The sequence below is a fragment of the Marmota monax genome, unplaced genomic scaffold, assembly GCF_021218885.2.
Source record: "Marmota monax isolate L192 unplaced genomic scaffold, Marmota_monax_Labrador192_F-V1.1 WCK01_AAM20220418_F8-fsc00079, whole genome shotgun sequence".
NCBI lineage: Eukaryota > Metazoa > Chordata > Mammalia > Rodentia > Sciuridae > Marmota > Marmota monax.
Window position 1 is genome coordinate 890,995 of NW_026694099.1, and position 122,238 is coordinate 1,013,232.

Here is a 122,238-nt window from a genome sequence, read left to right on the forward strand (position 1 = left end):
GGATTTAGGGATGTGTGTAGGACTAGAACCCAGATTAATGTGTTAGTGTGTCTTCTCAATGATCAATTTTACTTCCCCTCCTCCTGGGGTTTTTCCAAGTCAGACAACTATGGGCAGTGAAATGAGGAAAGAGCTTCTCTTTGATCTTCAAATAAAACCAAAATGCCTTAGCTTCACCTTCAGTGACCTTTGGTGATTCTGAGGTCATTTGATTTTCTAAGGGAAAATCCCCAGTTGATTTCAAGTTGCCTATCTTGCTGGCCCAAGCCTCACCATCCAGCAGCAGCTTCTGCCCCTTGCCCCTCACCTATCTCCTCCAGTCATACTGGCCTCCTTTCTGGTCCTGAATATTCCAGGCATTTGTTCACTTATCATCCCCCTTGCTGCCTAAAGACAGGACAAGGTATCTCTGCATCTATATTTATCTGCCATTGCCTATACATTTCTATCCTCTCAAAACATATTATAAAGTTTTGTGGAGGTTTTTTTGGGGGGAGGGGTTACCAGGGATTGAACTCAGGGGCACTCAACCACTGAGCCACATCCACAGCCCAATTTGTATTTAATTTAGAGACAGGGTTTCACTGAGTTGCTAAGCACCTCAGCATTTCTGAGGCTGGCTTTGAACTCGGGATCCTACTGTCTCAGCCTCCTGAGCCACTAGGATTATAGGCATGCACCACTGCACCCAGCTATAACAAAGTTTTAACAAATGAGGGGATTCATTTTTGTTTTGTTCCCCAGAGACCTATAATTGTACTTCTGCTTTAATCATCTAAACAACTTGCAGATAAATCATGGGTTCAGTCCCTGCTAGCTCCTCAGGCTCAAAGGCCTCTTTCTGCCTGGAGGACCATCCTCAGGGAGCTGGAGGCAGGAGAGGAGGGAGTACAGAGTGGCCCTCTCCTAATTCTACTGCCCATGCTGTCTGACTTGGAAAAACCCCAGGAAGAGGGAAAAGAGAATTGGCCTTTGAGAAGACACTAACCTGGATCTTCTCCCTAAATACATCCCTGAATCCTGACTCCACTAATGATATCCACGGAAATTTCCCTCTGGTGAAATGTTCCTGCCTCCAGACAGCCATGCAGATGCGACCATGGCTCAAAAATGCTCCACAATCCTTGAAAATAGGCACTATAATCTGTGGATTTTACCAACTACATGTAAGCACAACCTTGCCAGCTTAGTTAACATTTGTCCCACGTTTTCACATTTCATGTTATAGATATAATCCCAACCTGTGGAACTGAATACAATTTATAAACAAGAGTATAAAATATTGTAAAATATTTTCCAGCTGTCTATTTGTCCTTATCCTCCTTATTTCTCCTCTCTTTTAGGTCCTTTACCCCTTTGAAGGGGAAGGGAAATAGAAGTCAAGGCTGGAGGAAGACATTGTTAGGTATTGGGGGTGTAATTTCTAAGTGAACCTCTGCAGACAATATTGATCAGCACTAAAGTGTTGATACAAAGTCAGCTTATTTAGCATTTCCTACTGTTAGAGGACAGATAGATGGTGGGAACATGAAGTTTAGAAAATAATTCTATAAAATAGGCCCACAGTGCTAACCCCCACATACTTTCTTTTTCCAATAAGCAATTTACCTGGAGCCCTGCCCAGCCTAAGTGGACAGGATACATCACATTTCTCAGCAATCTACCTGTTCACGCAGGAGAAATGCAGACCCAAAATAATCTTGATAAGAGGAACTCAAGTTATCCTGAAGGAGAAAACTTTTATGACTAGATCCTGAAACTCAGGGAGATAAGGATAGTTCCTCCTAACCATAAAAATTTTTAAGAATATATGATTAAGAATCCAATTAGAACTGGTCAGCACGGGCCAAGATGATCTAGAATTGCCATGACAGTGGGGACTTGAAGGTCATTGTCAATCAGAAGTCAAGAGGTGAACCTGGGAGGGACTCTGGAACCTTTTCTGGGATCCCCAATAAAACTGGATGGCAGGAGAGAAACATTGTCCCTCTCCTCTCTGAGAGGACACTCTCTCCCTTAAGAGTGTCTCCTTTCCCTTTTCTCTATCCTTTCAATAAACTAATTTCTGTTACTGAGTGACATGTCTGAAATCTTTCTGACCTGATCACGAGAATCGTGGTTTGAAGAGGGTATCTTTGCAATAGAAGGCCACAGCTTCATAGAAGGCCACAGCTCCATAACATTACTATGGCCCAACAATCACTCAGCCAACAATTATTTATTGAGTACCCTATCCCATGCCTAACATTCATTCACTCAATAGTTCAACAAAACTTTATGTTGCCATGACTTGTTTGATACTGAGACACAAAAAATGATGAGGATACTCATCATAGTTCATATCTGCAAAAAGATCATCAACACATGCAACTGAACGACAACCTGAGTTAAATCATAGGGAGCTAGCAATGAATGTTCATAATAAAATTCAGAACAGGCTGAAGTTATTTTTAAAAAAATAATAATAAAAGCAAAAAACAAACCCAAAAAAGTACATAAAAGAGAAAGTGCCTGCACCAAGTCTTGAAATAGAGTAAGTAATAGATAAGCAAAAGAAAAGGGTTGGAGGAAGGCACCCCAGGCTCTGGGAACAACTTCAGTGAAGGCCAGAGGCTGAATTAAACAGAAATGCTTTGGGAGTAGTAAGAAAGTGAAAAGGACAAAGTAGGCTCTTCATTAGAGCCACAAACCAATCTAAAGCTTTTCTAAAGGAATGGTGGAATTTTGTTCAGAGATTGTGTGAGTTATAAGTCTTTAAACAGTGGTAGCTTATAATTAAACCATTGTCTCTAGTCATTGTTAGATAGCTACTGAGAAAAACCAGTTACCCTGTGCTAATGTGTAACTTCTTTGTTTTATGCAAAATAGCCAGCTTCCGTCTGAAAAAGAGCTTGATACCTCTATTCAAGTGGAAATGAATACCTCTGTCTGGTTGGATAAGAGAAACTCTAGGGCTTTAATAACCACTGGGCCTTTCCTAGACACACAAGGTCAGAGCAAAAGCTCTGCATGCAGAGAAGCCAAAGAATGGGCCCAGGCCTTACCATTCCTGTGCAAGCAGCTGATGCAGACAGATGCCCCTACCAAGCCCAAAGGCAGAAGGAGACGCCTGAGAAAGACACTGCTGGGATAGAGAGGAAGAAGAAAGGCATCCCACAAAAGTCAAACTGAAAGGAAAGACAAACAATGAGAAATGCTTTTCTCTTCAAACTAAAATTCAGAACAAATGGAGAAAAACTTAAGGATGAGTAAGAGAAACCAAAAAAGGTATTCTACTCCATTATTATTATTTTTAAAAAATATTTATTTTTTAGGTGTAGATGGACACAACACAATGCCTTTTTTTTTTTATGTGGTGCTGAGGATCCAACCGGGTCACGCCCACGCTCGGCAAGTGCTCTACTGCTGAGCCACAATCCCAGCCCATCTACTCCATTATTTTTTAAATTTAAACATGAGTCAAAGATAAAAACTACTGGGATTGAGAATGTAGCTCAGTGGAAGAGAATTTGCCTAGTGTGCACGAGGCCCTGGGTTTCATCTCTATACACTGAAAATAAAAAAAGAAAGATAACATCATTGGTGCTAATGATTGATTAATCACCAAAGTTTTAATTTTAGTCATCTTAATTAAGATGATAAAGAGAAATCAGAGAAGTGATAAGTAATGGTCAGAGATAAAAATTTGGGGATTTAGAATTCTCCACTTTTTCCTAACAGTGGAGTTGGGTAAACTAGTAAGTGTGTGTGCATGAAAACCCCTGAGAACTGATATTTGCTGAAGAAGCTGTGTCTGTATTAAATATCCTACAGTCTGTTTGACCTTGGAGAGATGGAATGTTGCAGATCAAGAGCCAAAATTATCTTTGTTATGCTCGAATTCGGGACCCCCAAAAGACCACCAGAGACCAAGATCGATGTAAACAGCAAAGAGGTGTTTATTGCAAGCTAGCTTGGTCCTCCGCACATGCACACAGCAACTGGTGACGCTGAGAGGCCCCTTGAGCCCAGGGTTTGCAGCAGTTTTATACATTCTTTGGAGAAAGCAGGAACCCCCACATACATCACAGCATCTCTTAGCAAATCATCACACGCCGCAGGAAAATCAAATAACAACTCAAAAACATGATTAGCACATTCACTGGCGGGAACAAGTTGGGTAGGGGTGATTGGTTACTACAAGAGGGGGATTCGTTTGAACTGATTGGTTTAAGCCAAAAGGGGTGTTCATGCTGAACTACATGGTTTCCCAACACGTTATCAACCACCATAAACTACTGGGAGGGTCATCTGGCACCCCAGGTATTTCCCTGTCTCATGCTGATTGATGGCTGCTAGGGGGCTGCTATGGATCCCCACCCAGCCTGAGTCAGGGACACCTGGCACAGCAGATCTCTCCTGTTATTTGTAGATAAACAACTTAGCAGGATGGAAATGTGCCTAGGAGTGCTCTATGGGTCTTTCCAAGGACAAAGGTCATGTCCCTTCCTTGGACAGGCTTTGCTCTGAGGTAGAGGCTGGTTTTTCACTTGAACTATTTTAGGTCCTTTAATAGCTATTTACCTTAACTTTTGTATCTAACTCACCTTTCTTCTAAGGAATAGATAAACTTTTCAGAATGAATGGATAAGCTTAGCAGACCTCTAGCCTCAACCAGCCCTAGAGCCAAGAGCAGTGTGAGATAACATCTGAAAGCTGAAGAATAGAATTCCCTGCCTTGCTGTAGCCTGCCTATTTGATGCTCCCACCAATGTTATTAGTAAAGGTATTGATTTGTTCCATGACTATAAAAATTCATAGTAACCTCTGGGCACTATGGCACACACCTGTAATCTCAGCAACTCAGGAGGCTGATGCAAGAGGATCACAAGTTCAAAGCCAGCCTGAGCAACTTAGTGACATCCTGTCTCAAAATTTAAAAAGTAAAAAGGTTTGGAGATGTAGCTCAGTGGATAGGTCCCCTGGATTTAATCCCCAGTACAAAAAAAAAAGGGGGGGGGGGTTTAATGTCATGTAACCTCTTACATGTAGAACATGTCATTTAGGGTAACTCAAATTCCCAGGCCATGGTCACTCACAGTTGGCTCACATTAAACTTTTTCCCCCTTATTTCCCTTAAAACAAAGTTATTAATTTACCTCTACTATCCTATAAAGAATCTCAGTATGACTCATACATTGCTAGTGAGAATGTAAATTGAATGTAATTGGAAACTACAATTGGAAAACAATTTGACTGTCTCTTATAAAGATAATATATACTTATCACACAACCATTTTTAGATATTTATCCAAAACATATGTCTACTCCAAGACTTGAATGCAGCTTTATTAATAATATCCAAAAACTGGAAGCAACCCAAATATCCATCAGCTGGTGAATGGATAAACATATTGTAGAATACCCATACACAGAATGCTACTCAGCAACAAAAAGGAACAAACTAGTTATATAGATAACCTGATATCCATTTTATTTGGGAGGAAACATTAGCCTCTAATGACAGTGTGTCCCTGGGAGAGGAATAACTAAAGATATATGTGTTACAAAGCTAGGGTCTTCCAGGAAACTGAGGCAGCACAAAGGCCTCTTCAAATCTCAATTCTTACAATCAAGTCAGAAAGATTTCAGACATGTCACTCAGAATAACAGGAATGAGTTTATTAGAAGGGATAGGAAAAGGAAAGAGTGTCGTGTCTCAGAGAGGAAAGTGACAACGTGGCTCTCCTGCCATCCAGTTTTATTGGGGTCCCAGGTAAGTTTTCAGAGAGTCCCTCCCAGGACCACCTCATGACTTATAACTCACAGCAAGATGACTCAGACTTTCAAGTCCCCACTGCCATGATGATTATAGGTTGCTTTGGCCCATGGTGACTGGTTCCAACTGGAACCTGTTATTACAGATTTTATGGTTAGAGGAAATTATCCTTATCTCCCTGATTTCCCAGATCTGGTCTATGTAAGGATCACAAAATCTCTCCCTTTGGGGTAATTTGTTCCTCCCATTGGCATTAATTGGGGCCTGCATTCCTCCTGCAGATAACAGGTTGTTACTGAGGAATATATCATATCTGTCTACTTAAGCCAGGCATGGCTGCAGGTAAATTGCTTGTTAGAAAAGAAAGCACATGGGGGATCAACATAGTAGGCCCATTTTATAAAATTATTATCTTAAACTCACATTCCCACCACTCACATCTGCCTGTCCCCTATCATATGAACTGGAGAGTTGGTCTAGATATTTAGGCACTGACACCCACTCTCCTGGGTCATCCATAGCCTCCTTCTGCTTCAGTTTCTTATTTTAAAGATGAAAACATATCTCACCACATAACATTGACAAAAAATAATAATAATGCCTTCTGTCATAGAGGATTCAGAAAAATAGACACTCCTCGAGGACAAGTGTGATTATCAGAAGCACAGTCCAGAAATGTGAAAAAAGGGGATGAAGAGGGATTAAAATTTGCAAACCTACTGATAATGAGTCATTCCACCCCTAGGCAGTTATTCTAAGGATATAATTGACAGTGTGTGCAAATATATTCATCTCAACATTATTTACAAAAGTAAAAAATGGAAGTAATAAGTGATTGGTTAAATAAATTTTGATATAGAGAGAAAATGGGATATTCTATAGCCATTAAAAATCATGAATAAAATATTTAATGATATGAAAAGATGTTCATAGTGCCCCAAATTTTAAAAGTAAGTTTTAATATATAATATGACCCCATTTTTTATTTAAAAATAAATAAATAAATATGTACAGAAAAACTCTGACAGGCCAACATCAAGATGCTAGCAATGATAACTTTAAGAGTGATTTTTCTGGGGCTGGGGATGTGGCTCAAGCGGTAGCGCGCTCGCCTGGCATGCGTGCGGCCCGGGTTCGATCCTCAGCACCACATACAAAGAAAGATGTTGTGTCCGCCAAAAACTAAAATAAATAAATAAATATTTTAAAAAAAAAAAAAAAAAAGAGTGATTTTTCTTCTTTTCCTTTGTGTATCTATAATTTCTAACTATTATTTGCCTATAAAAGCAATGTGCTTTTATGAAACTCATTTTTATTATCAATAGTTACATATTTTTTCTCACAAAGTTGCTCTGAGGATAAAAAAGGATGATATATCTGTTATGGTTTATATGAGGTATCTCCTGAAAGCTCTGTGTTAATACAAGAATATTCATGAAATGATTAGATTATGAGATTCATAACTTCATTGGTCCCTTCTAATTTGAATGGAATAGAGGCAAGTGGAACATGACTACAGGATGTGGGTCACTGGGGTATACCCTGGAATGGTACATCTTCCCTGTGGTCCTTGTCCCCCCTTCCCTCTCTCTGCTTCCTGGATGCCATCAATGGATCACTCCTCCATCACACCCGCCCACCATGATGTTCTACCACGAGCCAAGAGCAATTGATTAGGCCAAACATGGATTAAACCTCTGAATTGTGAGTCAAAAGAAACTGTTCCTCCTCTAAGTTGTTCTTACCAGGTACTTTGATCACAGCAACGAAAAGCTGACTAACACAACACCTGAAAACACTTTAAGCATCGTAGAGTACCATATAAATATTAACAGTTACTCTAAACCTAGGGTATCCGGCCCCCTCATTCATGTAAATAACCCACCCACTTCCTATTAGTGTTCTCCTTTATCCTACCCTCTATGTCCTTAACCCCATCCCATTTATAGATCTGCCTAAACTTGTAACTGCTTTTTCTTTCATTCATTCCTTCATGTATTCATCAAAAAAATATATTGATTGGTTGTTTGATATGCAACAATTACTGAATAGAAGCCAAAACATAAAGATTAAAAAATGTGTGCTGGGGTTGTGGCTCAGCAGTAGAGCACTCGTCTAGCACGTGTGAGGCCCTGGTTTCGATCCTCAGCACCACATAAAAATAAATAAACAGAATAAAGGTATGGGTCCAACTCTCCAACTACTTCTAAAAAAATAAATATTTTTAAGAAATGTGAAAGACACAGGAAGGAAGACAAATTAGATGACATATAAGAAGAAATAGATAAGTAATGACTCAGTGGTAAAAAAACAGCATGGAACAGCAAAGACTGAATTTTATTAGACTGAGTACTGAGTAAAAAGAGCTGCTTCCACCCAGTCAAGCACCTGCCAGAAACTACTTCTGACTCCCCTGCGGAAGCTCACATCTAAGAAGCCCACACATCCACCCACAGGCACAGCCAGAGGAGAGGGGGACATGTCTCCACCCCTTCCCTGCCTTCCAAATCTACCCAAATACCCTTTGTTAGAAAACTGCAGCAAAAACCCTGAAAACAAAGACATCGGGGGAATACTCTCCCAGATACAAAGAGATCCAAAGGAGAGTACAAAATGAATGGGAATGGGTGCTGACTGCGCAGGGCACCCCAGCCCTGCCCATTACTGCAATGCCTCTTTCCTTCAGCCTACTTCTAGGAGGCTGGATTCTGCATTTGTTCATTCAGCCTCATATCGCAGCTGTTTTGTTTCTCTGCTAGGTTGTGAGTTCTTTGAAAGTCCATTTTCTTTGAATCCTCTCAATGTCTGGCAAGCACATTGCTTTACACCTAAAAGGCACAAAATAGTATCTAGAGGTAGATATAATGTTGAAACGAGAATTCTGGCCTTCTAACTCCCAGTTCAGAGCTACACTCAACATTACTCAGCCTTTCTTCTTTAACAGGAGGGTTTTTTAAATGGGAATTAAATATGAGTTTGAAATTGCTTGGCAAGGTAACCTCTCCAAAGTAAAAGGAATTGGACAGGATACAATGAATGAAAAGAGAAGTTCTCCACAGACAACGTTGCATCAGTGGAACACAGTTATCTATGAAGAGCAATTTAAACTTTCTAGTGTGGAAATGATACATGCATAAATGGAAGTAAAGAGAATTTCAGCTGGACCTGAACAGCTATTTTTCAGTGTGGACCAGCTCAATCTCATCTATTTCAAATTAATAGAGTAGAGTACAGGAGTGCTTTTTGTACAATTTTGATCAGTAAATAGGAATAAGCAAATGATGGCTCTAGAAGAGCCAAGACAAGACAGCTGAATAGATTTTTTATGGTAGTTTTTGCTAAGAATGAATTTGCAGCTTAAAGTGATAATAATATATAATGCTCTAACTAAAAAATCATAATAACCACAACCATAAGTTGACATGCATTAGATATTTGTCATATGCCAAGCACTACTGAAGATTTTGTGTTTAAGAGAGTGAAACTACTCTGTATGAAACTATAATGGTGGGCCCATATCACTATACACCTCTCCAAAGCTATACACTGAACAATACCAAGAGTGAACCCTGATATAAACTACAGATTTGGGGTGATAATGATGTGGCCATGTAGGCTTATTAGTTGTAACAAACGCACTGCTTTTGGCCAAGATACTGGTAATAGGGGAGGACGTGCATGTATGTAGGCAGAGGGTAAATGAGAAATCTCTAACTTCCACTCAGTTTTGCTAACTAAAAATTGCACTAAAAAATAAAGTTTCTTTGGAAAAACTGTCCCATGAACAGAAAGAGATAGGCCTTTGAAATAGAAGTTAGAAAATTTTTACTTCTTGATTTTATATTGTTGGAACTCTAATCACTTAGGATGAAAATCTTGGTCTTGGTGACATTTACATAATTCCTCATTTGGTCATCTGTATATATTAGTTTCAGAAAATAATGCCAATATTATTAATAATAATATAAATTCTGAATACAAAAATGAAATTTTTGTGTTATCTCACTTAAACCTTATAATAGGCCCATGTGGAACTTTCACAGATTTTACAGATGACAATTTTGAAGCACAGAAAAAATAACTAACATTTCTAAAGATACCCATCTAGTAAGCAGTGTCATCAGAATCCAAACCTAGGCCATCAGAGACCATCCTCATTTCTTAGCCACTGTTCTACACAAGCAGATGTACAGGACATGGGCAACTACAACCCACTGTTAGAAAGTCAAGTAACTATGTTGCACAAATTCTTAATAATTATCATTATCATTAATATTATTCCAGTTGAATTTCATAATTGCTCTTACCTGTTTATATTTATGAGCCAGAGTCTATAATGTTGAATAAATGTCACTTAATGAGTTCAATTCTAGAACATCAAATTCTTTCTATTTTATTAGATAAGTTGTGGAGGACACTTGGTCTGTTAAGGAGTCCCAAAGTTTACTAACAAATGAACAGGACAATGGAAGTCATCATACTGGAGTTGAAGAAGAATCACATGGTGTTCTTCTGCCCTCCAGAGGCCATTTTGACTTCTAGCCCAGGGTCAAGGACCCAGTTATAGTGAAACGTGCCTGAGAAGTCTATCCTAACTACAGGGCTCTCGGAAGGCCAGCTGATACCAAAGCCATTGTAAAATGTTCATCCTACTCCAGGACAGAACTGAAAAGCCACCTCCTATCCCCACTCCAACCAAACCAACCCTTCTATGGAAGCTCTCATGCTTTGGGGCATAAGCACTGATGAGAACAGAAGCAATGTCCCTATAAAAGGAAGACTGGAATTGAGTTCAGTCCATCTCCAACTAGGATGGTGATTGTTTATCCTTCCCATTATTTTCTCCCCTGGGTCTGTTCTTGCTGATCCTCCTTCCCTATTTTCACTAAACAATAATTAACCTGCAAGTATTAGTCACCTTAAACTATAAAATAACCCAGCACATTGTATATCTGCAAGTACCAAACTCTCAGTGTGCATATACCTGAAGAGTATGTGGGATTCTAAGGAACCAGATGAATAACAGAATGGATTTCCCTCTTCCCTGCCCTTCTTTGTTCCTTGTTCATCCCATGAGGAGGCAGCATAACCAAAGAAGAGGCAGCCACAGGGAGACAGAATCAAGGCAGATGCTGGCCAAGGAGATGACATCAGAGTTGGAACTAAGAAGTTAGCAGGGTCAAGAAGAAGGCTGGCCAAGGAGGCAGTCTATGTGATTAGGAGACTGGTTACATATCAGGGATTGGGCAAATAAATAAATCTATTGAAGATGAGAGCCAGGTTTATTGATTACTGAGAAATTCTAAAAAAAAAAAAAATGTGGATTTCTAGATTGGAATTGAAGGTACTGATGTGAATTCATATTTGATAGATGAGAATGGATAGATATAATTAATGTATACATGTGATAGTCTATTCTAGTGAGCATACTAAGCACCTAGATCTTGGTTTATAAATATCATCCTCCACTAAAACTCTTTAGAGAAATTACTGATTCCAGAGCTGGGGTATAAGATAAACCCATTGAAGCATAAAATTAGGCAGTGCTCAAAGAATGTTAGGTATATATGTTCAATGGATACAGGACTCAGTCTGAAAGGATTATTGCTGATCAAAACTGGGACAATCTAAGCATTATAATAAATAATAATAGGAACATATCCTACTCCATTGATTAGTACAGGAGTTCAATGAGTTAATACTGCTACAAATAAATTAATAAAACGACTGAATATGGAAAGTTCTTCCTTACAAAAGAATGTTAACTGAAAAGAGAAGGAATAATGGATTTTAAAAGTCACCATGTGGCTAACTCCACAATGGTGGCTGACTTAGGCAGGAGTCATTAATAAACACTAAGGCAAGTGGGTAAATGTTTGCAGAGGAACAGGATATTGGCAGTTTGGTATTATTTCTCAACACAATACTGTTCCATTATAAATGGGAAAATGGTGACTAGTGAAATTTGGCAGATGTTAACTTTGTTAGCACCACCAGCAATAGGACAGGTCATCATGACACTAAAAAGAACCCAGCGTCATTTCTCAGGGCACTCCTGCCAAAAATGCATGTCCTGAGGCTGGACAAGAAAAAGCAACAGGGCTGGGGATGTGGCTCAAGCGGTAGCGTGCTGGTCTGGTATGCGTGCAGCCCGGGGTTCGATCCTCAGCACCACATACAACAAAGATGTTATGTCCGCCAAGAACTAAAAAATAAATATTAATAAATTCTCTCTCTCTGAAAAAAAAATTAAACAAAAATAGTGTTGGACTCCTAATAGAATCTCAAAAAAAAAATTAAAAAAAAAAAAAAGAAAAAGCAACAGCCAAATCATAATTGAATGTACTCACAGAAGGGCTAGGGTTGTGGCTCAGTGGTGGAGTCTTGCCTAGCATTTGTGAGGCACTGGGTTTGAGTCTCAGCACCACATATAAATAAATTGACAACTAATCTAAAAAAAATGTTTTAAAAAAAAGAATGTACTCACAGATTGCAAGTGTATGCTTTTTACAACTGAATGGTCATGAAAGAAAAACCTTAAAGAGCTATTCTAAACTAAGGAAGATTAAAGAGACATGACAACTAAATGTGATGTAATATTTTATTGGATTGCAGATCAGAAGGAGAGAGAATGAGATAGGTGACAAGCATCTGAAAAGTTTGTGAGTTATATTTTAGTGTTATATCAATATTGATTTCTTGATTTTTTTGATGGTTAGATCATGATTTATTTAGGAAAGAACCCTTGTTCAGGAGAAATATACTGTAGATTTAAGGGCTGGGCATCAACTTCACAGCTTATTCTTCAGTGGTTCAAGAAAAGAATTGTATACATCAGAGAAAAAGACAAAAACATGGTAAAAAAATTAACAATTTAGAGAATCTGAGCAGAGAATATGGAAGTTTTGTGTACTGTTCTTGCAAATTTTATTTGAAATTATTTCAAAATAAAATATTTCAAATGAGATGCCAGAACGATTCAACTTAAAAGAAACAGATAGCCTAAGCACCAGAAAGAAAAGATGAGACTGACAATGACTAATATTATCAAATTCTCATATACGGTTAGTGGAGGTACACTTCAGATAACTACTTTGGAAAATGGCAAGGCAAGTATTTACTACAGCTGACCATAAATATACCCTACAGACTGGTAATTTTACATACACACACAAACACACACACATACATGCACACACACGAAATGCCCATATATGTGCATACACATATAGAAAGGTTCAGGCAGCACTGTCTGAAATAGTAAAAACTACAGAAAAAAATATGCATTAGAAGTCGGGCGCAGTGGCACACACCTGTAATCCCAGTGGATCTGGAGGCTGAGACTGGAGGATCACAAGTTCAAAGCCAGCCTCAGCAAAAGCAAGGTGCTAAGCAACTCAGGAGACCCTGTTTCTAAAAAAAATACAAAATAGGGTTGAGGATGTGGCTCCATGGTCAAGTGTACCCCACCCCCACCAAAAAAAAATGCATTAGACATCTATTGCTGCAAAATAAATTACCGCAAAAGTTAACAGCTGACAACACAAACACTTGTTATTTTACAATTTCTGTAAGTCAAGAATCCAGTGATGGGTTAGGAAGTTTAATGCTTGCCTAGCAGGTTCAAGGCCCTGGATTCAATTCCCAGAACTACAAAAAAAAAAAAAAAAAAAAATGTGGCTTAGCTCATGACTGACCAAGGTCAGCTCTAAGGTTGCAATCAAGTTACCAGCCACGGCTATAGTCATCTCAAGACTGGGAATGGAGAATCTGCTCCCCAGCTCAGTTATGTGATTGTTGGTGGCCTCTCGTTTTGCCACATGAGCTTTCCCAAAGATGCCTCATGACATACTACCGATTCCCCCCAAGTAAGCAGTCCAAAGGAGAACAGATTCCCAAATGGAAGTCACAGTCTTTATGTAGCCTAAACTCAGAATTGATATCCTGTCATTTTTGCAATATTCTATCTATTAGAAGTTAGTCATAAGATCTAACCTACACTCAAGGGAAGAGGACTATACAAGGTCCCAAATAGTAGGAGGCAAGTATTATTGGAGGGTCATTTTAGAGGCTACCTACCACACAGCCAAAATGTCCCCACAAACATAGAATGGATGAAAAACTGTGGTCTGCTTAAATATGGTGGAACATTAAAGATCAAGCAAAATGAATGAGTTATGCTACTTAAAATAAAAAACCAATTTCACAAATCTATATTGAAAAAAATAATACACATATAAAAGAATCATAAGGAACAATTTTATTTATAAAATGCTTAAAAAGAAAAAGAAACACTTAAAAAGAAGCAAAAATGAACTGTGACAATGGAAGGCAGATGGTAGTTGACCTTTGTCTAAGAAGGATGGGGTAATGATTATAAAGGGTGCTTCTAGAATTTTGGTACTGTTTTTTACATCCTGGATCATACTTACTTTCGAGGCTCATTTCATAGAATTGTATCAAATTATACATTTTCAGCGTGTGCACTCCTCTGTATGAATATTATACTTTCTAAAAAGATTTTATTTTGAAACCACCCTCTCAAAAAAATGTCAAGATTGGGCTTATTTGCTAAGTTTTATTCTTACATAATTTCAAACTTACAGGAAAGTTGTAAGACTCATACAAAGCACTCCTGCATATTCTTTCCCCAGATTTACCAAATACTTACATTAGTCCCATTCACTTTATTCTTCTCTGTTGCATATGTGATACATTTTTTCCTGAATCGTTTGAGATTTAGTTGCAAACATCATGCCTATCTGCTCCTAAATACTTCACTTTGCATTTTCTGTGAACAAGCATATTCTCTTAATTAAGAGGAAGGAAGTCAGGGGAAAAGGGAGAGAAGGGTAAAAAGAGTGATGGAGAGTGGGTATGATAGAAGTAATGTTATTTGCATGTTAGAAAATGCCACAATAAAGCCCATTGTTTTGTATAGTTAATATGCACTAATTTAAAAAGTAAAAACAAATCCCCAAAGGGTGAATCTTTTACATTAATGGAGGCTGGTACTATTCAGCATAATTTTAAATATTTCCTTAAAAGTCAGTTTAATATTTTATGTTTTCTGAATGATCTAAAACCCAATAAATGTTAGTTTATGAGACTGTTTACTGAGGAGAAAATAATTTGCAAACTTAAATGATATGTCATTCTTTGTTAAATTTCATAATCCTACTTTTTCCTCTAAAAGTTTCAAATTGCAGGTTATTACATAACCATAATACAATGATCAAAATGGTTTATTTTATTCAGATTTTTTGCTTCAGTGACTAAAAGACCTGACAAGAACAATTTTAGGGGAGGAAAAATTTACTGGGGGCTTACAATTTCAGAGGTCTCAAGCCATAGACAGCAGGCTCCATTCCTCTGGGCTAAGGTGAGGCACAACATCATGGTGAAAGAGTGGCTCACATGACGAACAGAAAGCAGAGAGAAAGAGACATCATGTACCAGATATAAAATAAATACCAAAGGCATACTCCCAGGGACCCACCTCCTCCAGCCATACCCTAGCCACATCCAGTTACCAATTAATCCCATCTGGAGGGATTAATCTACTGATTGGGTTAAGACCCTCATAACCCAATTATTTCTCCTCTAAACCTTTTTGTGTTGTCTCACACATGACCTTTTGGTGGACACCTCACCTCCACACCATAATAGAAAATTTTATATTGGTACAATGCCATTTTCTAATCTACAGTCCATAGTCAAACTTCATCAATTGTTCCAACAATGTCCTTTTGTTCTTGTAGTTCAGACTTAAATTCCAGGACTACATATTACATTTAGTTATAATATCTCCTTATCATCCTTTAATCTGGAGTAGTTCATCAGTCTTTCATGACCTTGACTTTTCTGGAGACTATAGGCCATTCGTTTGTAGACTATCCCTCAATTTGGGCTTGTCTAACCATTTCTCATGAGTAGATTTACATATTTGGGAGGTACTAGGGATCGAATCCAGGGGCGCTTAACCACTGAGCCACATCCCCAACCCTTTTTATTTTTTGAGACAAAGTCTTGCTAAGTTATTGAGGCTGGTTTTGAATTTGCAATCCTCCTGCCTCAGCCTCCCAAGTCACCAGGATTATGCTAATGGGCCACTGAGTCCAGCTAGCATATGCATTTTTGATAGAAATGCCAAAAAAAATGATGTTGTATCTGTGTCCATAACAATATATTATAAGCACATGACATCATTTTGTCCCATTTTCTAATGTAATTTGATTACTCAGTTAAAGCAGGGTCTACCAGATTGTACCACTATAAAGTTACTATTTTCTCTTATCACTAGATAATCTTAGGGGAGACAATTAGAAACTATGTAAATATCATGTTCTTCATCAAACTCCCCCACTAATTTTAGTTTTCAATGAAGAAGATATTATCATTAAGATAGTAGTTGCCAAATGGTGATTTTTCTAATTTCATCGTTCTTTCTACATTTAGCAAATTTATTTGTTGGCTTTTGGCTATAAGGAAAAGCTTTTTCCTTCCCTGCCTTTTATATTTTTATTTTTTAATTCATTTACAATGATATGGACTCATGGGTCCTCATTTTAGTCAGTGGGTAAATATATATAAACTGTTAGTAATTTTTTTTTTTTTTTTTTTTTTTAGTACCAGGGTTTGAACCCAGAATATCACCCATGCTAGGCAAGTGCTCAACCACTAATCTATACCCCAGTCCTCATTGGTTTGTGGGGGTGGTTGTTTGTTTGTTTGTTTGTTTGGTATCAGGGATTGAACTCATGGGCACTCAACCACTGAGCCACAACCCCAGCCCTATTTTGTGCTTTATTTAGAGACAGGGTCTCACTGAGTTGCAAAGCAACTCACCTTTGCCGAGGCTGCCTTGGAACCAGTGATCCTCCTGCCTCAGCCTCCCGAGCTGCTGGGATTACAGGCATGCACCACCACACCTAGCCTCATTGTTAATTTTGAGGCTCATATTGTCCCAGAATCGGCTAGTGGAAGATTCAAGATGTCTTCTTGCCCTGGCTTATTACTATCCAAGACCTTGTACTCTGAAATTTCCTCAAACAATAGTAAAAAATATATTAGCCATTTCTTTTTCAGCTCTAGAGACTGAACTCAGGACCTTGTACATGAAAGGCAAGTACTCTACCACTAAGCCACACCCCAGCCCTTGGTTATTCAATTGAAATAGACTATATCCAACTACAACGCATGCATAAGGAAAAGGGTAATACAACATAAGAGAATAAAGAGGGGAAAGCAGGGAAATGCTCCATACTGCAAGAAGAGAAATCTCCCTAGTTTTTGTCTTTATAAGTTTCAGCAGCATAGGTAACTCAAGATAAATGACAGCACAGGGTTGGATTTTAAGGCTCTATGAATATCTGCTGTTTGAAATCAGAAATGAATAATAGTTAAACTATACAGAAAAACAACTTAAGTCTTCTTTTTGTTGCTATTATTTATTGTAATAGAAGCCTCTTTTTCATCAACTCACAAAGTTGGGGCAGCAGGTTGTTTTGTTTTTGCAGTGCTTGGGGATTGAACCCAGGGCCTTATGTATGCTGGGTAAGTGCTTTACCACTGAGCTACATCTTCAACCTAGTTTTCTTTCTATTTGGCCTAAAACTCTTTGATAAGTTTCAATTAATAATAAGAACTAGAAGTTCATGTATCACTTTGCATACTACAAGAAAACTGTTTATAAGATTATCCTTTTGCACGAGTATGATTGCATGAATGGTGTGACTGCATCATGTTCAACCAGAGAAATGAAAAGTTGTACTCCATTTGTGTAAAAAAAAATTTAATTAATTAATTTTTTTAAAAGATTCTTTTCTTACTCTTACCCAGTCTCACAGGATAATGACATTTTTTAAGTAAGCACTTATTATTTATACAAAGAGTTCTTCTCATATAATAATAAACTTTGTTTTCTGCATTGTTGTCCAGGTTGACCTCAAATTTCAGGGCTCATATGATTCTCCCACCTCAGCCTTCCAAGGAACTAGGACTAACAGACAAATGTCACCACATCCAGCTTATTTTCTGCATTTTGAATATCAAACATGAAATCTCCAAGATCCAATCTACTTTATAAATCTAGATCTGTTACAAACTCCTGCATTCAAGAAGAGAGTCAAAGGGAGAAGTGCTCTTGTGTTGAGCACTGTGGGTCACTCAGGGGTGACACAAAGTACCTCCAAAGCTCTGAAAGTTTGACACATAAAATCAACACATGCCATTAGGAAATACAAAGTTAAAAGTGAGAAGAAAGATCTTGACCATGGCCCAAACAATGGAATTAATACATCTAAGAGATAAAAAGTGGAAAGAAATTTAAAGAAGTGAAGGGGACTGAAAAGTCAAGATTCATCAGGAGAGATATACAAGAAATGTGTGTCTGATAAGACTGGTTACTTTAACCAGTCTCCGGCAAAATTAAATATTTGGACCTCTCAAGTTCAGGACACATCCTTGGTTAATTTGAATATCATTGGACAAAATCATACAAAGCCTCTCTGAAAACAAACAGCTTAAGGTAACACCACTATTTCTTCATACTCTATCACACTGCATAGATATGTTGGAAATTAAGTTCAATATATGTCATCATCCAGACTGTTTTGAAAAGGTTAAAAGGATGGAAAGAAAATCATATGTTGTACTATGAAAACCAAAAGAGGAGAGTTTAAGAAAGGAAGGAAATCAACAGTGTCAAATACCATAGAGAAATTTAAGAGAATGAAGACTGAGAAAAATCCACTGTGCCTTGTGATTAGGAGGCCAGGACTGCCATCAGTGATCAGTTTGAGTGACAGGGCTGAGGCAACAGAAGTCAAGAGAGCAGAACCAAAAGTTACTCCACTCTGAGAAAATAGAGCTCTGTCCTTCAACATGTAATAATAAAAGGATGAGAAAATAGAATAAAAGTCACAACAAGGTCAAAGGAAGAGTCCAGAGTTGTTTTATGTTTTTGTTTTTGTTTGTTTTCCAGAAAGAGGGAAGAAAGGTTTTTTGTCTTCAGGCAGAAGAGAGAAGAGGAAATTACAGAGGATCAAGCTAGACAAAAAGGAGGCAATAAGGGAGAACATCTTTGATCCTATGTTATAGTACCCACATAGGGGAAAAGGAAGAAAACAGGATGGAGAGCACAGGATAGTTTAAACTGGGAAAGGAAACCATCATCTGAAATGGGGGAAGAGAGGGAAACCGTACAGTTATTTTGAAATGGAATGAAAGTCTCATCTCACATGGTCTTTATTTTGTCAAGAAAGGAGATCAGAGCCCCTGTCAAAGGAGAAGGAGGTGCAATCAAGGAGGCACCGGGGGGCAACCAGAGAGGACCATAGGAGAGAAAAGGCAAAGAACAACATGGTCAGGAAGCCCCCATGGGAGCTGGGGATGTGGCTCAGGCGGTAGAGCGCTCGCCTGGCATGCATGTGGCCCGGGTTCGATCCTCAGCACCACATATAAACAAAGATGTTGGGTCTGCCAAAAATTTAAAAATAAATATTAAAAAAAATTATCTCTCTAAAAAAAAAAAAAAAAGAAGAAGCCCGGCACATGATACAGTAGCACTTGATGGGCATTTGAATAAATTGATGAGAAATGAAAAAATAAACAGGAAGAACCCAGTTTATCAGACAATGAAAATATCTCATACTTTTTGTAACTTTCTGCAGCACCACTATAGTGTTGACAGTATATTAGCAGAAGGAGATATAAATTCCTGCCTTCAACATGACCCAAGGGCTTTCTCCAATGGACATAGAGAAAGGGGAAGAGCTCTAGGATTTTCTAGCCTTTTATTTGCAAAGATAGCCAATAGCCTATAAAACACCAGATTTTTTAAAATAGTCTTTGAAATATGAACTGGACAAGAATTTAGGTATAGCCAGAAAAAAAAAAACTTTAATCTTTAAATGAACCTCATTATCAATGCTTTATCATAAATTCATCATGTATCTTAACATTTGTGATTTTTTAAAAAATCACAAATGTTAAAATCCTTGGAAGACCATGCTTAAACATCTGCTCTGGACTCCCCAAACTCCTCACCCAGAGAATTCAAGCAGTCTTAGAGATTCCATCATCATATCAGTGCTGTCAAAGACAAAATATTTTCAGATCCCACTTTTCAACCCAACTCCCAGTGACACATTCACATCCATGTACAAGATCTCCCTACTTGGATAGCCTCCTGTTATTCAAGTTCAATTCTTTTAGTCAGCTTTTCCGCTGCTGCAACTAAGAAACCCAACCAGAACAATTGTAGAGGAGGAAAAACTTATTTGATGGCTCAGAGTTTCAGAGGTCTTAGTCATAGAAGGCCAGCTCCATTCCTTGGGTCTCTAGGTGAGGCAGAACATCATGGCAGGAGAGTGTGGCAGAGGGAAGTGGCTCAACTTATGAGAAGGAAGCAAAGAGCGCATCTCCACTTGCCAGATACAAATATACACCCCAAAGATATGCCCCCAATCACCGGCCTCCTCCAGCCACACCCCACCTGTCTCCAGTTACCACTCGTTTAACCCCATGAGGGATTAATTCACTGATTTGGTTAAGGCTCTCACAACCCAATCATTTCCCCTCTGAGCCCTCTCTTACTGTCTCACTTTGGGGGGCAACTCACATTCAAATCATTACATCAATATATCCAAAACCAAACCTGACACCTTTCTAGATAGAAGCCACTTCCCCTTCTCTAACAGTCCAGGTCCAGTCAGGAGATAGAACCATACCAGTTATTGGGACAGACATAATTGATTATAAAAGACTGTTGCTGAGCACAGTGGTAAACACCTGTAATCCCAACAACTCAAGAAGCTGAGGCAGGAGGATCCCAAATTCAAGGCCAGCCTTGGCAACTTAGCAAGACCCTGTCTCAAAATAAAAACTAAAAGGGCTGGTGAGATGTCAGGAGACATCCATGGGCCATGTGTGGACCACACCAGCACTGTAACCATTGAATAGGAAAATCTGGGATTTTCCTATTTGTGTGGGGCGGGATGTGGGGGGTGGATTCCACTGGCAATCCCACTTGGTAAGATTGCCCAGACACATGTGAGATCTATTCAGCTTGGCCAGGTCCCACAGAGCACCAGAGATGGTGTGACCTACTATAGCCACACAGCCTCTCAGAGATGAGTGTAACCTGCCAAGATGCCAATCAACCTGTTGACTGCAAGACATCATGAAGCAAGACTCCACCCCAGAAACTGTATCCCTGCCTTTGATGTACCCACTTAAATAAACCACAGGAGCCATTTTCTAATTGTCCATCTCCAGCTTCTGTGTAGACTAGATCCATCAGGTAGATCTCCAAACTTCTTAAAACTACTTTTCTGACTATGTGTCTTATTTCTTCATTAATTATTTCAGATTTTAATTTTCTTCAGTGGCTTATACCCTCCTGGGCAGGAAAAAGGACCCCTGAAAAGACACTGGCAGCCTCGGGATAGGGGATGTTGCTCAGTGACAGGGCACTCACCTAGTATGTGTGAGGCTCTATGTTCAATCCCTAGTACCAGTACCACCAAAATAAATAAATAGTTAAGAAGGAAGCTGTAACCAAGTAATTAGGGGATTTAAAAAGAACACTAAAATACAACAGAGACAGCAATTGCAGAAAGCAGTTGTCAACCCTGAGGCTGAGGAAACAGAGGAAAGAATCTAGGGTATTAGAATTTTGAAGCTCAAGGGCAGGCCTACAGAACTGAAATTTAGATATCAGAAGAGGGAGCACCAGTTTGACCTGTAGTGACATCTCTGAGAGGATGTGCCAAGATTGGTTCTTCAAGTGTTGAAAAAATTACAAACTGGATGCAAGCAGTGCTAAGAGAATTACTGCTAGGGTGAAGAAGCACTGCTTGGATGCTGCTTACAGAAAATACAATTAAATAGGAAGTCCACATGGAATAAACAAGAGAGAGAGCAATTCACTTCTCCAGGCTTCCAGTCTCTCTCTAATAGCCCTTATTAGCAGAGTTGAGCAGGGAGTCAACTGTTGAAGCAGGCAAGCAGTTTGTGGAATACCAGCGTCAGCATCACAAAGCAGTAAGGTTTGAAGCTAAAAGACAATAACTTAATAACTGACACTGTTATTCTTAACTGTATTACCTAGGGTTCACTCAAGAATCAGAAACACTCTCAGAATTTCCTTGGAGTTTTCCTGCAATTAATTGGTACATGGTAATAGGAAAGCTGAAAAGCCAAACAGGTTATAGTGTTTGGAAATTGGCAATGACAGGCAGCTGCTACCACCCCTAGGCTACAGAGACAACAGTAATCAGTAGTGCTAATGCACAGGATCTGAGGGATCCAAAGGAGACTAGTCTTATGGAAAGGATTGCATGGAGGGAGCTAAGATCAAGAAGAGCCTGTCTGGCAAAAGAGAAGGAGTTGAAGCTACTAGGAATAATACAGTTAGCAGAGAAAGCCTGGGGTAATTAGTAATTATTCCAGATTCTCTCTCCTTCCTCACTACAATCTTCTGCCAGTAACTTCCATTGCCAGAACCTATTCAGAAGACAGAGGGCAAGAAAATCTGGGAAATGTAGTTCCACGGAACACAAGATACAGAAGGTAAGAGCAGGATCTGAACCCAACCAGATAAATAACCAGTTCACTAATTTATCCATTTAGGATCGTGACACTTTGCTGCTTATAATTCCTGCTCATAATGTCTTTAGTTCTCAACTTTAAGTCTTGCATCCAATATGTTACCTGGTCTGCAGTGTTTTCTTCTAAAATATCTCCAATACCTCTCCTTTCCTTTCACATTGACCCAGATTTATTCAAGCCCTCCTCCTAGCAAGTATGAATTATTGCCATATTCTCTTCTAACTGGTCTTGAACCTCCAGTTTCTGGCTGCTACTGTTCCTTTTGTATAGTTTATTCCAAGGGTGAGCAAACTATGACTAATGGGTCAAATCTAACTCACCACTTATTCTTATACCTGAAGTTTTATTAGAATACCATCACACTCACTCATTTACACAACATATGTCACTTTTCATATTATGACAGAGTTCAGTAGTGGAAATGAAGACAATATGGCCCAAAATATTTATACTTTCTGACCCTTTATAGATAATGTTTACTGTCCCCAGGAATGGTACAGACTCTACTCCATTCTGCTACTAGACTATTCTTCCTAAAATATCTTACCTTGTGTCATTTTCCTGACTTCAAATCATTTCTCATGTCTACAAAAAAAATCCAAAATCCAAAGTTTGTCATAATTTACATTTTCCCAACCTTGTGTCATATTAAAGTAACGTTTAAATCGTTATGTAAGGGGCTAGGGATGTGGCTCAAGCAGTAGCACGCTTGCTTGACATGCTCAGGGTGCTGGTTCGATCCTCAACACCACATAAAAATAAAATAAAGATATTGCGTCCACCTAAAACTAAAAAAATAAATAAATAAATATTTTTAAAAAGTGGTGATTTAAAAAAAATCATTATGTAAGATAATGAACATAAAACATCACAATGGCTAGCATATAGTAAATAATGAATAATTAAGAAATTAAGAAATAATAATAACCAAGGATTCATTAATTAGGAAATGTTATTTCACCTACTCTTCTACTGCTACCCACCATGTATTTTCATATATATATATATATATATATATATATATATATATATATATATATATATAATTAATTAATTTTTTGTAGTTGTACACAATAACTTTATTTTATTTATTTATTTATTTTTATGCGGTGCTGAGGATCAAACCCAGGGCCTTGCACGTGCGAGGCGAGCACTCTATCGCTGAGCCATAACCCCAGCCCCTCCACCATGTATTTTCTATGCTATTGCTCTTTTTTTTTTTTTTTTAATTTTGTTGTTGTTGTTGTCAATCGATGTTTATTTTATTTATTTATATGTGGTGCTGAGAATTGAACCCAGGGCCTCACACATGCTAGGCAAGTGCTCTACTACTGAGCCACAACCCCAGCCCCCAGACTTGCTCCATTTTTTTGTTTCAGTATTACCAATAATGTTCTAGTCACTTTTTAAAAAATAGGCTGAATTGTGGCTCTCCAAAAATTCATATGGTGAAGCCCTAACTTCCAACACCATAGAATGTAACTGTATTTAGAGATAAGGTCTTTAAAGAGGCGATTAAGTTAACATGAGACTTGTTTCTTTTTTTCAGAATGGGCACTAATCCAATATGACTGGTGTTTTTATAAGAAGAGGAAATTTGGACACACAGGGAAACACAAGAAACGCACAGATGAAGAGACAACCATGTGAAGACAGAAACAGTGTTCCTGTTTTAGTCAGCTTTTCTGCTACTATGACAAAAATACCTGACAAGAACAATTTTAGGGCCTGGGGATGTGGCTCAAGAGGTAGCGCGCTCGCCTGGCATGCGTGCGGCCCAGGTTCGATCCTCAGCACCACATACAAACAAAGATGTTGTGTCTGCCGAGAACTAAAAAATAAATATTTAAAAAAAAATAAAAAAGAACAATTTTAGAGGAAGAAAAGTTTATTTGGCATTCACAGTTTCAGAAGTCTCAGTCTATATACCACCAACTCCATTGCTCTGGACCCAAGGTGAGGCAGGACACCATGGCAGAAGGGTGTGGCAGAGAAAAGGAGCTCAAGATATGACAATCAGAAAGCAGAGAAAGGAAGCTAGGCACACAGGGACAAAACATATACCCTAAAGTCATGCCCCCAGGAACCCACCTCCTCCAGCCCCACCCTACCTGCCTATAGTTACCACCCAGTTAATCCCTATCAGTGGATTAATGTACTGATTAGGTTAAGACTCTTACAACCCATTTCACCCATAAACTTTCTTGCATTATCTCACACCTGAGCTTTTGGAGAACATCTCATATGTAAGTCATAACAGTTGCCATCTGCAATCCAAAAAGAAAAATCTCAGAAGAAACAAAGCCCACTGATATCTTGATTATGGACTTCCAGCCTCCAGAACTGTGAGAAAGTTAATTTCTCTTATTTAAATCACCAGTGTGTGATATTTTGTTATGGCAGGCCTAGCAAACTAATACAAATAGTACCTAGCAGGGCTGGGGCTATAGCTCAGATGTTAGAGTGCTTGCCTTGCATGCACAAGGCCCTAGGTTGGATCCCCAGCACCAAAACAAACAAACAAACAAACAAAACACAAATAGTGCCTAGTAGTATAAACAATAATATAATCATTATGAAAAATATTAAAATTATAGAAAAATATAAAGATGGACATAAAATCACCTGTAATTTCATTAATTAGAGATACCCATTGTAAAATGTTAGCTGTATTTTTTCTGGGCTTTTTTCTAAAATACATTTTTTTTCATTTTCACAAAATTAACATTATAATGTATTTATAATTTTGTAGTCTGCTTCTTCTACTAATTATGAACATTTGTACTAAATCATGATCATTTTGCCACCTTGTTATCATCAAAAATATTGATGATTATATATATTATTCAATTGAAGGAATACAGCCTAAGTTGATATTATTCCTTTGTTATTTAAAATATAGATTGTTTCTATATCCTCACAATTTAGTCTGTATCTTGTTACCTCAGACCTCATTAAATACTCTCTTTTAAATACTTTAATCAAACCAGGCATGGTGATGCACACTTATAATCCCAGCTAACTCAGGAGGCTGAGACAGGAGGATCACAAGTTCAAGTCCACCCTGGGCAACTTAACAAGACCCTGTCTCAAAATAAAAATTAAAAGTGCTGGGAATGGTCACTCAGTGATAGAGGACTGGCCTAGTATGTACAAGACTCTTGATTCATTCCTGAGTATCACACATACAAAAATTTTTTTTGATTTATAATTTATGTAAAATGTGCCCATTTAAGTGAATAGTTTGCCAAGTTTTGATATTCACATTGTAACCATCACCATTATCATATTTTAAATTATTCCTTTTTTTATATATTTAGTTTAGTTGTAGATGAACACAATGCCTTTATTTTATTTATTTATTTTTTATGTGGTGCTGAGGATCGAGCCCAGTGCCTCACACATGCTAGGCAAGCACTTTAACACTAAGCCACAATGCTAGCCCATAAATTACTTTTATCATCCACAAAATGTTCCCTCTTGTCCCTGTACAGTCAATTCTACCCTCTCCCATCCATCTGAAAGTCCAGGCACTCATTAACCTGCTTTCTGTTGCTATAATTTCTTAGTTCTAGAACTTCATGTGAATGAAATTAGACTATGTATTCTTTTGTGTCTGGTTTCTTTCAGTCAGCATAGTATTTCTGAGAATCAACCATTTTGTTGTATGTATCAGTAGTCTATTCCTTTCTTTTTCTAAGTAGTATTCTATTGCATGAATATACCAGAATTTATCCATCTACATACTGATGAACATTTGAATTGTTTCCATTTTGGTAATGAAGGGAAAGTGAGAAACAAGACAGGTAAGCGAGAAATTAAAGACAGAGACCAGGTAGAGATACATACGAGAGTTTATTTGTCAGAGCTGACAAATAAAGGCCATCTCTATATAGGAGAGAGAGGCAAAACAGGCTTGAGCTCTGGGACTTTTATGGGAGAGGTTCAGGAATCAGACCTGGGCCGATCCTAATGCGGGCGATTAAGGATTAAGTTGGTATGAGGGACTGGTGAGCCTTTCTCAGAAAGGCACTTAGGCGGGGAAAGCGAAACTTTTTCCTTAAAATGGTGGCTGTCACTTAAGATGGCTATCCAGATGCTAAGCAAGGAACTCACAGGTATTATTACAAATAAAGCTGCTATAAACATTGATGTGCAAGTCTTTTAGTGAATAAATGTTCACATTTCTGTTGAATAATCATCCAGCGTTAACAGTGGTCCACTTTATACTTTGAATATAGACCTTGCTGCTCTGCCACTGTGACTTATTTTTGAAAAATGGACATGTTTCTTTCTCTTCCTCTCTCCCTGCTCCTAATCTCTCCCCCTCCTTAATCTCAGGGAGAAAAGAATTACCTTTCTTCCCTATCCTATGCAGACTTATCTGTACTTGAGCACATACCCACCAAAAGAACAAAGTGGTTCAGACTTTGGGGATGGCACCAGAAGATCTCAGAGCTGACTATCTCCCAAATTAGCAAGTGAATTACAATTCTGCAGAGAACACTGGAATGTAGCCTTTGAACCATCTCTTTCAAAGCCCTTTGCTTCCTATGATGGGCAGAATCACAGCTTCTGGGACAGGAATCCCCTGTGTTTCTCCTTTGCTAGCAAAGCAATAACGCTTCTTTTTCCTTTTCCTCAAACCATGTCATCATTATCAGATTGGCATGGGGGGGGGGGGGGGAGTGAAGGACTAAGCTTTCAGTAACACTAGGAACAGAATTGCTTGGTTATTTGGTAAGTATATATTTAACTTTATAAGAAATTGTCAAGAGATTATATCATTTTGAATTCCCACCAACAATTTATGCAAGTTCTAGTTGGTTCACATACTTGCCAATACTTAGTATTGTCAGTCAATTATTTTCAGCAATTCTAGTAGATGTGTAGTTATATATCACTGCGGTTTTATTTTGCAACTGTTGCCAAAAGCTCAGTCCTTGTCCTGGATGCCAACCCAATAATAAGGACACAGTTTGGGGAAAAAGAAAAAAAAATGGTTTATTGCTTTGTGAGCAAAGGAGAAGCACAGGGGACTCCTGTCCCAAAGGCTGTGATTCTGCCCATCAGCAGGAACAGGGAGATTTTAAAGAGGTGACTCAGGGAAAATAAGATTAGGGAGGAGAGATTGGGCAGGAGAATATCAGGGAGGAGAAGGTTAGGGAAAAGAATATCAGGGAGATCAAGAAGGAGAGGGTCAGGGAGAAGAAGTTTGGGAAAAAGAAAAAAATATGTAAGTTTCAAAGCTACAGGGATATAGTCAAAAGCATCAATTGAACCCCTGTTACACAATTTGCTGATGAGTAATGATTTTGAGTGTCTCTTCATGTAATTTTTGGTGATTTCTTCTGATCTCTTCCTTTGAGGAGTTACTGTTTGCAACACTTCCCATTTTCATTGGGTTGTTTTGTTCCCAATAATGGAGTTGTAAGAAGAGTTTTTAATATATTCTAGATACAACTATTTTATCAAATATGTGTTGTGATTATTTTTCATATAGAGTGTAAAAGTTCAGTTCACCTTTCAATTTTCCTAATGGTGTCTTTCAAAGAGCAGAATGTTTTTAGCTCTCAGGAAATACTATTGTCAAATCTTACTTTTATAAGTGTTTTTTGTATCATGTCTAGGAAATCTTTGTTTACTACCAATGGTTTTGTTTTGTTTTTAAAAATTCATACCTTTATTTTTAAGTTTAGGACTATGATCCATTTCAAGTTAATTTCCATATATAGCCAAACTAAAGGTTAGGGCTCACATTTCTTCCATAGACATAGCTATAGATATTACTTTAGCATTTTTTTTTTTTTGGTTTTGTACCAGGGATTGAACCTAGGGGCACTTAACCACTGAGCAACATCCCCAGCCCTTCTTATGTTTTATTTAGAGACAGGGTCTCACTAAGTTGCTTAGGGCCTTGCTCAGGCTGGCTTTGAACTCACGATCTTCCTGCCTCAACCTCCCAAACTCCTGGGATTACAGATGTGTGCCACCATGCCCAGGTCTAGCATTATTTTTTTTGAAAAGGCTTTCCTTGTCTTTTAGCACTCTTAAATAAATTGATCATATATGTATGGATTTATTTCTTGTTACTCTATTTTGCTCCTTTGGTCTAAATGTCTATTCCATGTCAATATCACACTGTCTTTATCACTGTTGCTTGAAAGTAAGTCTTAAAATCAGGAACTATAAATCCTCCAATTTTGCTCATTTCTTTCAAAAAGCATGTTGACTATTCTTGCTCTTTTACATTTTCAAGTTGCTTGTCAATTGCTGTTAATGATTAATTATTTGTCTATTTCTACAAAAGTGCTAGAATTGGATTGAGATTGCTCTCTATCAGTTTGGAAAGAACTAACATCTAAACATAATTAAGTCTTATAATCCATGAACAAAGTATCTCTCTCCATTTAATTAAGCCTTTTAAATTTTCTCTCAGTAATATATTGTTTCAGTGTACACATCTCACACATATTTTATTAAATTTACTCCTGTTTCTTGGGTTTGATGCTGTTGTAAAAAGGTGTTTTTGTTTAATTTTCCAATTGTTCATAGCTATCGTATAAAATTCAGTTGATTTTTTTGTATTGAACTCATATCCTACAACCTGGCTAAATATGCACATTACTTCTAATAGAATTTTTGTATATTCCTGAGAACTTTAGACATACACAAATATTTTGTCTGTGAATAATAAAAGTTTTATTTCTTTCCTGTAAAGTTTATGTGCCATTTGATTCTTTTTTGCTTATTGCTGTAGCTCAGACCTTCAGAACAATTTGAATTAAAGTGGAAGGCTGCTCATCCTTCCCTTTCTCTTGGTCTTAAGGGTAAACAGTTCAATTTTCTACAACAAAGCTCAATGCTTGCTGTGGATCTTTTGTATATGCCTCTTTTCAGAATAAAAATTACCCTTCTATTCCTAGTTTGTTGAATGCTTGAGGTTTTTTTTTTTTTTTTTTGAATGCTTGAGTTTTGAAATTATTCTATTACTAGATGGATTACATTGACTGATTTTCAAATGTAAACTAGACTTGCATTCCTGGAATATGATGCACTATCATTTTACATATTACTGTATTCAATTTATTAGTATTTTATTAAAGATTTTTATTTCTGTGCTCATGATAAATATGAGTCTGTAGTTTTCTTTGCTTCTACTGTTTTATTTGGTCTTAGTATTGGGACTATTGCTGGCCAAGTAAAATGAATTGAGAAGTAGTCTCCTCTCCTCATTTTGACAAAGAATTTGTACAGATTGGCATTATTTCTTCATTAAATGTTTGGCAAAAATCACCAATAAAGCCAGCTGCGTTCAAGGGGTTTTAGCTTTGTTTTAGGCAAAAAGATATTTAGTTATAAATTAAACTTATTTGGGGCTGGGATTGTGGTTCAGTGGTAGAGCGCTCGCCTCGCACACGTAAGGCCCTGGGTTCGATCCTCAGCACCACATTCAAATAATAAATAAATAAAGTATAAAAAATAAAATAAAATGAACTTATTTAATGGTGTGAATATTTAGATTTTCTATTTTTAATGTAATTTTGATAATTTGTACATTTCATGTAGTTCATTGGTTTATTGGTATAAAGTTGTTCATAATATTCCATTATTACTCTGTGGTACATAATGAGGTTCAATTTTTAATTCCTGACATTAGTATTGTGTTATACACACACACACTTCCCTGATCAATCTATCAATAAACTACAGGTTTATTTAGGGTTATGGGTTATTTTTGCTTGGTTGATTAGTTGGTTGGTTTGGTTTGGTTTGATGTTTGGGTACTAGGGATTGAACAAAGGGGTGCTTTACCACTGAGCCACATCCCTGGTCCTTTTTATTTTTTACTCTGAGACAACGTCTTGCTGAATTGCTTAGGGGTTCACTAAGTTGCTGAGAGGCTGGCCTTGAATTTGTGATCCTTCTACCTCAGTCCCCAAAAGCACTGGGCTTACAGGTGCACTCTGTGATTACAGGTGCACTCAGGATTACACTGGCTATCTACAGTTTTTTGATCTTCACAAAGAACCAGCTCTTTGGTTTTTGTTTCATTGACATTCATATTCTCTCCCTTTCCCTCTCTCTCTGCTTGGGATCAAACCCAGAGCCTCAAGCATGCTAGGCAAGTGCTCTACCACTGAACTACATCCCCAGCTCCAATCCCCTCTGTTCTTCTTTTTCATACTCCATTTTTTTTCCCTTAACTTTCCATTTATTGTCTTATACTTACTTGGGTTTAATTTGATCTTTTTCTCTTTTTAAGATGGAAGCTTATGTGGTATCAACAAATGACAGATTAGGAAGCACCAAGCTCTCATTTCCCACCTACCCCCACATTCTTAAAAAAAACACTGGCTAAACTAACCTATAGAAACCCCAGAAAGCAAAGGTTTACAGCAACTAAAACACTCCCTTCAAAAAGTAAGAAAGAAAGAAAGAGTCTTCGTGTTTTTACTTGTCCTGTTTCACCTACTCCCTGGTATGGCAGTGTTCTTAGTCTGGAAGAGACAGCCAACTAATTCCAAGTTCTTTCCCTGAAACTACAAGAAGAAAAATAAACTATATTTGAAAATAATTATATACATCTGAGGTCTCAGATCTCAATCATGAAAAGTAGCAGACCCTACTCATGAAAGCTGCAATGAGACTAGACTCAAACAAGTGGAGCAAGAGATTATGGGTAAAGTCAGGCACAGTGGCACTCAAATTCCAGTAACTCAGGAGGCTGAGATAGAAAGATCAAAAGTTCAAGTCTAGCCCCAGCAACTTAGCAAAGTCCTAAACAACTTACAAAGGCCCTGTCTCAAAACAAAAAATAAAAAGGGCTTAGGATGTAGTTCAGTAGTAAAGTGCCCCTCCTGGGTTAGATCCCCAATACTAAAAACAAAGAGATATGAGAGAGAGAGAGAGAGACTGAGATTGAGACTGACTACTGGTGAGACATGCACGCCCACATCCCCACTGCAGTGGAAGTGAAGGTTCCTTTTTGGTGGAATAGGCTGGCTGCGAAATAAAGCTAAGAAGGAGAAAACAGTGAAGAAAACACAGGACTCAGGAAGTAACTTTAGAAGGGGGGGTGGGTGAGGCGGCTCTTGGATCTTATCTGTGGAGCTTCCACACTGGAAAGAGCATGAGAGCCTGCATTGCTTTACTTACATGGGAGAAACATCAAAGGTTTTTCATAGAACGTTCCTTGCCAGTTAAAGTAGGAGCAGTTTCCAATGGGTTAGGTCCCACTGCAGAGATACAAGAGGGTTCACCTAGCAGAAGGAATACAGAGGTCACGTTCATAGGGCAATCCATTGAGTGGGAGGAGCCACAAAGTAGTTTGCAATAATGCCAAACCTAAATTTTCCTGGCTCAAGGCCAAGTGAAGACGCTTAAATAAGCTCACGTAATTCATGGTGGCATCCCACAACATACAGTAGACTACTTAAGCCCCAAGGAGAAGCCAGAGGGAAAGTCTTCGGAAAATTAAGATTTAAGCAGTCATGTATAGAGGAAAATTGAGAGCCACACACAGGCCAAGGTAAGACATTTACTCCATAAAATCCCAAGGAGGCAAAACCAGAAGCTTTCACCTCAGGCTGGTCCCTAGGCTCAAAGCAATCTTTGCTCTGTGTTGAAAGACTGTTTTAGTTCAGAATCATCCTAAAAAATACAAGGGGAAATATCTATTTTTTTTTCAAATGCCCAGTTTCCAACAACAACAAAACAAACAAACAAAAAACAAGACACACAAAGAAAGATAAAGAGCAAAATTAATTGACTGATACCATTCCTGAGGAGTCCAGATATCAAAGATTTTTAAATAGCTGTCTTAAATATGTTCAAAGAACTAAAGAAAAATATGGACAAAGAATTAAAGGAGGGACTAGGGATTCTGGCTACTTGGTGGTAGAGTACTTGCCTATCGTCCAAGACCTGGATTGGATCCCCAGTATTTAAAAAAAAAAAGAAAGAAAGAAAGAAAAGAACTAAAGAAAATCAGGAAAATGGTATATTTGATATAATAATAAAATGTGAATATGAACAAAGATAAAATTATAAAAAGAACTCAAATTCTGGAGTTATAAGATGCAATAATTGAAATAAAGATTTACTACAGGAGTTCAAAAACAGATTTATTCAGAAGAAAGAATCAAAGAATTTGAAGGTAGGACTACTTTCATTTGTCAAATCTGAAAAGCAGTGAGAAAAAAGAATGAAGTGGACAGACCCTAAGAGATATATGGGACACCGTCAAGTGGATTAACATATACATCGCGGGACTCTCAAATAAGAGATCTAGAAAGGGGAAGAGATACTACTTAAAGAAGTTCAATGAACTCCAAGTAGAATAAATCCAAAGAAACTCACACTGAAAGAAATTTTTTAAATGAACAAGACAGAAGCAACTTATCACGTACAAAGGAGCTTCAATAAGAATATGAATTTATGGTATCATAAGAGTAATATTATAACAAAATGGAGTTGGGAAAGCTATATAGGAATATCAGTTTTAATAAACCTCTCCATGCCCTAATCCTACCTACAAATACAACACACACACACACACACACATTCATACTCAGATTCCCTGCAAACACAGTAGTCATACCAAGTGGGGAGGTGGTGGTAACCAGAGATTGAACCCAGGGGCCCTTAACCCCTGAACCACATCACTAACATTTTTATGTTTTATTTTGAGACAGGGTCTTGCTAAATGTTTAGAACCTCACTAAATTATTGAAGCTGAGCTGGGCATGGTAGCGCATGCCTATAATCCCAGAAGTTTGGGAGGCTGAGGCAGGAGGATTGGGAGTTCAAAGCTGGTCGCAGCAACTTAGTGAGGCATTTAGCAACTCAGTGAGACCCTGTCTCTAAATAAATACAAAATAGGGCTGGGGATGTAGCCCAGTGGTTAAGTACCCCTAGATTCAATCCCCAGTACCAAACCAAAAAAACAAAAACAGTTACTGAGGCTGGCTTTTAATTTTCAATTCTTCTGCCTTGGCCTCCTGAGTCACTAGGATTACAAGCATGTGCCACCACACCCAGCCCAATTGATGTTTTTAAGCTAGAGTGACCCACCAAAGTCATGGCTTTCTTAATTGGTAATTCTCTGCCCTTTGCCAATGAAAGTCAGTCAATCACTTTTAAAAACTTATGTTTCTAATGTGAATAAAAAAGATTTGCAAAAAATAGGAGACATGTTCCCTACCTCTAAAATCTAAAAAAGGAAACAGGACCCATTCCATGAAAAATCAATAAAAACACAGAAATAAGTGCAAAGTAATGTAAGATATACTTCAATTAGCTCATGCTCTTTTACAAAAATAAATACCCATTCACTTACTATTAGAACACATTTCCATTACCTATTCTTGCAAAGTAAAGTAATTTGAAATTTAGTGACTTAAAAACCACAATTGTTTTACTTGTTTGTAATTTTAAAATGGGTAGAACTGGATGGAGGCAGCCTTTCCTTATTTTACATAGTAACTTACAGTGGCTCCAAAGGGCTGGAGAATCCAATTTCAAATTAACCATCTTCACATATCTGGCATTGGCACTATAGGCTGGGTGTTCAATTTAGGCTTTTAGTCCAGACCTCCATGCTCTTCCATGTGATTAGATTGGGCTTTTCAGAACATGTTAGAGTGGGAAATAAAACTTCTAACATAAGTGCTGGTTTCCCCATGAAAGCAAAAGCAGAAACTACCAGATCTTCTTAAGGCAGATGCCCTGAACTGGCATAGCAACATTTCCAATGCACCCTAGTCACATCAACAAGATTCAAGATGAGGGAACTACTAACAGAGAAAATACTGGGAGAAGGGTTAGTTTGGGGTCACCAAAGTAAGTAAAACATGATAGTTTTCCCCAATGCAAAACTGAACAGTCGTCATCACTTCAAACCACACTGAGTTTTAAATTAATATTTGAAAACCTTGTTTAATCCCATTCAACATGTTATACCTAATTATTACTAATCATATTCTACTTCTTTGCCTCCTATTTTTACCATTTCTATCAGATGCATTCATAACCATCCCGAACTAATAGTGACTGAAATCAATCAACTCACACCTTTCTGTGCAGTAATTTTTTTCCTCCAAGGAGGATAACTTCACTTTACATATCTTTAGGAATGTTTTCAGCTTCAAGAAATAGATTACCAGCTGGACAAGGTGACAGAGTCTGTAATCCCAGTGACTCGAGAGGCTGAGGCAGAGGATCACAAATTCAAGGCCAGCCTGAGCAATTTAGTATGACCCTGTCTCAAAATTTAAAAAAAAAAAAGTGTGGGTGGTGACAGAATGTGGTAGAGTGACCCTGGACTAAATCCCCCCAGTAAAACACACACACACACACACACACACACAATAGAATACCTACACAACAGACTAAGAGTCTAGACAATAAAGATCTTTATCTTACAGAACAAAGTCTAGAAATACGGAAATAAGTGGTTACAAGTGTGGTTTAAGAGCTCAAGAACACCAAGTATGCAGGTGTTTTTTTTCTATTCAACTATGTGCAGTATGTCAGCTTTTCACCTTTCGTTTTGTACCATCATAGTCGCAATCTTCACATAATCCCACTTGAGGGAAAAAGAAACGGTGGAGCTTTGTCTTTTTTTTTTTTTTTTTTAATGTCTTTTTAGTTGTCAATTGATCTTTTACTTACTTACATGTGGTGTTGAGGATTGAACCCAGGGACTCCGACGTGCCAGGTAAGCACCCTACCATTGAGCCACACTCCAGTCCAGAGCTTTTGCTTTTTTTAAGTGGGAGTAAAATATTTCCTAGAAGCTGCCTTCCCTCCATTTCTGTCAAACTCCAGACTACCCTCAAATGTCATTGGATCTGCGATTACAATATTATCTAGTATATAAAAATTGAACATCATTAGGTGGGAAAAACCTATGCCAAGCACAGCCAAGATATCCAAAAGCTACTTGTTTATTTATTTATTTGATACTGGAGATCGAACCCAGGGGTGCTGTACCACTGAGCTACATCCCCAGCCGTTTTTAGTTTTTATTTTGAAACCTTAAAATAAAAGTTACTCGGCAAAAGTTACTCAGGATCTCGTAAGTTGCTGAGGCTGGCCTTGAACTTGAGATACTCTAGCCTCAGTCTCAATTACTGGACTTCAGGGCGTGCACCATCACGCCCAGACCAAAGGCTATTTTTAACCCAACAAATCAGAAGTCAATCACGGCTTTAAAAACTCCCCAGGTTTAAACGGTCATTAACAATGGCCACAAACGACGGCTCTTCAACCCCCTTCAAGCCTCTGGAGGACACCTTCCGCGCGACCTTACTAAACGTGACCCTTTGCAGCTTTTGCCCACATTAAATATGGCCACCAAGCTCCACTCTTTTTTACTACCTGATCCGTGGTGACAACTCTGGTCCCACGCCCATTTCCAAAAGGGCCTCCTCCTGCGGGCTTGCGTTCTGAGTGCGCACGCGCGAAAGCAAGTCCTCTTCCGGGCAAAATGGCGATGGGCTTGATGTGCGGACGCCGGGAGCTTGTGCGCCTGCTACGGCCCCAGCGTCAGGTAAAGTTGTACCCAAACTGAGAGCCAGGATGCTGCCCTGCCCCCGCACCCTACGCCGGGGACAGGAGCAGCCGCTGACCTGGTTACCAGGATCTGAGTGTCATGACCTCGGGTTACGTCTCGGTCTCGGAGGGCTCGGTGGCCCCGTTATGTTGTCGGTTTCCAGGGACTACCTTACCCCGGGTCAAGTTCTCCGCAGCCTCGGGCCTGAACCCCGGAGTGGGTCTGCTGTAACTGAGGTCAGGAAACTCCGGCTTGAGCTCCACCCCATATGCCCCAGTTGCATGCCTTCAGGCCGGCAGTCTGCAAGAGCAGAGCAGCAATGTGCTCGCCTGGATGGCAAGCTGTCTGCTTCCTGAGGGGTGATCCTAGTGAATACCCTGTGGCCTCACGCTGGGCCTTCTGCTTCCAGCATAGATATTCCATTATTCTTTCATCTGATTAGTTCCACAGTATCGTAGGGTCCTCGCAGTGGCCGCGGAAACCGCTGAGAGAGGGGCTCCAGGTCCCAAGCCACCCGGGCTGCAGGCAGCCGCATTATGTCCTCCTCACAACCTCCAGCCACCGCTGCCTCAGTACCTCTGGCATTTCATTGGCAGAAGCCCAGGTAACGAGCCTTTGGTTCCTACTTCTTGGATAGTTTTGTTTTGTTTTGTTTGAGGGGCAAGAGGAATATGTAGCAGGGTTCTTTCCCACGTTTCACCCAGCTTCCCAAAATATTAGCATCTGCTTGGAATGGATTTTCAACTCAATGGGGAAATGATTGAAATACATCAGTGAGAGATTTATGTTATATTCAAGGTACTCTTTGCCAGAGTCATGCTAAGCTAATGATGGTATTATGAAACATGACTCCAGGTTTGTGTATTAGGAAAACTATAATTTGCTAATAAATACATGATTTCATGGATGCTGTTTCTTTTTTCTTTCTTTCTTATTATTTTTTTTTTTTAGAGAGAGAGAGAGAGAGAATAATGTTTATTTTTTTAGTTTTCGGCGGACACAATATCTTTATTTGTATGTGGTGCTGAGGATTGAACCCAGGCCGCATGCATGCCAGGCAAGCGCACTACCGCTTGAGCCACATCCTCAGCCCCGATGCTGTTTCTAAGAGGCGACCAAGTGGGGTTTTTGGTCATAAAAAGTGAATTGAAGGCAGGGGGTGTAGCTTAGTGGTAGATCACTTTCCTGCATGCAGGAGACCCTGGGTTCAGTCCCCAGCCCTGAAAAGAAAAACAGTTCAGTTAAAAAAAAAAAAAACTGATTTGATTTTAAAGATAAATTGTGTGATAGTTTATTTCAACATATGGGGGAAATTGTAATAGTGATAGATGATTGAAGTTCAGGAAACAGTGATTTTGAGAAGTGACTTCCCAGGATGAAAAGAAGTCATGAATTCTTACTTTAAATAATTTATCTTCCTGCCTAGTAGTAAAAAATATGTCCTTTTAAAGCATGAATTCTGTGGACATTGTAAGCCAACCTGGGAGAACAAGAAAAGGAGTCGAGAAAACAGAATCCAGTATTGATTATCATAGAGGACCTCACTTTCTGTGAGTCCTATTTAATGAATACACACATGGCTTCCTTTCACATAGGTCCAAGTACCTCCTGTTGTTCCTGCAACTCCTTCACCCACAGCAGTACCTGAGGTGGCTTCTGGAGGAACTACAGATACAATCCAAGCTGTTGCAGAACAGAGCTTCGCTGAACTGGGACTAGGGTCATACACCCCAGTGGGATTGATCCAGAACCTCCTGGAATTTATGCATGTTAACCTGGGCCTTCCTTGGTGGGGGGCCATTGCAGCATGTAAGAGAAATATATCCTGGACACGGGTAGAATGGGGACCTAGGGATAGAACCTTAAAGATGGCATTTCTGTGAGAGGATTAAGGAAATAGGTGCAGGAATATGAGAGTCAAACAGATAATTCAAGTGAATGGTACAGGTTCATGAAGCTTAGATGCACTCTATTTTTATTTCCTGAAGAGCATTATAAAGTGGCTTGATAATCTAAGATTAAAGAAGTATAGATATTTGAACATGAGCAGGGAGTTGAAGTAAGAGGGCCTTATTAACAGTGATGAAGCTACCCTGGTTTAAGAGAATAGTCTGATCATGTACTGAAACCCCCAAATTAGGAAGGTAACCACATTCCTCTTGTTAAGGTTTAAATTATGCTTTGAATTCTGTTTCTTTCTAACCTTGCTCCTTAAATTATCTCCTCTCTCCTGTGTCTTCAACTTACTTCTGAGTTCTGGACCCCTTGGGCATGAGTCACAGTATAGAAAAGGCTGAAATAAGAGAGACTTTTATCATTGAGGACTTAAAAAATCTTTAACCTAACTATAGAAATGCTTTAACTTCGTTTTAATTCTAGTTTGTGTTTTCCAGGTACAGTCCTTGCCCGCTGCCTCGTTTTTCCTCTCATCGTGAAGGGCCAGCGAGAGGCAGCCAAAATTCACAACCACTTGCCAGAGATCCAGAAGTTTTCCACTAGAATCAGAGAGGCCAAGTTGGCAGGAGACAATGCTGAGTGTGAGTCAGTTACAGTATAAATGTGAGAGGACCACATTTGCAGACATTCTCCTAGGGGAAAGAGACAACCTAAACCAGGAATTGCAACAACTGGGCAAATTCTAAAGATTTAGCTGTTTCTCAGGCCTAACACTTTCAGGGACTGTCCAAGGTTAATTAGAAATTTCATGGGCCAGGTATTCACCCTCACTGACATAACTGTTAGCCCAACCATTAATTGTGCCTCACCTCCCAGTTTACAGGGCCTCCTCGGAGATGACACTTTACCAGAAAAAGCACGATATTAAATTCTTTAAACCCCTCATTCTGCCTCTGACTCAGGTGAGCAAAAACATTTCCCTCCTTATTTCATCAAATGGCCTTCTCTGTATTTTCCATGCCCCAGACCTCCACAAAAGCAGTTGGTGGTGATATACATGGCTTTCAGTGATGGGGTACTGAAAATGTCCCCTCTTTTAAAGTTTGCTGACACTGCTTATCCTGTGTAATAGGCACCAGTCTTCATCTCCTTCTTCATTGCCTTGAGAGAGATGGCCAACCTTCCTGTGCCCAGTATGCAGACAGGTGGCCTCTGGTGGTTCCAGGATCTCACTGTATCTGATCCCATCTACATGTTACCGATAGTAGTCACTGCTACAATGTGGGGTGTCCTGGAGGTAAGCCCAAGTTAGCCAAGTACCAGGCCTGCAACATAAATTGGGAGTAGGGAGTAAAGTGGCTGGAAATTTCCCTGGAGAAATAGAGTCAGTGGGTAAGACCAGATTACTAAAACTGACATATGTTCAATACTCCTTTTCTCTGCTCTCTTGTTTTGTTTTTGGCAGCTAGGTGCTGACACAGGTGTGCAAAGTTCTGACCTTCAGTGGATGAGAAATGTTATCAGAGTGATGCCCCTGGCAGTCTTGCCCATAACCATCCACTTCCCCTCGGTAGGTAATGGCTTAGGAAATGACTCCAAGTCCTCCCATCTAGTCCAGCCACCAGGAATGCAGTCTCTGAGGACCTTCCCTTTATTCTCACCTAGGCAGTATTCATGTACTGGCTCTCCTCCAATATGTTTTCCCTGGGCCAAGTAGCCTGCCTCCGGATTCCAGCTGTACGCACTGTACTTAAAATACCCCAGCGTATTGTGCATGACCCTGACAAATTACCTCCCCGGGAAGGCTTCATAAAGAGCTTCAAACAAGGTAAGGACATGAAGAGGGGAAAGTGGTCTAAAAAAATGAGTATGGGACTAACAGTTGAGGTCCTCCTTACCCAGGCTGGAAGAATGCTGAAATTGCACATCAGCTCCGTGAGCGTGAACGACGCATGCAGAACCACTTGGAGCTAGCAGCCAGGGGTAAATAATCCTTTCAGGCTAAATTCTGCCTTTCATTTCTTATTTTTCTCTGCTCATTGAGATTTATTTCTCTTCCTCCAGGTCCCTTACGGCAGACCTTTACCCACAACCCTCTACTACAGCATGAAAAGAATCACCCTCCCAAAACCCCCAGCAGCAGCAGCAGCAGCAGCAGCAGCAGCAGCAAACCAAAGTCAAAGCAGCCCTGGCGTGACACACTTGGCTGACTTGTGTTCCCTGCTCATTCTGTCAGGAACTCTGTCTCCTCAAAGAACCATCCTAAAGACAGACTTGATGCTTTGTCCTTGTATCAGGCCTAGGAACTGTAGGATGTGGATATGTTCATTTTAAAAACTGATTCCACTACAAACTCTTATTCCTGCATATAAAAGTACAGGGGAGCCAAGCAATCTTCCTTTCCACAGGATTAGGAAACCTCTGTACTACATGCTGCTTCCTGATATTTTATTAAACAGAGAAATGGATTGTGTACTTCAGAGAAATGAATAGGTTGGGTCAAGATTGCTTTTGATAGCCCACGCTCTTGGGAAGTATCTGACCGTTTTTACCTGGCAGTAAGACCTTACACTTCTACCCTGTGTGTGTGTTCCAGCCACATTTGCATTGTGGTCATAGAGAAATGACCGATAAGATTGTATCTGAGAATTATAACCACATTCCTTGATAACCTATACAATTGCCATTTCCATCAAGAAATAGATTACTAGATTTTTAGTGAAAATTAAGAATGAAAGGTGATGTTTTTATGCAAAAACTTAACATCTTGCTACAACAGTTCTCTTGTTTGTGTAGAGGTTGTTTTTATCAGCTTCCAATAGCTGGCTTGAAAGGAAAGAAATTGTTTTGGGTCTGTCTATACTCTAGACAGAGTAACTTAGGCTAATGGGAGCTGTCTCAAAGACATTGTATAAAATGAAGCCATTCAAACTTTTAGGAACATAACCCTTTTATTATTGTTCAGCACCTGTGACCGTTTCATATCTCTCTAAAGGGAGACAAGGTTGGAGCATTGTTGGCCCTTTTAAAGGAAAAGAGAAGTAGGTAGTCACACCCAGAGGTGCTACTGGAACAACAGTGCCACACTACAGTCTGCTTTACCATCCATTTACAAAGTCTGGAACAATACGTAGCAAAACAAATAAATTATTTTGTCATCTCTAAAATGCAAGTTCAAAGGTTGAAGCTGCCTAGACCAGACTCCTGAATGTCGCCTCCAAAGAAGTGAGCTGTACTTCTCAGCTCCCTTGGCTTCAGCCCCTGCTTTTCACATCTCAGGATTCCAGGTAGTATTTAGTTAGATTTAGGATCTTGTTGCTTGGGTATTTCTGCATCTTCCAAATCCATTTCTGCAGCAACTGACATACACAGGACCTGGAGGTACCATGTGGCAGATGCTACAAAGAAACAAATTTGAGTTAAAAGTGGGAAGAGGTCAATTGGGTGAAGTTCAAGTAGCACTGAATGGGACTAGGCCCAAAGAGGGTAATTCAGTTAAGGCATATGGCTAATAACAGGGGGCTATGGCAAAGATGACTTGGGAGTCTAGATTTGCAAAAGAGGCCGAAACCTGGCTATCAGGAGCTGAGTGACCTAAGGACCCAAGGCTTACCCAAAGTTCTTCGGAGGCAAAGAGGTCGTTTGTCTTCTGGCACTCTGATAATAAGAAAGTAAAAGGGCAAGCCTGAGAGGGCAATGCCAATGCCGATGAGGGAGTTGATTGTATCACTGTAAAGTGGAACAGCCACCAGGAAGACGGTACAGAGGCAGAAGACAATGGGGAAGAAAATGCTGAGCTAGGGGCACAGAAGAAACTAGGAGTTAGCTCAAGATTCTTGACAACCAGTATAACCCCACTTCCCAAAAGACCAAAGCACTGAAGGGTTAGGGATAAAGCTCAGTAGTGGAACACTTGCCCAGCATGCCCAAGGCCCTGAGTTCAAGTCTCCAGCACTACACAGAGCAGTAAGCCTTCTTTCCATCATGTCAACACAAACTACCATCAAGTCCCAGGCAGAGGTTTCTAAGTGAACTGTCCTGTAAGAATTCTCTTTGCTGGGTGTGGTGGCACATTCCTATAATTCCAGCCACTTGAGAGGCTGCAGCAGGAGATAACGAGTTTGAGGCCAGCCTCAGCAACTTAGCAAGACCGTAAATCAAAAAAAAAAAAAAAAAAAAATTAAACAGACTGGGGATGTGGCTCAGTGGATAAGCATCCAGTTTAATCCCCAGTTTAAAAAAAAAAAAAAATCTGGGCATGGTGGTGCACACAACTTGGAAGCCTGCAGCAGGTGGATCACAAGTTGGGGAGGCCAGCCTGGGAGATTTAGCAAGATCGTGTCTCAAAATACAAAAAGGACCAGAGATGATAAAGTGCCTCTGGGTTCAATCCCCAAAGAAGGAAAGAAAAATGCTTCAGATAGAGCAGAGGTGGGTTGGAGATAAGTTACCTTGAGGGGACGAGGTCGATCAGGCTCCTTCCAGCGTAGATAGAGCTGACCCACAATAGAAAGTCCCACAAAGAACCAGTAGCTGAAGCTGTAGTAGTTAATGAGCTGGAAGATGTCCTCTACACACAAGTAGATCAGTGCCATGATACCCTATAAGTACAAGCCCAAATTAGCTCCAAAGTGCTTTTTCACCCCTGTTGGCTCTCTTCTTACCCCTTTAAGACTCAAGTTTTGTCCTTCACTCCTTTTCCATCAGAAGTTAATAGCCTCAACTGGATTTTCAGTTGTTTCTTCAAACTTCTGCCAAGTTAACCCTCTTTAAACGGGCTGGGGTGGTGGCTCAGTGGCAGAGTGCTCACCTAGCGTGTGTGAGGCACTAGGTTCGATTCTCAGCACCGTGTATAAATTAAATAAAGGTCCACTGACATCTAAAAAAATTTTTTTAAATAAATACATAAATAAAACACAAAACAATCCCTCAATCATTTCATAAGGCCCTCTCCATAATGACCAGCCTTCATTTCCAGCTCTTCTACTACTCAACTCCATACTGATTTACTGCAGGACTTTCTGATGCTATTTCTCTTACAAAACCTATCTCTACTATTTGCAATGCTAACCTTCAAAATCTATTTTAAAAACACTTCCTCCAAGTAGTCTTTTCAGTCACCCTCTATCCAGGGACCATTTCTTAAACACTACCTGTCATGGCAGTTAATCATTAAAATGTATTCCTTGTACTTTATGCCTTATCTAAGACTGGAGGTGGTTACCATTGCTAAGAGGAGTAAGATTCTCAGGAATCACTGCAGCAGTTGGTACAGCCTCGCCCATGATGGTAGTCCATCATTCCATCAATACTTTTTCTATCAGAGTCCCCTTTAAGACTTTCAGGAAGCTACAACACTCATATCTACTACTACTAAAACTTCCTGCACAATCTGGCTTTCAGTCTTCTTGGATCACTTACGTTGAAAAGCAGAGAAGGCACTGGCGTGAACCGCTCAACATGAATCATGCAGATGGCATCAGGGAGATGGCCTTCTCTGGAGCCCACAAAGAAAAGCCTATTTAGGTAAGTTAGAAGAGTGTGAAAAAACTGTGGGGCATGGGGAAACAACCTGGTTCACCTGCCACTGCCCTTCCTCTCTGCTATCCCTTTAAAAGGCTCAAATAATACAGAATAGAGTTCATTGTTGAGATTAATAAGAAGTTAAGGCTGCTGATGGGAAGAAGAAAGGTTGAGGAATGCAGGAGGTTAAAGTCCAAGTCCTGTAAGTTGTACAGTCTCCTGACCTAGCTCTTCATAATACGAACCCTCGTAGCAAAAGATGCCACTCTTACCGAGAAGCGGCCACAATGGAGGCATTGAGGCCACCAAAACAGGATAAGGCAACTGCCAGTGGGATTGTCCAGTTAAATATTCCAAAAATCTGGTCTGCAAAAGTCTAAGGGAAAGACATGGAAAATAGTCATTAGTAGGACGTAAAAGGAATGAAAGGCATCAATAGGCATGCTCCCAGGGATCCAACCCTTCTTCCACATTAAGGGTAACAGTTTCTTCTTACAAGCCCAGAATCCCAATGTACTCCTTTCAAAGCTCTCTCCTTTCCAGGACTGTGAAGAGCTGGGATATACCCCAAAACCCACAACAAACCCTCAACCTTCTGCTAGTAAAAATCTTTACCACGGCAACAGCATCACTGGCCAAGATGTCTCTCATATCTAGCACCGTGTAATAGGCCACATTGGTCAAGATGTAGATGATGGTGACAAGAGGCATGGAAATGCCAATGGAGAGGGGCAGATTCCTATAGTTAAACAAAAATAAAGTATACATCAGTCCCACAGGTTCATCCTTATCTCTTAATCCTAGACTTTACTGCCATACTCATCTTTCCAAAGATGGAGACTTCTGCTACATTTCCCCAGTGCCTCAGCATTTGAGGTTGCCTACAGTACTGGTTAAAGCTGTAAACTTGTAAGAACAAATAAGCTGTGTGTAGTAGTACACACCTGTAATTCTGTCTACTCAGGAGACTGAGGCAGGAGGACCACAAGTTTGAGGTCAGCCTGGACAACTTCTTATCTCAAAAGAAGAAAATGTTTAAAAAGAGGCGAGGAGGTAGCTCCATGATAGAGCACTTGCCTCACATATATGAGGCTCGGGTTCAATCTACAGTACTGGAAGGGAGGGAGGGAGAGAGGGAGGGAGTAAGGAAGGAAGGGGGTTAGGGGAAAGGAACATCATACCAGGAGAAACAGCTGTGCAAAAAAAAAAAAAAAAAAATCAGGGAAAGGAATTGACAAAGAACTAAGTCACAGCATGACAGCAGCACAGGAAGAGGGTAGTGATTTTATTTTTGCTTCCAAAGATGTTGGTGTCAGTATCCCTTCTCTAAGATTATCACCACAGGAAAGTTTAAATTAAGAAAAATATAAGAAGAAATGGAGGCAAATTGTGAAATCTAACATCTCCAAAGATTAAGATAGGCCTTCAGTAGGAAAAACAGAATGTATATCTGAGCAAGCAACCTGGGAAATAAATGATTTTTGATCTAAAAATATCCCCCAAGGACTCATGTGTTAGTGTTCAGAGGTGAAAAGACTGGATTAGGAGAGCTATAACCTCATCAGTGGATTAATCCATTTGATGCATTAATTATGTGAATGGACTACTAGGTGGTAATTATAGATCAGTAAGGCATGGCTGGAGAAAGTAGGTCTCTGGGGGTGTACCTCTGGGGACTATATCTTGTCCTTGACTCCTCTTACACACACACACACACACACACACACACACACTGCTTCCCAATTGAGCAGCTTTCTTCTACCATGAAATTCTGGTTCACCTCAGGCCCACAGCAAAGGAGTTGGCCAACCATGGACTGAACCTCTGAAACTGAGCCCAAAATACATTTTTCCTCCTCTAAACTGCTTCTATTAGGTATTTTGATCACAGCAACAAAAAGCTGACACACACCTTCATCAGTTTGAGAATGTCAGGTGCCATCCTCCCCAAGAGAAGCACAAAGACCTGTCAAGATTCCTCTAGCCAAAGAAGCCACGATCTTTATAAACATCCTTGACAGCTAGACTACCAAAAAGAGACAAGGGCAAAAACTCTTAAAGTCACTCAACTTCTGTCCAGTAGGTGGAAGCACCAACTAGGCCTCAATCCTGCTTCTAATAACTCTATTCCCAAAGTTGCAACTCCAGATGTATACCAAGATGGCTCTGTTTCTCAAAGCCAAAAGGAGTTTATTGGTATGAGAACTTTTATTCTTTTGAAAATTTACAGAAATCCACTCCCTGTCAAATCTTACTTCTCAGAATCATAATGTTTTAGAGCCAAGAAAGATCCTATAAGATCCCATAGATCCTATAATTTAACCCTCTTAATTACAGATAAAGAAGCATTCAAAGAAAAGGCACAGTCATTGGTTAGATGACTCTCTCAGGGTCATCTAACCAATCAGTGATAAGACAAACTCCAGACCCACTGACTCCCTGTCCAGTGCTCTTTCCACTTTGCTCAACTACAAAGCTATTTAGAGTAATGTTGGCAAGTGATATAGTTAAAAGACTGAAACAATACCTCACTGTTAGCATGAATTAGGGAAACAAGGAATGACCCAGAAAGGAAGCAAAGGAAGATTTCTGGACATCTATGGCCTAAAGTTATCTATGTAGGGATAAAAATGGATAAAAGATTTATCAAGGGAAAAAATTTATCCTTTTTGAGATGGTCTTGCTATGCTTCCCAGGCTGGTCACAAACTCCTAGGCTCAAGCAAACCTTCAGCCTCAGTCTCTTGAGTAGCTAAGACTATAGGCATGCACCACTCCATACCTGGTAAGAAAAATCTATTTTAAAAGCGTACACAAGCCAGGTGTGGTGGTGCATATCTATAATCCCATCATATCGGTAGACTGAGGCAGGGGGATTGCAAGTTCAAAGACAGCCTCAGCAAAAGTGAGGCACTAAGCAACTCAGTGAAACCCTGTCTCTAAATAAAATACAAAATAGGGCTGGGAATGTGGCCCAGTGGTTAATTGCCCCTGAATTTAATCCCCGTCCCCACCCCCACACCCCAAAAAATGTACATAAGTAATCCCAGTGGTTTGGGTAGGTGAGGCAAGAGAATCGCAGGTTCAAACTCAGACTCAGCAACTTAGTGAGGCCCTAAGCAACTTAGGGAGACCCTGTCTCAATTTTTTAAAAAGGCATAGGGCAGTGCTGGCTCAGTGGTTAAGTGCCCTTGAGTTCAATCGCTGGCACTAAAAATTAATAATAAAATAAAAGCATATACAAGCACATAGTATGATCTGCTTTAATTAATAGAGGAATAAATGAAAAATGTAAAAAAGCCCTTTAAAAAAGAATTTAGAGTTCTTCCGGGGACAGCATTTGGAGGCACTCAAAATGGTCCAGAGTTTGACATTCTATCGTAGGCTTTCCTACAATACAGCTTCTTATAAAACTAGGCTATCCTGAACCCCTGGCAATAGAATAATTTACACAGAGATGGTTGGGAAAGCACCAAAATCTGCATGTGCTATGTTCCCAGGCATACTTCAAGGGGTTTCTGCTGTGAGACCTAAAGTTCTTTTTTTTTTTTTTTTTCTTTTTGGTACCAGGGATTGAACTCAGGGGCGCTTAACCACTGAGCTACATCTGCAGCCCATTTTTTGTATTTTATTTAGAGATAGGATCTCACTGAGTTGCTTTGGGCCTTGCTAAATTCCTGAGGCTAGCTTTGAACTAGCAATCCTTCTGCATCAGTCTCCTGAGCCTCTAGGATAACAGGTGTCGTGCCACCGCACCCAGCAAGACCTAAAGTTCTTATGAGATGTCTAAAACAAAACAAAAAAAATAACGTGTCAAACCGAGCATGGTGGCATATACCTGTAATCCCAGCAGCTTGGGAGGCTGAGACAGGAGGATTGTGAATCCAAAGACAGCCCCAAGCAATGGCCAGGCACTAAGCAACTCAGTGAGATCCTGTCTCTAAATAAAATAGAAAACAGGGCTAGGGATGTGACCAAGTGGTTGAGTGCCTCTGAGTACAATCCCCAGTGCTCCCCCCACAAAAAAAAAAAAAAAGGACAGAGAAAAAAATCATGTCACCAGGGCCTATGGTGGTTCCATATGTGCTAAATGTGTCTGTGACAGGATCAAGTGTGCTTTCCTTATTAAGGAACAGAAAATCATGAAAGTGTTGAAGGCACAAGCACAGAGTCAGAAAGCTAAATTTAAAAAACGAAGCTTCTTTGAATAATAAAAAAAGAATTTAAAAGCATACTTGAGTTCATATCTTAGCTCTGTTAGTGGGATCATGGACAAGTTATATTCTGGGGCCTCTGACCTCCCATCTATTAAATTAGGGTTGATGGAATTCACTCAGAGGCAGTTATGACATACAGTCTTGCATAGTAAGAGCTCAATGAATAATGGGTATCACTGTTGTGGAAAGTTGGTGGTGAGGTACCTACCTCTCAGGATTCTTGAGCTCTTCAGTGACATAGTTGAGGGTATCCCAGCCTGAGTAGGAGAACAGAGCTGAGTACAGTGCCAGGGCAATGTCACCCATTACAAATGATGAACCCTCAAAGGAATTCTCCAAGTTAGTCGTGGCTCCTAGAATCCAAGAACAATGGAAAACAGAAGTATTAGTGGCCCACTCCCCTAATGTCAAGATGATCCAATAAAGTAGTGGAAAAATATGGCAGTAAGAGCAGGTAAGTGACTCAGAACATCTTTGGCAGCAACGGCATCAGTGAAGGACAAGGAACAGAAGACAGACATCTATAAAGATGATGGAATGCAGAGAATGACATGGATGGGGATCTTGACAAAAGAGCTCGGCTTTCTAGGATAAGAAACCAGAATGTAGAAGAAGGGGTAGAGAACAGGAATGGTGTCCTGTTTCTCTCTGCTCTATAGTCTGCCTGATTCTTATCCCCTTTCTGACACCAGACACAGCTGACATGAGATAGAAGGACAGGGCTCCATCTGCCCAAGTTAACAGACTAGTTGTAGGGTGGGTTTCTACCTGGAAACTAGAGAAGTGGATATAAGAAGTTCATTGTTGACTTTGCCCACTTTCAAGGGCAGAATCATCAAATCAACAGCACTAGGTTCAAAAACCACAAAAGCCAACTCCCAGAGTATGGCTGTCAGTCCTTTTGCCAAGATCAGCCTCATCTAGGCGTGGTGGCATATGCCTATAAAATAAACATGTCAGCAGGTCCTATGGTGGTTCCATATGTGCTAGAACTAGCATGCATAGAACTTAAAGAACAGGCTTTGGAGTTCGCTGCCTGGGTACATATTTTAGCTCTCCTACTTACCACTACGAACTTGGGCAAATTCTTATAGCATATTTCTTCATCTATAAAAAGGGAATAATAACAGTGCCTACCAAACAAGGTTATTGGAGATTTAAGTGAGATAATATACAAAGTGTATATTAAGAAGAGTATGTCTCATAGAAAATACTTAACAAATATTAACTGCTATTATTTCTTACCCTGGCCAAGTTTAACAATGCCTGCAATGATGACCGCAATCAGTGCTGATACTTTAGCATAGGTGAAAATATCTTGTACCAGGGTTCCCCACTTGACATAGGCACAGTTAACGAAGGTTAAGAGACCTGAAAGAAAAATAATACTGATTGGTGACTAACCCTTCACACCCAGACTCCTAAGCAATTTTTCTAGTAATAGTTACTAAGAAGGCCCGTTTCACAAAGAAAGTATATGTGTTTAGGCTTTTACTTGCTTTGCATAAGAAACTTCGGTCCCAGAATGTCCTTACTATTATCATTCAAAGACATCTGCTGAGCACCTGTGTACACAGCACCACCATGATCCCTACCCCAGCACCTTATACAGGAGACAGAAACAAAGTAATCTCAGATTTGCTTCATACAAAAGTATACCCAGGGGCCGGGGTTGTGGCTCAACTTGCCTAGCATGAGTGAGGCACTGGGTTCGATCCCCAGCACCACATAAAAATAACAACAAATAAAATAAGGTTAAAAAAAAAAAAAGTACACCCAAACTGGATGCAGTGGGAGACAACTGGTAGCTATACAGGATTAGTGTGTTCTGGCTGTTGGCTCTGAGAAGTCACTGTCTCTCCCTCCTACCCACCCTGCCACACACACACACATAGGCTTTAGGACCCAGCACTTTGTCTCATTAGTATTACTGTTAACCTTGCTCAGTCCTGTTATGACTTCATTGTCTGGGCCAGCAGGTCAGAATGTGTGGCCAAGGATTGGGAGGGAGGCCAGACTTCCTGCCCACTGCCTGCCAGATCAGCTGCTTGTTTTTGTGCCTGAAAATATTCTTGCAGCAAAGAGCGATTCCTATAGAATGGGGATAGAGCATTTTTCCTAATGGACAATGCAAAAGTAAGAGCTATAACATTCCTCATAATCCGTCTATCCTGAGGTAGAGGTAATTACTTTACCCAGATAAGCTTGGGTAAAGTTTACGCATTATTCTTAAAGAGCCAAGTTTCTGAACTGGTCTCCAAAGACCTAAGATTATTTTGCAAAGTGTCATGTTTGTATGAGTATATACATTTTTATAGGAAAAGAGCCCATAGCTTTTATCAGAATCTCAGAGAAGATACAGCGGTTGTGTCTCAGTGGCAGCACGTGTGCTTAGCATGCACAAGGCTGTGGGTTCAATCCACAGCACCAATAATAATAATAACAATAATCTTAGAGAAATCTATTAACCTCCCCACTCCCCACCCCCACCCCCCAAAAAAAAAAGTTAAGAAGGGAAGCCCACATATGCTATGAAGTTGGCCACTAACCTCAGGATGTAGTGGGGAAGAAAGTTAGAACAACTCTAAGGCTTATCACAATGTCCCTTAGATCCCTTGCCAGCCTCTTAGGAAAGCAGACATACCTTCCCCTTGGTGACACCATGAATCCCTTCACAACTCAGCGACTGGAACACCATAGGAGTATTTAATCTTAAAGCCCTCTCCCAAAGGCTCCAGGGGTAAGGCCAGCCTTGCCCTGCCAGTGCAGAGAGGGAGGCCCAGTGATGGAACTCATCTACTTCAGGCCACCACAGTCAGAAACCACTTCCTGTCTGAGTTCTCCTGGCAGTTCATGGTCCTCAGTGTCCCCAGTTCTGTTCTGTTATATCCTGGCCTCATACATTCTGGCCCAGAAGCTCCTTCATTCTGAGAAGCAGGAAAGACTGACCTCTCAGAAAAGCTATCCATCTTTCTCTCACCCTCTCTTTCATCTTCATTTTACTTACTGCCCTGTTTTCTACTCTTCTTGAGAGGGGCATTCCTATATAATTCAAACACTTGCCTTTCTGCCTCATAAACAAGATAATAAAGAACCAAATCTTATCACAGGGCTGGACAAAAATGCACCCATCACTCCAGGCCACCCCAGTGCTGAGTTAATAATTAAAGACACAAATGAACAGTCTCCACAGGCATCCCACAAAAATGACCAAAGTGCCTGTATCTTGCCCTGCACAAAACTGCCTAATCTGTTGATCCTCCTCAGTCAGTCATCCACCCCTTACTACCCTCCAGACTTCCACTGCCATCCATTCAGCAGCCCTTGTGCTCTTTTTCTCATCCTGTAATCTCTCTACCCATTTCCTTCAGGCTCTGTTTATAAACACAACACAAACAAGGTTCCCATTAGAAACACCAAGCACAAGTAATGCTACCATAAGCTCAGGGGAATAGGATACTCTAACACAAATTCCTGGTTAGCCTGCAGAGTAACCCAGGGTCATAACTCCCAACTGGAATAATAATAATAATAAGAGACTAGTTTATAGACCACAGTCTGAGTCTGCAGCTGTGTACCATAAAGGTTCCCTTCTCAGCTCTGTCCAGGGATACAAGCAGGAAAAAGTAGGGACATCCAAAAATTCACCAGCCTTTACTACAAAAACTTCTGCAATGAAAATATATGAATTGCTTATATTTTGGTCCCTATTGCTTCTTCTTCTTTTTTTTTTTTAATGGTAGTCGAACACAACATTTTTATTTTATTTATTTATTCTTATGTGGTGCTGAGGATTGAACCCAGGGCCTCAAACATGCTAGGGAAGCACTTTACCACTGAGCCACAACCCCAGCCTCTACTGCTTCTTTATTTCTATACTTATCCATTTATCCTCTTAACTCCAGTAGTGCCCCTCCCCCACTCCTGAGTTTCATTTCTCAGCCAGGCACCCACCATCTTGTCCTGATCTGCTCTATGCATTGAGCACAAGGGATCCATTTGACTGGGGGAAAGAGTTCTATGGAAATAAACCCATGGGTGCTGAGGATATAGGCTCAGAGCACTTGCCTAGCATGCTCAAGGCCCTGGGTTGGATCCCCAGCACCACAGAAACAAATAAAAAAGAAGCCAGGAACAGAGGGAACTGCCTGAAGAGAGCTATCCTCACCTCCCCAGAGCCCTGCTTCCTCCTGGCCCTGGGAGCAGGAAATGCATATGGCAGACAGTAGTGCTGACTAGGCTCTTTGTCCCCTGCCTCAGGATACAGCTGACCAGAGGCCCCAGAGCCCAGCTAAGTATACTGGTCTTAAAGTGGAACCCAACCTCCTGCTTCTATCAGAGACGGGAGGGGACCATGGGTTTAGATTAATGCAGAGGCAACTGCACTCTAACCTCTAGAATGCAGATGCCCTACTCTTCTACCTCTAGGCATAATTCAGTCCTTACCCAACACTTGGCCAAGTCCACAGAAGAATGGCCTAAAATGACCTTAAACCCTTAACCCAGGTACAGCTCCATTCCTGCTTTAACCCCAGGGGAAATAAAAAGACGCAAAGATGTCACTCCTATAACATCTAGAGGTGCTTCTAAATGGATCATCAAACCCAGCCTACACAGAATCTAGTTCTTCCACTAGGGCCCAGTGTGAGCTCTAGACTTAAATCCAGAAATCATCAGACAGGTTGATCTAGAAAGGAACAATGCTTGAAGACCCACCCTGGATCCATGCCTAGATTTAGTTTAGATACTCAAACTAAATAGTCCCTGGAAAAAGACATTAAACCCACAATACTCCCAGCACCATTAACTTTAAATACATATCAATGAAACACACAACTTAGGCTGCTATTTTATCCCATTTTCTGCCTTAAATTCCCAGGAACTATAAAATGTCAATACTTTATTAGATATTCATTCCATTTTTAAGGAAATCTATAGCTCTTCATCCCACTAAGCCAAATTCTCTGGGGCTACACAGGATCAAGCTAAACCCTCTTGTACACGATGGCCCTTCTTAGCATTGAAGATTAATATCCTGTGCACCTTGCCCTTCTTTAGGCTAAAAACCCAGTATCTTCAACACCTTGTGGGGCAAATATGGCTTCAAGACCACTAACCATCCCAGGACTCTCCTCTGCATTTACTTCACTGTCAGGGTCTTCCTGGAAACTCAAGACCCCATACAGAGAACTCCAGACATTGTTGCATACTGCAGTGTCACGTCAGAATTCATTAACTACTTGTTTTTCCCCACCTCACATTAATGAGTTATTTTCCGACTTCCTTTCTGAAATTGTAAAACATTTTTTAAAATACTTTATTAGTTGTTGATGGACTTTTATTTACTTATGTGTGGTGCTGAGAATCGAACCCAGTGTCTCACACATGCTAGGCACGCACTCTACCACTGAGCCACAACTCCAGCCCCAAAAGCAATTTTTTAAATCCCAGATATAGAACTTTATATTTATCCTTAGTAACTTAGTACTAAGTAACTCCTCTGTGAGTCTTTATGCATCATCCTCACCAATTGCAAATAGGTTTTTCCCCCTTTATATTATTATTAGTTCAAACTGCCCCCCACTTTTTGTGCAATATTGGGGAATGAACCCCAGGCCTTGTGCATGCTAGTCAAGAACTCCCCACTGAGCCACATCCCCAGTCCTCGGTTTTTCAGGTGGGGAAGGTACTGGGCATTGAACCCAGAAGTGCTCTACCATTGAACTGCACTCCTAGCCCTTTATCTCTTTTTTAAACTTTATTTTGAGACAGGGTCTCTCTAAGTAGTCCAGGCAAGCCTCAATTCACAATCCTCCTGCCTCAGCCTCCTGAGTAGCTGGATTATAGGAGCACACCATTGCACCCAGCTTCAGATCCCTTCAATTCTGTGAAATCTGTAAGTTCAATTATCATATCTTCTGAGTATTCACAGAAATTATTGTAAAAATATTGGTTGGGATCACCAGAGCCCTAAAGTCTATCACTACAGAACTTCCTCTGTGTTGTCATTCCACATCCTTGAACCAAGAATTTTATCTAGTCTACCTTTTTATGTCTTGTCATAAAGAATATCATGAGTTTTCCAAGAAGCTCTCTGAAATGTGTATATACATGTCTCTGCTCTAACAATCTCATGATGCTATCAAATGATTCAGTGCAATTAATATAATATTATGCACATCATAGCAACACCCTTGTAATAGCCAAAAATGGAAACAAAGCCAGGTGTGGTGGTGCATGCCTGTAATCCTAGCAGCTCGGGAGGCTGAGGCAGGAGAATTGTGAGTTCAAAGCCAGTCTCAGCAAAAGCGAGGCACTAAGCAACTCAGTAGGACTGGGGATGTGGCTCAGTGGTTGAGTGTCACTGAGTTTAATCCCTGGTACCCAAAAAAAAAAAAAATGGAATGAAAAAAATGCCCATCAATATTAGAATAGATTAAATGTTATAGTGGTACAATATAAAACAGCAGTGAAAATAAATGGTCTACAACTACAGATAAAAATACAGATGAATCTCAAGAATATTAAATGAAGAAGCATGACACAAAAGAGTACACACTGTTTATGCTCATTTATATAAACACTGGCAAATCCATTCTACTAGAAATCAGGGTTGTGAAGGCAGAGACTGGAAGAACTATAAGAGGGGTTAGGGGCCAATTTTTTTATGGGGATGCTGGTTACAGATATATGCTCACTTTATGAAGATTCAGTAAGTCAAATATTTGTGATATGTGCACTAGACCTTGTATATATTATACTTATACAGAAAAAAATAAAATTAAACCCCCAAAAGAGGTTAGGTTGGCATGCTTGTTCTTAGTGAATTCATACAGATTACTAATGATCTTTTCTTTCCATTTCTCACACTTTGCTAACTATGTTTAACCAACAAGCCTAGAATTTGGGTAAGAATCAATCTTGAATTATCAGTCCAAAGTGTTCAGAGACTACCTTTGAAAAGGCTAAGTTATCACTGTGATAGCCAGAATAATCCCCACACATATACACCAAGAGGTTCACATCCAAAACCCTGGAAATAGTGAACTATATTATATTACATGGCAAGGGAGAATTAGAGTTGCAAACAGAATTAAGGTTGCTAGTCACATGACCTTAAAATAGGGCAGGCCCAATGGAAAGATGGAAAACGGAGGCAGAAGGGTCAAAGACTGAGTAATGCAATATGAGAAAGATTCTACCAGTTATTGCTGATTTTGAAGATGAAAGGGGGCCAAGAACCTTTAAAAGCTAGAAACAGCAAGAAAACTGATTCTATCCTTGAGCCTCCAGAATAGAATACAGCACTATCGACACTTTGTCTTTAAACCAGTAAGATCTATTTCAGACTTCTGAGCTCCATAACTGTAGTATAAAAAATATGTGTTATTTTAAGCCATTAAATTAGAGGTAACAGTAGAATGAATGGGACATAACTTTCCTATGTTTATATATGAATACACAATCATAACTACACATCATGTACAACCACAAGAATGATGTTATACTCCATGTATGTATATCAAAATATATTCTAAAAAGAATACAAATAATCATCATCATCATCATCATCATCATCATCATCAGGGGTAACTTGTTGCAGCAGCAAGAGGAAATTCACTCAGCTGCTTTCTTTATACACCCTTCCTGCTCTCCAGAATCCTGAAGATACCTAGTAGTGATTCTGTGATCTTATCTACCTAAAAATTCTGTCCACTTGTCTGCAACTAGGTAATTAAAAATATTAAGTCATGACATGCTTTATTACTATTTCTCAACTCTCTTTGTCTTGCTCTTTTTATTGGCCTAACCACTTTACTGAAATCTTTCTAGATTGACAGTCTTCAGGCTTGACAGAGAAGTGTAAAGGGAAAGTGGGACCTATGGCCTTTTCCTTTCTCTATCTATTATTTCAGAAACCCAATGGAAAGATGGAAAACGGAGGCAGAAGGGTCAAAGACTGAGTGATGCAATATGAGAAAGATTCTACCAGTTATTGCTGATTTTGAAGATGAAAGGGGGCCAAGAACCTCCCTTTAGGCAGGGACCTGGAAGCAGTATTAGGTGGTAGTGTTCATTATAGTTGTCAGAAAATAAAGAAAAAAGAAAGATCTTAGGTATTTTTTTGTCTGTTTATTTTGTACTGAGGACCAAACACAGGGCCTCATGCATACTAGACAAGTGCTCTACCACTGAGCTAAATTTCAACATTTTTTTTTTTTGAGACAGGATCTCCCTAAGTTGCCCAGACTGACCTCAAACTTGGGATCCTCCTACCTCAGTCTCCTCAGTAGCTGGGATTACAGAGAGAGGGAAATTTCAATACATCAAGATATTGAGACAGGTGTGGTGACACATGCCTGTAATTCCAGCTACTTGAGAGGTTAAGGCAGGAAGATCACAAGTTTGAGGCCAGCCTGGGCAATTTAATAAGATCAGCTTTGAAAAAAAACAAATTTTTTTTTAAGAGACAGGCTCTAAATTGCTTAAGGCCTCACTAAGTTGCTGACTCTGGGTTTGAACTTGCAATTTTCCTGCCTCAGCCTCCCCAGCCACTATATTATAGGATTTTTTTTTTTTTAAGAGCTATAGATGTAGCACTTAGTGGCAGAACTCTTACCCAACATGCACAAGAACCTGGGTGACATTGGCAGAGGAAGAAAGCATCCCTCATTATAACAGATTCTCATATAAGTCCATCTCTCTTTGATATACTACATCCCAATTTTTCTAACAAACCTATCACTTTTAAACAAAGTATCCTCTTCCACTATTATATTCTAATCAAATATCACTAATAGCTATGAAATTGTTTTCCCCATGCATTAAAAAGTCTAATATATTTATTAGTCTTATTTGTAATGTTGTACCTGAGTCTAAAAACTTCATTCCTGATCTTCTATCCTATTGTCTCCAAACACATTACCGATTGACTCCTTCACCTTTATTATTCTTGCTATGTAATACCTGACAGCACCCAAAATACACAAGATTTTTCTTTTATCTTTGCATTTTTCTCTTTGCCTCTAAAATTTCAGTTTTAAGTCTTATTAAACACATCCCTCTAATCACTATGAAACCTGCCCCCAAGTCATCTTTCTGGTATCTTAGGATTTACAGTCAGATATTCTGATCTTCATTCTTTATTCTTTCTTTTTTTTTTAAAGAGAGAGAGAATTTTTAATATTTATTTATTTTTTAGTGCCGCAGTCTGGCTGGGCACAATCAGGAGCCACTTGTCAAAAGAAACTAACTTTATTTTTAGAACCACACACGCCAAACAAAACAGCCTCTCAGGAAAAACCCTCAGAGCCTCAACTGCCACCACCGGCTTTCCACAAGCCTCTCTCTCCCACACAAGCTTCTCTCCACCTCCCACAATCCTCCTGCTCTTGAGGCCGATTGGCTGGGTCACGTGGGCGGAGCCAAAAAAGTCCCCCAATGAGCAGCTCCGTGGTCTGAAAGGGCAGGGAAACAGCCCAATGAGCATCACCGCAGAGGAGCCAATCAGCTAGATGTTGCTGGGGCCGAGGAGCCAATCAGCTAGATGTTGCTGGGGCTGCTGTGAGCCAATCATCAGCCGGCAGCTGGAAGTTTGCTGGCAGCTGGAAGTTTGCTGGGGCCCCTTCGGCTGTGGCTCTCAACATCTCCCCCTCTCTGTTTAAACAACAAGCATGTGGCTTAGGGACCGTGTCTGTTAGGCAGTCCAATTCAACATATGGTCCTTACCCGTCATCGGATGAACTGACCTCTAGGCGTCAGCCTCCTGTCTTAGGTTGGTACCACTGCAATTGGATCATACCCGTCACTGACTACCGGTCCAGCATACAGCTATACTTGTGGATAGGCCTTTGCACCAGTGGGGGGGTGAGGTTCTTTGCCTCACCTCTGTTGGCCCCCAAATTTTAGACCATCACTAGTAGAGGAGGATGCAAAATGCCATGACATTAAGCCCATTGAGGGCTCATTTGAAAAATTGTACCACCGGTGACATCATCAGCAAAAATACCCCAACACTACCACAAGTCGCTGCACCAACAGATAGTTCACAATGCATACAGGTGAGCTCACAATGTGTCCAGGCAAGTTCTGCAAGCAGTTCAGTGATGGCTATTGTAGAAGCTGATGTTGAGAGCCACAGCCGAAGGGGCCCCAGCAAACTTCCAGCTGCCAGCAAACTTCCAGCTGCCGGCTGATGATTGGCTCACAGCGGCCCCAGCAACATCTAGCTGATTGGCTCCTCGGCCCCAGCAACATCTAGCTGATTGGCTCCTCTGCGGTGATGCTCATTGGGCTGTTTCCCTGCCCTTTCAGACCACGGAGCTGCTCATTGGGGGACTTTTTTGGCTCCGCCCACGTGACCCAGCCAATCGGCCTCAAGAGCAGGAGGATTGTGGGAGGTGGAGAGAAGCTTGTGTGGGAGAGAGAGGCTTGTGGAAAGCCGGTGGTGGCAGTTGAGGCTCTGAGGGTTTTTCCTGAGAGGCTGTTTTGTTTGGCATGTGTGGTTCTAAAAATAAAGTTAGTTTCTTTTGACAAGTGGCTCCTGATTGTGCCCAGCCAGACTGCGGCATTCATTAGCCCAATGTCTCCCTCTACGGCATCGTGGGCAAATACCTGGTATTCTACTCCTTTGATACCTAGTTTTGTTAAACCCTCCTCCAATGGGGCAATTCCTTTTAAAATGTCCTGTTTGTTCACAATTGTAGCATGTTCTTGGCCTGGCATCTAAAGCCTGTTTTACTGCAGCTGCCACGACTTGCTCTTGTTCATTAATGTCTCTGGCATCTAAAGCCTGTTTTACTGCAGCTGCCACGACTTGCTCTTGTTCATTAATGTCTCTACATAATTTAATATATGTGTTTAAATCTTCATGTTTCAATGGTCTAATGATATCTCTGCACCAACGATTCGCTTGCTCATAAGCCAGGTGTTTTAGTAATGGCATTGCTTGTTCTGTATTCCCAAAAACTCTGGTAGCTGTTTGAATAAGCCTATCTACAAATTCAGCATAAGGTTCATTAGCTCCTTGTATTACCTTAGATAATTGACCTTGTAAACCTCCATGTCCTTGTAAAGTCTTCCATGCCTTAATTGCATCTGCAGCAATTTGTGCGTATACGCCAGGATCATATGCAATTTGTTGCTGCTGATCCTCATAAGGTCCCTTTCCTAACAACATATCTAGATTTCTCTGAGGATAACCAGCTGTTGCATTTCGCCTAGCCGTCTCCTTGCAAAATTCCTCATTGGCAACCTTCCATAACAGGTATTGTCCTCCATTTAGCACAGCTTTACACATATTAGCCCAATCTGCTGGCGTCATGTTCAAGTTGTTAATGGATTCGACCATGCTTACAGTGAAGGGTGCTTGAGGACCATAGGTTGTTACAGCCTCTTTTAGCTGCTTCACTGTTTTGAAATTTAAAACTTGGTAAAATCGCTGCCCTCCTGCCTCAGATACAGGGCATGTTAATATTTGAGATCTTGTCTCAGGATCCCAACTATCAACTGCGGGGGTTGGGGGCCTCCCAGCATATGGAGGTGGCGCTGTTGGTTGGACACTTACGCCCTCTGGTGATAGAAAGGTGTTAGTAGCAGTCTCCTGTAGAGGTGGTGCTGTTGGTTGGACACTTACACCCTCTGGTGATAGAAAGGTGTTAGTAGCAGTCTCCTGTTGTAACTTTCCCCCTGATGGCTTTTTCTGTTTTACACTTTCTTTCTCTGTCTGACTAGCTTGAGAGGCCTTCTCTTTTACTTGAATCTTTTCCTCTGTCTGACTAACTTGAGAGACCTTCTCTTTTACTTGAATCATTATGTCTTCTCCTTCCTCTACCATTGTCTGAACTGAAGGCTTTGGACTAAGCAAACAAGATATGAACGTCCACAATGGCAATGTGCCAACTGGCAGAGTCCCTGGGCTTTTCTTTTCTATTCTTTTTAAATCTTCACCATGATGGTTCCATTGTGATATATTTAACAACTCCTCCTTAAAAAGCCATGGGCTACATTTTTGTATTGTATCAACATATGCCCTGATTGTTCTTGATTTTACTGAGATGCCTCCTTCCTCTAACAATTTACTTAACACTCTTTCAGTTTGTTTTTTACTAATTTCTGATCCCGTATTTCTACTATAATACAACCCAACAAGATGACGCCAAACAAAACCGAGACAGAATGAAATAAAAAGGGAACAACAAAAAGTCATTATAGCCTTTCTATCCTCCTGACATGTGCATCCGTCCTTTCTCCCTATCTGTTCCTCAGACGTAAATAGTTTTTCCTCAGATGTGAGCGGTTTTTCTTCCGTCTCACTCATCTCCAGGGACAGGCAACTTAAAACAAAAGTGAAGCAAAATAAAAGAGGAATCTTAAAATGGCTACCCATCCTCTCGCCCTGCCCTCAGGGGCGAGCAGTTTCACTTACCCTCAGTCACTCCCCGTGCGAGCCACCAAATGTCGCAGTCTGGCTGGGCACAATCAGGAGCCACTTGTCAAAAGAAACTAACTTTATTTTTAGAACCACACATGCCAAACAAAACAGCCTCTCAGGAAAAACCCTCAGAGCCTCAACTGCCACCACCGGCTTTCCACAAGCCTCTCTCTCCCACACAAGCTTCTCTCCACCTCCCACAATCCTCCTGCTCTTGAGGCCGATTGGCTGGGTCACGTGGGCGGAGCCAAAAAAGTCCCCCAATGAGCAGCTCCGTGGTCTGAAAGGGCAGGGAAACAGCCCAATGAGCATCACCGCAGAGGAGCCAATCAGCTAGATGTTGCTGGGGCCGAGGAGCCAATCAGCTAGATGTTGCTGGGGCCGCTGTGAGCCAATCATCAGCCGGCAGCTGGAAGTTTGCTGGCAGCTGGAAGTTTGCTGGGGCCCCTTCGGCTGTGGCTCTCAACATTTTAGTTTTCGATGGACACAACATCTTGGTTTGTATGTGGTGCTGAGGATCGAACCCAGGCCGCACGCATGCCAGGCGAGCACACTACCGCTTGAGCCACATCCCCAGCCCCATTCTTTATTCTTTCATATACATAGCCTGCAACTGACAGAGAACAATGAACGTTCCATGTGAAATTCAGTTTACTATCATGAACTTCAATGTCATCAGTGACAGATCTCAGTCTTCTGGTTAGTGAAATCATTCCGTCCTACAGTAACTGACAGAAGAATAGCAAGCGTGTTTATTACATGTTGCTCAGAAAAACAGCACATCTTTATATTTGGCTGGGTCTGTATATAGTCAGAGGCTCACTGTTCAGGAACAACAGCCAAGCCCCTTGTCTGGTACACTCGGGCTGTGAAGGCCCTGAGGCCTCCAGAATACTTTTTCCACTGCTATTTCCTCAAAACGTTCAAATTTAAGCTCTCTAGAAGACATTCATATCTGTTGCCCAAACCCAGAGATTTCAGGTTTCTTCTTCCTTATTTTCTCTGCTGTATCCCCATTGTTTTTTTCTAATGCTAATTTGTGATACTCTCTATACCCCAAATTTCTCCCCTCCTCCTTCCAGCCCCAGAGGTGCAGTTCTTTCTTTCAGAATAGATGGCCTTCAAACTTTTTTCCTTTTCAGGTAACAGAACCTTTTTGCTTACTCAGACATCATGGGTGAGAGCCTTTGGCAAGAAGGCATACCAAGCACAAGCCCTATGGGTCACTGGATCAGACCCCTCCCAGTGTCCTTCCTGTAAATCAGTCAGCACTTTAGTTGCAGTGGCTCTGACCTCTCTGAAGCAGCAAGCAGACCATGTACTAAGTGGCTCTTATATTACAACCCTCTCTGTGCCCTTCTCAAGGCCAGCTAGTCCCTGTGAATCAGATCCATACTGTTTGCTCAGATAGATTCAGGGTCTAAGGATTTAAACTGAATCTGAGTGGTCATCAGAATCACCTGAGGAATTTGTTAACCTGCAGTGTCCTTCCAGAAGTTCTGATTAAGGAGATCTGAGACAGGGTTTTCCAGGGCAGTCTGATGATCTGCCTGCTTGGGCAGGTTACCTGAGATGACCACCTAACGAAATAATCACATACACAGCAATTTTAATCAGAACAAGTCTAATCACTGAACTCAGAGATCCTGCATCTTGGCTACACACTGGGACAAGCCGGTCCAGTGCTAGGGTGCCATCCCACACAATGAAGTTGAAAACTCTGGGGTGGAGCCCAGTCATGAGCATGTTGTAAAGGCTCCCCAGATGATTCTGAAGCACAATGACAAGTACTGCTCCTCCCACCTCCTGGACACAAGAACCCCCATCAATTCTCCTCAGCAGTAATTTTTCCTTCTTCCTCAGTTTTCATTCTCCAAGCCAATTCCCATTCTTCTCCAAGTGGTTCAGATGCATTTATTCAGGAAGTGGGTGATGAGTGTTGTGTTTTTGTTTTTAATCTCCATAGAGATTAATAACAATATAAGTGCAATGTACAGTCAGGGTGAGGACCCATTGTCCCTACCTTCTTCCCCAGACTCCTCTAGATTATCCCCTCAGCTTCTTCTGAGGTAGAAAAGAGAAGAAGGATAAGACCCAGGGTGAGCCCCCAAGAGCCTTGAGGACCAAACAAGCACACATCTCTACTTCCTTCACTGCTGTGAAGAGTTTGTTCCTAGGTTCACACTAACCCCACTAGAAAGGATTCAAGGCTCTAATGCCAGTCTATTTGTTAAAGTGAACATAGGACATGATTTTGCCTTCAACCTAAGATGTCTCTTGGGAAAACTCCTCTGAGATAAATAGCATCCAAGTAGAAAGTTCAAAGGACAGAAAATCAGTTGGAGGTCCCACATTTGGTTGTTTCAGCTCAGTAGCCACAGGTACATGAGGTCAGTCTTTCTGGTCAGGAAAAGCTACACAAGGACACGTGGCCAAAGCTCTCAGTCAGACACACACACAAGGGGATCCGAAGTCCTTTACAGTACACAAGCAGCTCAGCAGACTGAGGATGAGGCATCTGTCCTCCCATCTGCCTAATTTCCACAGCAACACTTAGCCCTTCACCATCATAAAAGCCAAAAGCATGAACTGCCCTTCTCAGCCATGTTGAATCTGTAATCATAACCTCTGTATGCATCTAACATTTATTGAAGAATCTTCTAGTACATGCAATTCACTAGAGTCAAGTACAAGGAACACAAAGAATCTTTGCCTGCTCCCCAAAAAACAGTACTCTGGCCGGGAGTGGTGGCAAATACTTGTAATCCCAGCAATCCAGGAGGCTAAGGCAGGAGGATCACAAGTTCAAGTCTAACCTCAGCAACTTAGCGAGGCCCTAAATAACTTAATAAAACCCTGTCTCAAAATAAAAAATTAAAAGGGATGGGGATGTAGCTCAGTAGTTAAGTGCACTTGGGTTCAATCCTGGGTATCCAAAAAAAAAAAAAAAAAGAAAGAATAAGAAAGGAAGAAAAAAAAAACAGAACTCTTTTTAGGAACCCTGGTATGAAGGCAGACTGAAGGCACAGATGTAAAATGCCATGTTAACAAAAGACAAAACAACTTGACCAAAATAAGCAAGGTGCAATATGGGCAAGAATGGCAAAGCAAGAACAGAAATGTCCACCCAGGCTAACAGTGAGCCAGAACACCTTGGCTCTGAGGAAAGAACATCTGAATAGAGATTGGAGTTCTGGAGTACCCCCTGACTCTGCCAAGAAAAAAGTTCCACCTCTCTTGAAAAACATGAAGAAAGTCTCAGCTTTACTTTCTGATCACTGAGGTTTTTAAAATTAAAATTACTTTTAAATTCATCCAAAGACAGAATGTAGAAAGTGAAGTTTTTAGAAATTAATGAGATACATATGATTGTGAATATAATTTGAAGTGGAAGATACAATTTTTAACAGACAATTATGTGATAGGTCACTTACATATTTATATACATTCTCTAACGTACTCTGACAAATAATAGCTTTCATTATCTTCATCTTAAAATCAAAAAAACCCGAGGCCATTCAGTCAGTGGCCAGTTCCAAAGTCTATATCGATTTCACCACACCACATACCACCCTAATTGTATGCAAGAATATGGGACTAGGAGCAGGACTATCTCCAATTATGGTAATGGAGACACTTCTTTTTTTTTTTTTTTTATTGTTGGTTGTTCAAAACATTACATAGTTCTTGATATATCATCTTTCACACTTTGCTTCAAGTGAGTTATGAACTCCCATTTTTAGCCCATATACAGATTGCAGAATCACATCAATTACACATCCATTGATTTACATATTGCCATACTTGTGACTGTCATGTTCTGCTACCTTTCCTATCCTCTACAATCCCCCCTCCCCTCCCCTCCCCACCCTTCTTCTCTCTCTACCCCCCCTATTGACCTTCATTTCTCCCCCTTGTATTATTTTTCCCTTTCCCCTCATTTCCTCTTGTATGTTCTTTTGTATAACCCTGAGGGTCTCCTTCCATTTCCATGCAATTTCCCTTTTCTCTCCCTTTCCCTCCCACCTCTCATCTCTGTTTAATGTTAATCTTCTTCTCATGCTCTTCGTCCCTACTCTGTTCTTAGTTACTCTCCTTATATCAAAGGAGACATTTGGCATTTGATTTTTAGGGATTGGCTAGCTTCACTTAGCATAATCTGCTCTAGTGCCATCCATTTCCCTGCAAATTCTATGATTTTGTCATTTTTTAATGCAGAGTAATACTCCATTGTGTATAAATGCCACATTTTTTTAATCCATTCGTCTATTGAAGGGCATCTGGGTTGGTTCCAAAGTCTTGCTATTGTGAATTGAGCTGCTATGAACATCGATGTAGCAGTGTCCCTGTAGCATGCTCTTTTTAGGTCTTTAGGGAATAGACCAAGAAGGGGAATAGCTGGGTCAAATGGTGGCTCCATTCCCAGCTTTCCAAGAAATCTCCATACTGCTTTCCAAATTGGCTGCACCAATTTGCAGTCCCACCAGCAATGTACAAGTGTACCCTTTTCCCCACATCCTCGCCAGCACTTGTTGTTGTTTGACTTCATGATGGCTGCCAACCTTACTGGAGTGAGATGGTATCTTAGGGTGGTTTTGATTTGCATTTCTCTGACTGCTAGAGATGGTGAGCATTTTTTCATGTACTTGTTGATTGATTGTATGTCCTCCTCTGAGAAGTGTCTGTTCAGGTCCTTGGCCCATTTGTTGATTGGGTTGTTAGTTATCTTATTGTCTAATTTTTGGAGTTCTTTGTATACTCTGGATATTAGGGCTCTGTCTGAAGTGTGAGGAGTAAAGATTTGTTCCCAGGATGTAGGCTCTCTATTTACCTCTCTTATTGTTTCTTTAGCTGAGAAAAAACTTTTTAGTTTGAGTAAGTCCCATTTGTTGATTCTAGTTATTAACTTTTGTGCTATGGGTGTCCTATTGAGGAATTTGGAGCCCGACCCCACCGACTGTAGATCGTAGCCAACTTTTTCTTCTATCAGACGGCGTGTCTCTGATTTGATATCAAGCTCCTTGATCCATTTTGAATTAACTTTTGTGCATGGCGAGAGAAAGGGATTCAGTTTCAATTTGTTGCATATGGATTTCCAGTTTTCCCAGCACCATTTGTTGAAGATGCTATCCTTCCTCCATTGCATGCTTTTAGCCCCTTTATCAAATATAAGATAGTTGTAGTTTTGTGGATTGGTTTCTGTGTCCTCTATTCTGTACCATTGGTCCACCCGCCTGTTTTGGTACCAGTACCATGCTGTTTTTGTTACTATTGCTCTGTAGTATAGTTTGAAGTCTGGTATCGCTATACCGCCTAATGGAGACACTTCTACCTGCAAAGAACTGGAGCAATCCACAGAGCTCTGCGTAGCCAGAATAACAGCTTTAAGAGGGCCCCTCTGCATATCTCTCTGGTTGGGAAAAGCAACCATTCCTGATACCCTAAACTAGACAGGACATGAGTTTCCTTCAGAATGTAATTCACTCACTCATTCCTTCATTCATTAAACAAACATGTATTAAGTACCCACTGTGTTTCAAACCCTATGCAAGCTCCAAGTTAATACCTAGACTCTAGCTTTCATGAAAAAATGAATAGGGACTATTACAAGAAGCGTGCACTGTGAAAGTAACTGAGAGGTAACCCATACAGTCAAGGGAATGAAGAGAGTACAGGTGGGCACTAGGACCACTGTTACCTGGACTGAGTACACACAGGCTACAGTGCTAGAGAGGGGGAGGGGAAACTGTAGTCCTGGAAGAGAGGGCAGCATGTGATTATCCTGACAATGCAAATCAGCAATGAGTGAAGTCATCCACTTGTACAAAAAACTTATCTAAGCAATAATCGGTAAATGATTTCAAGGTCTATTAACAAGCAATACTAGATTATCTAGGGCTATGGTTCAGCAGTTGTAAAGGGAGACTACACCTGCCAAAGGACAGTAAGAAGCGTTTGCTCTCTTGAAATTGTCACTGTTTGAACAGGAAAATATGGTACAAATATAGATGATACTTCTAGGAGGTAATGAAAAGGAAACTGGAGCTAATACAGTTGATCTAGGATTAAACCTAGTCCTGCCTGAATCCATGTTCTCAACTAAGCACTGCTCCCTCCCAGAGGGATGATGGTACCCCCTACTCTATTCAAGGAAGAGAAATGCTGACTTAGGGCACCCAATCATGCCAACCATGCAGAAGGTCTTATTTCATACAACTTCAGAAACATACTCCCCAACCAACATAAGGCAGGCTTAAGTCTTTACTATAAAATCTTCCCTCAACCTTGGTCCTGCCAACTAACAGCAACCCTCCCCTTGTTTGTTTGTGGTGCCTGAGATTGAGACAGGGGCCTCCCACATGCTAAGCAAACACTCTACCACTGAGATACACCCACCAACTCCCAGAGACAGTCTTCTAAAAAGCATATCTATATTCTTTTCCCTTCCTTTATCTCTACAATGCAGTCTGATGTCCTTTCCCCCTTTCTTCCACCCCATCAAAGTTTCTGTTGTTCTCTTTGTTGGAATCTATTAATTCCAAATGGCATTCCATTCCTTATTTTACTTAACAGTTCTTCCCAAAAGGCTACTTTTGAGTGTAAACTCATCTCCCCTGGGCATGTCCACCCAGGCTAACAGTGAGCCAGAACACCTTGGCTCTGAGGAAAGAATATTTGAATAGAGATGGGAGTTCTGAACACCTATCACCACCTATCCTCTATGCTCCCTCCTCCACCCACTAATCACACTGCATTAGAATGGTTTATGTGTCTGTCTCTCCCATACACAATGAGCTAGGTAAGGGCAGAGCTGAGTAACCATCATTCTTGTGCTCCCAGAACTGGGCACACAGTAGACACTGAATATATTTTGCTAGATAAACAAATGATATTTCTGAAATCTGATTCTACCCTTAACATCTAGAAATTTATTGCCTTAGGGGAAAGCCCATATGAAACACCACTGACCTCCTTAATCAACTATATTCAATCTAGCTTTACCTCTGGGCAGTTTGAATACTGTTGCGCATTCATTCCTTCTCAAATCACTCTCTTCCACTCACTATCTTTCAATTCTCTTCCTCTCTATAGATGTTCTTTCTCCATCATTCAGTAGAATGCCTATCCTTCAAATGTTGATATTCCTTAGAATGTTATCCTCTGCCCTTTGTCCTCCCTTTCTACAACCTGTCCCAAGGTCATCTCATCTGCGTCTACAGTTTCAATTAATATATGACAATAATTCCCAAAAATATATTACCAGCCAACTATAATGATTCCAGAAACATCCAGCCACCTACTAAATACCCAACCACTTATAGACATCAAACTCAACATATTAAGAACTAATCCCATCAATTTCTCTCAAACCTACTGCTTCTCAAGTATTCCCCATATAAGTAATTGGCATCAGCATCCACCCATTTACCCAAGCTAGAAATATGGGGATCTTACCATCATCAATGATATCTGCTGATATCTAATCAATGTATAAATCTTAACCAGTCCCCTTATCCCCAAAACATGATTCTAGTCCAAGCCACCATCATCTCTCACCAAGACCAGCTTCCTAACTGGTCTCTCTGCTTTCAGTCCTACATACATACTGGTGGGGGGTCGGGGGATCATTCTAAAAATCACAAACTTAAAAAAAAAGAAAATCATAAACTCTAAATCACAAATGTTGCTCCCCTAAGGCAATGAAAAATCTTAAAGATTTTTTTTCCACCAAATTCCTTAATGTGATTTGTATGATAGACTTGCATTTTCCAAAGATGTTTCAATAATGTCTCACATTCCACATGCTTTTCTTACAATTTAACACTCCATCTTTTTAACTCCATGAATTTAACACTCTATCTATTAAGATGTAGAGTCTGAGGGCTGAGGATGTAGTTCAGTGATAGTGCTTGATTAACATGCATGAGACCCTGGGTTTGATCCCCAGCACCACCAAAAGTGTGATGTGCATGTATAAATACATAACAACAAAGCCCACTATTACATGTAATTATAAGGATAATGTATCCTCTTGGAGCTCCCAGACTGGTCTTACGCAGGTGAGTGTCAGTCCAACAGTTTTCTTAAGAGTAATCTTCTGTGAATGTTTCTACCTATAGAGTATGGCAGGATTGACACCATGTGATTTCAGAGGCTAAGTTATAGAAGACAACACAACTTTCTACTTTTGTTGCTGAAATACAGATTTTTTTTTTAATACTGAGGATTGAACTCAAGACCTTGCACATACTTGGCAAGTGCTTCATCATTGAGCTATATCTCCAGCCCCTAAATCCTCATTCTTGAAGATTTTAGCTGCTAAGTAAGCAGTCTGATTGCCCTGAGGCTGCCAGGCTGTGAGGAAGCCAAATAAGTCCAGGTATAAAGACCACATGGAAAGGCTCTGGTACAATTTGGAAAAAAAAAAAAAAAGTTCCCAACTTTCTCAGAGCCCTCCTTTTGACTACAATCACGGGAGAGCTAGAACCCCCCACTAAGCCCTTCACAAATTTCTGAGCCAAGGAAACCATGAGAGAATAAAATGATTACTGTTTTCAGCACTGAATTTTAGGCAAATTGTTACACAGCATTAATAAATAAACAGATTATAAAGTCATGAGTAACCTATCCCTCAACCCCCATTTACCTCTGCATGCCAACTCTCAGCATTTCCTTACACTCAATCCCGCAGCCCATCTTGAAACCCTTCGTTGTCTCAAAGATGCCCTTCTTTCAGGCATTTGTATATTCTGTGCTTGGGACCTGAAACATTTCTCTTCCTATTCTATACCTCATCAATTCTTCCCCATTCAGGTGTCAGTTTAAGCTTCTAAAGGGAGTTTCTCAATCTCTGGGCTAGGAAAGGTTCTTCAGAAGCTCCCTGAGCCTTGCAAATCACAATGCTCACCACAACTCACTGTAATCTTGTCCTGAGGTACCCATCCTGACTCCTGGTACACATCATGCTATCTCCCATTTGCTGCCACTTCTCTCTCTCTCTCTCTCTCTCTCTCTCTCTCTCTCTCTCTCTCTCTCTCACACACACACACACACACACACACATCTCCATAAAGACAATGACTAGTGCACATGAACATTTGTTGAATACTCTATTTCCAACCCTATGTATTTTCTAAGCTTAAAAATGGGCTACTATCCAACAAATTTCAAATTGGACATGAGACCATCTTCTCCTTCCCTGTAAATTAATTATACCATTATCTACCAGTTGCCCAAACAGAAACCTCAAAACTCTTCTCTTTCTTTTTTCTTCTTCTCCTTCTCCTTCTTATTCTTGAAACAGGGTTCATTCACTATGTTGCTAAGGCTAGTCTAAATTCATGAGCTCAAGTGATCCTCCCATCTCAACCTCCCAAGTAGTTTGGGACTACAGGTGCATACATCCATGCCAGGTTTATTTGAAGAATATTTATCCTGGGTGTGGTAGCAAAGGACTATAATCCCAGCAACTCCAGAGGCTGAGGCAGGAGAATCACAAATTCAAGGTCAGCTTCAGCAATTTAGTGAGACCCTGTCTCAAAATAAAAATAAATGGCCTGGGGACATAGCTCAGTGGTAAAGTGCCTCAGGGCTTAATCCCCCAGTAACCAAAAGAAAAAAAAAATTAACAAGCTCCTCTCTATTTTCTTTGATGGGGATATGGTGGATCATAATAGAGGTATAGCTCTAACCAGCTCAGAACTTAAGAGACCATGGGGCTTCAGATGTAGCTCAACAGTTGAGTGTATGGTTAGCATGCATGAGGCCTGGGTTGGATCCTCAGCACCAAAAAAGAAAAAAACAGACTAGTGGACATTTTCCTGAACAACTTCCTCTCCCTTATAACTGACATTCTAATATGTCTCATTGGTTGTACTAATTATAAATTGCTCTTAGATCTCTCCTTCCCTGTCTACTCCAACTGCCATGGCTCTAGTTGAGACATTTATCATTTGCTGCCTGGATTGCTACAAGAGCTTCCTGATGGTGTGTCTGCCTCAAATCCAGCCATTATGTTCCAATCTAGCTATACTGCTTTCCTGCTTAAAGTTCTCATTGGTTCTCATATGCTTTAAGACAAATCTAAATCCTCCAAGGGAAGTATGACTCATGCTCTAGCCCCTTGCCTCCCTTTGCCCCCTTATATCCCATAATCCCCCATGAATACTCCATGCCCTATATTTTTTCTCACATTGTACCCATATATTACCTTTCCCCATGCCCACAATGTCCTGCTTCTTTCTTCATTCAATAGCTATTTACTATACACCTAGCAGAAACTGGGCACTAATACAGGTGCCAATAAATCAGCAGTGAAAAAAAAAATTCTTTTTTTAAGGTGGGGGGATGAGGGTTTTATTGGGGATTGAACCCAGGGTACTTAAACACTGAGCTACATCCCCAACTATTTTTATTTTTTGAGACAAGGTCTCATTAAGTTGCTAAGACTGGCTTCAAACTTGAAATCCTCCTGCCTGAGCCTCTGAATTTGTTGGGATTACAGGGGTACACCACCAGGCTAGCCAAAACAAAGTTTTTACTCTCTTGGGCTGGGGATGTGGCTCAAGCGGTAGCACGCTCGCCTGACATGTGTGCTGCCCGGGTTCGATCCTCAGCACCACATACAAACAAAGATGTTGTGTCCGCCGAAAATTAAAAAATAAATATTAAGATTCTCTCTCTCTAAAAAAAATAGTTCTTAAAAAAAAAAAAACTCCTAGTATTAAAATACTTGTTTAAAAAAAAAAAAAAGTTTTTACTCTCATGATGTTTACATGCTATAAGCAAAGACATACTATAAACAAGTAAACAATGCCAGGTGGTAAGGAATGCTATAAAGAAAAACAAAACAGGAAGCTGGGGATAAAGTTCAGTGGCAGAGCACTTGCCTAGCATGTGCAAGGCCCCTGGTTCAATTCCCAGCACTGCAAAAATAAAAAAGGAAGAAGAGGAGGAAGGAAAGAAGGAAGGGAGGAAGGAAAGAAGGAAGGTAGGAAGGAAGGGAGGGAAAAGAAAAGATAGATGGGATGAAAAACCAAGAGTGATTTTCTTGGCAAAAGAAATAAGTACCAACCCCTGAGGCTATAACATGCCAAACAAATTTCAGGAAAAGCAAAAAGGCCAGTATAGACGGACAACTTCAGTTGGTAGAGTGCTTGTCTCGCATGCGCAAGGCCCTGGGTTCAATCCTCAGCACAACAAAGAAAAGACCTTCCCCCCAGCTTGATTCCTTTCATTTTTCTGCTGATGCAGACATTGCACACCCTGAATAAGCCACTCTCCACTTCTCCTGGCACCCATCTTATGTACTGAGCTTAACACTTTGTTTGCCTGGGTCCTCCGCCACACTGCAAATGATCTTTTGGCTCCAGGTTTTATAGAGTCTACCACATTCAGTAAAATGTGGTAGACTCTATAAAAAAGAGTAAAAGTTTTCTCAAGTAGTCAAAACTTTCTTCCTTTGTTCCAATTTCACTTCGTGCAACTAACCTCCCAATTACAAGATTGCTTTTCCAGTGACTATGGCTCCAGGAAGAGGATGCCTTGATGGTGAACACATGCATTCTGGTCATTAGAAATTACATACCATTTATACAATTACACACCATTAGAAATTTCACTATTGGGTACAAATAAACTGATATTAGCATTCAAACTTCTTTTTTTAGGTTAAGTGTGACTAAGCTACAGACTAAATGACCTGACTATGTCATGATGACAAAGGAAGACACTGCTAATGGGAGGGTCACATAGACGGCCAGCTCAAGTCCCAGATGCCCCCTCAGCCTCCTCACTCAGCCCACCTCCCCTGTTTCAGATGGTAGCCTCATCAACCCCCAACTACATCAGTTCAAACCCTTCTCTTCACCTCTGAGAGGCTCTCATATAACACACATACACATACACACACACACACACACACAAGTCTTACAAATTCCACCCTGTAACTATTTCTTTATCCATTCTCTCATCTCTGTTCCTTAAGGCCACTCTGCAGTGCAGGTCTTTACCACCCTTCAGAGTTTTCCTCCTTCACAGTTTTCCTTCTAATCAATTCTGATCATTTCAGCACCTCCAACCTTCTATGCCCCCACCACTGTAAAGTCAACAGCTTCCCTACCTTCAAGATCAAGCCCAACCTGTTCAGGCACCATGTAAAACCCTCTTCACCTTGGGTCACCTCTTCACTCCTCTCCCACCCCACATTCCAACCATACCACTACCTAGAATTCTCTGAACATTCTGTGCCTTTTACACCTCTACTTCTTTGCACATGCAGTTCCCTCTGAGAAATATTCTAGGAGACAGCTTTTTATCTTCAAAATTCACTTCAGACATCACATTCTTTGTGAAGTCTTCTGAAGCTCTCCTCCCCACAAAGATAAAGTTGTCCCACTTGCTTTTTATTTTATTTATTTATTTATTTATGGCTTGTTTGTTTATTTATAGTTTGTGCTGGAGATTGAAATCAGGGGCGCTTAACCACTGAGCCACATCTCCAGCCCTTTTTAATATTTTATTAGAGACAGGGTCTCACTGAGCTGCTTTAGGGCCTCGCTAAATTGCTGAAGCTGGCTTTGAACTCTCCATTTTCCCTCCTCAGCTTCCCCAGTTGTTGGGATTACAGGCATTTGCCACACCTGGCCCCACTCACTCTTATGGTGCCTCCAACAGTACACTTATTATATTCTATGACAATTATTTGTTAATATATTTGTCTCCCTCTTGGACTATGAGTTCTTAAATGGAAAAGACCATACATTATTCTTCTTTATTGCCTGGCACAAAGTAAAATAACTGCTATATAGTATGCCCTAAAGATAAGCTTTCTGAGGGAGGAAATGAAAGGAAGTTTTATATTAAAGAACTTCTCTTGCTAAATCTGAAGATTTAGCCTAGGTCTCCACTTAGGCTAACCAGAATGTCCTCGTAGGTCTCAGTGTCTGGCTAACCAGAATGTCCTCGTAGGTCTCAGTGTGGACTTGTGGTATATATTTAAGACAGTTCTGGTAGAGTGAAGAATGTACTGTGCTAGGAACTTATGAAGCAGTGGTTAAAGGAATAAACCCATAAACATGCATATGTCACTAAATTCTAACAATCTTGGTCGCCCTTCTGAACCTTCTTCCATATCTCCATGTCTCTCTGAACTTATTAAAGATAGAACAAAGTCCAGATATGCAGTATATCTCATTATCTAACCATGACCACTGAGGAGAAAGCCAAGCAGCAAGAAGAGGAAAATGCTTACAAAGTAGTCAAGAAAGAAAATAATTTTAAACATAGTAATAATTAGTACTTCACACTTGAGTCATGATTTGTGGTTTTGTTTCCCTCTTGGACTATGAGTTCTTAAATGGAAAAGACCATACATTATTCTTCATTTGATTTTTTTTTTTTTTTTTTTGATGATAGTGTCTCACTATATTGCCCAGGCTGGTCTCAAATTTGTGGATTCAAAATATCCTCCTGCCTCAGGCTCCAGAGTAGCTGAGACTGTAGGCATGTGTCACTGTACCCAACCTCACGAATTTTATTTCATTCTCACAGCAACCTGGAAGTAAATAGTCATAGTGCCTTGCACCAAGATCATACAACTATTGAGTCCACGCTCAAACACAAGTCTGGTACATTCTTCACTCTACCAGAATTGTCTTAAATATATACCACAAGTCCACCCACAAAACCCCATGCTTTTTATTCATTAGGGAGCTTGGCAGGCTCATGACAGTGGCTACTCTGCATGAGTTCTTGCAAGGGTGTACACTGTGTTTGTATGTATATGTGGGTATTCAAAGGTTTGGATACATTTCTTCTCAAATTAGAAGAAGCTGATTAAAAGGGGATGAATGGTGAAGGTAGGAACAATACCAGAATCAAGGAACAACAGATGATAGAGATGACACAGATAAAAACCAGAAAAGAATAAAGCCTGAAGAGCTATAATCAGGCCAGCAGTCAGAGATCACTGAGGAAGTAAACATTCTTCCCTACCCCAATGGCCTGGGAAGCCCTCATAGTCATACAAGAATTGACATGTATGACAATGATCTTTACTCACAAAAAGAAATTTCAAATTAGCGGTGCACACCAGTAATCCCAGTGGCTTGGGAGGCTGAGACAGGAGAATCGCAAATTCAAAACCAGCCTCACAACTACGAGGTGCTAAGCAACTCAGTGAAACCCTGTCTCTAAATAAAATAAAAAATAGGGCTGAGGACGTGGCTTGGTGATCAAGTGCCCTTGAGTTCAATCCCTGGTACCAAAAAAAGAAAAAGTCAAATTAAGAAAACAGAACTCTGGTGCCAAAGGTGATGCAACCATCTTTAAAATATTACTTATATGGAATTATCCTTCTCTACACAAGATATGTAACTATATATCCACATTTGAGGAGCCCCTAAACCAACAGAGCCTGATATTAGTTTCACCAGTGCACAAGATTATCCACAAGTGATTAGAGAAAAATTACAGATCACATTTAAGACCTCAGGGTGAAACCCTCTTGCTACACAAAGCAGTGCCTTCCACCACCACCCCAATCATTGCCACGTGTGACAAACATCCATACACAGAGATGAGTTTGACCTATAAACATGAACACACAAAACACAGGAAGACCCATAAAAGAGAGACAGTTCTCTGAACAAAAGTAAAAATAGGGGGACTGGTGAGGAAAGTGAGTAAATGGGGTAATGAAAAAATTGAAAGAGAAGAAAATGTGGGTTTGATAGGAAAGAGTTGATCCAGTGAGCAACTACAACTATTGACAAATTCTTGCACACCCCACTTCTGCTGCTGCTGTTCTTTAAACTGACAGAATGTTTGAGCTTCTTCATAGAAAGGAGATCAAAGGCATCTCCAAGGTCCTAGGGTCTCCAAGGCTGGAAATACATCTTTCAAGAACAGGGGCACCTGAGCGATGGGGCTATAGAGGATCATCCTCTCAACACTTCCAATATGGCTTTGCTAAATATTCAGATCTAAATAATATTTTGCTAAGCACTACAAAAATAATAATAATATTTAACATATGAGGTGGATTGAAATGACCATTTTAAAACTCTAGCCCACAGGAATACTCATGCAAGCTGCCTACAAGAAACCCACTTTAACCAGGCAAGGTGGCACATGCATATAATCCCAGTTACTCAGGAGGCTGATTCAGGAGAATCACAAATTCAAGGCCAGCCTTGGCAATTTAGTGAGACCCTGTCTCAATAATAAAAATAAAAGAGGGCTAGACAAATTGCTCAGGGGTAGAGCTCTCCTGAGTTCAATCCCTAGTACTACCACCAAAATAAAAATAAAAAAATAAAAAAAAAAACTTACCCCATCAATGAGACTGAAAATAAAATGATGGAAAAAAACATACCATACACCATATAAATGGAAAACAAAAGCAAGTAGGAGTAGCTATACTGATATCAGATAAACTTCAAAAACTGTAAAAAAGCTGGGAATAGTGGCACGTGCCTATGGTCTAAGTTACTCAAGAAACTGAAGCAGGAGGGTCACTTGAGCCCATATCAAGGCCAGCCTGTGCAACATAACAAGATCCTGCCTCAAAAAAAGAAAAACCATAAAGAGACAAGCATACTAAATCAATCAATTCAACAGGAGGAAATAACTACTGTAAGTATTAAGCACCAAGTTATATAAAGCAAGCATTATTAGATCTAAAAGGAGAAAGATAATCTAATAATAGTTGTGGACTTTGATGCCACAACTTCAACACTTTCATCAAAGGACTGATCATCCAGACCAAATAAAAAATCACCAAAGAAACATTAAAATTAAACCATGCTATATTATTAGACCAAATGGACCTAACAAACATGTACATAACATTTCATCCAATAACTGCAGAATTCTTCTCATCAGTACAAAAAAAAAAAAAAAACATGCTCCAAGATATACCATATATTAAGCCAAAAAACAAGTCTCAGCAAATTAAAAAAAAAAAAAACTGGAAACATAGGATGCTATGGTTTAGATGAGAGTCCCCCAAGGTCTATGTGCTAAAGATTTAGCCCTATTGGGAGGTGGTAGAACCTAAGAGGAGGTCTTAGGAAATCTTCTGGTCACATGGGGCATGCCCTTGATGGAGATATTGGGAACCTGGCTCCTCCTTGTCCTCTCTTTCATTCTGGCTGTGAGGTGAATAGGCTTCTCTACTATGTGCTCCCATCAGCATGTACTGCCTCACCGTAGGCCCAGAAGCAACAGGGCCAACTAAACCTATAAAACTACAAACCAAAATAAAACTTTCCTCTTTTTAAGTTGATGTCTCAGGAATTTTATTACAGTAATACAAAACTAACCCATGGCATATATCTTCTCTAACCAAAATAGAATAAAACTAGAAATCAACAAGAAGAACTTTAGGAATTACACAAATTCATGGAAAATTATAATATTATCTTGAAGGGCCAATGGGTCAATGAAGAAAGTAAAAAGATAATTTTTAAAATTTATTAAGTAAATGAAAATGAAAACAACATACTAAAACCTATGGGAGGGACTAAAGTTGTAGCTTAGGACTGGAGCTGTAGTTCAGTGGTAGATCACTTACCTTGCATGTGTGAGGCACTGGGTTCAAAACTCAGCACCACATAAATATAAATAAATATTAAAAAAAAACTATGGAATACAGCAAAATAACTAAAAGGGAAGTTCACAGCTATCAGGGCCATCATAGAAACAGAATGATTTCAGCTGGGTGTGGCAGCACATGCCATAACCCAAATAACTCAGGAGGCTGAGGCAGGGGGATTGCAAGTTCAAGGCCAGACTTGGCAATTTAGCAAGACCCTGTCTCAAAATAAAATTAAAAATGGCTGGGATGAAGCTCAGGGGTATAGCATCCCTGGATTAAATTCCCCAGTAACAATAAAAACAAACAAACAAAAACAGAATGATTTCAAATAAACAACCTAATGACACAACTCAAGGAACTAGAGAAACAATGACAAATCAAACCTAAAGCTAGTTGAATGAAAAAATAAAGATCAGAACAGAAATAAAGTAAATAGAGACTTATAAACAATAGAACATATAATGAAACAAGAGTGTTGTTGTTGTTGTTGTTTAATTTATTTTTGCCACACTGGAGACTGAACCCAAGGCCTTGCACATGCTATGTGAGTGCGCTACCATTCAGCTACATCCCCAGACAATTCAAGAATTGATTTTTTGGAAAGATAAAATGTGCAAACCTTTAGCTAGACTATCCAACAAGAGTAGGGGTTGAGGGAAGACCCAAATACATAAAATCAGAGCTAAAAAAAGGAGCCAGGTACAGTGTTGCACAACTGCAATCCCAGCAGCTCAGAAGGCTGAGGCAGGGAGATCTCAAGTTCACAGCCAGCATTAGCAATTTATTAAGATCCTAAGCAACTTAGCAAGATTCTGTCTCAAAATTAAAAAAAGGGCTGGGGATGTTGCTCAGTGGTTAAGTGCCCCTGGGCTCAATCCCTGGTTCAAAAAAAAAAAAAAGAGAGAGAGATTACAACTGATACCAAAGAAATACAGAGGATCATTACGGATTATTATGAACAACTATAGGCCAACCTAGAAGAAATGGATAAATTTTCAGACAAATAGAACCTACCAAAATTGAACTATGAGGACATAGAAAACCTGAACAACAACAACAAAAAAGATTGAGTCGACAATAAAAGTCTCCTAAAGAAAAGCTGAATCGGTGGCATTGCTACTATATTTTGTAATACTTTTTTTCCCCAGTGCTAGGGATCAAACTCAAGGCTCACACATGCCAGGCAAGCATCCAACCACTAAGCTACTTCCCCAGCCCTGTGCCAAACTTTTAAAGAACTAATGTCAGTTATTTTCAAAGTATTCCAAAGTATTAAGAGGAAAACCCTTCCAAATTCACTCTATGAGGTCAACATTACCCTGATACCAAAACCAGACAAGAAACATGCCAAAAATGAACATAGATGCAGAAATTCTAACATATGAAATCCAACAGTACACAAAAAAAGATTATGCACCACAATCAAGTAAGATTTATTCCAGGGATGGAAAGATGATTTAATATAGATACATCAGTATACATGATAAATCACATTAACAGAATAAAGGATAAACCCCATATGATCATCTCAATGTAGAAAAATCATTCAATAAAATTCAACATTCCTTCATGATAAAAATCCTCAGAAAAGTAGATATAGAACACAATAAGGACCATAATTGACAATCCACAGCCTATATCATATTAAATAAGGAAATGCTAAAATTATTTCCTCAAAAAATCAGGAAAAAGAAAAGGATGTCCACTTTCACCACTCTTAATACAGTATTGGAAGTCTCAGCCACTGGAATAAGGCAAGAGAAAAAAGTAAAAGACATCAAAATAAGGAAAGAGGATGTCAAATTATTCTTGTTTGCTGATGACATGATTTTACATATAGGATACATATAAAGATATAAAGACAGGGATGCAAGGTTGGTTCAACACATGAAAATCAATAAACATAATACATCACATCAGTAGACTTAAAGACAAGAATCACAGTATTATCTCAATAGATGCTGAGACAGCATTTGACAAAATACAGCATCTCTTCGTGTTCAAAACACTAAAAAAATTAGGTGTAGTAAGAACATACCTCAACGTTGTAAAAGCCCAAGGCTAACATCATTCTAAATGGAGAAAAATTGAAAAAATTGGAATAAGACAGGAATATCCCCTTTTACCATTTCTATTCAACAAAGTCCTTGAAACTCTAGCTAGAATAATCATGCATGAAAGAAATTAAAGGGATACAAATAGAAAAAGAATAATTCAAACTACCACTATTTGCTGATGACATGATTCTACATTTAGATTTTCCAAAAAATTCTACCAGAAAACTTCAAGAACTAATAAATGAATTCAGCAGAGTAGCAGGATATAAAATAAATACCCATAAATCAAATGCATTTCTATACACAAGCAATGAATTCACTGCAAGAGAAGTTAGGAAAACAACCCCATTCATAATAGTCTCCAAATAAATAAATAAATAAATCTCTTGGGAATCAATCTAATAAAAGAGGTGAAAGATCTCTACAATGAAAAGTACAGAACACTAAAGAAAGAAATTGAAAGACCACCTCAGAAGATGGAAAGATCTCCCATACTCTTGGATAGTCAGAATTAATATAATGGCCATACTACCAAAACTGTTATACAGATTTAATGCAATTCCTATAAAAATCTCAATGACATTCTTCATAGAACTAGAAAAAGCAATCATGAAATTCATTTGGAAAAATAACAGACCCAGAATAGCCAAGGCCGTCCTTAGCAAGAAATGTAAAGCTGGAGGCATTCAAAATATTAAAACTTAAACTATACTACAGAGCAATAGTAACAAAAACAGCAAGGTATTGGGACCAAAATAGACATGTAGACCAATGATACAAAATGGAAGACAGAGATAAACCCATAAATACAGTTGTCTCATACTAGAGAAAGGTACCAAAAACATACATTGGAGAAAAGACAGCCTATTCAACAAATAGTGCTGGGAAAACTGGAAATCCATATGTAGCAGAATAAATTCGAACCTCTATCACTCACCCTACACAAAAATCAACACAAAGTGCATCAAAGACTTAGATGCTGGAAGAGAGACCCTGTGCCTAATAGAAGAAAAAGTAGGCCCAAATCTTCATTATGTTGGCTAAGGAACTGACTTTCTAAACAAGACTCCTAAAGCACAAGAAGTAAATCAAGAATCAATAAATGGTATGGGTTCAAACTCAAAGCTTCTTCTCGGCAAAGGAAACAATAATGTGACGAGACAGCCTACAGAATGGGAAAAAACCTTTACCATACACACCTCAGAAACAGCACTAATCTCCAGGATAAAGAACTCAAAAAACTTAACACTAAAAAACAAATAACCCAAACAATAAATGGGCTAAGGAACTGAAAGACGCTTCTCAGAAGACATACAATCAATCAACAAACAGATGAAAAAATGTTCAATATCTCCAACTATTAGAGAAATACAAATCAAAACTACTCTAAGATTTCATCTCATTCCAATCAGAATGGCAATTATCAAGAATACAAGCAATAACAAATGTTGGCAAGGATGTGAGGAAAAAGGTACACTCCTACATTGTTGGTGGGACTGCAAATTAGTGCGACCACTATGGAAAGGAGTGTGGAGACACCTCAGAAAACTTGGAATGGATCCACCATTTGACCCAGCTATCCCACTCCTCTGTTTGTACCCAAAGGACTTAAAATCACCATACTATAATGATGAAGCCACATCAATGTTTATAGCAGCTTAATTCACAATAGTTAAACTATGGAACCAACCTAGATGTCCTTCAACAGATAAACAGATAAAGAAAATGTGGTACATATACATAATGGAATATTACTCAGCCTTAAAGAAGAATGAAATTATGGCATTTGCAAGTAAATGGATGGAACTAGAGAATATCATGCATATTATTTCACTTATGAAATAAGCCAATCCCAAAACCCAAAAGCTGAATGTTTTCTCTGATAAGTGGATGCTGATCCCTAATGGGGCAGGGGGAGAGGAAAGAATGAAGGAACTTTGGTTTGTGTAGAGGAAAGTGAGGGGAGGGGTGGGGTTATGAGGACAGAAGGGACAGTAGAATGAGACAGACATTATTACCCTATATACATGTATGATTACACTACTGGAGTGACTCTGAACCATGTATAACCAGAAGAATGAAAAGTTGTGCTCCATTTGTGTACAATATGTCAAAATGAATTCTGTAAAACATATTAATTAATTAGTTTTTTTAAAAAGGATATATAGAGAAGGATACAAGGATAAACTCAAAACTCCATCAAAAAACTTAGAACTGAAACAAATTCAGTAAGGTTGCAAAGTACAAAATCAATATGCAAAAATCAGTAACATTTTAATACACCAATAACAAAATAGCTGAGGTAAATCAAGAAAGCAATCTCACTTACAATAGCTACAAAAAAATAACAAAACAACTAGAGAATGATTTCTACAATAAAAATTACAAAACAATTATGAAAGAAAATGAAGAGGACTCCAAAAATGGAAAGATATCCCATATTCATGATTGAAGAATATTTTTTAAATGTTCTTACTACCCAAAGCTATTTATATGCAATTCCAATGCAACTCCAATCAATGCAACTCCATTCAGAATAAAAATGACCTTCACAGAACTAGAAAAAAAAAATCATAAAATTAACATGGAACCACAAAAAAGTCCTGAATAGCCAAAGCAATCCTGATCAAAAAAGAACAAAGTTAAAGTCAATACAACACCTGACTTCAAAACACATTACAATATTCAAAACATATTACAATAACAATATTGTTATTACAATAACAAAGCTATAATAACAAAATCAGCTTGGTACTAGCTTAAAAACAGCTAAAAGTTCAAAGGTACAGAATGAAGAACCCAGAAATAAATCTACCTACTTACAGTCAACTGATTTTTGACAAAGGTAGTAAGAACATACATTGGAGAACACAAAATTACTTGACCTCTTTCTTTCACTATGTACAAAAATTAACTCAGAAATTAATCCAAAGACTTAAATGTAAGATTCATTCAAATTACTAGAAAGAAAGCATAGGGGAAATACTCCAGAACACTGATCTAAACAAAACTTTTTGCCAAAAAAGTACAGGCAACAAAAGCAAAAATTGACAAACAGAACTATATCAAATTAAAGAGGTTATTACACCAAAAGAATCAACAGCTTGAAAAGACAACCTACACAATGGAAAAAAATATTTGCCAACTATTCATCCACAAAGAGAGTATTTCCAGAAAATATAAGGAACTCAAACAACACAAAAGTAAAATAATAATATGAATAAAATTAAGAAGCAATAAATGGGATGGAGTCAAACTAAAAGGCTTCTTCTCAGCAAAAGAAACAATCAATGAGATGAAGAGAAAGCCTACAGTATGGGAGCAAATTTTTACCACATGCACATCAGATTGAGCACTAATCTCCAGGGTATATAGAACTCAAAAAACTTAGCACCAAACAAACAAACAACCCAATCAATAAATAGGTTAAGGAACTGAACATATGCTTCTCGGAAGAAGATATACAATCGATTAACAAATATATTGAAAAATGTTCAACATCTCTAGTAATTAGACAAATGCAAATCAAAACAACTCAAAGATTTCATCTCATTCCAGTCAGAATGGCAGTTATCAAAATACAAAAAACAATAAGTGTTGGCAAAGATGTGGGGGGGAAAGGCACATTCATACATTGCTGGTGGGACCGCAAATTGGAGCAACCAATCTGGTAAGTAGTATGGAGATTCCTTAAAAAACTTGGAACCACCTTTTGACCCAGCTATCCCATTCCTTGGTATATACCCAAAGGACTTAAAATCAGCATACTACAGTGATGTAGCCGCATCAATGTTTATAGCAGCACAATTCACAATAGCCAAACTGTGGAACAATCTAGATGCCCTTCAGTAGATGAATGGATTAAGAAACTATGAGATATATATACACACACACACACACACACAATGGAATATTACTCAGCAATAAAAGAGAATAAAATTATGGCATTTGCAGGTAAAGGGATGGAGTTGGAGAATATCATGCTAAGTGAAGTAAGCCAATCCCAAAAAACAAATGCTGAATGTTTTCTCTGATAAGTGGATACTAATCTATAATGAGGGGGAGCATGGATGGGATGAGTGAAGGAACTTTGGATTGGACAAAGGGGAGGGAGGAGAGAGGGAAGGGGCATGGGGATAGGAAAGATGTTGGAATGAGACAGACATCATTACCGTAAGTACATGTATGATTGCACGAAGGTATGATCCTACTTCGTGTACAACCAGAGAAGTGAAAATTTGTGCTCTTTGTGTACAATTAATCAAAGAGCATTCTGCTGTCATGTATAACTGATTAGAACAAATTTTAAAAATTAAAAAATAATAATAATATAATTTTAAATGGATGAAGCCAGGCAGGGAGTCCTGAACACCTGAAATCCCATCTACTCAGGGACACTGAGGCAAAAGAATCACAAGCCTAAGACCAGCCTTTAATTTAAATGCACAAATACTCTATCTCAAAATAAAACTAAAAAGGATAGGGTATGTAGCTCAGTGATTGAGCACCCTGGGTTCAATAAATAGCACCCCAGGTTCAATACCCAAAACTGAAGAAAAATAAAATTTTTAAAGAGGTAAATGACCCAAGTAGACCTGTCTAAAAAAAAAAAAAAGGAAATACAAGCTGCATGTGATGGTGCACAAATGTAATCCCAGCTATTCAGGAGGCTGAGGCAGGAGAATTGCTAGTTTGAGAACAGCCTTGGCAATTCAAAGAGACCCTGTCTCAAAATAAAAAACATAAAGGGGTATGGCTCAGTTGTAGAGCATCCCTGGGTTCATTCAGGTACTGAGAAGGAAAAAAAAATGCTAACAAGAATACAGAGAAAGGAGGGAAATTCTCATATGCTATTGATAGAAAAGTAAATTAGTATAGCCATTATAGAAAACAGTAAGCAGTTTCCTCAAAACTAGCAATAGAACTATCATATGATCCAGCAATCCCACTATTGGGCACTGGGTATACCAAAGAAAAAAAATGAAATCAGTATGTTGAACAGACATCTATCTGCACTCCCATGTTTATCGCAGCACTGTTCACAACAGCCAAGACAAGCTAGATGTCTATCAATGTCAGCAGGAGCACACACTGCAGAATTATATATAGAATAGAGCTGGGCATGATGGTGCACACCTATAATCCAAGTTACTCAAGAAGTTGAGGCAGGAATATTACAAATTCAAGACCAGGCTGGGAACATTAGCGAGACCCTGTTTCAAAATAAAATAAAAAGGGATGGGAGCATAAGTCAGTAATAGAGCACTTACCTACCTTGAGTTAGGTCCTGAGTTCAATGCCCAATAACCCCACCCCACCCCACCCAAAAAAAAAAAAATCTGTTCTTTTAAAAGACATGACAAGGGCTGGAGTTGTGGCTCAGTGGCAGAGTACTTGCCTAGCATGTGTGAGGCCCTGGTTTTGGTTCTCAGCACCAAATATAAATAAATTAATTAATTAAATAAAGGTCCATCAACATCTAAAAAAAATATTAAATAAATAAATAAAAGTCAACAAAACTACTAGCACTTTATTTTTTAAATTTTTTATTATTATTATTATTATTATTATTATTATTATTATTATTATTATTATTTTGGTACCAGTGATTGAACCCAGGAGCACTTAACCACGGAGTCACATCCCCAGCTCTTTTTATGTTTTGAGACAGGGCCTCACTAAGTTGCTGAGGCTGGCCTTAAATTTGTGATCCTCCTTCCTCAGCCTTCTGAGTTGCTGGGATTACAGGGTTGTGCTAGCCCTTCTTATTTGGTTTTGAGATAGGGAGAATTCAAGCTGCCCAGGCTGAATTCAAATTTGAAGTCCTCCTGCCTCAGCCTCTCTAGCAGCTGGGATACAAAGCACCAATCTCCACACTCAGTCAAAACTACTTCTCGGGCTGGGATGTGGCTCAAGCGGTAGCGCGTTCGCCTGGCATGCGTGCGGCCCGGGTTCGATCCTCAGCACCACATACAAAGATGTTGTGTCCGCCGATAACTAAAAAATAAATATTAGAATTCTCTCTTTTTCTCTCTCTCTCCCTCTCTCACTCTCTCTTTAAAAAAAAAAAAAAAAAACTACTTCTCTTGAAAGAGCAAGAAAAAAATTCAGGAAAAGCACACTAAATGCTAATAGGCTTAGCATGAGAAGTTGGAGAAAGGTGAGTTGCTTGCTTTCATTTACACTGTGGTACTGTTTGAAACACAAAGCATAGTTGTTTTTCTTTTTGCTTGCTGGGGATGAACCTGGGGCCTCCAGCATGCTAAGCACGCACCCAACCACTGAGCTACAACCCCAGCTCACAGTATACATTAATTTAAAAATCACAAAATAGGTGTTATCAAAGGCATTCCTTTCCAATTCCTTGCTTCCTGCCTGGATCCACACACCACCCCTTAGCCCAGTCCTCCACACCACACTCCTCCCCAACCCCACTTACAGATGCAGGCAGCCGCCAGCAGGCGGCCAGCGACATAGGGAGCACTGCAGCTGGGGAAGAGAGGTTGCACCATGTAGTTGGCAAAGGTGATGGCAATGATGGCCTGGCCGGTGGGCTCAATGATGAGCAGGGAGGTCCAGAGGCGGATGAAGGCAAGCAGTCCCCCAAAGGCTTCCAGAATGTAGGCGTAGCTGGCCCCAGATTTCTTAATGGTGGTGCCCAGTTCCGCATAACAAAGGGCCCCAAAGACAGAGAAGAGGCCCCCAACAGCCCAGATGACCAGGGAGAGGCCAAAGGAGGCACTGTACATGAGCACACCTTTGGGGGAGACAAAGATTCCCGAACCAATCATGTTCCCCACAATAAGGCAAACGCCATTAAGTAGTGAGATCTCCTTCTTCAGCTTTATCTGCTGGGCTCCTGGGCTGGCCCCATGGCCCAAAGGAGAATCATCAGCCTCTTGCTGGGAGGCCACTTCATATTTGATGCTGTCAACCATGGTGGAGGAGAGGAGAGCCTTCACCAGCTTCCTGGCATTGCCCTCTAAGGAAGAAAGATGAGAAATATGGTGTAATTGATAAATGTGTAGTTCCCCACCCCTTACCCTACAGGGGCCAGTATGGGCAGCCCACCCACCACTCAGAGACCTCTCTTTTGCTTCCCACCTTGAAAACACCTCTTCTTCTGGCTGGCTCATCAAAATGACCCCAACTTGAATTTTTAAAAGGGAAAGCACCTGCCTCTTCATTATGATGATGCAGCCCAACTCATTTTCCAAGTAGAAAACTAAATCCTGGTTTTGCCTGAGCCAGCTGTAACACAAGACTAGTAAGTATGAAGGCAGTTTGGCAGCTCCCAAGTATAATTATAGTGGATTGACCCTGAGTTTTCAGACGTATCCAAAAAGTCTATCTTCTCTCTAATTTCAGTCTCACCTATCACCTGTGCTGAGATGCAACCAACCCTGCAAGCAGCTACTCTGTGGGATCTCCTCACAATGCTGTTCTCTTCCCCAAAGACACTCACTCTAGCAAATCTAGAGGCTTCAGAGCTTTCCTGCTAGAAACTAACAGCCATCTCCCTGCTCAAGGAGCATCCATTAACAACCCTCAGCTGGTGAATTCATCCCTGCCCAAACCCAAGCCACCCCACCCATCCTGAAAGAAGACAGACTTCTTTATGTTTTTCCTTTCCTAGATCCTTTTCCCAGTCTCTAGCATTCCAAGCCTCTCCTCATATTGGCATAGTTGTATCACTCAAAAATGTATGAATGAGAGATGGTGACCCAAATATACAGCAGAACCTAGAAATGAAAGGAGGAAGCTTCCCCTCTCTCCCCTACCCCTGGAGTTGCTGTTGGAGAGAGAGAGAGACCACTCAAAACCAAGGCAAGGAAATAGCTAAAACCAGGCAGCAGATGCAGGGAAACACAGAGCAGGAGACAGCTGAGAAGAAACTAGAAATAGCTAGTCAGGAAAATGAAGAGATACTAAGGCAAGAGGCACTGGGGAGAGGCAGGGATAGGATACTACAGAGCAGCCAGAGAAGCAGAGAGGAGTTAGCAGGGAAGTGCGACAAGAGGACAGGGTGAGACGCACACTCACTCCCTGGCCCTGGATACAAGCAGGTCCTCACAGCAGTAGCCAGCAGCAGTCACTGAGAGAAACGCGCCCTCCCAGAAGGATGGTCCAATTGTTCCTCCTCTCAACCAGCACTAAAGGGAAGGCCAGGCAAATGCCTAAGGATTTAAGTGAAGTCAGGAAGGGGGGTGGGGCAAGGGAGCAAGCAAAGGAAGGGGTGAGGAAAAGGAAGAGGAGAGTTAAGCAACCGTCTGGGTCCAAGGTTCACAGGCCCTTTGCATCTGCAAAAGGGGCAGCAAGGAGTTCTGGACTCAGCACTTTCTGCGATAAGAAGGCACTCTCTCAGGAATCTCCTTTGTCAGCTCTGCTCCAGGACTGAGGGCCCAGAAGAAAGGACAGCCAGCTGTGTGCCTTTTCTGTCTAATGGGGAAGTTATGCCCCAACAAGTTAGCTGAAGACAGGGCGGTGGCACAGACCCCTCTCCGTCCTCTATGCCCCACCCTATCCTCACTTCTCCTCACCCCAAACAATTAAGAAAGGCAGGAAGGTTGCAGAGTGTGACACAAAGACTTGTTCACATGCTGAGAATTAGAGGAAGTATAAGAGCCATTCCTATACCCCATGATTGGGTCTCCTAAGAGGAGAACTCTACACACTTCCCCATGCAGAGACGGGTGGCTACTTGGGTCATTATCCAAAGTCTGAACCTCAAACTACTTTAAAGGAAAAAAAGTCAAGAAATGAGATCAAACCTCTAGCTACATCTCTCTCTCCATCCCATCATTCTTAGGAAAAAAAAAAATCAAGATCTCTAGAGTATCCATAACTCTTTGCATATACCTTCTCCAAATACAACATGGCTCCAATTTCTTAAAAATATGGAGAGGGCTAAGATTGTAGTTAAATGATACAGTGCTTGCCTAGAAAAATAAATAAATAAATTGGAAATAAGATATCTGTGAGCTATCCTGGCCATACAGGCCCAGAACAAGCAGAAGTTGGCCAGTTTTTAGAAATCACGCAGTTTAGTCTATCTCTATAGTCTACTTTAAATCTGATGTTCTGGACTATTATCAACAGAAATACACTCTATCCTTTCTGAATTCCAACTGTCAGCCCCTTCTTACATTCTTCCTAATCCATTTTTTGTTATTCTATAACAAGAGAACAGAGATCTAAATATCCCTGGGAAACTGATCTCTACTCTTCATGCTCCCATTCTAGCTCCTTAAACTTGCACCCCCAAATATGCTCCTGTAATAATTACAGAACTTATTGAGATTTAATCAGGCCAGACACACAGCTAAGCCCTTGAATGAGTTATCTCATTGAACCCTCCCTACAGCCTATGGGCAGGTATGTTCACTATGCCTTCTATGGGGGCAGGTATGTTCACTAGCAGGGTGCCAGTAAAAAGGGAGGCAGCTAAAACCCAGAGCACACATAACACTTGTAATCACAGAACTATGCTATCTCCACAACGTCCCACCCCTTCAACCTGCCCTAGTCTCTAAGGCTTCCTGTCAGACAGCAAATCACTTCAGGTGGCTCCCTAATGAATTACCTGGGGGATGATATGATTAGATTAAAAAGAAAGCCTCTGGCCTCCTCTGTCCACCTACTTCCTGGCTGCTCCCGGGAGAGGATAAGAAATAATTATAAGACCTGTTAGTGCTGGGGTTGTGGCTCAGTGGTAGAGCCAATCATGTGTGAGGCACTGGGTTCAATTCTCAACACCACATATAAATAAATGAATAAAATAAAGGTTCATCAATGTCTAAAAAAAAGACCTGTTGGCAGCACTGAAATTATTAGGGTACCCATTTCTAGTGCAAACAGAAACACAAACCACTCCTGCCTTTTTAAGACCACATTCATTGGCACCAAGGGGTGAGCATGTGTCTCAATGTGACCTCAAGAAAAAAAATGAAAGAGAGACAAAGGAAAGGAAAACAGTAAGGGAGCACAAGGAGAGAAGTGTACAAGAATGAGTTCATGACTGGTAATATCAGAAAAGTGAAGTCCTCTCAAGGAACTTGAGACAAATCCAACTACTCTCTAGCAAACAGCATGCCCTAGTGGTCTCACCAGGAAATGTTGAGTGGAATCTCCTAGCCTCACCAACTGGTCAGGGGAGGCTGTCATTCATGGAGATATCCCTTCTTTTCTCATCTACAGCCTACCACCATAGACAAGAATGCAGCACCTCTGGCATCTCACTCCTCCCTGAGGACCTCAGTTTCAGGGTAATGATTCTATCTTCAGGCACTCTGGGCCAAGCAGCACCTCCAGGCTCTCCCAAAGAGGTTCTGCCACCCTGGCTTTACAAAAGCCTTATAAGATAACAGCACCCCTCATGACCTTTCTCTTTTTTTGGGTGTCATCTCTGAGGACCCTGTGAATATTACAGAACCACACACTCCTCTTATAGCTGTGGAAGAAGTGTCAGGCTCAAGGGTTCAGGAAAGCAGGAAGCAGGGCCCCTAGCTAGCATGCGCCTGGCAGAGCAGCCAGTGGAGCCCGGTGCCCTGATCCCACCCCCCAAAACCAACACCAAAACACACTTCTCCGGGAACCAGCACACAGTTCTGGGTCATGGCTCCTCAGCCAAGTTCAGGGAGCTACTGTAAGAATATGCTATCTCTCCCAGATACCCCCATGGCCTGCCTTTCTGGCTCCAACTAGTCTGTGTTGCCTCCCCTAACAACAGAAACCAAACAGACACATGCTGGTATGGCTGGATTCCCCATCACTCCAAGCTACATGCTCAGCCCCTCCCTCTCCAGTTCTCCATTTGTTTTTCTATACTCCACTGTAGCTGCGATCTTCCTTCGTGTGTGTTTGGGGGAGGGGGGATGTGAAACAAGAAAACAAATTGTTTAGTCCTATGACCAGAGTTCCCATTAACAAGGGCTGAAGTCTCTGGGCCAGAGACTGCCTAGTGAGGCCAGGGCTGGGATCAGGAACTAAGACTTGAATCTCCCTCCGGTTGATTTTCAGGACGCACTCCATCCTCTCCTTCTCTTCCCCCCTCGCCCATTGTCCCTCTCCCACCTCTTACCTGTCTCTTGACCTTTGGGAAAGTGCAGGGAGGAGGGGCTACCAGCAAGCCCTGGGAAGGGGGCCAGGGAAGGTGATAGTTAGGGGTAACAGGGGTATGGCTCGTGCTGCAGCAGCTGTTGACTCTGAGGAGCAGAAAAGGCAGAGGGTGACGGGGACCGAAACGGAAAAACAGGAAAACACATGTGCGACTCTGGCCGGCAGCGGGGAGGGGCTACGGGGACGGGGTGGAGCTCGGATTGCCTGGACCAACCCAGAGATTCTTGCTCGCTCGGCCTCCAGGCACCTTCTCCACTGTCTCAGCTCCACCTCCTCTCCACACCAACCCCTGATCTTCCTTGTTGTCTTAAGTTTACTAAGCACTTTAGTTTTCCTTGCAATTTACACTGCCCTCCAGAGGATCCTTACAATTCCCCACCTCCCCTCTTCCCCTCATTCCTTTTCTTACTCCCTCTCCCACTCACAGACTGTGTTTAGTCCTACAGGGGCATAGGATCCTATGGTTAGGGCAATGGAACTCTGCCATCCCATCTCAAGAGTTTCCAAGCCATTTCAGCACCTAAAGCAAGTCAAAGAAGATAATATACACCAAAGAGGGCCCCCATGGGTGCAGCCAAGCATACATCAAGACATCAAACAAGCCCACTCATTGCCCAGTTCCCCAAATGGTTCAGGTAATGTTCAAGTGTGAGTCTGCGTTGCCAGGTAAGAGCTAACAATGCTGTGGCACCCTGGGCAGATTCCTGAGTTGCTGCAAACTACTATTTAAATATATGGAAGCTGGGCATGATGGCCCATACCTGTAATCCCACAGACTGAGGCAGGAGGATCACAAGTTCAGGGCCAACTTCAGCAATTTAGCTAGACCCTCAGCAATTAGCATGACTCTATCTCAAAATTGAAAAAAAGAAAAAAGAAAGAGAAAGAAAGAAAAAGGACTGAGTATGTAACTCAATTGTAGAGCACCACTTGAGTTCAATCCTCAGTACCAAAAATACATAAATATCTGTTATGCTTACTGAGATAAAGGAAATAGTTTTCTCAAAATAAAAACTGCATAAGCATATTTCTTTACATTCAAAATTAGAAGTTATTATATAAATTCATCACATGCAATTTTCTGAGGCAGACCACTTCTTGGTAAGCATATTAAACCACTTTAAAGGTAGACAATAGCATTAATCCCTGTCCTGGGGAGGGACACGTCACAGTGCACCATGCATTTTCAGAATTCCAGTTGTGACTGTTGCCTTAGGTAATTGATAGCTCCCAGATCTCCAGGCTACACCCTGCAACTTGCACTTGCTTGTTGCAAATTACTCCACAGACAGGTGGTCTAGGTAAGGAGTCCTCCAGGACTCTGTCTGGGCCACTGGATGGAAGCCAACTTATATTTCACAAAGAGACACAGAAATCAGAGTTCACTGGCACCAAATATCTGAATTATTCCAATGACAATTTATTGCCTTTGTAGACCTGGGCTGCTTCCCAGATGGCCTGCCCCTTAAACTTACCCTGGGTTCAGGTTCAAGCTATGAGGAAGTCCTAGGAAGAGGAGCAAAAAGCCATCCCTGTTAGCACAGGTTGGCACGGCCCCAGTTCTCTCCCTCATTGCACTCCAGCCACTTTGTCTCCCTGCTGTAGCCACACAATAAGCATGCTCCCACTTCAGTTTTTTCAATGCTTTTTCTTTCATCTATCCTCCTTGCCTGGAACTTTCTTCCCTGTGATATTTTCCATTCCTGGTGTTGTAATCACCACCACCACTAGAAGGTAAGCATCTCAAGAGCTTTGTTCACTGTATCCTCAAGTGCAAGGCTTGCAGTCATTCATTGCAAGGGTGAAGAAATGAATGAACACCGCTGTTACTCTGATCTCCCATCTGGCTGGGCTCCTGGGCAGGCTCTTGAGTCTGCCCTCCAGACTTACTCTGGCTCCTTAGAGCAAGGAGTCTTCAGTGGTACTTCTTATTTTTGGTAGAAATGGGTAAAAGGAAGAAGAGTATGGTTTTCAGTTTTATTGGAAGGTTTAGAATGGTTTAAAAATTGACTTTGTTTCACTAATGGGAAAAAATAAAACATAAAGGCCCTCATCTAATGTTCTTTCCTGATTCCGGAAGTTCTTAGTTCCTCTAACCCACACAGCTCAGGTGACCTGTCTGCAGGGAGGAGGTGGCCAAAGCGAGGTGCCACGACAGGGTCAAAGGGCAGAGAAGATAGAGGCAGACAAGCACTCAGGTTCACGCAAAATCCGAAGGGGTTCAAGAAGAGAGGAAGCGCTAATCTAAAACGTGAGCTCTTCTGCTACCCTCCACCCCGCCCCACCCCCGCAGCTCTGCCCTCCCCCTGCAAACCTGTCTGTCGCCCCTTCCCAGCTCTCCTCCGTCTCCGCCCCCGCTAGGCCCGCTGGCGCTCACCTTTGCCCCTTTCTCCCACATTCCCTCCCTACCCTTGCTTTCTGGTTTCCTGTCTGAGGTCCTAAGATCTCACTTTCTCAAAACCAGACCCAGCCATCACCCGCCCTCAAAGCCCCTAAGAAGAGCTGGGTTGCCCTTCATAAAGGGTCTGACCTCGGGCGACGACCCAGGATCTTTCCTGGGGAGCCAAGTGTCCCTTTCAATCCCTGCACCAAGCGTCCCTTCCATTCCCTGCACCGGGTAAAGCATTCCACCCCCTGCCTTTCCCCTGGATCTAGGAAGCAGGCTGTGGTGAACTAGAGTGAAGGTGAAGCAGACCAGGTATCACCCAAAAGACCCTTGCTATAATCAAGCTTCTCATAAGAAAGATTTTTACAAAGAGTGTCAACAGGATTTCACAGGAGTTTTGCAGAAAGCTCATCATGGTTTGAAGCTTCCTCTTTCTTATAAATTCCGGGTTTGCAGAGAAAACATGTGAAACATCTGTCTAGCCTAAGAATATGGGACAAAGACTATTAAGTTCCCTCCCACTCAGGCTGGGGATGTGGCTCAAGCGGTAGCGCGCTGGCCTGGCATGCATGCGGGCCGGTTCCATCCTCACCACCACATACAAACAAAGATGTTCTGTCCTCCGAAAACTAAAAAATAAATATTAAAAAAAAAAAAAATTCTCTCTCTCTTAAAAAAAAAAAAAAGTTCCCACCCACTGACATGTAACAACCCCACTGAGTATAAAATTTAAAGAATTTCCAGTCAAGGTTCAGAGAATTTCAGACATGGGCCACACTCTGGCCCAGCCCTGCTGGCAGCTGGAAGTTTGCTGGGGCCCCAGCAAACTTCCAGCTGCCAGCACAGCCCCATACTCTGGACCAGCCGGCTGCAGCCAATAAACCTGCCTCCTAAAAATTCCTTGGGTGTCCAGTCTCTTCTGTCCTATATCATTTGGTGATCTGGATGGGATGGAAGAGGCGAAGACATCTTTTCTGCCTCTCTTGTATCCGGTTCTGGCTTCCCCTGGATGTTGGAGGACAATGCTTCTCCTTGATGCACCACAGGCAACTCTTTGCTCATGGGCAAGGTGACTCACCCAGCACCCCTGAGCTGCTGCCCCCAAAGCACAATAGAACCCACAGAGATGCAGGAACCAGGAATAGGGAACCTGGAACACTGCTAGACTGAACAGATAGGAAGAAGGTCCTTTAGTGGATCCCACCTGACTTCCCCTTAGAGGCCTCAGCATATGGAAAATAGCCTTGATTTACTTCTGTAACCTCCAAAGGAGTTGGAGCCAAAAAGGACCCAGGAGTCACCCAAGTAGTCTCTGTTTGGGGTCAACAAGCAGAAAGGAAACCCTGGCTCCTTCTGTGGTTTTGGAATTTGGGGGATTTGAGCAGTATAGAAATTTTGCTCTTATCATATCTATGTGAAAGTATGTAAAAATGTGTGAATGAGATGGACAGCAGAATTGTTCAGACCTGACCCAAGGGCCCGAGCAAGTGTGGAGTCCCAATCTGCAGTTCCATGGTAGCTCATACAGTCTGAGGTGGAATTCTACCAACCAACATCTAGCTGGAAGCTCCGGGTCAGGGGTTGATACCAACCCACAAGGCTAAGAGAACCCTAAGTCTCTGAGAGGGGAACGGCCAGAGATATACGAAGTAAGTCTTGTCCTAAGTGTGCAACACTATGCAGGGTAGAACATGGGGGGCATGCAGAGTAAATTAAATCTTTTGAAATGTATATTAGAAAACTTTAAGAAAGGTGTTTAATGGTTACTCTGGTTTGAAACTCACTCCACAAAGGTTATATACTCTCTGCAAATTAGAATGGCCAGGCTTTGATGTGGGATGACCACCAGAAAAAAGTGTCACTGATGATGTCCTTTCTATTAAAAAAAAAAAAACCTGGACACCCAGACCATTCCCTTATATTGATTGCTGGCAAGAAATAGTATAGAAACAGCCCGTTGGTTGAGAGCCTATCTGGAAGAACAGTCCAAGTTGACATTAGTTCAGACTATAGTAGCCTCTAAGACCCAACAAAAGGGAACTAAACAGACAAAAACCTGACAAATAAAATACAGAAAGGAAACCAGTTTTCTCCATAAGCCAGAAGAGAGGCCATCACCTTATATGCCATTCTACCCGACTTTGCCAAGACCACTGAGGCAACAGGCTGTCCCCTCAGCCCCCTCAGCCTCAGAGGCAACAGATGGTGGCCCCTCAGCACCAGCCACTCTTTCCTCCTTGATGCCTCGGTGCCAGAGGCTTCTCCAGAGCCAAAGACTCCTCCATCCCACCCCACCCCCACAGAGACCAAGGCAGGATACTTGTCCTAAGGCCAGAGCCACAACCCAGATGAGAGTTCTCCAGATGCCCCTATGAGAGACTAAAAGGGGCATAGTTGTCTGTATTGACCAGGAGGGAAACATCCAAGGGGGACAATGCAGTTTTGAGTGCCAGCCTTTCACCACCACCTATCTCTTAAATTGGAAAAATCATACTCCCTCCTACACAGAGAAGTCCTGGGCCATGATGATCTAATGCAGTCCATTATCCAGACCCACCAGCCCTCCTTGGTTGACAGAGGAATGCAAACAGGTGACCTGAGAGCTTTAAAATTGCTAGAGGATCATGCTCCTGACACACAAGGCAACATCCAAGCCTATGCCCAGGCCTGGTTCTCTGACACAGACCTAGGAGGGGCCCCAACAAAGAGGAGGACCTCCTAAAGATAAAGAGCTATCCAGAGGCCCTCATAGGCAGCCCCTATAAGAAGGGGGGGGGGGGAAGAGGCTAAACATGAACAAGATATCAGAAGTACTCCAAAAGCTTGATGAAAGTCCCAGCCAGATCTATGAACAACTATGTGAGACCTTCCAACTCTTCACTCCCTTTGATTCTGAGGCACCAGACAACCAGCAGGTAAAACAACCCCAGAGAGACATTCACCAAAACTTTGCTGGACTTTGCTTTAAAAAATGCCAGTAAGGGCTAGGGATATATCTCAGTTGGTAGAGTGCTTGCCTCACATGCACAAGGCCTTGGTACAATCCCCAACACCAAAAAAAAAAAAAAAAAAAAAATGTCAGGGAGTTGATTAAAGTGGCCACCACAGTTTTCATCAACCAAGACCCAGAGACTCAACAAGAAGCAGATCAAAAGATGAAGAAAGAGGGCTGGCTTGTGGCTCAGTGGTAGAACACGTGCCTTGAATGTGTGAGGCACTAGGTTTGACCCTCAGCATCACATAAAAATAAATAAAGGTATTGTGTCCATCTACAAGTGAAAAAATATTTTTTAAAAAAATGAATAAAGAGATGGTTCTCCTTGCGGCTTCCCTCATATCTTGTCTCTTATCCAGAGACAAGGCTAAAACTACGCCTATGTACCTACTGCTATCTGGAGGGCCACTGGAAGAAAGAATGCCCCCAACTGAAGGCCAATTGACCTAGACCAGAGAGCCACAGGGCTTCAGAAACTCACCAACCACCTTCAGGATGGCACTAGCTTCTGATTTGAAAGCCTTTCCTGCAAAACAACATGAATATTGGCCTCTGATGTAGATACACATTGCTCCAATATGTAGATGACCTGTTGCTGGCTGAACAACCTAAGAAGACTACATAAAGGGGACACAACTGCTTGTCACTCTCCTATGTAAAACTGGCTACGAAGTCTCAAAGGAAGAAAGCCCACATCTATCAAGAAAAAGTCAACTACTTCGGTTTTTATGTAACTCAGAGACAATGGCAACTGGGCCCTGATAGAAAACAGTCTGCTCAATTCCGGTTCCTTCTACCAGCCATAAGATCTGAGTTCCTGAGTGCTGCCAAATTCTGCAAAATATGGATCCCTAACTTTTCAGTTTAGTGGCCCTCTATAAGGCCAAAAAGAGGGGAAAACAAGATCCTCTGATGTGGGGACCAACACAACAAAAGGCCTCTGAAGCCTTTAAGCAGGCACTCACTAGTGCACTTAGACTAGGACTCTCTGATCTCACAAAATCTTTCTTTCCGTATGTCCATGAACCATCTGGAAGAGCTACAGGAGTCCTGACTCAAATGCTGGGGACATGACACCATTCAGTGGCCTATCTTTCTAAATAGCTGGACTCTATGGTTCAAGGCTGGCCACCTTGTTTACAGGCCCTTGCAGCCACAGCCCTTCTGGTGTTGGAAGATAATAAACCGGCTATGGGACAAAATTTGTTGTCAAAGTTCCTCATTCAGTTTTGACATTATTTGAATATAAAGGAAAATATTGGCTGACTAATGAGAGGATGGTTAGGTACCAGGGCACATTATATAAATATCTACATGTCCACATTGAAGTTGTCCAGACTCTAAACCCAGCAAGTCTGCTGCCTACTGGGACTGGGCAACCTGATCATAACTGCATTAAGGTAAAAAATGTTCTCCAGTAGACCAGCCAGACCAGCCCCTCAAGGACCCTGACATGGAATACTTCCCCGATAAAAAGTTTCATAAACAACAGAATATGTCTTGTAGTGGTCACTCTGGACTCTACCATTCAGGCAAAGCCTCTGCCTCAGGGAACTTCAGCACAAAAGGCAAAACTTAACACTCTGACCCAAGCATTTCAATTGGCAACTGGGGTCTGGACAAAAGCCCCCAACCCTGGCAACCCCTACCTCCACCCCAGAGACACTCAGATGAGACTCAGAAGGGACTCTGGACTGGGAAGCCCCATTGAAGGAGGTAGAGGAGAGGAGGCAATGCCTGCTTGGATCTGGGGGAGGGGTCTCCCAAAAATGTTCTCTTCCACCTCTGGTTCCCAACTCCTAACCCCTTGTGGGGAAGCTGTTGCATCAGCTTCAAGACTCCAAATTGAAGAAAGTGGTCTCCACCAGGCGGAAAGGTGCTGGGCAGTAGCTGCCACCAGGAGGCAGCATATAACCAAAAATGTTCCATAGCCAGGGTGCCTGGGAGGCTAGAGTTGCCAAAGCACCTTTGGTGTGAACAACCCTAGCTGCAGCATGTACCTAATAAAAGCAGGAGTTGCTGAGCTAGTTCAAGAAATGGGAATCCGGGTATGGTGGCACACACCTGTAATCCCAGTGGCTCGGAAAGCTGAGTCAGGAAGATCACAAGTTCCAAGTCCTCAGCAAATCAGTGAGACCTTGTCTCCAAAAAAAAAAAGGGCAAAAGGGCTGGGGATGTGGCTCTTGGGTTAAGTGCTCTTGGGTTCAATCCCCAGTACAAAAAAAAAAAAAAAAGATAAAAAAGGAATCTGGAAATGCCTCACATGGTTTAAGGCTAAAAGATGATTTGTAAATAGTACTTTTGCACAATCCAGCTTTAGCATTTTTTAATATAATTTTTTAAATTGATTGATTGATTGGTACTGGAGATTGAACTCAGGGGCACGCAACCACTGAACCACATCCCCAGCTCTATTTTGTATTTTATTTCGAGACACGGTTCTCAATGAGTTGCTAAGTACCTCGCCATTGCTGAGGCTGGCTCGCAATCCTCCTGTCTCAGCCTCCTGAGCCACTCATGTCAGTTATACATGACAACAGAATTAATTTCGGTTCATTGTGCACAAATGGAGCACAGCTTTTCATTTCTCTGGTAGTATACAATGTAGTTGCACCATATATACAATCATACATGTACCTAGGGTAATGATGTCCATCTCATTCCACCATCTTTCCTACGCTCATGTGCTCCCCCGCTCCCCCCCCACTTTGCCCAAAGATCCTCCATTCTCTCCCCCAGACCCCCATTATGGATCAGCTTCCACTTATCAAGAACATTCAGCATTTGTTTTTTGGGGATTGGCTTAATTCACTTAACGGGCTAATCTCCAACTCCATATACCTGCAAATGCCATAATTTTATTCTCTTTTATTGCTGAGTAATATTCCATTGTGTATATATACCACAGTTTCTTTATCCATGCATCTGTTGAAGGGCACCTAGATTGGTTCCATAGTTTAGCTATTGTGAATTGAGCTGCTATAAACATTGATGTGGCTGCATCACTATAGTATGCTGATTTTAAGTTCTTTGGATATAGAGCAAGGAGAGGGCTAGCTGGGTCAAATGGTGGTTTAACATTTCTTCTTTTATGTTGTTTGCAGAACTGGGAATTAAAACCAGGGGCACTCTACCACTGAGTTCACATCCCTACCCTTTTTTTTTTTTTTTTTTGGTACCTGGGATTGAACCCAGGAGTGCTTAACCACTAAACAACATCCCCAGCCCTTTTTAAATTTTTATTTTGAGACAGGGGCTGGCTAAGTCCTTAGGGCCTTGCTAAATTGATGAGGTTGATCTTTAACTTAGAATCCTCCTGCCTCACCTTCCGGAGTTGCTAGAATTACAGATTGCACCACCATGCCCAGCATCCCTACACCTTTTCACTTTTATTTTTTATTTTAAGACAGGGTCTCACTAAGTTGCTGAGGCCTGCCTGGAATTTGTGATCCTCCTGCCTCAGCCTCCCAAATAGCTGTGATTACAGGCATATGCCACCATATCTGCCAGGCTTGGCCTTTCTAAAAGGGACTTCCCAGTTGTCAGGAAGAAGAGAATGTAGCTGAAGGTCGTAAATGACTCCTCTTGAAGTTAGGTCTTTTATTATAGACTGTGTGTGTGTGTGTTTTACTGGGCATTGAATACAGGGTCTCCTGCATGCAATATTTAGCCAGTACTGATTTATTTATTTATTTATTGGTACTGGGGATTGAACCCAGGGGCAATTAACCACTGAGCCACATCTTTTTTTTTTTTTTTTGTATTTTATTTAGAGACCCTGAGTTGCTTAGGGTCTCACTAAGCTGTTGAGTTGCTGAGGCTGGCTTTGAACTTATGATCCTCGTGCCTCAGCCTCCCAAGCCATTGGGATTACAGGTGTGCATCACCACACCCGGCTAGCCAATACTGATTTGACAGCTCTGGAAAAGAAGAGAAATATGTTACAATAAATTATGTAAGTAATAAGGAAATACTATGCAAAGCATTGTATTGTAAGGATGTGTTGTTTAAAGCCTTCAGTTCCCAAATTTTTTGCACAAGATGACAGTGATTTGATCTTTGAGCTGTCCTAAAAAGGAAAATACTGAAAGAATTCCCAGTTTCCCCTTCTCTCCACAACTTCTTCAATCTTAGAATTCTGTCATACACATGCAAAAATATTGTTGCACAATAAGGTGGAGTTGGCTACCAAAGTCAGCTCACTTATTTATGTTCCTTCTCAGTATCATTATAACTCATCGCAGCTGTTAAAAAAGCACCTAATTTGTCAGGTGCAGAGGCACACACTTGTAATCCCAGCGACTCAGCAGACTGAAGTAGGATTGCAAGCTTGAGGCCAGCCTCAGCAACTTAGTGAAGCTCTGAACAACCTACTGAAACCATTTCAAAAATAAAAAAGGGCTAGTTCGGGGGGTGAGGGGACTACAAGTAACTGTATACAACTCTACAGGGATATCTGAATAAATATATTAGACACAAATACAAGTGGATTACAAAAATGCTAAAGCCAAATATGAGGCATGATGTCTTTGAAAAGCAAAGGAATTTAAGAGAGGGAAAACATAAAGCTCAGACTCCGGGTGCTTCACATCACTCTTAACTCCAGTCTTTGTCAGATGAAGTACAGAGGATAAAGGATATCCAGTTTGGGATGACAAAGCTGCTTTCCTGTGGTTTATGAGGCTGATGAAGTCACTGAAGAGTGCTGTCCAGGTGCCAGACCTCCTCCCAGTCAATAGCATTCCATGAGGTCCCGAGAATGCTGATGATGTTAACTGTCAGTGCTCCATGTTCTCTGTCTCTCTCCCAAAATCCTAACCCATGTTTCCTGCCATTTTCAACCAGTGGATTGTCCCCCTACCACATCATACTAACCACGTCAAAGGCTAAAGTTGTCTTCCTTCTAAATATCCTCCTTCCCAGATTTTCTAGTTCTGCTCAAACTTCCCATTCTTACCCCCATTCCTACCCTCCAGCTCTTGCTCTTTGACTTTCACAGCTATTGAATGACTGCACAGGTCCACTTTTGCATGTAACATTCAAATCATACACATTATTGTTCATCTGAACATTTGTGCCCTTTCCAATGATTTTGCAAATTAATGGTGTCCTCCTCATATATGCACTACTAAAAAATAATATTGTTGGTTCAATTCCTATATATAGTATAGATAGCAGTATGAGTCCATCATCTTTCTTATGAATCCTAAACACTGACTCTTAGGTTATTCTTCAAGCCTTTGGCTTCTACTTGATTCCCTCAACTGTGAGATTCCAGTGCTCTCCTCAGGACCAGTCAAAGGCTCAAAAAGCCAAGTAAGGGAACAGTGTCACTCAGTCTTTATTCTGTCACTAAATGTAAAACAAACAATAAATCCACAGCCATTTTTCTTTCTTTCTTTCTTTTTTGGTAGGGCTGGCTCTTACTCTACCATTGAGCTACATCCCCAGTCCAATAGTCACATTTTGGTTCAATTTACTGATCCCTGAAAACTGTAAAATCTGTACAATAACTGTTTCCTGGACTATCTTAACTACCTTACAGTTTTATTATGAAATCATTTATGTATGTGTGTATATATGTGTGTATATATATATATATATATATATATATATTTTTTTTTTTTTTTGGTACCGGGGATTGAAGTCAGGGGCACTTAACCACTGAGCCACATCCCCAGCCCTATTTTGTATTTTATTTAGAGACAGGGTCTCACTGAGTTGCTAAGCACCTTGCCATTGTTGAGGCTGGCTTTGAATTCTCAATCCTCCTATCTCAGCCTCCCAAACCCCTGGGATTACAGGCATGCATCACCGTGCCTGGTTTTGTGCAGAAATATTTTGATAAATAAAAATTAAGTAAATGGGGCTAAAGTATATACAGCATAGTTCAGTGGTAGATCTTAGCTAGCATGTGTAAGGCCCTGGGTTTATTCCCAGAATTGCAAAAGAAAAAAATTTTAAAAGTAGTATATGAATGTAAGATGGTTATGGTACTCTACATTTATTTCGCTTACTTATGGGGACGGGAGTGCGAATCCATCTGATGGCTTCTAGCCAAGTTTCTTTTGTTCCATCCCTTCTTCTTATTTAGCTCTAGTCTATACCATTCTTATTGTTATCAAAATAGTTGCTTTTACCTCTTAAACCAGGATCCACCCTTCCCCTCTTTCAAAGCACAACTCAGAGCCACCTCCTGTGGAAAAACTTCCCAGTCTTGCCAAGGAAATGATAAACTTCCAGATAGGCCATTACACCACTCCCTCAGGTTCCCCTAATCAGCATGTGTTTAAGTGTCTAGCCCAGCACACAGTAATGGGCATGTTTGTAGGAGCTTCACCATAAAGTATTTCACTTATGTTATCACCTTAAAATGTTTTCAAAAATGTGATATGTTTTGGGGCTGAAGTTGTAGCTTAGCAGTAGAGCACTTGCCTCACACATGTGCAGCAGTGGGTTCAATTCTCAGCACCGCATATAAATAAGTAAATAAAATAAAGGTCCATCAACAACTAAAAACTATTTAAAATTTTGTTTTAAAGTGTGATATGTTTCTAATTAAGAAATCAAGGATAGCCAGGCATGGTGGCACATGCCTATAATCTCAGCGACCTGAGAGGCTGAGGCAGGAGGATAAAAAGTTCAAGGCCAATCTCAGCAATTTAGCAATACTCTAAACAACTTAATAAGACCCTGTCTCAAAAATAAAAAAGGGCTGGGGATGTGGCTCACTTGTTAAGCATTCTTAAGTTCAATCCCCAGTACCAAAAAGAAAAGAAATTAAGAATATCTGGGTATGGTGATGCACTACTATAATTCCAGCTAATGGGGAGACTTAAGCAGGAGGATCCCAAGTTCGGGGCCAGCTTTGGCAATTTGGTGAGACCCTGCCTCAAAATTTTAAAAAGGGCTGGGAGTGTAGCTCAGTGGAAGAGACAAAGTACCCCTAAGTTCAATCCTCAATACTACAAAAGGGAAAAAGAAAGGAAAAAAAAATTAAGGGTAAACAACTTTTTCCACAACAGTATTAAATAGCAAGTAATAAAGAGCAGGGCAAGAGTCACAGATCTGGCTTTACTATCTACATTTACTTTCCTTTATTGGAAATGTGTGGTATCAGAAGTGTCTCAAATTTCTTATTTTATATTATTATGTTATTTTTATTCTACAGGGATTGAACCTAGGAATGTTTTCCCACTGAGCAGCATCCCTAGCACATTTTTTTTTTTTCAAGTTAAGTTGCTTCCAATCTTGCTGAATTGCTTCATGACTGCACAGGTCCACTTTTGCATGTAACATTCATATCATACACATTATTGTTCACCTGAACATTTGTGGCCTTTCCAATGATTTTGGAAATTAATGGTGTCCTCCTCATATGTACACTACTAAAAAATAATATTGTTGGTTCAATTCCTTTATATAGTATAGACAGCAGTATGAGTCCATCATCTTTCTTATGAATCCTAAACACTGGCATCATACATGTGATCCTCCTACCTCAGCCTTCCCAGCTGCTGAAATTACAGGCATGTGCCACCATGCCCAGCTAAATTTTTATATATTTTTCATATTTTGGAACACTTGCACATACATAATATCTTGGGAATACAACCCAAAACTAAACATGAAAATATTTTAGACCTTAACACATAGCCTGAAATTAATTATTTTTTTTCTGGTGCTGTGGATGAACCTAGGTTCTGAGCACTAAGCACCTCCTCTACTACTGAGCTACACCTCCAGCTTCCCTGGAGGTAATTTTGTACAATATTTTTAGTTGGCCTGTATTTTGAGTGCAACACCTCACGAGTTTAGGTATTGCATTTTCCACTTATAGCACTGTCAGTGCTCAAAAAGTTCTGATTGTGGATCATTTTGGATTTAAGGTTTTCAGTTTAGGGATGCTCAACCTGTACTTACCTCAGAAGGTTCTTGCAAGAGTTATATTAGGGAATGTGTTGTGGTAGCTCTTATAAAAATGACATCAACTCTTAGCTCCAACACAGCTTTCTCAAGAGTCTTTGACAGTGCACTCTAGATCACATTCCCAATATATATGCTGGCAAAAAAAAGACATACTTCCCTTCCCAGGACTCAGCTGTAACATTAGTCACGTATATGATTGTCTTCTCTCCGAGGGACCAAAAGGTCTATCAGAATAGTGATGATATCTGCTCTTGCTCTCCATAGAATCTTCTGCACCTATTACAGCGCTTGTCACATAGAATTTCTTCAGTTTTGTTGGATAAATGCATGCGATCTTAAAATTTTCTCATTCACTCTAGACTTAGCCATTTAGTCTGGGGAAAATGCAGTGAGGCGGGAGACTGTAGAATGAGGTAACATGGAGGTTACTCTGAGATAAAAGTTACTGTAAATTTCAAAATATTAGAGACCGCTGTGGGAAAGTCATGGGAACAATTCAGAACCGTTCAGTCGGGGATATCACCACTTCCACTGAAGACACATGCTCAAGATGACAGCTCCTTTTCGCCCCAAAGACCCAGGCCCTACTTGCTCTTCAGTTCCGTACGATGACCCAAGATGGCGGAGTCCTTGATCGAAAACCAGATTCAAGATGGCGGCTTCCGGCTCCCCCCACTCAGCAACGCGCTTTGCCTCCGAGGCCACGCCCACTTCCGGCTCCTCCGTCACAGACATGGCTGCTTCGGGGACCCTGCTCTCCAGTGAGTTGGCGTAGGCTATGTAGACTCGGGACCCGGTGAGGTGTGCGCTGGACCCCTAGGGCGGGCTCAGCGTCCTCTCTGACTCTGTCTTGTTTTCCTAGTAGGTGTCCGGAGGCTACACTGCAGCGTGTCGGCTCTGGCTGGCAGCCAGTGGAGACTCCAGTAAGTGCTGGGATGGGGGGACCAGGGGGGCAAGAAGCTGGTCCTAGACCTCACGCGACTGTTTGTTTTTACCCAGACAGGGCCTGGCTGCCAATCCTTCCGGCTACGGGCCCCTCACGGAGCTTCCAGACTGGTCTTACGCGGGTGAGTGTCCGTCCAACAGTTTTCTTCAGAGATATTTCACTTAGAGGAACCGCCCCTGGAGCCGGTTGGGGAGTGGTGTCCAGGCGGGGGAGTGACTGAGTGGAAAACGAATCGAATTTTTTTTTATTTGGAAAATGGAGTTGGAGTGAAAAAGCTCTCCTTTATTTTGTCAGTTAAACTACTACTACGGAAGGTAAAGCTAGACAGGATCTTGGCTAGTGAAGATAAACAAGTTAATTCTAACTTAAGGGCTGGGATTGTGGCTCAGGGGTAGAGCACTCGCCTAGCACGCGCGGGACCCAGGTTCGATCCTCAGCACCACATAAAAATAAAGGTATTGTGATGTGTCCATCTGCACCTAAAAAAAAAATGTTTAAAAAAAAAATTCTAACTTAAACCGCCCTGGGGTTGAAGGGGGTGAGAAATCGTTCCCCTTTCTCAAAGGGAACATGATTTTTAAGTAGTTAGGAAGAACCACCCTTCTGTGTGGTGAATGCATTTTGAGAATTTGGTACCAAATGCAGGAAGAACTTTGAAAAGCTGTGGAAAGGAGTATCTCAGAGGGGTAGAAGAGTAATGATTGAGGACGGCAGGCTTCCTTCAGAAAAATCTTTTCTCTTTACTTAAAAAGCTCCAAAAGAGAGGAACTTGCCTAGCCAGGCCCAAAACACAACCTGTAATCCCAGTGACTTGGGAGGCTGAAGCAGAAGGATTGCAAATTTCAGGCCAGACTCAGCAACTTAGCAAGTCTGTCTCAAAAAAGACTAAGGATGTAGCTCAGTGGTAGAATGCTCCTAGGTTCACTCACCAGTATCAGAAGAAAAGAGTGGGAACTTAGAGAAGTTAAAGCCACTCCCTACCTCCTTTATGGGACTTCACGTTTACAGTAGGAAAATTGAGGCCTACAGAAATGAAATGCCTATATAGTTTCAAAGTCAAAAATACAACTGAGTAGGATCCAGGCCTTCTTCCCAACTTGGAGACCTGAGTATTAATACCCTACTGGAGCTTTGATTTGGTTTTTGTTTGTTTGTTTTTGTGGTGCTGGGGAGTGAATCCAGGGTTTCCTGCATGCAAAACAAACACTCTCAATGAGCTATATCTCTAGCCCCCCACCCCCACCCCATTGGATTCTCTAGTCTCTCTAGGAATATGACCCTGCTTATTCACATACCTATTCAGAGGAGGAGGATGAAATTTGTTTCCACTAGTCATTTACAGTAGGAAGCCTAGGCTCTTTCTAGTAATATGGAATATTTGAAAGACTGGAATTATATGTATCTAACTCTGTGTACACACACGAAAGCATGCTTGCTTACACAGGGGATTGATCCCAGGGCCTCTGTCATGCTAAGTGCACACTTTGTCACTATGCTACACGCCTTTTTTTTTTTTTTTTTTTTTTTTTAATATTTATTTTTTAGAAGTAGTTGGACACAATACCTTTATTTTGTTTATTTATTTTTATGTGGTACTGAGGATCGAACCCAGGGCCTCGCACATGCTAGATGAGTGCTCTACCACTGAGCCACAATCCCAGCTCCACTATGCTACACCCTTAAGCCCCCATAGCTGCTTCTCAATCTGAGTTTCCCTCCTTTAAAAAAAAAAAAAAGTATATGTATACACATATACATACAGTTACACAGACACACATTCATAGTTCTTGTAAAGGATAAAAATGAAACCCAGTGTAAAGCACTTGACACACACATTGCAAAATATTGGTTCCTTTTTGTGGAAGGGAGTGGGTTACTAGGGATTGAACCCACAGCCTTGCACATGCTAAGCAAGACTCTACCGCTGAGTTATATTCCCAGCCCTTTGTTCCCTTTTTGTACTGCCTTTTATCTGTCTTAGCTTCAAACTTTGGGCAGAATTTTCACTTTTTTGTTTGTAGAAAGTAGGTATCCTTTCCTCTCATCTCTATTATAACTTCAGACTGAATATTTTTATGGAATCTTTATTAGTGCTTATGTGCCTGTACTATGCTATGAAGGGCAAAAACTAATTTTACAGTCCCTGATTTCAAGCAACTTAAAGTCTGGCTGGGAAAATAAGCATGGGCATTTTAAAAATTAAATAATACTTTAGTACTTTGTCTCTTTCCAAATGTATCTGAAATGGGTAAATAATGCTAAAAGCTATAATAAAGTAAATATTCCAAGGCAAATAAATGAATGACATGTACTTAAATGACATGTACTTCTTTCAGAAGAGACCCTGAAAGAAAGGTCATGAGACTGTTCCATCCCTTGTATCACACAGAAAGAGCTGATGGAGTTGATGGAGGTTAGAGAGGATTTGGGGTGGGAAGAAGTCTTAGAGGGATAAGGATAAGGACTTAGCTAGAAGGAAAGGGAAAGGGGGCATTTCATTGTAGAGTGGGACAGAATTTAACAAAGACGTTGAATGAAAGGTTTCTGAAGATAAAACAGTAGATGAAACATTGCAAATTACCTTGAATTCCAGGATAATTAGTGGTACATGAAATAAGAGTAGGAACATGGCTTAGGAATTTATTTTTGGTAGGTCTGTGGTACCTCACTCTGTTTGAAGAACTTATTTTAGAAGAATTAAGCTACGTTGGGTGTAAAACAGAAGAGAAGAGGTAGAGATTGGCTCTTCGTCATCCCTATCACAGTCTTTGGCCAAGGTGCTGCAGACCACCCCTAGCACTTGCCTTTTATCTCTTCTATTTGTAGATGGCCGCCCTGCTCCCCCAATGAAAGGCCAACTTCGAAGAAAAACCCAGAGGGAAGAATTTGCAGTGAGTGAATAGAGCTTCAACTGGGGCTACATTGTTTGTAATTGGAGGGAGAAATTATTATTTTTTTAGTTCTTTTTGGACACAGTACCTTTATTTTATTTAGTTCGGTGCTAAGGATTGAACCCAGTGCCTCACACATGCTAGGCAAGCACTCTACCACTGAGCTACAACCCCAGCCCAGAAATTTTTGGTACCAGCGATCAAACCGAGGGTGCTTAACCACTGAGCCACATCCCCAGCCCTTTTTTATATTTTATTTAGAGACAGGGTCTGGCTGAGTTGCTAAATTCCTCAGCCTCCTGAGTTGCTGGGATTACAGGTGTGCACCATTGCGCCCAGCTCAGAAATTTTTAATTGTAGTATGTTTTGGGTTGTGTTGCACCTAAGCTAACATGTACCTCATATACAAAGGTTTTGACAGTTATGTTTTTTTTTTTTTTTTTTTTTTTTTTTTTGAGAGAGAGAGAGAGAATTTCAATATCTATTTTTCAGTTTTTGGCAGACACAACATCTTTGCTTGTATGTGGTGCTGAGGATCGAACCCAGGCCGCACGCATGCCAGGCGAGCGCACTACTGCTTGAGCCACATCCCCAGCCCAACAGTTATGTTTTTTGTTTTTGTTTTTGGAGACTGGGCATTAAACCCAGGGATGCTGTATTATTGAGCTCATTCCAGCCTTCTTCTTATTTAAAAACAGGGTCTCACTAAGTTGCTCAGGGCCTTACTAAATTGCTAAGGCTGGCCTTAAAATTGTGATCCTCCTGCCTCAGCCTCCCAGGTAGCTAAGATTTACAGATGTGCACATCAGATCAGCTGAGCCAAACAGTTTTTTTTAGCTTTAGGTGGATACCATATCTTTATTTATTTATTTATTTTTATGTGGTACTGAGGATCAAACCCAGTGCCTTATGCATGCTAGGCAAGCACTCTACCACTGAGCCACAACCCCAGCCCAAGCCAAACATTTTAATAGCACTGTAAGAAGGGAGGAATTGAGTTCCTAGGTCAGGAACCAGTAGTAAGCATTCTGCCTCCCATTCACTACCTCCCTTCCGTTTCCCAGCCCAGGATTTGGTGCCACTTGTTTCCTAGTCAGCAGTGTCAATTTCCAGCTGAAACCTCTAACTTTGTGAGAAAAGGATATAAAGTGCAGTGCTCAAGCCCCAGATGTTATCCACACTGTTTTCCTGTCTATTTCAGAGACGAGTTGTACTGCTGTCACAGGAAATGGATGCTGGAATACAGGCATGGCAGCTCAGACAGCAGAAGTTGCAGGAAGAAGAAAGGAAACAGAAAAATGCTCTTAAACGCAAAGGGGCTTCATTGCAGAGCTCACTTCCATGTCCATAAAAAGCAATTCCTGTCCCTTTCCTCAGCCTCTCTCTGGCTTTCTTTTCCATCACCTGGATGTCTCATCTCAGACAGAAGAGAGCCTTTGTTTCCTATTTGTCTTCAGAGCAAAAGAGCTTGGACACCCAGAAGAACATGCTATAAGGTCACTGCCTGGGAGGCTTGGCTCAGTGCCCTCATCCCTGTTTTTATTCCAGTTCAACAGAATCTTGTTCTGGAAATTTGCAGGCCAGAGGACTGTACCAACCTTTTAGCAGTAGCTGTTCTGTGAATGTGAACAGAAGACAACAGTTTTCCTGGTTCTAACCAGGCATTTCAGTCTTTTAATAGCCCATACACAGCTTGGCCAAGTGCAGTTGGCATTTAATAAATGTTTTGATGAAAGACTTTCCACCTGAGGTCCCTTTCTTTGCAAGCAACTGGTGTCAGTTTTCCTAAGGTTCAGATGCATGGTACAGGAGGATTCCCCATCCCCACCCTCTGGGGAAGGGTGACAGGTAGAACCAAAAGTGGTCTTTTTGTATTCTGCAAAAGGAATTGAGTTCTGAGGTCTCCATGGTTCTGACTGAATTCTAGAGGCTGGCTGAAGAGGGGCCTGTACCTCTCAATCCCTATACAAGGACTCAACCTCCAGTCACTATGGGATAGGTATCCATTATCTCACACTTCTCACACACTGCAAGCTGCCCAGGATCTGGGAATCCTTTCTTAATGATCATGACCCACCTATGGATTCTGGGGCCAGTCTTTGTTCTCCTAGTATAGTGCACTGGGCTTTCCATCTTTCTGCCCAAATTGTTGCTGCATCCCTTGGATTTTTGGAACTTCCTACCTGACCTAATTTCTGTCCCCCTACTTCTTTATTTCTTCCTTTGCTTTCTTTCCCTCCCTCCCCCCACTACCTCCTTCCTCTCGCTGACCAGATGAAATTCTCAGATCTTAGATTTCGCTGATGGTCCAGTTTTCTGTCTCCCACACTTTTCCTGCTTCTGTTGTACTGCATTTTGCTGCTTTTCCAGATCTAGTTCTCAGCCTCTTTTCCGTCCCTTTCTCACCTTTGGCGTTAGCCTGTGCTCCCTCTTCCTTGCTCACTTCACCTTTTGTTGAGTCTAGTCAATCCCTAAAGGAGATTTTTTTTTTTTTTTGGGGGGGGGATTAGGGAATTCAACACTGAGGAGCTATATCCCCAGTGCCTTTTTTTATTTTGAGACAGTCTCCCTAAATTGCTGAGGCTGGACTTGAACTTGGAATACTCCTGCCTTAAACTCTGGAGTTGCTGGAATTACAGGTGTGTACCACTGGTGCCCCACTCCTAAGAGAGAGATTATTCTTTTAAGGAATTCCCTCCTTTTCCAGGGTAGAGGGAGAACTAAACCCCAAAATCCAAACACCTTTTTTTTTTTCCAACAGTTTCACCAAACTTGACTTGCTTTTCCCTGGATTCCCTGGTTTTGCACCCCTTTCCTACTTAGCTCTAATTTAAGGAGCAGATTGTGAAGGACAATAATATAGGGAACCCATTAATTTTCTCCCATCCTGTGCAATTGTAGAGTTTGTTGTTGTTTGCGTTGCGGGCAGGGGTGGGGTGGGGGAAACTGGGGACCAGAGGAGGCCGTTATCAGGTCCTGCAAACAAACCTCTATTACTAAATTCTCCTTCTAACCTTTTTCACTGACATGGAAGATCACTCCTGACCACCATTTCTGACCCTGAGCTCTTAGTTGGCCCTAGCAACTCAGCCTCCCAGTATATCCCACTCGGAGGTGAGACAAATGCTGAATACCACAAAAAGCAAGCCACCGAAAATATGCTTAGGGGGAGAAAGTCTCCCACATCCCGTTCCCTGGGTACCCTACAACTCCCATGGATGTCATCTGTGGCCTCAACCCCTGCAGATGGCAGTCTGCACCACAGAAAGGCAACTTTGGGTTGGTTTCACCCCCTCCCGCCCTCCTCCAGCTCTTCACTGTAATTGGATTCAGGCTGAAACAACCACGTCCCCACCAGGAAAGGAGGGCATTGGGGCGGGGGCGGAGGAGAGGCTGCGAGAGAAGGGAGGGATCTAAGGAGAGAGCGGATAGGGCTCCCGACCCAGTTCGCCTACTAAGCAGAAGAAAGATCAAAAAACGGGGAAGAGGAGAAGAGCAAACAGGCACTTTCAAGAACAATCCCCTCTTCTCCAAGCCGAGAGAGCTCTGGGAATCCAAATTCAGTGCCTACAGAAGACAAAGGCGCCCGGAGGGAGCGGCGGCGCGACCCCAGGGCGTGGGCCCAGCCGCGGAGCCTGCACGGCCCGGCTGCCCCGACGTCTCGGACCATGTCTCCCGCCCCTCGACCCTCCTGCAGCCTCCTGCTCCCCTTGCTCACGCTCGGCACCGCGCTCGCCTCCCTCGGCTCGGCCCAAAGCAGCAGCTTCAGCCCCGAAGTAAGTGAACTCCTCCGGTTCTTCCCGGAGTCGCGCCCGCCAGGGAGTCGAGTCCGGGGGTCTCCAAGGGGACAGCCCCCACTCGGAGAGGAGGGATCTCGGCAGCTCCGGCCTGCAGGATCCCTCCCCACTGCTTTTTCCTTCCCCATATCCAAACTTCCAAGTTGATCCAACTTTTGCCTGCCTCCAACCAACCCCCCTTCGCCGCCACCGACTCTCTTTCCCATTCCTTCTTTTTCTTGGAAGAACTTTACAGCGGAGCTAACCCCCCTCCCCAATTCCCCTGAGCTCTGCGCTCAGCTCAGTTGCGAGCCTGATAAACTCTTGGACTCCGCTCAAACCCCGCGCTGTCCGGGTTCCTTGTCATGTGCGAATTTGTTGTTCAACTTTCCAGCGCTGTCGCGCTCGCGGGGAGGAGCGCTCTCCACCAATACATCTGCGGCCAGATGTGGTCGCGGGTGGACGTCCGAGTGCCCCCCTGCCCATCAGCCTCCCCAAGTGGACCCCTCTGTCCGCGCCCGAGTCCTGGCGTCGAGGTTAGCAGCGCTGCTCTCTGGCCGCTTTTCGTACACACAAAGGTCCCTTGTGGGGGGTGCGGGGGGGGGGGGGGGCTCAGCACAGCCACCATCCCCATCTCCGTCAGCGCCTTCAGGCCCTTTTTTGTTGTTAATTGTATTTCTGCATCAATTGCAGGGAGACTGGGGGCGTCACACAGGGAGCGGGGAGAGGGCCTGGTCCAGGGCGCCCTCAGGCGTCTCGACTGACTCCAGCGCCCCCCACCCCCATCCTTACCCCTACCCTGCCCGTGGCCCACCGGGCCCTGGAGGAAGCCGCGTGGGAGTTGTCTGAGGAAGTTTTTCCTCTCTCTTTTATTTTGGGGTGAAGGTGGGAGACGGATTTAATCAGCTTCTTATTTTGGGTCATCCCAACCCACTCAGTCCGGCGAGGGCCTGGGTGCGGTCGGGAGGGGCCTGGAAGGGCCCAAGAAGGGGGATGGGATCTGGATTTGGTTTCCTGCGCCCGGGTCCCAGACCTTGTTCCACCCCCCACCCCACCCCCCCAAGGAAACCTCTCCAGAAAGAAGAACACACTCCCTCTGTCCCTGAAGGGATCTGAGGTGAATGGGGAAAGCACGGCCCTAGGAATGGGACTATAGTGCTTATAAGACGGAAGAAAGTAAAAATCTGCCTGGGATTGGAGGCGAAGCCTTATGGTCATGGACCCTTCATCTGAGCCTGAAAGGGAGAGCTAAAAGGAGCCTGGGCATCTGGAGGCTGCCCACTGCCAACTTCATAGCCCTGCCTTTTTTTCCCTCCCCTGCCCTGCTGGGCCCCCTAGGGGAGGGGCAGCAGCCCTGGCTCTGTTTTAAGTGGGTCATGGGGTGTCCCGGTGCCAGAACCACCATTTGCTTCTGGGCCATGGAAGGATGGGAGGCTGAGGAAAGGAGGGGCAGTCCCAGAGATAGGGATCCCAGGCCTGTTACAGAGCCAGAGGTCCCTAATTCTCTCCAGAACTCCTATGTAAGAGATGGTCCCTTGACTTTCCCCCAGGGCAATATCTTGCTCCTCTCATTCATCAGAACAAAGTTGAGTTCTGTGAACCAACATTGTTGCTCCTTCAGGCCAGTCAGGAGGAAGAGCTGGGGTGGCCCAGGCCTCAGGCAGCTGGGTTCCTCCCTCCAGGCCTCCAAAGCCCTGCACTAGCTCCAGGACAGCCCTCTCCTCCCCTTGGCCTGTCTGGCGCTCCGCCCTTCCCCCCATCCAGCCGCAGACACAAGAGTCCTCTCTTCTGTGGTTCCGACCTCATAGTCTCTGTGGTTCTTGCTTTGCTCAGATCCTGCCCCTGTGAGATGGAAGGAAGAAAATTGCCCAAGCCTGGGAGGAGGAAAGGAACAGGGCCTTGTGACTCTTTGAGTCAAGGGAAGTCCCTTTCTTGAATAAGCCTCCATTTTCCTTCATAGGGCTTGGGGTAGAAGCTCTGGGTGTGAATAGTTAGACCTACCTACCTCTTTAAAAACAGTGGAGAGGGATTTATCCTAGAGTCTTGGGTGTGGATTCTCCCCACCTCTGCCTCTTTCCCATAAGAGCATCCCTCTCAGCTTGGCTCTCTGAGCAATGAGGGGACCTGCCTCATTCCTACTGACTTACAGCTCCAGGATTAGAACATCCCATTACAGGTGAGGCTAGGAGCAAAGGGAGTTTCCTGCATACTTGGGCACAGGCCACAGCAGGCCTCCTGAGGGCACTGGCTGTGGCATCAGCCTGCACAGGTTAGGGCAAGCCTACAGCTCCCAGAGAACAGCTCCAGACTATAGCACCCTGCCTGGCTCCCCTCTGGTATACCAGAGGTTAAACTTCATTCCTTCTTGTACCCCTGAGGAGGGGCTCTCTGAGCCACATGGTACTAGAGTTGTTCTGCCAGGCCTGTTGGCTGGGGAAAAGCTGGGTTGTTTCTGTCTCAGGCCCTACCTCCTGTCAGCCTTGGGGATCACTTCCTGGAACTATGTTGCAATTCTTGCCCCTGTGGGCTTAGGTCCCCAGTCAGCTGCTCCTGAATCACCCCCAGTCCCACTGCCAGAGCACTGATCCACCACTAGAGCCTGGGCCTAGAAGTGAAGGGTTATGTGGAGATCCATCGGATGACCATGGATAGGGGATGCAGCACAAACAGCAGTCTTCACCCCTCTAAGTCCCCATCCTAGGCAACCGGCAGCCCTCTCTGGACTCCTTAAAAAGGCAAAGCTAGAGTAGGGACCAGAGCTGTCTGGGTCTTGTCTCTCATAAAAGAATCCAGGCATTTTCATATTCTATACATAACTTGGCTTGTTTTATTTTTCAGGCATTAGGAAAATACTTCATTGTTCTTACAATAAAGGCTGACTTTTTTTTCCCAGTGGGGCTTTGTAGTGTGTGTACCTTTCAATCAAACACCAAAAACCTAACTTTAATTCAAGGCAATTTTCCAGCCTTTATATTATGAACAATTCACAACATACCTGAAATAAAATACAGTCACCACTGTAAAATACTACATGCTACCCTCCCCCATCTCCCACTCCCTCCACTGAGAACCTTAAATGGGCCCTTAGTTCCAAGCCCTAGGGCAGATGGTGTTTAGATAGGGATAGTGGTGGGATTGGACTTCTTACTACTTCCAAAGACCCCAGCTTCCCCTATCAGCAGCCATCCTTAGCTCTAGCTCCTTTTCTGCCCTTCTTTCTAAAAAGATCTCAGCTGTGAGGGTCCTGGAGGCATGGTACCTCTGTCCCAAGAGAGCATCATGTGTGGCACAACAGTAAAGTCCCCTCAGCCTGACACCACCCCTCCTTCCATCGTGGATACAACCTACCCCTAGATGTGACATGTTGAATTTGCAAGAACACTGACACAGAGGAGAATAGTGCCATAAGGAATCATAGCTCTGAGAAGACACCCTAGAACTCTCTGTTAAATCTTAGAGCTCTCATTCTCAAGAGAACTACAGATAGTCTAGAGCTATGGCTCCCTACCCATGTCTGTGCTCACAGCCCCAAGGGGACAAGCTATACTGGAGCGTAGACCCGAGTTTAGATCAGCCTATGAGTTTCTGCAGATGTGCTGCCAGAGCCAGGCTGGGAATCCATCCCCCTCTTCTGACCAAGCCAAGTACCTATGCCAGATAATGTGGGGAGGCAGATGTGCCCCCTGGGCCAGATGGGAATGTTCCAAGCCACATCCCTCTCCCTACAGGCCTGGCTGCAGCAGTATGGTTACCTGCCTCCTGGGGACCTACGTACCCACACACAGCGCTCACCCCAGACAGTCTCAGCTGCCTTTGCTGCCATGCAGAAGTTCTATGGGTTGCAAGTGACAGGCAAGGCTGATGCAGATACCATGAAGTAAGTGCTTACCCTGGCAGGAATTCTGTCCCGTACCCACTGACACATTGAGCACCAGAGATGTTGCTACCTGAATGCCTAGCTCCTGACCCCATTCCTCATCTCCACATAAAGGATTCTGACCCTCTCTATAACGTTGGCCTATCCCCACACATCCCCACACGGACACAGAGCCTCACCCAACACTGGTGCTAGGGCCAGAGGCAAGTATCCAGGACCTGCTGGAGAACTCCACCCTCCCCTCTGGAGACCTTTGTCTTTCATATACTGCACTGACCCCAATCCTCCCATTCCAGGGCCATGAGGCGCCCCCGCTGTGGCGTTCCAGACAAGTTTGGGGCTGAGATCAAGGCCAATGTGCGAAGGAAGCGCTACGCCATCCAGGGCCTCAAATGGCAGCATAATGAGATCACTTTCTGGTGAGTCCAACTGGCCAGAAACCTTTATCACATCTAATACCCTTCCCTGTCAGTTGTGTTCTACAGACTCAAAGACACCCCCCTCCCTTTTTTTCCTGGGGAGCAGGGAGGAAAGTGGCTGTGATCCTGGAGAGAGGTGCAGCCATCAAGGGATACACCAGACAGCCAAAGTCTAAGGGGTCCCTAAGCCTTCAGTTCTCGGGGTTGAGGCATCATGCTGAAGCAGTAGGAAGAGGAGGTTGGGCAAATAAAACTAGCTGGGCAGTTCAGTCAGACCTGGGAGAATACAGGGAAGGAGAATTTTGCCCCTTGTAGTCCTAACACCTCCCCATTCTCTCCCTTCATGGACGGACCTCAGCATCCAGAATTACACCCCTAAGGTGGGTGAGTATGCCACATTCGAAGCCATTCGCAAGGCATTCCGTGTTTGGGAGAGTGCCACACCACTACGCTTTCGAGAAGTACCATATGCCTACATCCGGGAAGGCCACGAGAAGCAGGCTGACATCATGATCTTGTTTGCCGAGGGTTTCCATGGTGACAGCACACCCTTTGATGGTGAGGGCGGCTTCCTAGCCCATGCCTACTTCCCGGGCCCCAACATTGGAGGAGACACCCACTTTGATTCTGCTGAGCCCTGGACTGTGCGGAATGAGGATCTAAATGGTGAGTGAGGGAGCCTTGGGTCCTACTCCATGAAGTCACCAGTCACTTAAGGGGAAGTTGTCCTCCTACCAAAATCTCAGGGCTAAAAGGGACCACAAAGATCTGGTCTGACTTCTAACAAAAGCAGGAATCTGCCAGTCATGGTGGCACCTGCCTGTAATCCCAGCAATCTGGGAAATTGAGGCAGGAGGTTTGCAAGTTTGAGGCCAGCCTCAGCAATTTAGCAAGGCCCTAGGCAATTTAACAAGACTGTGTCTCAAAATAAAAAAATAAAAAGGGCTGGGAATTTGGCTCAGTGATTAATCACCTGTAGGTTTAGTCTCCTGTAGCAAAAAAAGTAAAAGCAAGAATACTGTTTTGAGTTACTTACATTTGGTTCTTCGTCACCTCCTGACTTTCCAAAGGCTTCAAAGCATCCTTCTCATCCACTTTTTCCAGGCAAACATCATGTCTAGCTCCTCGGAGAAACTGAGGCCTGCAGAAGGCCTTAGCTTTCCAGGTCTTCCCAGAACTGGGATCTTGCCCCAGAGCACTCTCACTCCACCCAGAGGAGGTTACTGACTTTGGGCCTTAAATACCAAACAGGAAATTGGACCTCAAGATTTGGTCATCTTGGGTGGAAAATATGCCTGGCAGGCTTGTGTGAGAAACTCTGGTAGGCAAGCAGGGAGCCTGAGGAAGCAAGGTAGTCTATCATCTTACCATGCCCACCCCTCCAGGGAACGATGTCTTCTTGGTGGCTGTGCACGAACTGGGCCATGCCCTAGGCCTCGAGCATTCCAATGACCCCTCGGCCATCATGGCACCCTTTTACCAATGGATGGACACAGAGAACTTTGTGCTGCCTGATGATGACCGCCGGGGCATCCAGCAACTTTATGGCAAGTAATCCACACCCACAACTGCTCCCTCTTCTCAACTCCTCGTCCCCTCCTGGCCTCTGCTCTGTGCATTTCCCTCCCTATGCCCAGTGGTATCTTCACGCACACATTCCCCGCCTGATCTTGCCTCTGTCAGCTCTCACTTTTGAGAACACCCTCTCTGTTGCCTCCCAGCTGATTGCTTCAGCCTCCACTAGAAGGTGTGAGCCCCTCCACACCTTTCTAAGGATCTATCTACCCCTTTGTCTGTTCTTCCATCCCTTCCACCCCCAAGTCTGAAGTGTCCCTCTTGTTCTCTTCCCCAGGGAGTGAGTCAGGGTCACCCACCAAGATGCCCCCTCAACCTAGATCTACCTCCCGGCCCTCTGTCCCTGATAAGCCCAAAAACCCAACCTATGGGCCCAACATCTGTGATGGGAACTTTGACACTGTGGCCATGCTCCGAGGGGAGATGTTTGTCTTCAAGGTGAGAAGAAGAAGAAATGGGCTGGTTCGGGGGACAAAAGGGCTCTATGGCAGGCAGATTGGGTTGAAACAGCAACAGGAAAAATGGAAATTAAAATCAAGGGACAAAGAGAGCAGTGGGGGAGCTTAGAAATTTGGGGACTGAGGAAGAGGATTAAGCTACAAGACATAATGTGCTCTTTGTGCCTTATCTGGTTCCAGGAGCGCTGGTTCTGGCGGGTGAGGAATAACCAAGTAATGGATGGATACCCAATGCCCATTGGCCAATTCTGGAGGGGCCTGCCTGCATCAATTAACACTGCCTATGAGAGGAAAGATGGGAAATTTGTCTTCTTCAAAGGTAACCAGGTGCTGGTGCAGTGGAGCACACTTGTAATCCCAGCTACTCAGGAGGCTGAGACAGGAGGATTACAAGTTCAAGGGCAGCCTAGGCAAGATCTTGTCTCAAAAAATAAAAAAGGACTGGGGATATATATATATATATATATCTTAGTGGTGGAGTGACCCTGGTTCAATACTAGACATTTTGATATCTAATATCTAGTATCAAAAAAAAAAAAGTAACCAGGATTCTACCTTAGTCTCTCTCGAGGAGCTGATTCCACTTGACTCCTCCAAATACCCCAGAGCCCAAGTTAAACCCGGATTTTGCCCTTCTTGGTCCTCCCCAGGAGACAAGCATTGGGTATTTGATGAGGCTTCCCTGGAACCTGGCTACCCCAAACACATTAAGGAGTTGGGCCGAGGACTGCCTACTGACAGAATCGATGCTGCTCTATTCTGGATGCCCAATGGAAAGACCTACTTCTTCAGGGGAAACAAGTAAGACCTCTAACCCTTAACCCCAGGGGTCACTACTGCCACCCCCAAATCCCATCCCCAAATTCTGGAAGGGCCCACCTTCTGCCAAGATGTTTCCCTAATGAAGTTGCTGAATGAGCCTCCACTGTTGCCTAGCAATGGGCAGCCTCTGTTGGGTGCCTTGTGAGTGGGATGTGACCGGGTCACCATTTCAAACCTGGTCATTTGACGCCTCCTGCCCCCGGCACTGTGCCTCTGCCCCAGCAGCCAGGCACTGTCATTAAGGGCTGCTGGTGGCTTCTTGCAGCCCGGGCCCTCCCTTCTACCTCCTCCTTCCGCCACTTTCAGCTGCAGGCTCTCATTACTCAAAACCCCCGGCCCCCCACCCTGTCCACAGCTACTCTTTGTCTACTGTTGCATTCTGTCCTGATTCCTGGTACACTCAAAGGACATGCCGTGTCCAACCACTTCCCCTCCCCTCCCCCAGGTACTACCGTTTCAATGAGGAGTTCAGGGCAGTGGACAGCGAGTATCCCAAAAATATCAAAGTCTGGGAAGGAATCCCTGAGTCTCCCAGAGGGTCATTCATGGGCAGTGATGAAGGTGAGTGGGACAAAGAAAGGTGTCCATGAGAGGAGGGTGGGAATAGAGAGATAAGGAAAACAGAACATCGTAGGGAAAACAAGGTGGATGGTAAGTCCCTTACCATGTGCCAGGGACTGGGCTGGTGCATTCATGGTCATATCCCATGAGCCCTGCCCCTCTCCCAACCTGGTACTATCATTGCCTCCATTTTATAGCTGAGGAAACTGATGCTCCGAAAGGTGCAGGTGAGCTCAGCTGATGTCACACTAACAACTTCCTTCTGTTCTTCTCCTTTGGGACCTTTCCACCTGCCCTGTCTCTTGTCCTCCTTCCTGTTGACCCCTGCAGTCTTCACTTACTTCTACAAAGGGAACAAATACTGGAAATTCAACAACCAGAAGCTGAAGGTAGAGCCAGGCTATCCCAAGTCGGCCCTACGGGACTGGATGGGCTGCCCATCAGGGGGCCGACCTGACGAGGGGACTGAGGAAGAGACAGAGGTGATCATCATCGAGGTGGACGAGGAGGGCAGCGGGGCTGTGAGCGCAGCTGCCGTAGTGCTGCCTGTGCTGCTGCTGCTCCTGGTGCTGGCAGTGGGCCTCGCCGTCTTCTTCTTCAGACGCCATGGGACTCCCAAGCGACTGCTTTACTGCCAGCGCTCCCTGCTGGACAAGGTCTGACCCCCACCGCCGGCCCACCCACTCCTACCACAAGAACTTCGCCTCTGATGGCCAGTGGCAGCAGGTGGTGGTGGGTGGGCTGCTCCCACCCGTCCTGAGCCCCCTTTCTCCAGCCTCCCTTCTGTCTGTCCCCTGACTGGCCTCTCCCACCCTCACCCCTGGCATTGCTTCTTCCCCAGATGGGGCCCCTGAGGCCTGAGCAGGAGGGTGGTCCCTTCTAGCCTCTGATCCTCAGGGGAACCCTATAGCTTGGTGTGTGTTCGGCCCCTTTTGAATGTCTTGGGGGCTCTGCACTTGAAGGCATGACCCTCAGTCCTCACTGGCAAAGGTCAGATGAGGTCATCTGCTCCTTTTCCATCCCCTGACATACCTTAAACCTCTGAACTCTGACCTCAGGAGGCTCTGGGCACTCCAGCCCCACAAGCCCCAGGTGTACCCATTTGGCAGCCTCCCACCACTCTTTGGCTAAAAAGGAATCTAATCGTGTTATGGGGCAGAGGCCCTGAGAAAGTGTGAGAGGGTGGGGATTGCTCTGCCACCTAAGACCTCAGGAGGAGAACTCAGAGAGGGTCTTAGTGGCTTGGTCAGTTGAGTTCCTCCCCACAAAGATCTGCCTCTGCCCCACTTACCCCGGAGAATTTCCAAAGAAATAGCCTGAGCCATTAAGGACTAAACTGGGGCTGAAGAAACCCTTGGCAGCCCTAACCCCTCTTGAATGTTAGCCTTGAATGGGAATTTCAAGGTTGGAAGAGCTGAAACCAGGAGGTAAAGCCCAAGTTGGAATGGGGCCAAGGGGAGACACCCAGGGCTTCAGACCTGCAGATCCTGAAGGCCACAGAAGAACCTTGTTCAAATACAGGCAGCTGGGGCTGGGACCCAAGGGCCAGAGTCAGAGGGGACAGGAAATGAAGAGTAGCAGCAGTAGATGGTTGAGGGCTGGGTGGCCACAGGGGCATCACAAGTTGGGCGGTGGTACCCAGGGGAAGGCACATTTTATTGGAGCTCTCAGGAAAGTCCTGAGGAAGGCACACTGGCTCCTCTTTGTCCCCTTCCTCTGGGCAAGAAGCCCAGAGAAAGGAACAAAAAGGGCACTGGGGACTTGGAGGACTTATGGAGAGAGGCCACCTGTTTGTGGGACCAGAGGAGGTTCCCTGAGGCCTGGCAACACTCAGGCTGCCTTTCACCCCAGTGAAGAGCAGGTGCCTGGGTGCTGCTCAGTGTGGTTAGCCCCCCACCTCCCTGACGCCCGCACTCCTCAGCCCATCTTATCAGTGTCCTGTCCTCCTTCTCACACCCAGCCCACCCATTTTAAGTCTCCTTCAGCCACTGAAGGTAGTCATGGTACTGGGGACTTGGGAGAGCAACACCCTGTGGAGGGAGCTAGAGGAGAGGGATGTCAGGGAGGTGAGGGATGGGGGTAGGGGAAATGGGGTGGACGGTGCTGGCAGTTCGGCTAAATTTCTGTCTTGTTTGTTTGTTTTTTTGTTTAATGTATATTTTTATTATAATTATTATATATGAACTTCATTCAAATTGTTCCTTTTTGTTAACAAGGGGCAGGGGGGTAGGGTGGGGGTGGGGGGCAGAGGCATCTGACCCCAGGAACCTGCAGGGCGGGGCTGGGTCAGTGCCCTCTAAGGACATTTTTGACCTTGTTCAACCTTTTCACAAAGAATAAACTGTGTTTCACATTCTCTGTGTGACTGCAGTTCTGTATAGGGGTGAGAGGGATGTGGATGGCGGGCTGGAAAGGAGAGCAGGTGTCTTGAGCAGCGCTTTCCCTGAAATAGTTTTGGTAATTTTTCATAAAAGAATGTTTATTCTTAGCAAACTAATGGGATTCAAGGGCCAGAGTTGGGGAGCAAGGCACACCCCACTGGGGAAGGGTTGCTCTCCCCCAACCTGCCTTAAAAGACTAGTTTTGAGACTGAAGGCTGCCAAAGATAAGAGGAAGTGATCAAGCTGAGGCCACTTGGAAAATCTTCCTAAACTGCATTACCATGTCGTGTGATCTGGCCACAGACCTCAGTTTCCTCATGCCTCTGCCTGCAGCAGGGGTATTCCCATGATCATATTCAGCCCCAGGCTCAGTGAAGGCCCTTGGGAGCCAAAGTTTTTCTGAGCCTGGGCCTCTGCTGCTGGGACAGAAGGAAAGGAAAGAGAAAGAGGTTGCCCCAAGGCCTATTGGGAGCAGCCTGCCTCTGGAAAAACTGACCTCCCCTCAATTGCCCAGGAGAGCCAGGATGGTCAGGTTGGAAGGGCAGAATAACAAGGCTTTGTTTCCTCTTTCCTTAGAAACTGCTACCCTAGACTGGGTTCCCAGGCTGTCTACCCGCCCTTCCTCCGAATCCAGCCTGAAGGGAGGAATCAGCCCAGTTGCTGAGTCAGCTCAGCTGGAAGAGAGCAGCCCCCTTCCCTCACCCGCCTTCCCTTCCTGCCTCAGCCCAGCCCACCGGGCTCCAGCCCAGGCCCCCTCCACACCCTGCCTCGAAGAACCTTGGCCCCACCTACTCTACTCCTTCATCCAGCTGCTATTCAAGGCTTCTTGGTGTGATTGCTTTGGCAGAAGGGGTACCCCACCTTCCTGTCAGGAACCCTGACCCTGTGCCTGGCCTCCTGCTCCTCCCCTGCCAACAGCTGTTTGGCAGTCCTCTATGTCTCAGTGGTGCTGGACATCTCCTCCCCACCATCCTCACTGGAGGGGATGGGGACCACAGGAACGCAGCATGGGCAAGTCAGGGGCATCTAGGGGTGGTGGGGTTCGTGCATGTGGCAAGGAACTCAAAAGATGAGCTCATGGCCCTTTTTGTTTTTGTGGTCCACATCTGGAGGTAATTACAGATGTTATCCAGTGGGAGTTCTGCAAAACAGCTGGAGCCAGTGAAGGAGCTGGGGGAAGGGAGACTGCCAGAGGGAAGAAGAGGGGGAGCCTAGGGCTCCCGTGGCTGGAGTGTGGTTTCCCCATCACGAGGAAATTGTTTGGCCGTGATTCTGGAATCACAAGATGCTCTCTGAAGCCAAGGGGGAAAAAGGGAATGGAGGACCACAGACAAAGAGGAAGGCTTCACGAGCAGATAGCGAGTGGAGGCTCCAGGGTCCCGTGCCTCTGACGTGCTTGGGCCTGCCTGACCCACCCCTGTGAGGCTGCCCAGTGACCCGGGGAGGTGTC

At 42.2% G+C, this 122,238-nt stretch overlaps 4 protein-coding genes across 12 annotated transcripts; 3 read left to right on the forward strand and 1 right to left on the reverse strand.

The window, feature by feature from the left end:
- Positions 1 to 35,783: 35,783 nt before the first annotated feature.
- On the forward strand, positions 35,784 to 40,294 carry Oxa1l (OXA1L mitochondrial inner membrane protein). 2 transcript variants are annotated; one of them, XM_046465123.2, is made up of 10 exons: positions 35,784 to 35,927; positions 36,373 to 36,534; positions 37,526 to 37,739; positions 38,324 to 38,467; positions 38,703 to 38,788; positions 38,959 to 39,123; positions 39,292 to 39,396; positions 39,492 to 39,654; positions 39,729 to 39,809; positions 39,891 to 40,294. In XM_046465123.2, the coding sequence occupies exons 1-10, from the start codon at positions 35,865 to 35,867 to the stop codon at positions 40,034 to 40,036; spliced, it is 1,329 nt and encodes a 442-aa protein (XP_046321079.1). In that variant the 5' UTR covers positions 35,784 to 35,864; the 3' UTR covers positions 40,037 to 40,294. The 2 variants fall into 2 exon arrangements, with proteins under 2 accessions (XP_046321079.1, XP_046321078.1); XM_046465122.1 differs by lacking the exon at positions 35,784 to 35,927 and adding an exon at positions 35,934 to 36,166.
- A 464-nt stretch (positions 40,295 to 40,758) lies between these two features.
- Positions 40,759 to 103,683, reverse strand: Slc7a7 (solute carrier family 7 member 7). 6 transcript variants are annotated; one of them, XM_046465120.2, is made up of 10 exons: positions 103,077 to 103,683; positions 85,094 to 85,636; positions 48,810 to 48,935; positions 47,773 to 47,917; positions 43,965 to 44,088; positions 43,622 to 43,725; positions 43,248 to 43,344; positions 42,278 to 42,427; positions 41,440 to 41,623; positions 40,759 to 41,224 (listed from the first exon to the last, which is right to left on the reverse strand). In XM_046465120.2, the coding sequence occupies exons 2-10, from the start codon at positions 85,590 to 85,592 to the stop codon at positions 41,121 to 41,123; spliced, it is 1,533 nt and encodes a 510-aa protein (XP_046321076.1). In that variant the 5' UTR covers positions 85,593 to 85,636; positions 103,077 to 103,683; the 3' UTR covers positions 40,759 to 41,120. The 6 variants fall into 6 exon arrangements, with proteins under 6 accessions (XP_046321076.1, XP_058441768.1, XP_046321073.1 ...); XM_058585785.1 differs by lacking the exon at positions 103,077 to 103,683 and adding an exon at positions 89,735 to 89,998 and having other exon boundaries at positions 41,440 to 41,483; XM_046465117.2 differs by lacking the exon at positions 103,077 to 103,683 and adding an exon at positions 89,735 to 89,979.
- A 37-nt stretch (positions 103,684 to 103,720) lies between these two features.
- On the forward strand, positions 103,721 to 108,661 carry Mrpl52 (mitochondrial ribosomal protein L52). Of its 3 annotated transcripts, none has more exons than XM_046465124.2 (5): positions 103,731 to 103,843; positions 103,945 to 104,005; positions 104,082 to 104,149; positions 106,855 to 106,919; positions 108,121 to 108,661. In XM_046465124.2, the coding sequence occupies exons 1-5, from the start codon at positions 103,735 to 103,737 to the stop codon at positions 108,268 to 108,270; spliced, it is 453 nt and encodes a 150-aa protein (XP_046321080.2). In that variant the 5' UTR covers positions 103,731 to 103,734; the 3' UTR covers positions 108,271 to 108,661. The 3 variants fall into 3 exon arrangements, with proteins under 3 accessions (XP_046321082.2, XP_046321080.2, XP_046321081.1); XM_046465125.2 differs by having other exon boundaries at positions 103,789 to 103,843; positions 103,948 to 104,005; XM_046465126.2 differs by lacking the exon at positions 106,855 to 106,919 and having other exon boundaries at positions 103,721 to 103,843.
- A 1,635-nt stretch (positions 108,662 to 110,296) lies between these two features.
- On the forward strand, positions 110,297 to 120,765 carry Mmp14 (matrix metallopeptidase 14). Its single transcript, XM_058585786.1, has 10 exons — positions 110,297 to 110,695; positions 114,424 to 114,572; positions 114,869 to 114,991; positions 115,350 to 115,657; positions 116,377 to 116,542; positions 116,848 to 117,004; positions 117,205 to 117,343; positions 117,675 to 117,825; positions 118,292 to 118,407; positions 118,738 to 120,765. Exons 1-10 carry the CDS (start codon positions 110,588 to 110,590, stop codon positions 119,067 to 119,069), a joined length of 1,749 nt encoding a protein of 582 aa, XP_058441769.1. The 5' UTR covers positions 110,297 to 110,587; the 3' UTR covers positions 119,070 to 120,765.
- Positions 120,766 to 122,238: the final 1,473 nt, after the last annotated feature.

What these genes read in the sequence shown, in the direction of transcription:
- Slc7a7 (XM_046465120.2), bottom strand. Translation starts at nt 85,592, where the DNA reads ATGGTTGACAGCATCAAATATGAAGTGGCCTCCCAGCAAGAGGCTGAT. An exon ending in CATTGTTAAACTTGGCCAGG is followed by an intron (nt 47,918 to 48,809) that starts GTAAGAAATAAT and finishes CTTGGATTCTAG; the next exon opens with GAGCCACGACTAACTTGGAG. An exon ending in ATCGACCTCGTCCCCTCAAG is followed by an intron (nt 41,624 to 42,277) that starts GTAACTTATCTC and finishes CTGTGCCCCTAG; the next exon opens with CTCAGCATTTTCTTCCCCAT.
- Oxa1l (XM_046465122.1), top strand. Translation starts at nt 35,957, where the DNA reads ATGCTGCCCTGCCCCCGCACCCTACGCCGGGGACAGGAGCAGCCGCTG. An exon ending in GTGGGTCTGCTGTAACTGAG is followed by an intron (nt 36,167 to 36,372) that starts GTCAGGAAACTC and finishes TCATCTGATTAG; the next exon opens with TTCCACAGTATCGTAGGGTC. An exon ending in CTTGGAGCTAGCAGCCAGGG is followed by an intron (nt 39,810 to 39,890) that starts GTAAATAATCCT and finishes CTCTTCCTCCAG; the next exon opens with GTCCCTTACGGCAGACCTTT.
- Mmp14 (XM_058585786.1), top strand. Translation starts at nt 110,588, where the DNA reads ATGTCTCCCGCCCCTCGACCCTCCTGCAGCCTCCTGCTCCCCTTGCTC. An exon ending in GCTGATGCAGATACCATGAA is followed by an intron (nt 114,573 to 114,868) that starts GTAAGTGCTTAC and finishes CTCCCATTCCAG; the next exon opens with GGCCATGAGGCGCCCCCGCT. An exon ending in ATTCATGGGCAGTGATGAAG is followed by an intron (nt 118,408 to 118,737) that starts GTGAGTGGGACA and finishes TGACCCCTGCAG; the next exon opens with TCTTCACTTACTTCTACAAA.
- Mrpl52 (XM_046465124.2), top strand. Translation starts at nt 103,735, where the DNA reads ATGGCGGCTTCCGGCTCCCCCCACTCAGCAACGCGCTTTGCCTCCGAG. An exon ending in TTCGGGGACCCTGCTCTCCA is followed by an intron (nt 103,844 to 103,944) that starts GTGAGTTGGCGT and finishes TTGTTTTCCTAG; the next exon opens with TAGGTGTCCGGAGGCTACAC. An exon ending in GGCAGCCAGTGGAGACTCCA is followed by an intron (nt 104,006 to 104,081) that starts GTAAGTGCTGGG and finishes GTTTTTACCCAG; the next exon opens with ACAGGGCCTGGCTGCCAATC.